Source organism: Peromyscus maniculatus, chromosome 7 (assembly GCF_049852395.1).
Source record: "Peromyscus maniculatus bairdii isolate BWxNUB_F1_BW_parent chromosome 7, HU_Pman_BW_mat_3.1, whole genome shotgun sequence".
Classification (NCBI taxonomy): Eukaryota; Metazoa; Chordata; class Mammalia; order Rodentia; family Cricetidae; genus Peromyscus; species Peromyscus maniculatus.
Window position 1 is genome coordinate 22,220,454 of NC_134858.1, and position 140,202 is coordinate 22,360,655.

Here is a 140,202-nt window from a genome sequence, read left to right on the forward strand (position 1 = left end):
GTGGGAGGCCAGCTCCCACCTTTTTAAAGGATTCCTATGAGGAGGAGAGAGGAATAAGAAACATTTTAGACAGAAAGAAAGAGACAGAAACACAGGGTAGCTTCGAGAGGACCTGGATCAAAATCCACTGGCCCCTTCTGTCTCTTCAAAAGTGCTTTTTATAACAATGTTAAGGGATGGAGCAAAAGACCCCCCCCACACACACATCTTGCTAGATCAAAGCACACAGCCAAGTGCAGACCCTTCCAAACAACTGGTATCTATGCACATGGCCCAGTCATCCCCTTTGCAGTCCTGCTGGGTAAAGCGAGTTCAGATCTCACTAGGAAACCTTTTTGGGCTCCCACATTCCCGCTGGCAAGATTTTATGGTGCTGGAAGATACTGTGCAAGCTGTTGGTAGGGGAAATGCTGTCCATGCCCATGGCCCTTGTATACTACAGGGCTGAGCTTCTGGCCAAGGCAGGCCCAGTGTGCAAGAGTGACAGGGCTGTTGAGGATAACTGCTTCACATGCCTGGTGCTGCAAGTCTAGTCAAAAGCCAGGGCTGGGAGAGGCTCTCGTGGGGAAGCTCTTGCTAAATGGACACAGTCTAGCTGTCAATTTGCTTCTGAACAGGATTATGCCCATAGACTAATGCTGCAGTTAGCGGATCTTCCTTTTGCACTGGGCTGCAGTTACTACAGAAGCTCAGGACTGGCAGATGTTGAGAATAAATGACTCCTGAATGCTAATCCATAAACGGGGCATTTATATCCCTGCCTTCCAGGTTTGGGAACATGTGAAACAGGAAGGGGAACAAACAATGTAAGAGATGGGGGGAGGTGTTTACAACGTGGAACACCATCTTCAGGACCTAGCAAGGCCACTACACTCTTCAACTCTTGGCAGCTGTGATGACTGACAAAACCTACACAAGACTGGACCCATCATTTTGTCATGAAGTGGGGAGGGAGGACTCATAGGGCCCACCTCTCCCTGATTACTTAGAGGCAATAAACAACTGCTATGGGAAGGGCTCCAGAGGTCCCACTCACCCCTGAAGATCTCCAGGCAGTTACTAGGCTGGCAAAGGGACAGTTTCTTCAGTCTTTAGCCTCTGGGAACTGCCCTTGCTCTTGTAATCAATCCCTCACCCACGCTCTTATGAAGTTATAAACATCTATATAAATACGCTGAATCACACACACATGAAAGACATCAAAGTAGAAGGGGACACTTTGGGAAGAGGAAAAGAACAGTGGGAGTGGGAGGGGACAAGGGAGGACAACGGATGGGTGAAAGTGACCCAAACATATTCATGTATGCAAATATCAAAATGAAGCCCATCATGTATAACTACTATATGCTAACAAAAATGTAACTCCTGGGGTCCCCATCTTAGACCAGCCAAGTGAGAAACTTCGGTGGAAGGGCCACTTGCAGACTTTGCAGGTATCTCTGATGGCCACTACTAGCTTGAGAACATTATTCTCCATGAGATTGTCAGAATCAAAGTGCAACTGTGTTAGAAAGTCAGCTCTACATGGATGAACACAACTAAACTGCCTTCCTTCTGAGCAGGATAAAAAATAATGCACACATATATGGACTGTAATTTGAGGAATCTTTTATAGCAAATTGTCCGTGGTATAATGTATGGGGAAAGCTGTCAGCAACTCTGTAATTATACCAACACATATGTCCCTTGCTGAAAAGGACAACAGAACATGTGGCTTTGACCATACACATAACAAAGTTTTGGATGATTCTAGCACCTACCATCAACAATGGGCCCTGTGGTGACTATCCTTTTTCAAAGAGGCCTGCACTTTGGTACAGACCAGTTCATGGCCATCTGACTAGAAATGAAAATGTGCGCGGTCATAGTCAGGGTGCAAAGGAAAATAGCAGGCAAAGAAAACACATTGTACAATGTTCATGTATTTTTTATTTAACATATATAGTACATGTAAACAAGGGGCATAAAATTCATAAAAATACAATACTCCTATGCAGTTATCACTTTATTTGGGACACATCCTTTTATTTTCTCCTTAATGCTATTGGCCTACTTTAACAGCACACATTTTCTGTCAGGCATTTTAGAGGCTTATTTTTTATGGAAGTATTACCCAGCTTTTTTTTAAAATGTCACAACAATAACTATTTCAATCGCCTCCTGTCTTGCCTTACTTTGCTCACACTAAAGCAAAAATATTTGTAAATGCTAAAAATATGCAAAATACTGAGCTTTAATGCTGCATTGTCAGCTACACAGAATCTATTACTGCTCCATGTCGCCATAAAAGTGTTTATGCCACAGAGCACCGGCTGCTGCTGGATGTGCTGGAGGCTAAATATGCAGTGGACCCCCAAGGCCTCTGTTCCAAGCTGACTTGCCTAAAATATAAGCAGAGCTTGCTGGTGGAGTTACATTAAGAAATACTGTTATAAAAGGCTTCTGCAAAGAACTAATTTAGACTACTTTTAATGTTTCCCAGCATGTGAACTGGCTCTAATAGTATTTTAATGTTTTGTTTCTCTGTACAGAATTTCTAATCATTACACATGAACTTATTATGAAGGGAACCGTTAGAGGGTAAGCATAGAAAAGAACTTTAAAAAGGTGATTAAAAAAAAAAAGTCTAACTGCTGTATGCACACACCAGCCATCTCAGGCTGCAGAACGAGTGCGGAGGAGCAGGGCGTGCACGCCCCCTCACGCCCATGCCCGCTCTTCCTCTCCAACCTCAGCAGCCCTCTTCCACTTCCTCGCATCCCTGCCCCATCACTGAAACGCCTAACCCACCTATCTCCAGCCGCTTCCCTGTTTACTGAATTGGTAAAAGCTTATAAACAAAACTAAGCTCCGAGTGAGGAAGCACAGTCCGAGTGTTTGACACTGGGAAGGAAGGACAGTCCCTGGGCAGCTCCAGGGAGGGAGACCCTGGGAGGTGAGGCTGGCTCTGGGGACAGTGAGGCCACACTTGGTCTCACATGCCGTCTTTTGCAGGGTGACCAATAAGAGCAGCCCGCGCTTCCCCCAGACAAGCTTGTCCTTGGGCTCTGGTAAGAAGGCAGAAAGAGAACAGCTCTTCTGTGGCTGCCAGGAGTGGGCACCGGAAGCCATCCCTGAGGACTCCGGTCTCAAGGGCAATCCACGCTGAGGTTAATCAGCCTGTGGTTAATAAAGAGAAGACTGTAATTAAATGTGTAGTCAGCCATGGTCACAATTTGCTTAGAATTTAAAACCTGAAAACCATTTCTTACAACAATGAAGATCCATGGTTTTGAAGATTCCCATTTCATACAAATTAACTTCTAAGAAACAAAATTTGTATAAGAAATTCAAAGCATGTTTGGAAATTTTTCAAAAAACAAACAAAAAAAAAAAACAAGGAAGAAAAAAATGGGGAAGACTGAACATACTCATTCCTCATACTGAATTTTTTATTTTAGGTAAAATTATAAGGCTTAAGGCTTTGTCTCATTAAAGACAGGCAATTTTGAAAGCAAAATAGAAAAACTCTATTCTATTATCATTATTCATTTACATTTTGACAGAAAAGTTAGTTATGTTTTATCTTAATAGTAAAGAAAAATTACCATATACTACAGTCTACCATAAGCTACGTCTCTATATATATTAGGATCTAGATGCATCATATTTGAGGTTGTCCAAAATAGCTTTTCTTAAAACTGTAATTAATCATGAAAAAATTTTAAATGGATTAAAAATATTAAAATATAATATTTGATTAATACTAAAAATGAGAAAAATACACATTTACTAATTTTTTTTAAACCAAGAATAAGCACTTGCTAATCAACCTAAAGACAAGATAGCATTTATTTGGGAGACAAAAAGTCTGTGTGGGAAGAGGCAGATGCCACATGGCTGGGAACTAAGGAGCTGTTCCTCCCACCACATCCAGGAGTCTGGGAACAATGGGCAGGAACACTTGATTCACAATTGCCATACAGAACAAAAGAGCACCAGGAAGTGGGATGTGCAGGGGACCCAGAGGCCAGCTGCACCTGGACTCATGGTTAGATGGGCTGACAAGATTGGGACAGAGTCACCCGAGTGTCCAGAGGTAAGACCAGGAGGTAAGTAAGAAGCAAGGTGGGTTAACAGGCCCTCAACAGTTCAGAAAGAACTTTGTTTTCATATCATCTTTGTCATGACCCATGATGTATTTCTACACAGATGGCTTTGTTCACTCTAACACAAATATTTAAATGAAGTACAAGCATATACTCATTTGCATAGCAAATTTTAACAGGTGCACTGAAACAGTAACTAATTGATCTGATGTAAGTCATTTTTACAATCAGAATGACAAATTGACCAAATAAAATGTTTTCCATTTGAAAACAGTTACTTTGAAAGACTTTTAAAGGTTTTGCAATCTGAGTGAAAACGATACACGACTTAGTGGCAAAGCAGTAAAGCCATTCATTACTGATGCGGTCTCTGGAGCCGGTGCACATGGCAGTCATTCTTTGATGACTTCTAGGACTTTGTAAACGCTGTTCTGGAACACTGTGGTGAAGTGAGGCTTGGACTCCTTCACCAAGATGTTACACAGGGGTGTCTTCCCAGCATTGGCTGGATCCTCCACATCCCAGATTTCAGGCATGCTGCACCCAGGCCTAGAAGAGTAAATGCACATGTGAAAATCAATGCATGTTATCCAACTGCACACAGCACAGAACACTGCCCACGCACCTCATTTCAGTTCAGCTCTCCTACTTACATTATATCATTTAAAATCGCATAATCCTTTATTTTTGTAAGCTGCCATAGCTCCCCTTTAGGACATGGGAAACACAGCAACAGGGTATATAAGGACAGACCTACAGAATACAGGGCAACAGCTCAGAGGCCCTCGGAAGCTCGGCCTCTGCTACTTGTCAAGAATGTGTTGTCATGGTTACTTTCCCTCAGTTGGTTCCCACCTGTGTGAAGGGGGAAGATGCCCATGCACTGGTTTGCAGTGGGTTCCCACCTGTGTGAAGGGGGAAGATGCCCATGCACTGGTTTGCAGTGGGTTTCCACTTGTGTGAAAGGGGAAGATGCCCATGCACTGGTTCGCCACTCAGAACGTGCAGACTGAGGGCAGTTAAGTATCTACAGCACCAGGCACAATGCACAAAATTATTAGTTTTAAAGATGATGAAATTTGCTTAGTTCACAGGGAAGGTGTATTCGTTATACTCTAAAATGAGTCAATTTAAAGAAAGTCTTATTGGGATTGTTACGAGAGGGGCACATCAAATAAACTGCCAATGCACCCACTCCAAGGCATGGTTAAGGCTTTAATTGTAGGTAAAAGAGAAAAAAAAATATCCAGAGTCCAGAGCGGAGAGAGAAAAAAGCAGACTGGACATGGCCAGGGCTACCTGTGAGAGGAACACGAACAGCAAGAGAGAATAGTGAGGGAAGAGTTACAGAGCTGGGACACAGGGCAGAGACCAGGAGCTGAGGAGAAGGGCCAGGACGCTTGTGTGGACTTGGAAATGTCTAGCAGGTGAGACGCACACTTGTGAGAAGACAGTGAGGGAGCCCGCAGGCACAGCATAGGCTTTGGTATGCAACCACGCGTGCATGCCAACAGAGGCATATGTCCCTTCTGACAGAGGTGAGGGAAATGACTCCTTTTGGCAGATGTGAACTGATTTCACAACTTCCTGAGGGATGCTGGCTTTTTAAACCACCAGAAATCCTCCTACAGCCCAGTTTGAGCTCATTTCTGGATATATAGACTTTCTGAGACCTACAGTGGTAAGCTTACATCTTAGCTAAATGAAATCTCAAATATGATGTACTTTTCCCCCCAAAAAAATCATCATGTGACCTTGGATAGCCTTAAACATGTAACCTTCCAGTCTCAGAGTCCCAAGGTTTGAAGTACAGGAATATTAGGATTACATGTGTGCTACCAGGCACAGCCAATGATATATTTTATAAATAATAATGTAAGTAGATGGGCATGGTGGTGCACACCTTTAATCCCAGTACTTGGGAGGCAGAGGCAGGCAGATCTCTGTGAGTTCAAGGCTAGTCTGGTCTTCTATTTTTACTTGCTTTGGAAGATCTGAAGAAAAAGAAAAGCTGGTGCTGGTGGCACAGGCCTATAATCCCACCTACATCTGAGGCTGAAGTAGGTCTATCTCAAGTTCAGGGCTAGCCTGAGCAAATTACTGAGATGATATCTCAAAACAAGAAAATGGAAAAAGTGCTGCTTTAATAGCATGTATGAGGCCCTACATTCAATTCCCAATATAAACAATAAAAAGAAGAAGAAAAAGAGAAAAAAATTACAGAAAGTTGATCATGGCTGTTTTGTCATAGTTACTTTTCTTTCTAATTTTTCTTTTTTCTCTCTCCCTTCCTTCCTTCCTTTTTCTCTTTACCTCCCTCCCTCCCTTTCTTCTTTCTTTTTTTTTAATGAGAAGAAAATATTTCTAGGAAGTCCAAGTTCCATTTATTCTTATCCTTTGTGACTATCCAGCTCAATATTCACCACTTGGCAGGTACATCCATTAGCCCTGACTATCATTTCTCAGAGCACTGTTTATGGACATGAGCATCTAACTATCCTGCTAGAGCTCTGACCCGTGTTCCCACTCACACACAACATAAACAAATGGGGCAGTTCTGAGTTGCTCTCAGAGAACTGAGAATACAATGTGCTGTTTTCTGTGTCTTGGTGCACAAAGAGCCATTTGCACCTTTCCTAGCTGGCAGCTCCGAGCTCCGGATTACTGAAGGCCTCTCTCCTGGGCGGACACTTGGGTCACTTCTCACTTTGCTGCCGTAAGCCAACGCCATACTGGCCTGACTCCCTTTAGTAAATGTTCATTGTGTACAAGACATAATTTTTCACTTTGCTTCCATCTGATTAACTGCCAGAGAGCCTACCAGTGACAGCCCCCACTTAGAGGTCCCACTGCACCTTTTTGAATAGCCTTATTAACATTGGATGCTACAGAGCAGAACACACAGAACAGTGGTTCTCAACCCGTGGATCATGACCTATGAGGGTTATTGAATGACAGTTTCATAGGGTAACCTAAGACCATCGGAAAACATAGATATTTACATTACAATTCATAACAGCAGTAAAATTACAGTTATGAAGTAGCAACGAAAATAATGTTATAGTTGGGGGTTACCACAAAATGAGGAACTATACTAAAGGGTCACAGCATTAGGAAGGTTGAGGACCTCTGACCTAGAATAGTAAGGCTGGGCTTTTGGCTTCCACCCTTAAAGTCCTCACACACATCAAGGCTGAACTGTCACCACACTTTGGGTGGTAGAGAACACGACAACTGAGAATTCATAAACCTAATCTTGGTTTTCCAGAGCCCAACACGCTGGGGAAAAGTGAAGGGGCAAAGAACTGGCTTAGGAGCCCCATCTGTCTTCGTAACACCTGCTATTGACATTCTGCAAGTCCCCTCAGTGGCCAGCCCCATCTTTCACTAGCATTTGTGACAGTGGACACAGTGGTGTACGTCCATAAGCCTAGATCCTCAGAAGGCTGAATTAGAAGCATCAGTTCAGGACAGCTCAGAGCCAGGCTAGACAACAGAGCAACATTCGTTATTAAAGGAAAAAAAGGTTAAAAAAAAAAGCATCAGTGAGAACCTGCATGATTTCCTTTTCAATATAATTATTTTAACTTTATTTAACTTCCATTGCTAGAATTAAGGAAAGTTTTCTTTGAAAATGTAAAAGGTTATAAAAACTCATCTACAATTACCTATTTAAAAATGGGTATATTTTAGTTTTAGGCAATATATACATGCATATCACTATTTAAAAGTATATTTCTATAATGAGTAAAAAGGTCTGACTATGTACAGGTGTTGACTCATACTATAAGCTATTAATTATATGGATACTCACTTGGATCTTCTTATGCACCATGACTCTTCTAGAATGTAGTAATTCACTTTCAATTTCATCAATTCCTTCTTCACGTCTTCAGCTGCTTTGCGGCTATACATCGAATACACAATTTTTGTTCGGGCTCTTCAAGAAAAAAAAGTAAGTAGGCAAACAATCTTTCAAGACTAAAAAGGATACACTCAACACTATCTGGAAGCAAGCATGGCATGGAGCAAGCACACTCCAGAGGAGGAAGAGGTGCAGACACCCTGGAGGAGTTTGCAAGGGGGTTGGGGTGAGCAGACAACTGGAAGGCAGAATTCGCCTGTGGGGCCTAGAAGAAGGGGCGTGGCTCTAATACAAGCCCACGTTTCCAAACTCTGTCTTCTCTTTGTTCACTTGCTGTTGTTTCTAACTGTCCAGCAACCCTGTTTGCAGACAGGGCTGAGAGCAAACACCCCAGCAATGCTAAACAAAGGCCAAGGGCACAGCCCACAGGCTCCCCACCTGACTTTTAGATTTAAGAAAAACTCACTCTATAAAATTGCTTTGGAAATTCATTCATTGAAATGGATTTTTTAAAATGAAAAAGCTTTTTATTTATAAAATCTATACCCTGTTGTTATGCAAAACAATATACTAATAGTATTCATCTGATCATTTGGGAAATGAATAGCTTTATCTCCTCTAGGAAGTACATTGATATTAAATCTTCACCTCTTCTAGGAGAATGCAAGGCATCGTTTATGGGAAAAACAAGTCTTATACCATCAAAAAATATCTAAGCTCATTACAGCAAACAATTTCATAAAAGCAGAGCAGAATAATGACTCCTCGGATTTCAAGAAAAAAGCCCGTAAGGAGGAGGCGTCACTAAAATCCTTAAACTGGAGAGTAGGACAACTGTGGATGACGGCATGGGGAGGCCTAGCTATCTTGGACAACTGACTGGATTTTCTTTCTGTGGAACAGGTAACAACACAAAGAAAACAGCTTTGCTGCACCATTGAGCCCAGACAGTTCTGTTTCTAGCCCAGCCATCTCATTTCAGCATCTCCTTTCCCATGAATGACTCTGAAATAACCCTGTTGACCCTATCTTCTGTGAAATACTCCACTCTTGTGGGTTCCTCACTCACTGTCTACCTGCATGAGCACTTGTCCTTTCCCGCATGAGTCTGCACACTAACCTCAGACCTGCATCTTCATAATGAGGGTGGTTCACCACAGGCCGCAGAGCAGAGAGCTTCACACTGGCCATGGTGGGCATGGCGCCTGCAAACACTGCATCTGGAAGCAACGACATGGTCTCAGGAACACGCTGGGCAAGCATCAGCAGGGGTTTCCTTCGAGAGAGCCCAGCTAAGTCACAAGTAACAGAGCCGCCTGGGGCCCGGGGGGGGGGGGGGGAAGCGGGGGTGTTGGAGTCACAAGATACAGGTTCAAGGGCAGCAGCAGAATGAAGCCAGGAAGCTGGCAGAGTACAGATCTGCAGCCGGGCTTGGGGAACACTCATCAGCGCTGAGAAGTGCTTATCACATTCCCTTCTCTTTCCTTTTTCAGTATCTTGGGGAGCAGCATCCAACTGACTAAGAACATTTCACAGTATCAAGTAACTCTGAAAGAGTCAACCACTTCACATTGGGACAATAAGTTTCCATAGGAACATGTGGATTAAAGAGCATGTCACCAGTAAGAGGGAATGGGGAGGCTAATACTGAAATTCTATTAAGGAAAGAAACATAACAGAATCATGCTCAATGTAGCACCTACAACTTCGGAAAACTTTTATAAATTTAAATTTACAAAAATAGCAAAATAAATTACTAAGGTTATACAGAATCCCCCTTTAAGCCATGTACCCAGTAGTAACAGATTCTTTAAACAAGGATAAGATTTTGTGGTAACATATAATTATGGAGAAAAAGAATCCTAGCTAGATAAAAAGTAACAGGGTGTTCTTGTTTTTACCTGGTTTTGTGCTGTATCTGATCCACTCTATGAGCTCCTCTTGTGGTAGATTGCTGAACTCCCCTACAATGTTCCACTGGGTTTGTAGGTTTGCTGAGCCTTGAATGGACATTGCTGCTAATACAGCAAAGACAACAGTACCAGGATGCACTTTGCCAAAGAGCCATCCAAACAGCTGAAATCACAGCAAAAACACCGGTCACTGTCAGGGCAAAGCAGTGTGTTCCAGGAAGAAACCATCCTGAGGAAGAACTCAACCCGTGGGAGGGTGAGAGGTTAGAAGACAACCTCTGTGGAACCTGATCTCTCCTTCCACCTAACTAGAATTCCAGGGACTGAGTTCAGGTCACTGAGTCACCTTGCTGGCCCAGCAAAGAGTCCTTCAACAATGATCGTTAGCATGAAAACAATTCTACCCAAGAGGGGCAGCCCAAGAAGCATTGTAGGAAGAGCCAGATCACCTGCTTGATTTACAAGGTCCAGCCAAATAGAAATGAGAGCCCATTTATAAGTGGGTTCAGGACAGGCTAGGGACACAGCTCACAGGTAGAACACTTGCCTGTGAGCCTGGGTTTGATCTCCAGTACCACAGCAGGAGCAAGCTTAACCCAGTGCAGAGTCCTAAGTTCAGAACACGGTACACACTAGTGGGATGGGAGTCCAGATGGAGGACTTGCTACCAGCTTTCCTGTCCCAACCCTGCCTAATGGACAGGAATGAAGGAGCTGGGGCCTCTCTAACACAGTGTGTGCATGGTGATGGGAGCCTGGAGCCCACACGGCAGTCCACACTAAGTAACAGCACTGCCCACTGTTCTCTTCCGTGGGCATCCCTGCCTGACTGGGAGCTGGATTTCAAGCTTCGTAAACCTCGTTGCAGTTAACAGAGGCGATGCTTCTGCACCTTGGCGGGCTGACTGATGAGACAGCAATACCACAGAGGAATGAAAATCTCTGAATATAATTACATGGCAGATAAGAGTAAACAGTCAAGGACAATTAAACTTTAGAGTAAAACTGGGGACACACATACAAATGTACATACCACAAAAAACATTTTAAAACTTGATTCTGAATAAGACAATATAATTTGAAAGATAACTTGAAATCCATTTTTAGAAATTATGTGATATAAATATTTAAAAAAATTCTATAGCTGAACTATAGCACTTTCTATCAGCACCTGACTGATTACAGGTGACCCAGTCTGCAATGATTTGGCACCTGCTGTTGCCAAGGACAGTTCTACACAGTAGAAGAGCAGCCATGATCAGCGTGGGCCACTGGCTTTAGGAAGCTGTGTACAGACCCAGAAGAGCTGCAGTGGTAATGACGGCTGCCAGTCAGCACCGGTTCAGGACCACCTGGTAGCACTCACCGTCCCTGCCAAGTTACCTGTCTGGAGCAGATCAGGGACGCCATCACACACATGTGCGGTGTCAGGAAGAGCTTCAGCCTCATGATCAGGACGCCGAGCGCCGTGTAGGCTAACAGCTGCAGAGCATGGTAGACCAACTGCAGGGAGGGAAGACAGGGGCCCGTGTTACCATCTGTCACATCAAGAATATACTGTTCATCTGGACATGCAGAAATGACTTCCCAGATGACTCTATGTCATAGTTTCATTAATTCTTTAAGAATTCCAACTGAGGCATTTTTGAACATAATCATTCCCCACTTCTTCCTCTAGCACCTCTCAGATCCACATCCCCAAACACTTCACACCGTAACTTTGTGTCCTCCTTAGAAAACAAACAAACAACAACAAAAACCCAGAGTCTAATTTGTGCTGCCTGTACATACACACATCCACCCCTCCCTTCTCCCTTCTCTCCCCCACCTTCTCATGGCTTTGAGACCATCTGCTGGAGCACTGTGGACCTACCAGGGGCCACATCTTTAAAGAAAACTGATCCTCCCTCCCTTAGAAGCCAACAACTGTCAAGAGCTTCTCAGTTAGGGATGAAGGCTCAGACCCCCCCCCTCCATGCTAGAATGCAGACAGCCTGTACAGGTGACCACATCCACTGTGTGTTCAGGATTGTAGGGGTCCTATCCTGTCCTCCCTGACTCCTGGCTCTTACAGCCTCCCCCACTCCCCATTTTCTGAGCTGGGCCCTGGCTTGGTAGGGGGAGGGGCCATACAGATATCACCTGCCTCAATCTATGGGCATAGAGAAATGGTTAAAATCTATGGGCATAGAGAAATGGTTAAAATCTACGGGCATAGAGAAATGGTTAAAATGTACTTTCCGGCTGCCTCAGTTTAGAGAGCTACCGAGTCAAGCCTTTGTGCAACTGTGCTCATAGCCAAGTCTGCAGTTCACACAGCCTGAGGTCTGGATCTGCCTTTCTTCTGCCATCAGACCAAGGCATGGAGGTGGTCAGGGAATGAAGGCCACTGCCATTCAACCACAGTGCTCTACCCTGAGTTGTGTGGAAGCTGACCCATCTCAGGAAGGTGGGAACAGAAGCCAGTCACACCTCTGAAGCTTCAGGACAAGGTGCGTGGAGAAAACTGTGGCATTCCACCATGCAACGGCACCTCACACACCTGCCTCACATACACTGGGCTCTAGGAACCGCTATTACTGTAAGGACTCACTCACAGACCAAAAGTGTTTATCATTTCAGCAAAAGAATCACCCAATCAGCTTCTAACATTCTCTCCGACACACACACACACACACACACACACACACACACACACACACACACACACCAAACAATCTTAAAGATAAATTAATGACAAATGTCAATAAACCTAGATATCAGGAGTATAAAACAAAATCTACAAATATATATCAAAATAAGTAAAGTCTTAGTAATGTTAAATATTTACCTCTCCATGATCAAATTGGTGTTTTCTGAAATAGGGAAAAAAAATGACTCATTACTGAGGCACTCACTTCCTTTATTTGTTCTTTTATCTACAAATATGAGCTTTTGACAACTTCTATAGTATTCCCCCCAGACACATATCAGTAAATCAAAATAACTGCAAGTTTTATCCCAACACTAGTGTACAACCACTTAAGACAGTTTGTTTTTAAAATGGTAATGTGTGTCTGACTAGGTACACATTTACTATGCCAATAATCACGGTGTGCACACCAGCTCACTCAAGGCACCAAGTGAAGAACTGTGAGGCCTTCACAGCTCATGTCCCTGCTTCGTGCCCTAGTGAGCCCTGAGCTCTAGGTACTACGCTGCAATAGAGGTGACAGGGCCACAGAAGCCGCACTGCAGTCTGCTCAGCACCAGGGTTTAACATCAAAACAGGGGTAGCATCTGCCCTTGGCTTTGCTTGAACATGCTTTTTTTTTTTTTTTTAAATCTGGTTATATGCTTAGAGACTGACAAGTCCTGCCCTCGTCTTTCCTGGTCCTCCATCAATTCCCACAGTAGCAAGAAGAGCAGTACAGAAAGGGCCAGCAAGCTGCCTACTCCTTTGCTTCAGTCTAAAACAGATGAGGTCCCTCTGCAATGCTCTCATTTCATCATCTGCAGTGCAGCTCCTTCAATGACCCCACTTCTCTCCCTGGACAGCTACCTCCTCCTTGTTCTCTCCTGATTGCAATGACCTGCTCATACGCTAACTGACCCGAAAGCCACCAGAGAAGCTTGTGTCCTACACCAGTGCCCATTCCGTGGCCATGCCTATCCCACTGCCTATCTTAGAGGAGACAGGGCTCACACTTGTTTTTGGCATATCACCTCACTTCCCCTTCCCCATTAAAATGGGACCTGCAAGAGTCTTGGGTATGGATCTCTCCATCCATCTCTTCAAGTTCACTGAGTACTGAACACACAGGAGATAGACAGAGGAACAACAAAAGAGAACAAATCCTTATCCTCTCAGTTTAGATATAAGTCAAAGAGGGAAAAAAAAGGGCAAATAAGACTTTGTCTCCCAGTGGCTAGAACTGTAAAGAACAGGAAATGGTGTACCACGCAGGAACATGAGTACCTAGAGAGGCACATGCTCCTCAGTCTCATCCACACTGAGTGATACCTGAGTGGGGTCTGAGGCAGGAAGACTGAGAGACCCAGGGGGCAAAAAGCAGACAGGATCAAAAGGTCCAGCGTAGGGAGGTTCTGCTGGGCCAGCCATGAAGATGGCATGCTTGGAGAAGAGAGAAGGCAAAGACTGAGAGAGGAGTGGCTGACGGGAGGTGAGGGGTCAGGAGGCACTAATCCAGGAAGGCAGTGGTGACAGGGAGGTAAGGGTGGGCAGGAACAGTCAAAGTCTGGATATGATTCTAAACAGGACAATGACAAGAGCCGCATACTGTTAGGGTAGGTATGGATCTAAGAGCAGAGTCAAAGCTCACAGCTTCTGAGACCATCTGCTGGGGGAGTGGAGGTGTCAGAGAGGAGAGACAGATCTGGAAGCTTTCTAACAGAAAGAACACTGAGAAACTCAGAGCTGTTCCCAGGGCTTGAACACAGATGAACATCTGTATCAGTGATCATCCTCCCCAACCTAGGCAGAACACAATCTGATTTGGGAATCGAGTCTCAAAAGATGTGTATGCATTGGTTTCAACAAATACACAGGCCAAGCCGGAAGGTGGTGGAATGTCCCTTCTTCACTCATAATGCCAAGCAAAGACTCCCTCTCTGTTTCCTGAGCATCTGATGTGTTAACAGGCTACAATCGTCAGTCATACCCACAGATGGCAAGGAAGCCAAGACTAGCACTCCAGCCAGACAGGCCTGCACTCAGGATGACCTCAAAGCTGATGCAGTTTCTACATGAGGGCACAGCTACTCTCCTTTATCTCCAGGGCCACGAATAGAGCATTAAATGGTGATCACATCCAAATTAAATGTAGCCTTTTCACTTCCCCTCTCTATTTTATAATGGCATGACTTTTGTTCTTATGCAAAATGAAATGTCAACATGTCATTCCCTTTTCCACAAGAGAGCTTCAACCCTACTGAACTGAAAACCTCACGAAGCTTAGGTTTTCTGAAATTCCCTCTGTAGTAAAGCTCTTCTTGATGAGGCAGATCTCTTTTTCCATGAAAAGTTTTACTTTCCTTTTCCAGAGTTTCACAAAGTTAGAACCATAGTTCTAACTTTGAAGCTTTTCCAAACTCTTCCACAAATAAAAATAAAAAATACCTCAGATAAGAGAAATGTTGACATTATATACCTGAATCATTTCTTCTTTCCTGCAAGGCACAGTTACAGCCAACTGCTTCTAAATGACGTAAAAGATTTCCCCATGTTTTATCAGAGCTTCGAAGCTCAGGGAATAGTGTAAAGGTGAGGAAATTCAAGTTATAAAAGAAAATGCACGCACGCATGCACGCACACACGCGCGTGCACACACACGTTAAAAGCATAGTTGCCATATATGTATATGATTTGACTTTTTAAAAAACAATCCAATGATGTATGACTGAACTATTCCCATAAAGATGGGAAAACATTTCACTTTATACCTGGCCATAATGCCATTCTGTACTAATACATATTTTGACCATATTAACTTTCCTCATTATACACAACACCATGCTAAGCAACCTTTGACCACTGTCTCCATCCATGTGAACACTTCTGGAGCATGTATGTGTACTCGGGGAACTGCTGGCTTGAAGGGCAGGCCCACTGTGTGGCTTCCTGCCACATCCAACTACACCCATTTCTCCCAGCAAAGCAAGCACCAGACATTACCAATTCTTACTAATCTGGCAAGTAGAAAGACTTCAATTGTATTCAAAATGTCTTCATCACCCAGACTGTAGGCCTTTCTGAGCCTCTATGAGTCATGTGGAAATATTCACCCTTTCAACTACTACTCTTTCTTCCTATTGGCTATGGAAAGAGCCAGGCTGTAAGGGAGAGCAGGAAACAAATGGGCAAAGGGTTCAACTCCTGCAAACCCCAGAGACAGGGGCAACTTCCCATTGTTGAAGTGCATATGAAGGTCCAAGGAGCACAAGTGTGGTGGAGAGGAAACAGGCAAACTCACTTTTCTTGTGGTTCCCTTTTCTGTGTCTTCCATTCATTTCCTAGTGTGTCTCAACACTTTCCTATTAATTTTTCTAGGTTCTTTAGGTGTCCCTGGCTGTCATCAGTCCTGAGTCACACATCACAAATATTCACTGTAACTGTCCTTTTCCTTTCAATAATGCTTCTGCCAACTTTCATCAAACTGAAGTACTTCTGGTTGATGTTGTCAACCTTGCCAGCGTAGAAGAAGTGTTGTACCCTGCTGAAAGGCCTTTCACTTCTTCAGTTACAAGTACATTCTCTCTAGGTATATTTGCTTACCTATGTTTTAAAACTGCTTCTTAGGGAAGTTGAGTAAGAAATGAGGAATGGATCTAGTTTCATACTTCCCTATTTCTCAATATGGCAACCTATTGGTCCCCAAACAGAGTAATTGATTTTCTCTGCTGAGCTGGCAAAGCTGTGTCCCCCTCCAAGAAAGGGGATGTGAGGAGCCATGGTCAGGCTTCTCCAGATGAGAACTGACAATGAATACACAGAGCACAGTATTCTCTACAAGAAGGGCAACAGTGATAATGGAAATCATCACTTATGAAGTGTACAACATGTAAGCATAAAAGTACATACTGTAGCAAATAGTCAATAAATGGAAGTAAGAAAATTAAGTGCATATTTACCTTATATGTGTCTGTTGTTTAGCTATGACACCCCACATATCACTAACAATCTGAAAATGGATTTTTAAAGACTTTAGAAAAACTGTTATAAAGAAAATAAATGTTAAAACTTTTAATATAAATATGAGAAGTATGAAGATAAGAGATCACTCAGAAAATAATAATTTCAACATTATCTTGTACTAGCACAGTCCTTACTTAAATGTGTCTAATTCAGCAGTCCTATTAGGAAAATGACAATACCCATTTAGGACATGAGCAATGCGCTCAGAAGAATGAAATGGTCTTCCTGAGGGGGCAAACATTAGGTGGCTTTGCTGGCCCTGACGCTCCTGCTCCTTCCCACCCACAGAAGTGGCAGCCACTACCTCCCTTAATCACACACACAAACGGCACAGGGCCTCAGAGACAACATCTTGCACACACCTTAGTTTAACCCACAGAGGAGCCGCTGGGCTGCTGTCTGAGGTTCTAATACTCTCCTGATTGTCTTATGCATCCCGGTCAAAAGTCCTATTGCCAAGAGTTGATCATTGACCATATTTCTAAGGCACCAAAAGGAACAAAGTCTTATTTTCCAAATGGTAGACTCTTAAATATTTGAAACTAATTACTCAGCTTCTATTTGCATCTTTTGCTCTTTAAACTAAACAGTGTCACAGTGTCGCTTCGTTCATCTGACCTGCTATATTCCATCACATCTGGCCATCAAAGCTGCAGTTTTTTGTTTTGTTTTACTGAACAGAGTCTCATGTCACTGTGCAGCTCTAGCTGGCCTAGAACTCACAGACATCCACCTGCCTCTGTCTCTCAGGTGCGAAAAGTAAAGGCCTGTGCTATCATGCCGGGCCACTGTAGTCTGAATAGGTTCTTGACAGTCAATATCTGATCATTTTTGAGGATTATTATGTCTGAATCACTGCAAAAGTGCAAAGCAGGTGCAGCACCTGGCCCACAATGGAACCAATGGAACCGAGTAAAGCGGCAGAGGCTGAAACATGCTGAGTGCCAAGCTGAGGACCAGCAGGTGTCTGGTATAGGAGGAGGGTGCTAAGACCGAGTCTGGGGTGACAATGGGCACAAAAGGAGCTACTAACAACCTGTGATCCTCCAAGGCAGTGTCTGTCTACCCCATGAGTCACTGGCTGAGTAACACACCGAAATATGCTGTGGGAATAGTCTGGGGAGTACCAGGCACAGTAGAGACACAATGTGAACAGTAGCCACAGTGCAGACGACCCCACCGATAGATACTCTGTGTTAACCCAAATCACTAGAGATCAATAAATTGTTAGGCTTTGTCAGCTCTTCTTCGATCGCAGGCTAATCTCATCTCTTAGATCTCATGTAGTTAGAGCCTTCACAAGTTACTTAAGAAACAGTTCCACACCTGCTTTTCTTCACAGGAGATTGATGTTTCTCACGCCTGGTTTACACACGGGCTTAGAATTTCACTATCAAAGCAAAGCTGGAGCATAAGCAATGATCCAGTTCATCAATACACTGCAGTTCCTCACGTCTGCTATTTGATTAACAATAAACCCCATTCAGGAGTAACTGCAAACTGCTCGTCTATCATATAAAAACAGCCAAATATTAAATGTTTTTGAAAATATTACTTAGCATTAAAATCCAGCCAATAACAGACATAGGTAGATCAACTTGTATCTCAGTCACTTATGACCTCTAGACATGACTTCCGAAATACACAATCAGAACCTAAGCCATTCTTTCCTGGGTCTATTTTAGGCTAGCAGGGAGCAGAGTATCTTTAAGATTTGTAAGCATTCATCAAAGGCCGTCGGGTAAGAAAATACCGAATGTTTCAATAAACCAGTACAAAACTACCCTGTGATCATGTAGCCAAATATCCCTAAGTACTATACAAAAACACGAAGATGTTTAATTGTGCAGGGCATTCCGTGGCGAGCACACCTTCTGAACAATTGCAGCGAACACGACGAGAACAACAGGAAGCAGCAGTGTCTTCGTGTATCTCAGTGGAGTCTAAAATTGAGGGGTATTTGTTAGAAGGAAATGTTTTAGCCAAACAAAACTTCTTTTCAAATGATGAAATGGGTGAATTTCTAAAAGCATAAGTAGAGAAATGCAAACATTCATCAACCAAGAGTCGAATCTATCCACTGACTCCCATCACTGAAATTAAAGCATGTTTCCATAGAAACACATTTCACCAGTGCTGAGTTGAAAACACTAAAAATACAGTCCCCAAAACTCATGTGAAAGGCAACCAGAGAGTCTTCTCTTCACACACTATTTGTCTAACTGCAGACCTCACTATCCATCCCAAGCAAACAGTGCTTATTTACATGGAACAAGCTACCTTGTGCATTTTATGTACATTCTTTCCCATTGTATTTCTTTTTCTTATACACAAATATACACTGGATAATGACCGGTGTTTACGAATTTTTATATTTCATCAACAGATACATTTATAAAAATGTATTTAGTAACACAGTCCTATGCACCTCTCAGTTACCTCCCTACTTGAGCTACTGTCGGGATGCGGCTCTTTCACTTTTGTGAGTCAATTATAGGAAAGATCTCCTCTGTTGACTCCATTACATGGTTTAAGCATCTTTCCCGGTCAGTTTGGAACCGTTCGGGACTAGCATTCAAGGTCTGTCTCTTTCCCTACTATACTGATGTACATGCACTCCCTCAGGTGACAGACCCTCAACTGCCTCGGCAGCACTGTCCCTGAATTCAGATGCACACGGAGACAGGAATGGCACACTAGAGCCTGGCTTTCTGTTGAAGCTGACTGACGTCGTGCCATGCCTCAACACTCAATTTATTTCACTAGACCTGGCAATGACCACTCTTGGGTTACAGCAGCATGCACGATGTTCTCAGTCGTCTCCAGCCCCTCCTACAACCTCTCAGTTCTCTGCTTATATTTACCTTCTATTGTCTTTACCACTTTCTTGAAGGAGTCTTCATTTCCCATAAACTGGTATTTTAAGACCCTACAAGATATTCTTCCTTTGATTTTCCTCACTATCATTTGTATATTTTTATCAGCTATTGTGTATCAACATCATAAATAGGATGAATGAAGACCAACACGCAGCTGGAGCCATCAAGGCACACTTGACTAAGAATAGATAAGTCTACACTGAAGGCTGCTGACCTGGCACTCAGGACATAGAATTATCAGAGTGGGATTATAGGAGCAATAAATATGTCAATAAAGTGATGGCCAGTTTAGTATATTCCTACACATATGTAGCCTCAGAGGAAAATGTATCAGGTATAAACAGCAATAAAGGAATTCAACATGGATGGTGCTTCCAAGGCTAATATAAATATGCTTGTTGAAACAAACTACCTCATGAAGTATTGAAAATAATATTTCAAAGCACCTTACTGTGTGAAATCTCATTTTGTCTTCACAATATCTGTTTGCAAATATACTACTAGAAACTAGTAGACTATAACACAAAGAATAGGACATGTTTGTTCAAGACCATTAATTCACGTTGCAGGATTCTGTCTCACAATCCACTACCCACTCTCAGGTTTTCCTATAAATATCAAATATCTGAATCAAGTTTTCAAAGGAGAAATGTTAATATGAAAAACCTATGCTCAATGATATTTAAATGCAATGAGATCGTTCAAATATCGACATAGTGAGTGGGAGCCTACAAGCTCGAGAACCTGACTGAACTGTGTAATGTTGTCTCTGAAAAGAAGCAATTGGGGAAATGTCGGTGCTCACCCATCCAAGCACTGTGGGCATTCTGAATGCGTATTTCCAAATTACCAACATGGAAAAGGTCATAAATAAATATACAAATGGGTAAAGCTTGCATTAAGCTGCTAACTTCTTCTTCTGAGTTGAGATAATAGTGCATGCAGACCCTGAAACACCAGGGCATCCTTTATGAAAAAGGGAAGGGCTGAAGCCTAGGAAACAAAATTGGAAGTCAGAGCTTACCTCCTTTTCCATAAAGTCAAACTCTGCTGCACAAGTATATAGTAAAGTATCAAAATCCTTGTAACTGAAGAATTTTGATGTTAATAAGTTGCCAATATGAGCCTAGAAAGAAATAAAGTCAGGAATCATTATACTAAGCCAAACATTATAATTATGCATTTTAATCTTAACAGTATCTAAAAATAGTTTTCACTGTATGAAAAAGTCCATTGTTCCAAATCTGGGCTCTTATGTTAAAGAAAGTTCTGTTCTTCTGTTCCTCCAACCTCACAGCTGTGCCCCCTGTTCTGCCAGCGAGTGACAGCTCCCAAAGCTTCCTACCAACGTCTACTACCGCCCACTCAACAATGCCCAAGGCTTTGACCCTTGAGGCTTTCTGCTCACGGTGCTAAACCTGGTAAAAGAGCTCCCTAGCTTGCTTTCTTCTGCTAGACTTCTTCTAAGCCAACAGTGCACGAGGATCCTGCAACAGGACATCCTTTATGAAAAAGGAGAGGGCGGAAGCCAAGGTAACAAAATTGGTGCTAACCCTGGGAAAACAGCTCTCCAGGCCCACCTTGCTCTCTACCAGGTGGTATGAGCCCAGGAACTCTTAAGGCTTCTGACAACCACATAGGAAACCAGTCTGGAGTACATAGGGAAGGCTGATCCTCAATTCTGAGAAGGGACTTAGCAGACAGTTTAAAGGTAGCAGACATGGGAGGACTTGGCATAAAAGGCGCCTCTGACGGACGGCCAACAAGGGCACGCGTGAGGTCACATTCGCCTCCTTCACTTTATAGAGAGAAAAGGAAGGCTGGAAGACATCAGACATTCACCAAACTTGCAAAGCCTAGGAAAAGAGGCAATTTTGCCGAAGGCCCCACAGCACAGGAGCTGGTGAGAGTGGAGGAGAAAGGATGTGGGAACATGATGAAACACGAGCTGCCAGAGAGAAGAGAAAAGGAAGCAAAACTTCCTAGCAAAAGGCAACTGCCATATACACAGAGTTTAAATTATCTAATTAAAGGGCAGATGCTTAAACTGACTTAAGGGAACAAATACAATATTATGTTGTCTACCAAAGATAGGTTCACACCAAAGCATAAAAGAAAATAAACAACGTAAGTTTGAAACAAAAACCTAGGGTGGTAATCAAGGCATTTCACAGAATTAAATTCAAAGGCCAGAGAGACTCGGGCAAAGGGACTTGCCATGCAAACTGATGAACGAAGTGTAGTCCCAAAACCATAGTGGAAAGAGAGAACTCGCCCTGCATCTCTCCCAAAACACACACACAAAATTAAAAATACAAGATAAAAACACATAGGGGTATAGGAAAACTTGTGAAAAGACAATACTTTGCTGAGAAATGAGTAGCAAGGCAAAAGGACACAGGCCCGTATGTGGACTACCAAATGTACGTCTATGAAATTGGCAGCTGTAGGAGAAATGGGCAGGCTGATGGTATTCACTGGAAGTGTTAGCATTATTCCAGGAGCAAGAGAAGATAAAATTTAACATAAATCAGCATAATATAATTAATTAGTCCATAAATAAAGACTATAAACTTTATAGGGAGAACACACACATTTTCCTTAAGCACAATAAAAAAATTAAGTGTTTATATATAGCCTGTCATAACAGTATGTTGAAATTTCATATAAATTTTTTCTAATCATAAATGCAGTAAAACTAGAAATATCTAGGAATAGCTATAAAAGTCTTTTTGACTGGAAACTAAACAGGCCAAAATTTAATAAACCTTTAGATCATGTAGAAAGTCACAGAAAGCAAATTTATAAAGTATACAAAAAATACTACTTACAGGAATAATTAAGACAAATTTACCAGAAAATAAGAATGGCAAAAGCAATAGAGCCCCACATTTTCCTACACGCTCGATTCTACAAAAATGACTCTCAAAAGAAGGGTGGTTAAAAACGGTGGGGGAGAGGACAGGGTCGGGAAGGGGTGGCCGGAGGACACACAGCTGCAGGTAGGTGGGAGGAACTCAGCGGGGACTGCACATCAGCTGACTGTCACTAGTGACCCTTTGCATGCCACTGCAAAGTGCAGAGAATGGATGTGAAGAGCTTCAGCCATGAAACAACCAATTTATCTGAGGAAAGGCTGCTTTTCAGCCCTCCACAGTGTACCAACACTTCCCCACACGATGCTATGCATGGTATACATGGAGAATACAAGTTAGAGAAGTTGAAAATTTAATTGTTTAATAAGAAAAGACCATTTCCCATATACATACATACATATACATACATACATACACACACACACACACACACACACACACACACACAAACTTGCACATGCAATTCTAAAAGCATGCTCCACTCGGTAGCAAACAGAGAACAGGCAAAGTGGCCCTGAGGACACCCGTCAAAGCGCCAGCCAGATGGCTAAGTTCCCAAGAAAGTCGAGTTGGTACTGCAAACCTCCTCACACAGAGGATCCTTACGACTGTAGGCTTCAGTGCTGCTGTCTGCCTACGTCTAAGAGGGGAACGCAGTTCTACTCAAATACTCTCCAAAAGTAGGAGACTGAACCCATCTTCAAAAATGTGGGAAGCTATCACTATCCTGAAGACAAAATCATTACAGGAAGAAAACTATGACTAATACCTATCACGATTAAAGGCAATATTCTTAAAACACTAGCCAGCTACACTCAGCATTATTAAGAAAAAACAGTGCTATGGAATAATCTTTTTGTCTACTGTGAAGATGTATGTGTCTTTGCCAAAGCACCTTCTGATTGGTTTAATAAAAGAGCTGACTGGCAGGTAGCTAGGCAGGACAGCCAGACAGGATGCTGGGAGGAAGATGGGTGGAGTCCCGGGAGTCGAGAGGAGATGCAGAGTGAGCAGGATGGAAAGTACATACATGAAGTAACGAGCCTGGGGCAGCACACAGATGAATAGAAATGGGTTAATTTAAGTTATAAGAGCTAGCTAACAACAAGCCTAAGCTAACAGTCGAGCATTTATAGTTAATAATAAGTCTGAGTGGTTATTTGGGAGCAGCTGCCAGGACACAGAGAAACTCTGTCTACAGAAGAACACAATGAGCAAATGAGATTTGCTTCAGGAGCACAACACTGGGTCCATGTGAGATGTCAGTGAATGTGGGAGCTTGTAGACATGGAAGAGAGAGTCAGAAACTCCCTCCCCCAAAACAACTATAACATGACAGAAGTGTCACAAACAACCACGCCACAGTCTTCTAATCTAACAACTACCAAGTTGTATTTTCTGATAAAAATGAACTTTGGTTGAAGAAGTGGGAGTGTGTGGCTGTCCTATGCACCATCAACACCACTATGGATTCTTTAGTTTGCCGGGTCAATGGCATGGTCTCTGTGAGCGTGGCAGGCCCAATTTTGAAAACTTGATTTAGAGCAGATTAGAAACAAACATCTGTGCTGCCTTCAGCAACAGCAGGAAATGAAAGATAAAAGCCTTCCCGCCAGAACCCACCGCTTCAATCCCAGTGATGTCAACAGAAGATGGGCAGGCTAGCTGTAAAGGCTACGGTGAGAAGCTACAGTGAGACAACCATCTAAGGGATGGACATTTTTACAACCCTGGAGGACTGGGAAGTGTACACATGTACAAGAGGATCCAAGAGAGTCCAAGCATTCCACAAACCCACAGCTAATGGGGCAGAAGGCAGTGTGGACCTTCAAGGAACAAGCAAAGGGGCATGGAAGGCAGGAAAGGTGTGATTTTATCAATATTTATTAAAGAATATTGATTGGCTTCTTAGAAAGAATAAAGACCAGAAGTTTTAAAGAAACTACAGTCAACAAACAATTTTATAAACAGCAAAATGAGAAAAAAAAAAAACCCACAACAACCAACCAAGACTAAACACTGGAACAGAAGCAAAACCTGACAGAACCCATTGCTAAGAGACCTGGCTTATGAAAAATTAGAAAATTGAGTCCTATGGGTAAGTCCTATGGGTAAACAAGCCTCCTCCAGCACAAGAAGAAAAGGCAATAAAAATGGCAGAAAATGTTGATAAATACAGAAGGCGATATAATCCCCTTGTTCTGTTTCTCTTCGTTTAAGATAGAAGGGAGCATGAAGCAGTAATGAGAACCTGTGCTGCGGACACTAACTAACACACCGAGGGCCAACGTATGACAGTAACGGCCCAAAGGGAGAGGGGCAGACTCTAAGGAGAGGCGCTATAGATTCCACCTGAATTAAGCCAGCAGGAGCCTAAGTAGATTGTTTTAAATTAAGATATGTACTGAAATCTCTAGAATCAGCATTCAAAATTAACTAATGAGTTATTCACAACTCAGCGCACAGCAGCACTATCTGCCAGCCTAGCAACCTAAGTACCATCAGTGAATCCACGAGGACAAAAATGGTGTGGGTGCGTGTGTGTACACAATCAATTACAACAATAACAACCATGATAACACCATCTAATGCTTAATGACCCCATGCTACCTCAGTAAGTTCCTCAATTCAGGCAAACGATAAGATCTCACAGGTGAGATGTGGCCTTTCCAAGCTAACTGTAAAACTCTGCTAAAAAAGCCTTTCCTGTGAAGTACAAGTGTTTTGTTGTTGTTTGTTTCTGGTTTCGTTTCGAATTCATCACTATGAAATAAGACCCACATAAAACTTGTAAGTGGGAATCCCCGAACCCTAACACTATGAGCTCCTCAGACTCGAGAGAAGTGACGGGTGCAGGGACAGGCGCAGGCTCCTCCAGAAGGACAATGAGTGGAGAAGCAGAGGCACAGCCCTTCCCAGGGCGGGGTGGCTGGCACTTGCTTCTTCAGCAACAGCGCGTTCAGAATGCAGGAGCCACTGCCGTTCCTCAACTTACAGCGTAGAGACATTCGCCGCCAGGCTCATGTCATCGCCTGGGTGAAAACCTGCACTGACTGTACTTTTCGGCCGTTTCACTTCACTAGGACAAGAGGCTACACCTGAAATGTCCTCAGTGGCTTCAGTCTGCATCACTGTCTCAATTGGTTTGTCTCCCAACAGAAAGGAAACGAGAGTCCACACACCTGGGACTGGAGCTATTTCATCCAACTCCTTCCTACATTCTGCATCTAGCTCCATCACCCTTTCCCTCTCTGGTCCATTCCTGATTCTCCTCCTGTGGGCTCCTGTAGCATCCTGAACTTACTACTCCTGCTTGCCATAGCCTTCATTATCTTTATTATTATAACGGCTGGGAGGCCCCTCCCTAACTTAGAATGTGCTGATCACAACATCAAAATAAAGTAAGCAAAGGGAGGCCAGGGGATGCCTTGAGGGGGGGTCTTAGCACTCACGGCCAAAGCACAATACTAGACTGCCTATAAGCCTAGCGTTGTCAAGGGTGAGACAGGAGGATCACTGGGGCTTGCTGGCCACCAGACGAGGTCCAGGTTCGTGGGAGACCTTGCCTCAAGACAGCAAGGTAGAGCTGGTAGAACAGAATACCTCGCGTCCGATTCTGCTCATTCGTAGGCACCCACACAAGCACCATTGTAGCATGAATCTTAAAGGTACTTATTAATAAAAACAAACCTGATGCCAGGTACTGGGGTGAGTGCTGGAAGATCAGAGAAGCAGAACAAGCCACAGCCACCTCACCTCACCAGTTCCTCAGCTGATCCTGTTTCCTCAGACTGGAAGCCTCTGAGTCCTCATCCAGAATGAATCTCAGCTGAACTGTTGCTCAAAAGCCTAAAAGCTTAACCAGCTCTAGTTCCTGGTTTTTCATGCCTTATAAGCCTTTCTGCTTTCTGCCATCAGTTCCTTGGATTAAATGTGTGATAGTCACCATGCCTAGCTGTTTCCAGTGTGGCCTTGAACTCAGAGATCCAGGCCTATCTCTGCCTCTGGAATGCTAGGATTAAATGTGCCACTATTTTCTGGCCTCTATATCTAGTGGCTGTTCTGTTCTGTGACCCCAGATAAGTTTATCAGGGTGCACAATATTTTGAGGAACATAATACCACCACACACCATGAAAACACACACACACACACACACACACACACACACACACACACACACACACACACATATAAATAAATAAAGCAACTATTCATAAGAAGAATCCTTAAGATAATAAATCAGAAACATTATCATTTTATTCTCTGTCCTAGCCAAACAAAACAAAAATCTCTTTTAAGTCTAACATGGCTCTAGCTGAATAATGACATCTAAACCTCCCACACTGACCACAGAGAAGATGGGGAGGGCAGATCTCTATCCATGACGATGAAGACACTATCTCATTGGTTTTAAAAGGAGACCATGAAACGGTCAGAAAATGGCTAGGCAGACTTTAAATGTTAGGCCTTAGTGTCCAGAGTTCCTGTTTTATATCTTCTACATCTCTGTGACATAGAAATATACTAAAAGGGGGCTGTGTTAATTCTGGAGATTAAAACTATATACATAATCACATTTTTGTGATTTTCTTTCTTGTGTTAAAGAGGGAAAATAATATTTACTTCGCCTTGGAATCTGGCTTAAGTAATGATACTCTAATAATTCCATTAATTTATTCCCTGCCTATTGGATCCTTTTCAAGTCTTTCAATTTTAAGCAAGAATACACTTACATCATCTGCAATGCCGAAGATTCTGGAAGTCAAATACTTGAGTGTAACAGTTCCACATAACCAACAACACCCTTGGATAACCTACAAAAGGAAAATAAATAAACAATGTCGCTTCCACCTTCTGTAGCCTGGTGAAGTGAACAGAACAAATACTTTATTCCCATGTTAGCAATGTCTTAATCTCCGAGGGAAAATGCCTTTTAACAGCATGTTGCTCCAAAACCAAGGGTTATTATAACTAAAAATAAAACTGAGAACATATGACCTCTCTAGCAAAATGTATTTATGTCTTATCAGAGATGTAAACAAGAACTGCAGCCTGCCTCCTACAGTGGGGTTGTTACACATGGCTGCTCCTCAGAAGAAACGTGGGGAATCAATAAAACTTCAGTGGACTACTCAACCCAGAAGGCTCTTCACTCACCTAATGAAAAGGACAATCTGCACATTCAAACACAGCCCTCATGTTTATTACAAAACTATTGGGCCCCTGCATTGTGTGTATAATTCCTTTAAAAGTTAAGCATAAAACCAATACTATATTTTAGAGAAGAGAAAAAAAAATGTGTAGGTTTATTCTTACCCATAAACTAAGTTCAGATACATTCATTTTTAGGAACTGTGGTTTCATTGCCAGCATACCCTGCATAAGAAAACAAAAGAAAGCTCAGACGTTCAGGTAACAATTATTCTGGATAACTGGGACTTTGAAGAATATGAAACCCAGCACATATTGATAATTAATTAAATCTGTTTTTGCCATTTTCATGCATGTATAAACTATATCCTAATTACTCTGCCATCCTATCTCTCCCAGTCCCCATCCCTTCTCCTTACAAATTTCTTTCCCACATTCATGTCCTTTGCTTTGTTTTGTGGATTTTCCACAATTATCACCCCACATCCATTTATGCAGTGAGTGATTTCAAAGCATACCTTAAAAAAATCCACATTAAAAAAAAATCTATTGTCAGTGAGTTTGTAAAATTGAAAAGAAAATCACTATATAAAAGATTCATTCTCTGTTTTATCTATCTGGTTTATCTATGAACCAAGATGTATGCAACAATTTCAGAAATTTAAATCACTCATAAAAGCATAAGATTTCCTTTAAGCTTAAAAATCCTGACTTATGTGATGAAGTATACATGAGATTTTATTGTCCTAACAAGATATTTCTGTGTTAAATCAAGTCTGTCCAGGTACATGAATCCTAAACCCTATTACCTCCAGTGAGAAAAACAGACTTCAGACATGTCAAAAATATCTTAGAGAATTTGTCGATCTTAATCCCAAGGCACAGCAACAGCAACTCTCAGGTTAGGACTGCAAACAGCATCACCACAAGCCCATGGCGATGGCTAAATATAATTCAGCTACAGAAAAATAAATAATACATCAGCTACAGGTTGTGCCTCGGGCTGGAAAAAGCACGTCTTGGAAATGGGTATTTTAAACCAGTTATCTGTGAGGCAGGAATCTAAGGCTCTCCAAATTTATAATGGGTTCTGGAAATCAAGTGACTCAAACGATGACTACTCAAAAGGCAGGGAGCACTCCAATGGCGAAGTGCGATGTGGGTGTCGTCATAAAGAGGCTCAGCGGAAGTGCACGGCCCACGGGTAGAAGAACTTTGCTTTGCAAATACTGTAATTCTAAAGCCCATGAATCAAAGTCATTTCCTAGGTGTGCACGGAAGTCTACACTGAAGACAACTTTTATACTTAGACTGAAACTGAAGACGAGAAGAAAAGGTAGGGAGCACAGAAATCTCCGCAATGAACCCAAGGTGCAAGGGGAGCGGAGGGGGAAGCAACCCGGGGTGGGGGTGAGGGGTGGGGGGTGGGGGGGTGAGGCTCTAGCTTTCCAACAGTGACGTCACTGAATCTTACTTTCTTTGCTATCGTACTGAGAACTTCACTGCTCCGTAGGGTAGAGACAGAGTTGATACCCACTTTATATGACCCTGCAGAAGCTACCCACGCATCCCAAGACAGTGATAAAGAAGTTGACTCTATTTGTTTCAAAAACAGCCAGGCAGATTAACTGGACATAGTAAGTTATCAATAAAACAACAAAAACAGAGACATGAAGCTCGGAAGACACCCTGAGGGAATATGGGGAATATTTGAGATCATACTTCATTGTATACATGCATAAACTACTCAAAAATAAAGTTAAAAAAATAGCCAAAGGAATACTTACCCAAATAATTACCAAAGAGGATGCATAGTAAGATGTTAGTAACATCGAATTCCCAAACATCAACACAAAACAAAGCACAAGAGAAATCTGTAAAAATCCAAAAGAAATGCAATCAGTGCACACAGATGCATAGCAAGAATGTGGACTTTCATTTTCCAATTGCATATGCCTGTGATGGATGCATTTAAAGTACCCCAAAGGGCTACCAGGCAAAACTCAGCTCACTCTACATCCCAAGCCCACTACAAGACAGCCATCCCCAGCCATTTCCTGTGTACCCTCCCAGATACCAGCATTTGAAATTCTAGTTTATATTTCATTCATAAGCCACAAGTAGCCACTGAAAAGTATGTCCCACACACTCAACAGATGAGCCACAGCTTATTAAACTGTCCTGAGTACTGCCCAACACTTAAGTGCTTTCTGGTTCTACCCCATTTTCCTCTTCCTCGGCCCAAATGACAAGGCCCTCTGGATGCATCTTATGCACCGGTCGATACACTCCTGTAGATAAACCATCTCAAGAAAAGCTGATAGAGCCATTTCAAAAACAAAAGACAAAATACTGACAAACTGCTGTACAAATAGATGTGACAGTTTTCTCCCCACAAACTGGATGAGCGTTTCTCTTGGCACACACTCTGACTCACGTTGCACAAACTTCTTCAAACATTCCAGTATACCTGGGCAAATGCTCCATCCATCACTGCCTCCCCTTTGCTGCTGTAAGGGCACGGGAGACAGCGCCTGCCACAGGCCACATATGCAGTGTGAGTGGGAACTGCTTATTCCTACTGTGTTTTTTCTGTTAGCTTAGCGGTTTTCTTTCTGGCTCTAACTGGTGTCAAAGGACAAAGCTCCTTATGAAACAAACACATGACAAGGCTTCCCCAGTTCATTTTTCCTTTGTCCTATTTTTGTATTATGGTTACTGCTTAAATGTTTATGTTAGTCATATTTACCATTCACCTCCTTTAGGTCCTCAGGACTTATCTTTATCATTTAAAAAGCTTTTAAGAATGAAAAGCCCATATTTTATTCTAGAAGTTTCACCTTTTCTTTGATATATTTCCATTTGCATGTGGATTTCATTTCAAAATATGTATTTATATTTTTGAAAAACCAATCAATGTAATACATTACAACTTGAGAATAAAAGGTACAATTGTTTCAATTAATACAGGAAAGTATTCGGCAAATTTTAACATTTTCTACTTACAACACACTGAACAAACTGGGCACAGACGGCTGAATCTGCCTTTACACCTTAGAGGCCATGTATGGAGCCAACAGGGAGAAACTGAAATCTCTCCCTCAAGGAGCAGTAACATGGGACATTACAAAGTTGTGTCACTTAGATGGGAACGAAGACATCAAAGGCAAAGTGGAGATGAAAGAGTAAAATGTCTGTTCACAGACACAATTTCATAGGAAGAGAAGCCTAATGGTGGGAATAACCACTGTTAAAGTAACCGAATGTAAAGTTACACATAAAAAATCCATACACTAACAAGAAACAATCTGAGAGAAGTTTAGAAAACAAACCCCTTTGCCAGTAGCATCAGGTGCTTAGCTAACTGTGGAGGCACAACACTTAGCAAACTATAAAGTGGCACTGAAAGAAATAAAGACATGAATAATGGCAAGGCAGCTCATGTTTATTGTTGGAATGCTCTTAACATGCCATGACATGCCGGCATCTGCAGATTCAGTGCAGTATCTAGGAAAACCCAACATCTTTTGCAGAAACAAAAATTGATGTAGGATCTAAAGGGGCACAGGCAGATAAAACAGCAGAGAAAAAGAACAGGGGACAGACTAAGACTCCGGTTTCAAGGGTTGATATGAAACCAAAGTACAAAGAATGCTGTAAGGCAGGAATAAAGTCAAAGACTGGACCAATGACCTTGAACTCTATCCAGACACACCCCTCTAATGAATGAACCAATGATCTCTGACAAGAATTCCAACATCAGACAATGGAAATGAGACAACCTTTTCAAGAAACAGTGCTTAGGAAACTAGATACTCCCATGGACATAGACTGTTATCTAGTGCCAGTCAGAGTAATCAGCGCAAAACAGATCGAACTTCTAAAGGTAAGAGCTGGAACGGTAAAGCTGTCAAAGCTTCCAATGATTTGATTTCATAATATTTCCTTGGGTGTGACACTAAGAGCATAGAAAACAGGAAAAAAAATGGTTGAACTGGAATATCTAAAAATTAATGGTCATCAAAGGATAAAGGACAGTAGAGTCAAAAGTCAACTTACAGATGTAGTCATAATCATAATATATGCAAAACTCCTAAAACTCAACACAAAAAACTTTCAAAAATGAACGAATAACTTGAAATGACACCTCTTCAAAGATACAGAAATTACTAAGAACCAAATAACAAAATGCTTACTATAACCATCAAAGAAATGTAAATTAAGAGACTCCACAAGGAGAGGCACACATGGAGAGCTTAGAAGTTGTCGCTGAGTCTTAGCAACAGGGAGACCAGTAACCAACTGACAACTGTCTGTGCAGAGAATGGAGGTCACAGAGAAAGCTGCCTCAGAGTAGAGGAGATGGGCGGGTGGGTGAGCACAAACCCCTGGGGAAGCAATCCCAGATGGGGAGACCTGTACAGAGTGATGGCAGCTGTGTGGGCCCAGTGGGAAGGGGGAGCTTACAATTCAGTCATTTTTTTTTTTCCTCTCAGAGCAAAAAGCACAAAGGAAAATCCTTTTATGCTCCCAGCAGGAGGAGAAACTAGTACTGCTATGAAATATGCCAGAGTAGCCTGTTCTCAGGAAGAAATTACAGCAGCTTTCTACACTCTCTTCTGGAATATGGGAGCTGAAAAAACTCTTAACCCCTTCTAGGGCACAAGATTACTCTCATTCTAAGTCAGACAATGACATTACAATAAAACTACTGCCAGATGCAAAAAAAGTACAAAATATCAGCAAATCAAATTGGACAATGGATAAAAAGAATCACACGCTACAACCAAGTAGATGTACGCTGGGCAGTAGCATTCAGCATTTGAAAGCCAATTTATCTATAACACCCACAGCCTGAAGAATAAAACAGGTAAAGAAAAATTACCTGACCAAGTTCAACATGCATTCAAGGTTTAAAGGAAAAAATCTGCAGCAAACTGGGAATAACAAAGAAAATCCCTACACTCAACAAAGAAGATTTACAAAAGTTCATGTGCGTACATCAGTGTTAATATGGGGTGATGAAGCTTTCTGGCCAAGATTGGGCTGTACATTCCCCCCATACTACCTCTCAAAAAGCCCACATCTTACAGTGAGGAAGGATGTGAAGGCTAGAAGGAAGAAATCAGATATCTTTGCAGGTAACATGGCGATTTGTAAAGAGTATAATTGCAAACAATATAACCAACAAACAACACTAGAGTTAACAAGGAACTGCAGCAAGATGAGACGTGGGTTACTGTCCCAAGGCAATTGTAGTGGCAAGAGTCTGAGATTAATAACACATTGCCATTTAAGTTAGCACCTGAAAAGACAAACTATATAAAAAATGTGCACAAGATCTCTAGATACAAGTTTACATACACAAACACATACAAATAAATACTTAAACTTAAATAAATAAATGAATATATATGAGTTGGACAAATAGCTCCATAGTTAAAAGTACTAGCTGCTCTGGCTAAGGATTCAGGCTCGGCTCCCAGCACCCACACGGCAGCTCACAACCTTCTGTACCTCTAGTTCTAAGTGATCCAAAGCCCTTTTCTGATTTCTGCAGGCACCAGGCACACATGGATGCACAGACATACACACAGGCAAAACATACACAGATCTATATAGAGAAAACGATGCAGCACTGGTTAAGAGTATTCAAATAGGTAAATAAGTAAATCTTTAAAATTAAAAATTCCAACTCCAAGAAAGTCAATGACAAGATCATGACAAGCCATAGACTAAGGGAAGAGTATCTGTAAAAGGTACATCTGAGCTGGGCTGCAGCTGGGCTTTTGACAGAGAGCTTGACTAACATGTATAAGGCTCTTGGTTCAATCCCCAATACCCAGCTTTAGAAAGAAGAGAAAAGCACCTATTAAAGGATTGTTATCCAAAATAATACAAAAAAATAATAAAGAATTATTAAAACTCAGTAATAAGAAAATCAACAACCAAATTCAACAAAAATGGCAAAAGATCTGACAAGCAGGACACCACAGCAGAAACACAGATAAACAATACGGAAGCATATTCAAGTACATTGCAATGGGACAAGCATGACACACTGATCAGAATGGCTGACAAGAGGCTCAGAGGAGGGTGGAGAGATGCAGGGTCCCCTTTCTTTCTCTCACACCTCTCTTCATTTCTTCCTTCCTTCCTTCCTTCCTTCCTTCCTTCCTTCCTTCCTTCCTTCCTTCCTTCCTTCCTTCCTTCCTTCCTTCCTTCCTTCCTTCCTTCCTTCTTTCCCTCTCTCTTCTGGTGGGAATGCAAAATGGTGCGGCCACTATGGAAAATAGTTTGGCAATTTTCTAAACACTATATAAACCGTTGCCCTGTGATTCAACAATCACTTTCCTTGATATTTTTCCAAATGAATTTAAAATTTAAATTTATATTAAAGCCTGCAGGCAAATGTTTCAGCAGCTTATTCATAGCTACAAAAACTTGGAACTACCCAAAATGTCCTTCAGTAACTAAATAGGTAAACCATGACGCAGCCCAAAAAAAGTCAAAATGTTATTCAGTTATGAAAACATGAGCTACCTAGGCACAGTAAACTGACTGCTTTCAGTAAGTGAAAGAAGTGGGTAGGCACATGGCTATGGGCTGTCTGACTCCAAATGCACGTCATTCTGCACCAGGCCAAACAAGGCAAAGACAGCAGTTACCAGGCACACGGGAGGGAGGATTGATGACTTCTAGAACTGTGAAACTGCTCTGTAGGACGCATCATCATCCATCAGATCCTGTGCAGTACACAGTGCCGAGAGTGAGCCCTGATGTAAACCACAGACTGGGTACTTAGGACATGTCCATGCAGGCTCATCAGCTGTGAGGACAGTGCCATGCTGGTGCAGGACAGCAGCAGTTAGGGGTGTCATGCAGAGGACACTTCCTGTTCTACTGTGCCATAAACCTAAATCTGCTCTACAACATACAACCTTTTAATTAAAACAAGGAAGGAAAATTAAAACATGCTATTCTCATTAGATAGGTTACAGTAACTTTTTAGAGACAGAAAACAGATGTTATTTATTACAGAGAATATAACATGGTACCATCACTGTAGAAAACAGTATCACTGTCACTCAAAAAAAAAAAATAGGTTTGCCATTTGACCAATTCTACTCTAAAAACCAGAAAACAAAGAGGATGCTCATGTTCATAGAAGCATTTTACTGTAGTTCAAGTCCAGAAGCAATCCACAGCAGACACCTCACACATGAACAATAGGATGTTGGTCATCCACAGAAACAAATAAAACTACAAACTACAAAACTACAACACATGATACAACACAGAATAAACTTGAGACTGCTGTGGGCTACAGGAATATATTACAAGAACTCAGCTGTTTATGGCAAAGCCACTACCTGAAGGGATCAAAGAATTCCTTCAGAGGAAGCCAAATTTCAAGGAGCATTTGGTGTTATTTGGCTTGCTATATTAGCTGTCTTCTGTTATGAAAATCATGTGTGCCTTCATAACTTTCCCAATTGATTTTTTCCTAAGAATTGCTAATAATGTGGACTGATCTCTATCTGTACATATACGTTCGAGGTATTTGGAGAACAACCTCAGCAAAGACTTCCTTTTCTCAGGCCCATCCATTTCTTCTCCTTTCAGCACTGGAATCAGATATCTCCCTTAGCCACATTCAAGGACTAACAGGAACAACAGTCCAAACCACCACATAATAAGTTTCCTGAATTAAGGTAAATTCCACAAGGAGAAACCGCCTAGGTCAGGTGGACTTTAAGAAATAGCTTCGCACAATTTGGCTCTGACCCTCCTTTTCTTACAGTCTTACTAACTTTATAAACCTCTAATTAACTTTATAGACCTCTAATTCTGTACCTAACCATTTCTAGGAATATTTAGATAACGTTCTGCACTAAAGGCAGCACGTAGCCAGACTCCCAGTTTCTAGCCTCCCTGTAATTATCATCATTAGCTACATCCTGCCAGAACCATTCTCCTAGACAAAAATATCTTATCTGAGAAACTTCCCAGACTTTCTAAGAACAGACCATCTGTCAGAGAAGGAAAAGATTTACACTGGTAAATAATTGCCCAGGCCTGGTGGATGTGCTAATTAAGCTTAACTTTCTCTTTTCCCAAATCTTACCTCTGGTTCCAGATCTCCCTTTAACTATCACTAGAGGCATCTAGCTTTACACAGGTTGCCTAGCAACCAAGCACACTTTCCCCCACCCTGCAGGAAAACGGCAGATAGCTTGGACAGATAGGAGCCACAGAAAAAAAGAAGACAGTTTATTTTCTCCCATTGACCTAGCAACTTATAGATTCTTAACATTTTCTACCAATCACATTTAAGATTATAGTTGAGCACATTCTTAGATATTACCCAAATTTAGTCCTTAGTAAATTCATTTCCCCATTAGTCACTTTCCTTTTGGGTTGCAAATGATAACTTAACAATTACTGCCCCTCTTTGTGATTCTTATCACCCTTCTGTTTGATCCTGGAAGCCTGGTTTTGCACTGCCAAGGGATTACTACTTATAAGTGTGTATATACCAGGACTCCCAGGGCATGGGAGGATGGAGAAGAGGACTTGGAAGAATAAATGATTGGACTAAGAGCTCGGTGTACTTAGATTCATTTCCCAAAAATAATTCTTGCTGTTCGTAGTTTCTCTCCTGAGCCCTCAGGAAGTATAATATTAAGGCTGGTCCTTTAATATTATACAAGATGAGACCATTATGCTAAATTAAAGAAACCAGTGGGGCAGACATACACTGCACCATGTCACTTACATGACATACAGGATACTCATTATCAGACACAGAGCATACAATGGTGGTTTCCCTAGACTAAAGAGATGGAGACTACAGAGCTATGTGCAGCAGATGCAGAGTTTCAATTCTGCACAATGAAGACAGTTCTTGAACTGGACCGTGATGCTAGCAAACCAGTGTGAATGCTATGACCACCCAGCAGCTAGCAAACCAGTGTCAATGTTACAACCACCCAGCCGTTAGCAAACCAGTGTGAACATTCTGACCACCCAGCCGCACACTTCCAATTGTTCAGAGGGCACATTCTGTTACATGACTTCTATCAAGAAGACATGGGGAAAGTTCTTTGGGGAAATAATTCTATATATTTTTCTTAATATAACTTTAAGAATCTAGAAATAGGTAAAGTGATAACAGAGGAAAACAGGATAATTAGTAAATTACTAAAAGCATGTATCATATTCCCAAGAAAGAGAATAAACAAAATCTTGTCATTTCAATACTTATGGACTTTCAGTTTTCAAAGCTCTCAGCCACAGCTGCCCATGTAACTGAGTTTCAGCCCAATGGGCTGGAATGCTTGTATTTTATTCTGAATTGACTTCAAAGTTAAAAAAAGAAACTGTATTAATCAGTTTGGGAAGAAAAATATGTATATTTAAGAAAATAAAAGTAAAAAATTAAACTTTAAACTTTAGAACTCATAGAGAAGTGAAAATGTTGTAATAGTTAGAAATGATGTCTAGGCCCCCAAATGAAGGCTGTTTTGTTTGTTTGTTTTAATGTGACTTCACCATAATACAGCTTGAAGAGGGAATAGCACACAGGATTATCCGGCACATGAAGAAAGCTTCTCATGAAACTTGTTACTCATTTCTTTTGAAAAGTAGTCAAAGCATGATGAGAGCATGCTAAAAAAGAAGCCACAGAACAGTGGAATGAACCTGGTGTAATTCACACCACAAACAAATTAGATTATACTGCTCAGAATCAAGGAGATTCCATTTCTCTCTAACAGAAGAGAAAATGTGCAAAAAGATTTGAGCAGGAAAGCCTCAGAAATGAAAACAAGGGGTGACTAGACACACCAAAGATGCAGATTCACAGAAAAAAAATGTAAACTGTAATTGTATTATACTATTTTATATAATCAGACATTATATTTAAATAAAATAGTGTCATGAGCCCTTATATATTGCTATTTTACTGAAAACTGATTTAGCAGTTGTAAAGTTGAACACATGAATAATTTAGCATGGAGAGTATGCAGCACTAGGAAAGGACTCCTGAGAAATGCCTAGCCACACGGCCCAGGAGACACGGTAAGACTACACACCATTACTTGTTAATGAAAGAACAGAAGTAGCAGCAAAAAATTCTACATCCTTTCACAAGGAAACAGAGAAATAAACTGTTTTATTAACACAATGGAAAATAGACAGCAGTGGGCATTTCTGAACTTCAGTAACATGCAAATCCCAGAAACCTTAGAGAAAACTTCAGTCTCAGAAAAAAAGCCATTTATATCAGCCTAAAAAACTAGGTTTCAAGTTCATAAGCGCGTTGATTATTTCAAAATATCCATACAGCAAAACAGAAGGAAAGCCACTCAATGACAGCTCAGAGAGGACAGTGGTCACTTCCTGGAGAGGTGAGAGTACTCTATGCTTTGTTAGGATGGTAGCCTCATGCTCATTAATATTGTATCTTTATCCATAAGGTTCCTATAAGTGAACATATCAACATCCCGGAGTGTCAAGTGTAAGAAAAGGAAAGGCGATTGTGGTCCAGTGAAACAACATCAAGGTCATCGGAGGAAGAACTCACTCACTGATGTGTAAGAGGAGGGCGGCAGAGAGAAGATAAATGCAGCCGCATCCACCAGCCTTGAGGCTTCCTCTAGCTGATCACCAACCTACATCAGTGTCCTCTGTAATATCACTTGCCTGTCTGCTCTCTTCTCTCTGTCTTGCTCCTCCTTCACAGCCTCCACCTACTCCCCTGGCTTTGTGCTCCTTTATGCCCTACTCTGTTAGGTTTTCATTATTTAGTTTTTAATTGCTTTCTAACATGCATTATATTTCCAATTTTCCCTTTCTACTAGGTCAGAAGCATGAATGTTGAGTGTTCTGCAGCTCTGGTCCTGCATGTGTCTCACACGCCCAGTGAGTGGATATCCACTGCACTTGAAGAGGCTCCACCTGTAGACAGTGCACCACTGCATACCCCCGTGCACAGGTGCATATGCTGGCACATGGGCAATAAGATAATGAAATCCAAATTAAAACTTGGTTTTTCCTTTCTTTTTCTTTCTTTCTTTCTTTCTTTCTTTCTTTCTTTCTTTCTTTCTTTCTTTCTTTCTTTCTTTCTTTCTTTCTTTCTTTCTTTCTTTCTTTCTTTTCTCTCTCTCTCTCTCTCTCTCTCTCTCTCTCTCTCTCCCTCCCTCCCTCCCTCCCTCCCTCCCTCCCTCCCTCCCTCCCTCCTTCCTTCCCTTCCTTCCTTCCTTTCTTTTTTTTTAATGCTGAATGCCATTTATTAAAGGAGAGAGGAGGTCTTAAATACAGGCTTACAGCACAATGGGAGAACCCCGGAGGGAGGGCAGAAGTTCGCTACCAATGTTTTACAATCTTGCATCTAAGCTGTTAACGCCGAATATGCAGGATACACAAACAAGGAACTTCCCTTAAGCATTCAGGAGGGTGGAACCCGGCAGGGAATTAGCATAGGGAGGATATCAAGGTCAAGGTCAGCAAGCAAGGCTACAGTTACCCAAAACGGGGGCCAGGGCCCTACAAGTCCCCTCTTTTACTAAAAAATGAGCTTCCGATTTAGTATTGATCGGAGTTTGAATGATACTTATGGTCATTAAAGAATCATGTTACAACTAGTTTCAGAAATAAACAAATTGGACATCAGTTAGGAGTTTATTATGGCCACACTAAGTAGAAAACAAACAAAAAGCATTACCATGTGTATATAAATGATCTTCCGTAATTTACAAATATCAATGTATCCCACAACATACACTGCAAATAATGATGAAATCTGGAATCAAAAAAGAAATTATGTTAAAAATAAAAATCATTTATATACATACATAAAATAAGTAGCCACAAGAATAAAAAAAGACTATTATTTCAAATTATCTTTATACAGTGTTTTACTTTTCTTTCCAGCTACCAATTTATTATTAAATATGATTGTTAATTGATCTTTCACTCATACAGCTCTCCTAATATGCAACTATGTGAAGTATCTACTCTGTGGATTGTCCAAAACAGCACTCATTTTAATATCAGGCTGTCTCTACTGTCAACACATACAATTAAAATGTACTCTAGCCAATCAAACACTTGAAAGTGTAATTATAACATGACCACCAAGACATAATTACAGAAACCACAGTAAACTAAAAAGTAATTAGGTGATGTATATTTATGTAAAAACACATTAAGTCTTTCTGTTTGTCACCTCCATTAGCATTATGAATAATTCAGATAAATGTCACATGCTAGTTACAAATTTATCAAGTTTTATATTTACAAGAATAATACATAAACTTTCTTTTCCATTTGAAGAAAATTCTGTTATTTATGAAGAATTCTGAAGTTCTCAGATTCATCACAAATTACTAGATTTAGATGGATTCACTGATTAAATGATACTCCAACTCATGTAGAGAGATATCATGTCAGACAGGGTCTCTCCACCTTTTTCAGAGGGAAAGCCACACAAATTAAATTCTGTACCTCTCCACATACAAACAAGGAAAAACTGGCTAACAGGTAAATATTTACATATAACCTATGTTCCAACTACTAAGCTTTTTTGTTTGATTTTTTTAAATTTCCAAGTCCTCTACAGCAAATGTTCCTACTAATAATAAGAAAACCATGGTTTCTCTTCCTCAGCAACCCATGCGGACTGCTTCAGGGTGACTGACATGATGTGACCGTGGGCAGGTGTGTGTTGTTCTGCATTAGCCCCATGAGAGGCAGGATAATTCGGCTCCTTTCCTATACCCCTCAACTCTGCAGTTAATGAAGGCCAGCCCACTACCTGTAAGCAATTAAAAGGTCCTTCTCACTGCTGGAACAGAGCCACACACAGATCACTTACAGGTTCAATCTTGGGATTCCAAGGATAACTCAGCCCATAAAATAAATTTAAATAGAATCAAACTAAAGAAGAAAAAGAAGTCTCAAATATCAGATCAAAGATGATGTACATAAAACCCAACCTACTTTTTGTTTTTTAAATAATAAAAAGAGTAATTAAGAGGGCCAGTGGAAGGAGCAGCTGGGAACCCAGCAACCAGGAGGTTGAAGCTAGAGTATCATCACTTTGTGGTCACCGAGATTCTGCCTCAAAAAATAAAACCAATCAAAATAGCTGACCTCACTGACATCTGCCTGAGTACTTAAACACACTACTATCTGATGCTAAACCAACCTAGGAGAGTGGGCACTTTCATTCCCTATGTTTCAAAATGATGTATCTGGAACAAAGAAAAGTCAGTTTTTGTTTTTACTGTTTTTGTCTTTCTAGGGTATTGGATTATTTCTTTTGTTTTGTCTAAGAAAATAGTAAATAGTTAAAACTCAAATCCAGATGTGCCTTTATTTCTGAGGCAAGGCATCTGAATATTTAAAAGCATCCCTCCAACAGTGTTATGTAAGTAAGGGAAGCATAATTTCATCAATTGTGAGTATGAAAAAACCCAAGCCTACAAAACCCTCCTCTCTCAGAGGGCTACTTTGCTTTATAAACCCAAAAGAGAGAAGTGGGAATACATGGGAAGATGATAAATTGTGGACTGTTACAGGAAACCACATAAAACATGAACTTATTGCCTGTTCATTCTCTTATCTCACGTATACTGATTCTGCATGTCAGGATTTAAGAGAGCCAGCAAAAATTCCACAATGGACTGAGAAGGGTTCTGGAGGTCCCACCCCTATTTGAAGATCTACTGGCAATTGATGACTAGCGGCAGTCAGCTGTCTTCAGGGATTCAGGGCCCTGAGATGATGATCGCACACGCATGCACATACAGACAGAACCAAATGCATTCAGTTGGGGAGGTGGGCAGAGTGCAGGAGAGGGGGGCATGTGAGTGTGCAAGCACGTAAGCTGGGAGGAAACAGTGGTAGTAGAGAGAAGAGGAGAGGAATTCAAGGGAAGGGAATGGGGGTGGATTTGATCCGAATAAATGATATATAAGTGTGAATATTAGTAAAACAGTTCAGACTAATCGTAGAAGAAACACATTTTACAAAAAGAAGTACTTCAGGCCCACCACTAGTTTTCTTTTCAGCACTCTAACAATTATGGAATAACAAGATAAGCATTCTAATAAATTTGAATTCTACTAGTAAGTAATATAATAAATTAATCACATGAAGATTCATACTCTGAATTTTCTTTAAAAGAATGAATGAGAAAAATCTTACAACTTAAGACTCATGAAACAGGAAGAATCGGTCTGCTCCAGGGATGAAGACAAATGGACAGTCAGCCCTATGTACATGTATACATCAGTAACACTTCATAGACACCACAGGTTGTATTTAATAAATATATATATGTATGTATATATAAATTTATAAATATATATTCAAAGAACATATATAAATTTATATACAATCATATCATCAATAAAAACCAAAAAGCATGAATCTGAAAGGCAGACATGGAGGACTTGGGTGGAAGAGTAGGGAATGAAGTTAGTGCAGTATTCATATGTAATTCTCAAAATATAAAAATAAAAATTAATCTTGGTTACAGTTTCATACAGATGAGCTCACAAAATCAGAAGCACTAAGGTCAAGACTCCAGTTTAAAATGTGCCCGCCTTACCTGAGTAAGAAGCACGAACTGGGCGAACTGCCAAGGAAGCATGAAGAAGACATTGGAAACGCAGAGTGCAATCAAGCTCCCTCTGTAAAGTTTTGTAGCCCTTGAAAAGATAAATATCAGGAGGTTTAACTACAACACAGTCCAGCATAGCTCCAAACTGCTGCCAATTAGAATCGCGAACATGATCTGGGGTTCACATAATCTGCACACAAGATGAACCAATGGGTTGGAAATTATACCTTCTGATTCTCAATTATAATAATTTTCTGTAAAAAGTAAATACCTATTATTACTGCAAAACCACAAAGCCCTGCCAAATAACGGGAGGGAGGCCAGGTGAATACAGTCATTACTTTCTTTTTCACATTATATCTTAGTGAATTTATAATAAGACTTCATAAAATGTAAGTCAATAGATTCATTAGTTGGAGAAGGAAGGGAGTGTCTAGGAGAAATGACAAAAATGGCATCTTCTATGAGCTGAGCAGTGTGTAGACCAACACTGCAGGGATGGGATGCTGGGGAAGGGTGGGTGATGGGGAGCTGAGCAGTGTGTAGACCAACACTGCAGGGATGGGATGCTGGGGAAGGGTGGGTGATGGGGAGCTGAGCAGTGTGTAGACCAACACTGCAGGGATGGGATGCTGGGGAAGGGTGGGTGATGGGGAGCTGAGCAGTGTGTAGACCAACACTGCAGGGATGGGATGCTGGGGAAGGGTGGGTGATGGGGAGCTGAGCAGTGTGTAGACCAACACTGCAGGGATGGGATGCTGGGGAAGGATGGGTGATGGGGAGCTGAGCAGTGTGTAGACCAACACTGCAGGGATGGGATGCTGGGGAAGGGTGGGTGAGGAGCAGTAGCATAAAAGCCAGTCTTCTGCAGCTGCGCCTTGGCAAAGAGAAGCGGCAGCAGGGGAGGGGCTGCTCTGAAGCCACCATTACCAGCTAGAACTTCAGGAGACTTTCAGGCACAGCCTTTACTCCCACATAGGAGCCGAGGCAAGCCCTAAGTCTGCCATCGTCTTCACAGTGGAGGGTGCAGACTAACACACTGGGGTGAGAAGTAGGCAGTGTGGGGACACCACCACTGGTGGTCTCCTGAGGAAGTAACCCAAGGATTCTTAAACTCCAGACAACCTTTACAATCAAGTAACTAGATGGAAGCCAGCACTTTTGATGAAGTAGAAAAGACAGACAATATCTGCAGCACCCTGCAGAATAGGGCTCTGGTCTGTGAAGCTTCTGCTTCCCCACGTGCTTCCTGGCATAGGCACGTGCTGGACCACAGTGAACACTTACTTCTAATACAACAGATCACAGTCGAGGGACACAAATACCACGCTGTAAAATAAAGCGTTTTTCTACTGCTTTTGAATGCGAGGCTCGATTTTCATTCTATAGGTAACAAGGGAAATTATGGATTTAGGGATAGAATGTAGCACTAATCTGGCAGCTGGCTACAGAATGCACTCAAGAGAAGATAAGAACCAAAAGAAACCAAAGGAATTCCAGCTGGCAGTGATCGATACACCACTAACTCTGGACAGCAGAAATGAAAACATTAACATTACTAAGAAAAACTGAGAAAAAACAGACACTGTGGCACTGGGGGTGAGTTCTGTAAACCTGGATGCTCAAAAAGACTTCAAATTCTGAACTGTATAAACCAATTTGCTAAAATAAAACCTATTGCTAACCTCATTTCTACAGCATTCCTACCCTTAAAGAGGCAGGAGGAAAAGGTGGTGGGGAGCAAATGCCACAGAAGAACCTTGATGAAAACTCAGAGAGGAAGCCACAGAAAAAGCAGGCCACTGCAATAGGAGCGGCCCTGGGCAGAATGTGTCTGAATCCTTGAGCCTGAGAGGATGTTACAGGACATGGCAAAGGGGAAGCAGACATGCAGGTGGAGTTAATATTCTAATCTCCTAACCTAAGGACAGGGAGAGGATGCTGGTTATCCAGGTGAGCCCAGTGTAAGCACCAGTGTAAGGTTCTCGGAGGTAGAGGGCAGAGTGAATGTGGGGAAGGAAGGGCCCAGTCTCCATTGCTGGCTTTCATGATTTAAAAGGAGCCAATATACAAAGAAGAGCTAGGAGATCAGGGAAACTGATCCTCTCTGAAAGGCCCCAGGAAGGGTACAGCCCTGCCAGAACCTGCATCTTGGGGCCTCTGCCCCACACAGAAGGTTGCAAGCACCAATCTACACTCATTCTCTCGGCTGCCACCGATCCACAGCTCAGGGGAGGGAGGGAGGGAGAAGAATCAGAGGCTTGTCCTCATGGGACTGAACAGAAGCAGAGAAAGGGGAAGTAACCAGACACTCCTGAGCAGCCTAATGTCTCTACACACAGGAGGGAAAAGTCAAGAACAGCCATGTGGATGTGGAAATGGCTTCTCCAGGTGAGCTGGAGGTAGGTTTGCAGTGTAGCACTTTCCTCCAGAGTGCCCACAGTCCTTTCTCAGGCCCAGAAGCAAGTGGACAGAGCCATCCTCATTTGGAGGTACTAAAGAAACACCGAAACCTATAATAATCGTGGACTTAGAGGAACGCTGGAGGTGCGTGGACTTCTAAAAGCTCACAGTATCAAAGTCACCACCCACTGGACCTGTGGAAGGTCTGGCTGATGAGACTACATGTGACACAGGAGGCTGTGCACAGGCCCTGTCTTCTAAATAGGTTACAGAGGCAAATGCCCAAAGGGTTTCCTGCAGCAACCTTCACCGCCATTCTCCCAAAGTCAGCAGACCACTGAAGGGAGTTCTCAGACCAAGACAGCTTCGAACTTTCACAGGCTCGGACCTCTGTTTCTCACAGACCCTATTCCCTGTTTACCCTCTGGATCAAGGCGATGCCTGTCTACACTTCGCATGTGTCCACTGAAAGAGAAGCTGCTCTTACTCTTTCTCAGTGGTGCTTAAAGGTATCTGGTCTCTGAACTAAGTCTAAGTCAATCCTGGCTTTCTAACGGGAATTCTCCTAGCATACCTTCCATCAATGTGGGCTGTTTCTTTCTACTGCTACTATGAGACCCATACTCTAAACGAGTTTCAGGACAAACTCCATGTGTTAGTGCTCCCAATGATGATTCTATGAATCCTCTTGTCTGAGTCCTACAGGATGAGGCTCAGCCTGGCCAGCCTCTCCCTTCCGTTGGCAGTCCACACGGTAAAAGAACAAGACTAGGAAATACAGAGAGGTAGAAGTGAAAGTGGACTTACTCATCTTGAGCAGTTGCCATGGACACCAAAGAAAAGAAGGACCAGAGGGTAGGTAAGGAAAGCTCTTTGGTATAAGCAGTTTTTAAAGTTAAAGTTTTCAAAATTACGTTAAAATTATCTTTATTAATTCAATATAACAAGATCACCTTAGTTTACTATGTTAATTTTTATTAAGGAAACAAGACATTCTTTTAAAACAAAATTTACAAGCCGCTAATTTAAGTTAATTAAGGGAAAATGAACCCCAGCAAAAGAATCAGTGAAAGTTACCTGAGAATGTGAGTCACCAGCAACATCTGAAGCACTAGGAACGGGTATGAGAAGCTTTCCCGGAGAGGAGGCGTCCACATCACTCGGGTGCACTGAAAAACAAACAGGTCAGAGAACGCACCTGCTCCAGGCACCGAGTGAGAACAAGGCAAAGGGTGCTATCAACACACACCAAGGCTTTCCCACATGAACTTCAAATGGCGCACAGCAAACAGGCTGCTGGGTTTTCTCTGAACAGAAACCCTGGGTCATGAGAGATACTGCCGGGGAAAAGGCACACGAGGCTCCAGATGTACAGAGTACATGAGTATCTATCATCCTTATTCTTCTGTCCATCAATAAACATTTGTTGTTGATCCTGTATCTTGGGTGCTGTGACTAGTGCTGTGGTGAACACCGGAGTACGGGTAACTTTTGATAAAGGTTTTATTTCCTTTAGAGATATACCTTAGAGTAGAATGGCCTCAATGGGTCAGTATTGGTTACAACAATCCAAGCTATGTTTCCAAACAGCTAGAGGAGTAAGACTGTTCTGAGAGACATGCTCAGTGCTGGGAGGGATGCAAGCGCTTGCGGTACAAACTGTGATCTCTAAATACCATTTCCCAATAGGATACGAGAGTCTATGAAAATAGTTGGTTTTGTAGCTTGGGACAAGGTTATCCTGAGGCAGCGTCTGTACCACAAAGTGTTCAAAGACTGAAGGAACATATCAAAAGAAGTGAAATGCCCCCCAGCCCTTTCCAGAGAAGCTTCTCTATGTGATGAACAGCAATGAACGTAGATGCATGGCGGCCATAAAGTTGCAATTGACTGCTCGGCTCTAAAAAGGACATTGATCTCACCTCTGCTAGGGCCAGAGAACATCTTGGAAGACAGTGTGGAAAAAACTGAAGAGCCACAAGACAAGGATAAAAACTGAAAAGTCCTCTTCTGTGCATGGCATAGCCACGGCAACTATGGCTGCCTGCCCTGCCCGAACAAAACTAAGCCTGTCACCAGCCAATCATGAATCCGGGAGGGGCTCAGGGGGGCCTTCTCTCTGTTGCATTAGTGGCTATTGAGAGTCCTGGGAAAAGGTCAGTCAAAGTCTTTAGCTGTGTAACCCTGATGAGCCCACCAGGTTCAAATGGAAAGTTCCAGATGCATGGTGAGCCAGAAGTTACCGGCTAAATTCAAAGTGGCTCATAGAACAAAACACAAAGACATTGGATGAAGAAAGCAAAATGCTGTAGCTATGAGATGGTCCTGGAGAACACGCTCACGGGGACTGCAGCATTCCTGTGGCTCCCAAAGACCCAAAGAAAGAACTCAGACCATATGGGCAATGACTTAATAGACACTCGAGAGACAAAGTGACGTGGAAGTGCCCCACATCAGAACCAACCGGGAGAGCGCACAAGCTATTCCTGCACTCACTCAGAAGGACTGAAATGAAGAGGACTGAATCCCGAACACTGACCCAGGTGGGAAGGAAACTGGATCCTGTACTATGCTGATGGAAGCCAAAGCTGGTACTTTCAGAAGACAATATGGGTAAATGCCTAGACATGTGTCGAGAGGAAGAAGTCACACACAGGAAAGTATGAATCTAGCAACAGGGTCTTTCTATCCAGCTGGCGAACAAGCTAGAGCAATGCAAGAGTCTATAGTGTTTTGGGTGCCTGTGGGGTCTCCTTGGTCAAGCAGTGGGAAGGGGACCTGTGCCTAACTCTGAGATTTGCCTTTACGAACACTCGTCTGTCTTCTGGGAGCCGCACTGTTCACACATGTGGGCACCTCTGTGTAGCTGGCTTTCTTTTGGGCCACCAACCAGTTCCCAAATATGACATGGAGACTTATTATTAGTTAGTGAATGCTCGGCCGGCCTTAACTTAGGCTTATTCCACTAGCTCTTGTAACTTAAATTAACCTGTGTCTCTTCATCTACGTTTTGCCTCAGGGCTTTTTACCTCTCTTTCTGTGTGTCCTACTCTGTGTCTGGGTGGCCCTGGGCATCTTTCTCTTTCTCCCTCATTCTCTCTTCTCTCTCATTCTTCCAAACCTAGATTCCTCCTCCTCTTTCTCTCTGCCCTCCAGCCCCACCTATCCCTCTACTACCTGGCTATTGGCCATTCAGCTTTTTATTGGACTAATTGGATGCCTTAGGCAGGCAAAGCAACACACCTTTACATCATTAAACAAATTCAGCATAAAAAATGTAATACACCTTTACAAAGTTAAAGTAATATTCCAGAATATAAACAAATGTAACATATCTTTACATAGTTAAAGTAATATTCCTCAACACCTTTTAAAGTTCCTTTAAAAATAGTAACTATAATATTAATATTACAGAGTACTAATAAACTTACAAAGTACTAGGTTTTCCTAAGACTTCTTTATATATCCTTTAGTTTCAGTTAACCCATCCCATAACCCTCCTTTCCCCATTCCCCCACCCCAAATATCCTCCCATTCCTTCATGTTACATGTGTTCTACCATTTTGTATTTTTTCCTTGACATACAAGAACATAGATTTCCATATAGTTTTCTCATACACCTTTCTCCACCGCCTTGGTTCCCCATCCTCATCGCTCTGGTACCTGCTTCAACTTTTGTGCCCCTAGTATTTCTCCTTCCTGCTTAGAGGACAGACAGAGATCAAGCTTGACCTGACCGTGAACCCCTCTCCTGGATGGCTAGCCATGCAGGCTGCTGGGGAAGAAAGCACACCAAGGGCTTTACCCAGTGCTGAACCTGTACGCTGCAATACCAGCACCTCCATGCCAGCAAGGATCAAGTGTGCCCACTGCTACAACAGTGGCATGACTACCATGGGATTAACCAACCATTAGGTGCTGTAAGCAAAACCAGACCTGATGGCTACAGAAGTCAAGGGCCTAAGATAGAAACTAAATGCTCATCCTATCAAATTGCCTTATAAATATGTATGTGCACATCCACAGATCTGTGCTATGCTCAAGTCTGACAGAAGAAGCTTCGTATTGTGTGTGTGTGGGGGGGGGGTAATGGTTAGTTCAGACTCATAATTGTTCACACTGCTCAGAGTAAGAGACTATGAGCACTCAGTTGTTTATGGGGCATCTAAATCAACTCATCCTGACCCCCGAGGCCCAGGGATCATCATGCAGAGGAGCATAGCATGCAAGAGCTAGAGGCTTGGAGAGAGCTAAGCAACAGTTTTCTGGGCGGGACTTAGCTACTGTACACATGGAGCCACAGCAACTACGCTACCTGCACACTCCAGTTACAGACCCAGCAGGGGTGTGGGGGGGGCTCCCGAGGCCCCACACCTGGCTGAGGAGCCACTGCCAGCTGACGGCTGCTGGGGGAAGGAGAGTCGTCGCTCTTCTGGAGGGCGCTAGGTTGCCAATGTCCCAGTGGGTTGTCCCGCCCCCATGCACTTGTGGGAAGCTCTGAGTGGATTCAGTGGACTAAAACAGAACAATAATAATTCAAAAGAGAGCATGAAATAGGAAGGAAGATGTGCTGGAAGGTTCTAGAGGGAGCTGGAGGTCAGGTAGACATGACTAAGATATACCATATACATGTAAGAAATTTTTAAAGAGCACTATTTCAAAACGAAAGTAGGAACCCATTTCTATAAAGTCTCCAAAGCACCAAACCATCAGTAATGACAGAGACAGGGGTTCCCCTAGGATGAAGTTAGGAGGATAGATTTGACAGAGTCAGGGGAATGCCTGCTGAGGGCTAAAACCATCTGTATATTGCTAGAGAAGCTATTCGCAACCTATGGGTCATTACCACTTGGGATAACATGTCAGATATTTACATATCTGATTCATAACAGTAGCAAAATTACAGTTATGAGGTAACAGCAAAAATAATTTTATGGTTGCGGTCACCACATGAGGAACTGTATTAAAGGGCTGCAGTATTGGGAAGGTTAAGAACCACTGGTCTAGAGAGTGGCTACATAATTGGGTACATATGTAAAGTCTGTTCTGCTTAACAGTTACCGCATGGGATATTAATATATGTAAATCATATAACATCTAAAGTCAAGGTTATCATTGAATCTGTAATGATTTGAACATCAAGAATTATGATGACAGGTTATAGAACACTACATATAAAATGAACCCACATATACAGTAATAGTAAAAAAAGAAAAGATGTTTTTATAGAGCACCAATTATTAATCACAGATAAAATAGGAGAATTAGGAAACTGCCACTGTCAATGGTCAACAGCATAAATGACTCAGGTAGTGATAATGGATGTGAGCATTTGGTAAGATACTTGAAGAAAACGAGACATTCTATATCTCAAAGCATCAAGACCCACACAGCTTAATGTTGCAAAAAGGAACAAAAGCATTTTTTCCAACAGATAAACTGGCTTCCACCACCTGAATCATGGGACTGCTTGAAGAAATCCAATAATGTAGCAAACTGGTCTCACAAGCCTCTCAATGTATTGCAATAAAAATGATGTATCTGCTATAGTCTTCAAAAATTGTCTAATCGGGACCCAATAGCGAGGAAACAGACAAATCCAAATCATGGAGCCTTCACAAAACAGTAGGCGCGAATTCTTGAAAGAATGCCCATTCATTTGAACAGACAGAAGAACTGTACTAGAAGAAGCACTCTACATCAAATGGCAACTAAAAGCCATGTGTGGTCCTTAAACTCTGCATCCAAACCAAAAGCATAAAGGAACTGACTGGGATAACTGTGGGAAGTTGACTGTGGATTATAATATATTATCACTGAATTTCTTAAGTATGAGTCATGATAATGTAGCTTTTAGGCAACATAAGTCAGTCATGATAATGTAGCAGCTTTTAGGCAACATATATCAAGGTATTTATGGCAAGACGCCATAAGGCCTGCATCTCATATCCAAATGGAGCAGGAAAATGCCTGTCAGGGTAAGGTGTGTACATTAACAGTAAGAGAAAGCATGAAAACTGGTAAATGAAGAGCTAATGAGCTGGCTCATCAGGTAAAGGATGCCCCAATCCTGAGCTCATGGCCTGACATCAACGCCCAAGACCCACATGGAGAAGGGAAAAGCCAACTCCTGCAAGTTGTCTGGACTTTCATATGTGGTATATGTGTTATGAACATGAACACACACACTAATGAAAACTTTAAAAGAAATGTTAAAAAAAATGGTAATAAAAGTGAAGGTAAACCTGATCTTATATAAGAAATCAAAATATTCTCAGAGAAATGAAGAAAGAACTGGTGCCTCCTAGGGCTGGGGTAGGAAGGAGACAGGTGTGTGGGAAAGGTAAAATACAAATCAAAGGCACAAAGCCATACTTAGAAGAGGTCGGTGGTACGCTGTACTGCTGTAACCACGGCGAATAATACACTATGTATCTCAAAATGGCTCCAAGACTACTTTAATACCTTTAATCACAAGAGTTGGTAATTATTTTGACTAAATGTACAATGTATACATAGACCATATAATTACTGTTTCCAGTTAAAAAATATATATTGAAAGTAAATAAATCTCCCTGTTTAGTAAATCATGAGCTACTAAATCTTTAGTGATTCCATTTAATACATACTGGGATATTATAACTTCCCACTATGAAAGAATATTATGAAGATTATCAAAATTGTTTCCAGTGTCCTAAGAATTGTTTTCCAAATTTTATGTAAGCAAAATAATTATGCCAACAAGTAATTAGTATCATGAGGATTTATATTTTAATCACAGTCCAGTTAACAACATCTAAGAGACTCTATCTCCCACTCTAGGGATACTTGCTCACCCATGTCCTTTGCTGCCCTAGTCAAAATAGCCAGGAAATGGAAACAACCTAAATGTCCTTCAGCTGATGAATGAATAATAAAATTATGGTACATATGCACAATGGAATTCTATTCGGTTGCAAAGAAAATGAAATCATGAAATTTGCAGGCAAATGGATAGAACTAGAAATACTGCACTTAGTGAGGTCACCCAGACCAGAGAGATGAGTGTTCTCTCATATTTGTGGGTCCTAGCTCCAAATTTTAGAAACTCAGGGATGCAAAGAAGCAAGGAACAAGCTCTAGAGATGGAGATCATAGGAGGTAGGTGCTACAAAGGAAGTGATGGGAACACTGGTGGAAGGTAATAGTAATATTGGACAGAGAGAAGGAGAGAGGACACTAAAGGTATCTGGAAAAGCCATCGGGAAACATCTTATAAGCTAACTTAATATATGTGTATATACATGTGTATAGGTGTGTTTAATGGAATTACAATACATGGGGTACTACCTCCAATACCTAAAAAAACCCAGTCCCAGGCACAGGAAATGTCCCCTCAAGTTGTTGGTCGGAGGAATACAAGAGCCTCCAAAATCAATATGGACTATTATTTCCATGGCCTTCGGTCACCTTCCAGATCTTGAACATTAAGACCCTATTGCTGAAGACACCATACACTTTGGGCCTAAGATCTGGAGGACTGTGATGCAAGAGGACTCCAAGCCTCCTCACTGAGGACTGGCTCTCATGGTGTCAGAAGGTCTATGTAAGCTGCCAAGGAAGAGAAGCCATCGGAAATCCTACCCAGTGACAGTCTGTGAACCACAGCAAAGGCTGGGCTGGAAAGACACCCACAATGGTGCATTAGTGGCATTTTCATCTTGGGTATAAACAGCAGCTACCTAATTAAACTAGACCTGTTCAACAAGTGGGAACTCATGCCTGGCAATATAAACCCAGCTAACTACCCATACCTAGAAAGGTCACAGACCTGAGTAGAGAACCTACGACTGACTGACATTTTCCTAAAATTTCTAACTATTCTAAAGCCTTATCCTTATACCAACAGGCAAGTGGAGCTTTCACCCTCACAGAGCTTCTTTATACAACAGATGGGAACTATCACAGAGACCCACAGAATTAGTGACTGCAGGTACCCCACCCCAAATGACACATCGCAATGCAATCCCTACACCTAAAACTCAAGGAAAATCATCGAACGGTGGACAAAAATTCCTCTAGACACAAGAGGGGAAATGTGCCCACAAAATCTCAACAGTGTGGCTGCCCGAGATGAGACAAGCAAGGTGGCAAGTTAACTGACACGTCACTGTGGACAGGGAACTGCACGTGGGCCACCCGACACGAAGTGCACCTGGACAGGGGAACTGCACGTGGGCCACCCAAGACGAAGTGCACCTGGACAGGGAAACTGCACATGGGCCACCCGAGACGAAGTGCACCTGGACAGTAGCTGCGGCAATAGAATAGTCAGTTTCCGCCAGGGATGAGCACCCAAATAGGTTGTATAATTACAATGGTCATCCCTGGACACATACACATGTAAACAATGCTAAATGGACTCAACACACACACACACACACACACACACACACACACACACACACACACACAACAATGTACTTAAAGATCATTCATGAACTTGGGAGGGGACACAGGAGGATGTGAATGGGTGAGAGGAGAGGGAATAATGTAGATTACTCAAGTTCTCAAAGATAAATAAATAAATAAATTTCAGAAACTGACATGAATAAGAAATATGCTACAGGTAGTTTAACGGGTGAATCAGATACGGCCTACAAGACAATATTTTCATCTGCCTTCACTTGCTTTTCTAAAGTGAAATTTTGAAATTTTCTAAAGGCTTTTTTTATTTATATGTATTTATATCTATTCATACATGACAGTATGTTTTATCTAAAACATCAATCATGCACAGTAATTTTTATTTCATGGAAAAGGCTAAAAAAAATCTTATTACACACACACACACACACACACACACACACACACACACACACACGAAATTTCTAACAGATAAAACCTAAAGCAGGGCTGTAGGATGACTCAGCAGTTTAAAGCAGTGCTTCTCTTACATGGGACAATTTAGTTCCCAGCACCCATGGTGGACTTCTCACAACTGCCTCTATGGAACTCCACCTCCAGGGGATCCAATGCTCTCTTTTGGCCTCTGCAGGCATCCATACATTCTTACACACAGACACAGGTATGCACACAGACACAGATATTCATACAGACACAGATACTCACACAGACACAGGTACACACACACAGGTATGCACACAGACATGGGTATGAACACAGACACACACACACAGAAAGAGATACAAAAAAGATACACAGACACAGATACACACACAGACACGCACACAGACACAAGCACACAGGATGAAGGACATACAGTACTTAGTTGTTTCTGTTTGGTTCTCTGTGGTGCTGGGAATTGAACCCACAGCCTTGCAGGTGCTAGGCCAACACCCTCTCATTAGCTGTTCCTCCAGCCCTGAACAGGACTCTTTTATACTCTCCCTATATTTTTTCCTCCCCAACTCCTTTCATGTACAAAGGTTTCTGACAAAATAAGTTTAAAAACTTCTTTTTTCCCTTTAGCGGGCTTGTGACGAACACTGTGTGAGCTCCCTTTACTCTTCACCCTCATGTTCTCCCTTCTGTCTGTCATTTTCCTTCCTAACTGCTGAGATTTGGTTTCCTACTGCCGGATCTTTCTGTGGTATTAATCCAGACTCAACCTGTGATAACCACCTGGCCAGCTGAATGCCAACATGGGCAATTGTAACTTTCCTTTTCCCACTGTATCTGTTCAACATGGGTGCCGTTCTCCCTGTAAGCCTGACTGACCACTCTGCCCCTCTGCTGACTTAGGCTGCGTCATCTTTTGTTTTGCTTTTTCTTTCTTTCTTTCTCTTCCTTTCTTCCTTTCTTTCTTTCTTTCTTCCTTCCTTCCTTCCTTCCTTTTTTTTTTTTTTTTGTTGTTGTTGCTTGGTTTTTCAAGACAGTGTTTCTCTGTGTAGTTTTGGTGCCTGTTTCTCTGTGTAGTTTTGGAGCCTGTCCTGGAACTTGCTCTGTAGACCAGCCTGGCCTCGAACTCACTGAGATCCGCCTGCCTCTGCCTCCCGAGTGCTGGGACTAAAGGTGTGCACCACCGCCACCCAGCTCATTTTTTGTTTCAAAGAACATTTTTATTATTAATTCTTTGAGAATTTCACACGACGTATTTTTAACATCTTCACCTACTTCCCCAGTCCCTCCCATAATCACACTTTCCCTCCTCCCCACCCACCCCATCAAGTCCAGTTTGTGCCACACAGGCTGTTTGGGAGTGGGGCCTGTCCAAAGAATGTGGTCTGCCCACGGGGCATCACAACATCAAAAACCTGCCTCTCCCTCTCCCAGAAGCTATGGAACATTGGTAGCTCCTCAGCTAGGGCTGGGACTTCTTGCCTATTTCTCTCTTCTGTGCTAGGATTTGTGTGGCTGAAGCTTACACAGGCTTGCACATGCTGTCACAATCAGTGTGAGTTCACATGTTCACCTGCCCTGCAGTGGCTGCAAACACGGTTTCCTTGATGTTATCCAGCACCTCTGGCTCTTAAGTTCTTCTCCCCGTTCTTCCGTGATCTCTGAGCTGTGGGGATGGGGTAGGCTCTGTGTCCCCTCTAAGGCTGAGCAGTCCCCAGGCATTCTTTTCAGTAGTGTGCTGCAGCATCAGCCTACGGCACACACGTCTGGTCTTATGACAAGGAAACATTTAAAAAAACAGCACGTGGCAGGTCCAGTCCCCTCCTCCCTTCTGAATCTACCAGGCTGAGCTGAATCCCCAGGGGAGTCCTTGCCCTGGAGGAGATGGGAATGGGGGGTGGGCTGGGGGAAGGGGGGGCAGGAGGAGGGAGGACAGGGGAATCCGTGGCTGATATGTAAAATTAAATTATAAAATAAAAAATAATTTAAAAAAAAAAAAGCAGCATGTGGCTGGCTTTCGTTGTAGCTTCCCACGATGACAAAATCAACAAGAAGAAACTCATCCACTTGTCTTATCCTGGAATGCAGACCCTCGGTGCTGCCACTGCTGATGCTGAAAACCCCATGCTCCGTTTTCACCTTTCAGATCGCAGGATTTTTAATTTATATTTTAACAACTGTCCTAATCCATTCGTGCTACACATTATTTTAGGTAAGCTAGGAACAAACTCAGGACCTTGAGAACACTAGGTAAGCACTCTACCCTTGAGCACCATCCCCTCACCCATGCATCTTACAGTTCTTCTGCTAAGGCGAAATTTTTCTTTGTCATGTCATCTGTGGGAGGAAAAAATTATAATATACCAAATACTATCTTGGATCCACTACTAAGACAACTAACTTGAAAATAGAACCTAAAAGTAACTAACAAGCCACGACTATGTTTCAGTATGTGAATAACTCCCTCTGTGAGTAAATATCTCTTCCAAGACGGTAAAGTACTGGGACAGCAAGGTGGCCCTGCAGGTAAAGGCTCCTGCTGCCAACCCTGACAGCCAACATTTGATCCCAAGAGCACACACAGTGTGAGAGGAACAGATGCCAGAGAGCTCTCCAATGACCTTCATATGAATGCCATGCCATATGCACCCCGCCACACTCACTGAATAAACAAATACAATTGATTTTTAAAAGAAAGGTACTGATTAATAGCCCATAGCAATTTTACCGAGCAAGGTTCTACAAAAATGACTACATACATGAATAGGTATAAGCAGAGTAGATGATTTCTGAAATATAAAAATTAGATACTTTAGAAACATACAATTTACTTATTTATTTGACACGATCTCACTGTATAGCCCTGGCTGGCCTAAAATTCTCTATATAGACCAGGCTGGCCTCAAACGCCAGAGATCCACTTTCTTGCCCCTTGACTGCTGAGATGAATGGTGGATACCCAGCTAGAAACAGTTTAGAAAAAACAGGGACTAAAGCTGTCATATGAAGGCATATGACACACAAAATTATAGTAAGCTTTTAGTTACCTGCATTCTTACCAATATTTACCAAAACTGTACTGTATGCTCTAAATTTTAATGTCATAAAAATGTTATATTTTTGTCCTAAGATAGCTAAAGAAAATATAACAATTAATTGGTCATTCCCATAAAACAAAAGTAATTTTAATTGTTTCATGTACCTTTTCCTAAGAAAATGATATCTAACTAAGCATGTTTTAAATAAAGTAGACAGCTGAAAAATGTCAAGAGGAAAAATCCATCAACCTTAAAAAAAAAATCAACTAATCTGAATTCTACTTTTAAAAGGGAAAATTGTAAGAAACAATGTTCCTGCTACTTGAGCATCAAGATTGTAAGAAAAACGTAAGGAGAGGAACTAATAGCTCAGGGACCGTGAGGGGCACAAGGGCCCTCTGTGCTCAACAACAGTGCCTTTCTCAACGCATCTGGAGCTACATATTCAATAACTCCGTGCCCCAGCATCCTACTCTTAACACACAATGCTCCTTTCTTGCATTATTAAGCAGTTATTTCCCATTTTGGACATCATTCTCATACAATCAGCTTCAAAACATCCTACAATCCAGGCTATTACAGTGTGCAGTATCCAGTCAGGAAAGAGGCAAATCCTTCTCTTTCCTTGGCACAAACTCACATTATACCAAATGCATTGCTGCTCTGCACTCACGTGGCACACTCTAACCAAAGCCACTCACTCCACTTCGCGTTTCTGTAATTCTAAATAGTGAGTGCGTATCAGGTGAGAATCCGTTAGCAACTGGCTAACAGCCCATTTCTGACTGCAGTTTGTGTACCATTCCTTGCTCCTAAAACCAGTATATGTCCAAAGCCAGCAGACACTTGCAGCATGAACATAAAAGATGTAGACATTTCACACATCCTTTTCCTCCCCCATACAAACATTTCCATGAAAAGTCTGGATGGACATATTACTAGAAAATTCATTTACAAGTATTTGATTAACTTAGAGGAAGGAATTTATTGAAAATATGAATTTATTAGAATTTGATCTGAAAACTATTAGTACTGAATAAAACTACTAATCTGAGCTAACAAGCATACGGCACTTTATGTTTTATGTACTAGGCACTTTGCTCATAGGAGCTCATCGGATTTATGTAATAACTGCATGAGATGCCTAACACCATGATCCCATTTACAAGGCAAGGGAATACAGACAGGTTAACTGACTTGCTCAGGTGGCACAGATGCTATATGGAAGAGCTGGGCTTTGAACCCAGGCAGCATGGATCCATTGACCATATACCTGACAATGTTGCTACCTTTGGACTGCCTTGAAGACTTGCAAATGTATAGGTTTAGCAAAGAGTCTGAATAGGTTACTTAAAAGCGCGTAAGTTCTTGAACATAAGAGACACCAACTTTAAAACCAGGCTCACTATTTGCTCAAATCAGTGAGACTCCTGTCACTTAAGAGACCACCAACATTTAAATTTTGGGTCCAAATAAAAAGATCAAATGCTTAAGGAACACTATTACAGATTCAACATAAAGACATTAATTTGAAGAAGCTTGCATTTCAGGAGTGATTCTGAAAGTACCTTCTGAAGACCTACCTCTCCGTGATTGAAGAAGAAGCATAACACTGTGACCAGGCCTCCCAATCGGCTGCCACTGCAGAAGAGGATAAGAAAATGCAACTCGATGTCAGAAATGTAGGTCAATCCTGAAAGACCTCACAATATGGTTCCATGATAACCTTCCACCACCAGACCGCTTTGGCCACTAAAGACCTCTTCTTTGCTTATTCATAAAATAGCTGACTGTTTCCAAACTCTAGCTAGTCAAAATGCAAAACACATTCTTTTAAACACATTTGTCAGCTGGGTGAGGTGACACACATCTATGATTCCAGCACCTGAGGGGCAGGCAGGAGGAGCGGGAGTCCAATGGCAGCTTTGGCTGCTTAGTTTAAGGCCAGAGTATGAGGTCCTGTCTCCAAAAAACAAAAACAACCACTTCATTTGCCACCCGCAAAATGTGCACACTCAGGAAAAAGAAAAGGAAAGAAGGAAAAAGGAAAGGAAAGGAAAGGGGAGGGGAGGGGAGGGGAGGGGAGGGGAGGGGAGGGGAGGGGGGGAGGGGAGGGGGGGGGAGGGGAGGGGAGGGGAGGGGAGGGGAGGGGAGGGGAGGGAAGAAGGGGAGGGGAGGGGAGGGAAGAAGGGGAGGGGAGGGGAGGGGAGGGGAGGGGAGGGGAGGGGAGGGGAGGGGAGGGGAGGGGAGGGGAGGGGAGGGGAGGGGAGGGGAGGGGAGGGGAGGGGAGGGGAGGGGAGGGAAGGGAAGGGAAGGGAAGGGAAGGGAAGGGAAGGGAAGGGAAGGGAAGGGAAGGGAAGGGAAGGGAAGGGAAGGGAAGGGAAGGGAAGGAAAGGAAAGGAAAGGAAAGAGAAAAAGAAATCACTGAACAAAATCATTTAAGAAAGTTACCAGGCAGTGGTGCACGCCTTTAATCCCAGCACTGGGGAGGCAGAGGCAGGTGAATCTCTGTGAGTTTGAGGACAGCCTGGTCTACAGAGCGAGATCCAGGACTGGCTCCAAAACTATACAAGAAACTGTCTTGAAAAACAAAAAAAAAAGAAAAAAGAAAAGAAAGAAAGGAAGGAAGGAAGGGAGGGAGGGAGGGAGGGAGGGAGGGAGGGAGGGAGGGAGGGAGGGAGGGAGGGAGGGAGGGAGGGAGAAAGAAAGTTAAACGACAGCACTGAACCCTTCTCTCCTTCCAAACCAACCATTCTCTGGAAGTGAACAATTTCTAGTGTGAGGATATCATCCTCATTTGTCTGACATTTGTTCTTTTTCTAATTTATTATGAAGATTATTCATAATCAATATTTGTTACCAAAGGCATCTTTTTAAATCAATGTGAAATATTGCAGTCCCAAAGTACTGCAATTTCTCCATCTATTTTTGAATGGACGTGCAACTGTTTCTCAGTCTCATGCTATGTACCATGCCTATATTTTGGGACTGCACATACCTGTGCTTCTCATCCCCTAGAAAGACTGAGGTGTGAAGCATGCTGGTAAACACTACATCCCCAGTCCACCTTCAGACAGGTGAGCCGCTCCCACACTGTTATTTTGATGTTTACTTCTCTCCCTGTCTGTACGGGAGACCACTGTACTGGTTCAGTGTGAAATGCACACTTCTCTCCTATGAACTGCCTGTAGCTACCTTGCAGATCCATCCACTATGACTGCATGATGAACTGCCTGGGACTGTCCTTGCAGATCCCTCCACTATGACTGCATGCTTCTCCACTCAAACACTGTGTAAAGGTCCTTGCAGATCCATCCTCTATGATTGCAGGATGAACTGCCTGTGACTGTCCTTGTGGATCCCTCCACTATGCCTGCTTCTCCACTCAAACACTGTGGGGATCAAATGTTTGGATGTCACATGTCACAAATTACTTAGACATAATTTAGAGAGTATTCAGCTAGAACTTTAAGAATGTGATGTATCTAAGTATGCCAATATTCTATTTCTTCTCTACTGCATGCCTGGTCTGGGAAAGTTTTTTTCCTATTTCAAAATTTTATAGATAGACACCTACAATTTCTTCTAGTACCATGGATTTCCATTTAGATCTTTCATCTGGAGAGCTCTAATCTATTTTCTTTGAAATCTCCACTCATGCTAAAATACCAAGCAAGTGCATCTCCCTGTCTCAGAGAAATGCAATCTAGCCTTTCTCATACAGTAATTTTCTGCAATGCTAGAGTCTTTTCTAGTCTAATTAACTGACTTAATTCTGTAATCCTTTTCTGTCACACGGCACCATTTTTATCCTGTAAGATTCTGGTTATTTTAATACATCTAAGGAAAGCTCCCCAACCCCAGTCACACAGAGAGACTGTCTTAGGTGGTTCCCAGCAACTCACTCTGCACAGAATACAGTCTAACAGGCCCCTTTTCACACAAATGTTGTTTTCCATCAAAATGGCACTGAATTTATATACAACTTGTGATATATATACATATATACATATAATAGTCAATAGTATACATACATATATAAACAGTCCATCATAAGTTGTACATAAATTCAGTGCCAGTAATTCAGTAAATTCAATGTCATCACAATTCAGTATGTAAATTCAGTAATTCGAGTGTATGTAAATACATATATATTGCACACACATACATGTGATTCTACCTGCTCAATCACTAAATATGCCACTCCCCATTTATTCAATTCTAATTATATTACTTCAAAAAATTGTAAGCCAATAATACAGCAGTCAGGTACTAAACTTAATCCTTCTATAAATACAGAGAATGTGGTGAACTCTAACCATGGTGGTTGTTTTCATACTTTCAGAATGTGACAGGTCACATAAGCCAAGGAAAACATGCCAGAGATTTGAAGTAGATAGCCAAAATGATCAATTTTATAAAACATACAGCATTCTGACCCAACAAAGAATGTGGTACTTCTTATAACCCTATAGCACTGAATTCTGGAGACAACTCATTCTCTGAATAGTCAAAAACATAAGACAAAGAAAACATTTTAAGAGCTTAATACAAAGTTCCTTTTTTAAGACTTCCCTTGAGCAAAACAGAAGCCAAACTAAACTTTTCTAACTTTAGTCACACGCGCGACTCGCTGACCCCTTCGCGCTTCCTGAGGAGTACCAAGGCGAGGCGTGGGAAGCTACTCAACATCCCTCTAATCCACTGAGGCTCAAGTTACGCCGTGCCAGGAAAAATGATCAGCCTCTACCTGACTCTCCTACTTCTGCCTGGTGCCACCACGGAGATCAGCCAACCTGATAATCCCCATACACCTTGGAACCAAACCTGGATCATCATCTCTGGAGGGTCCAACCCTAACAGGATAATTAGCAGAATCTCGTCTGTGGCCCCACGAGACACCTGGTTCCCCGATCTATATGCAGACCTTTGTGATCTAGGGGGGCGGATGTGGGGACCTTCTGGAAACGAACCTGACATTCTCCCAAACGGCAAGGAGCTCTCAGCATTCGCTGTAGGATGTGACACACCTGGAGGACGCGCCAAAGCAAGGCAACTGCAATTTTATGTTTGTCCTGGCCACTCTATGACCAAAGAACGGCGTCAGAAATGCGGAGGAGAAAACTACGCTTTCTGTGGCAGTTGGGGGTGTGAGTCAACTGGATCAATAAGCTGGGACCCCCCGACCAAAGGAGACTTTATCACGGTACAGCGGGTAGGAGATATGTCCATTCCAGGGATTGGGTGGTGTGGAAATCAGCGCTGTGGAAATTGCTATGATATAGAACGCTTTTCCGCTTATGCTGGGGCTAGACGCGGTGGGCACTGCAACCCCCTAATCATTCGGTTTACAGAGGCCGGTAAGCAGGCAGATTGGACCACTGGAAAGACATGGGGACTGCATTTACACCCAGGGTCAGGCCAGCTAACTTTTACCATAAAGCGTACCCTCACCCCAGTGGAAACAGTAGCAGTGGGACCCGACCGAGTACTTAACCCCACAATAACACCAAGTCTAACCAAACCTGCCCTGATTTCTGCCAAAGGTCTAACTGTTGCACCTAAGAAACCTGCAGAACAGCTCCTCTCCCCTCCGATTCCATCGGATGAGAGTCCCCTGTACACCCTCCTTCAGAAATCTTTCTTGCTTTTGAATGCTTCCAAGCCTGAATTAACTGTTTCATGTTGGCTTTGTTACGATGCACGACCCCCTTTTTACGAGGGCACTGCAGTAGAGGGCAATTATACAATGACTAGCAAACCTCAGGAATGCCGATGGCAGGCTAAGGCCTCACTAACTATCCAGCAGGTACAGGGCCAAGGCGTCTGCATAGGGACAGTGCCAACCAAGTACCAGGCCCATTGTAATAATACCCGACCCCTCCCTGACCAGGACGTTTACCTGCAGCCTCCTGATAATACTTGGTGGGCATGTTCCACGGGACTAACTCCCTGTGCACATGTTCTGGTCCTCAATAGAACTAAGGGCTTTTGTATAATGATCCAGCTTCTGCCACGGCTGATATACTATTCTGAGGAAGAGCTAGAAAGTCTTGCCGGACCAGTAAGCCTCCGCAGGTCAAAGAGAGAGCCCTTAACCGCCCTCACATTAAGCATACTGTTAGGGACCAGTATTGCTGGGCTAGGAACAGGGGCTGCCGCCTTGGTCCAACAACAACAACACTACTCTAGTTTACGTGAGTCTATAGACGAGGACATAGAAAAACTAGAATTTCAGATAACTCACCTCCAAGAGTCCCTGACCTCCCTAGCGGAAGTCGTCTTACAAAATAGGAGAGGACTAGACTTAATATTCTTAAAAGAAAAAGGACTATGTGCTGCTTTAGGTGAAGAATGTTGCTTCTATATAGACCACTCGGGAGTAATAAAGGACTCAGTAGCCAAGGTCCGAGAGGGTATAGCCCAACGAAAGAGGGAACGAGAGGCCAACCAGGGATGGTTCGAGGCCTGGTATTCTAAATCTCCTGGGTTCACTACCTTAATTTCCAGTATCCTTGGTCCCCTTATTCTTCTGATACTGCTGTTGATATTTGGGCCTTGTATTATAAACATGTTAGTACGGTTCATGAAACAAAGGTTGGGGACCATTCAACTCATGGTACAACGTGGCTATACACCTATTAGCCTCACTGAACCTTATAGAGCATCAGAGGAGTTAGGACAAGAATCTTATGAGCTAATCGAGGCCCAAGATTGAGCCTCCTTAGGACCATGAGAAGGGGGAAATGTGGAACCAAAATAAGACCAAAATGCTCTCACCCCAAAACTAAAGGCCTAAGACTGTAAAGGCCTAAGACTGCTCCTCTTAGCTACAGGCCATAAGTTACTGGAACAGGCCAGAAGTTACTGAGACCAGTCAGTTCAGATTCCAGAAACCAGGAAGTGTAAAAGTACAGAGTCACAAGGTAGTCAGGAGGTAATGGCTGCCGGACTATGGAATGTCCTCTCCCTAGCCCCCTAGGCAACTGCTTGACCATAGAATGTCCCAACCCTAGTTTCCATAGTGACTGGGTAATCACCAGATGCCCCCATCTGGGGGCAGCCAATGAAAAATGGTGGTGGGCAACTACTTCCTTAGAAGGAAAACTGAATTGTGATTTCTGGAATTCCTAGACACAAGCCAATCAGAATTGTACCCGTACTAGCACCCCCTAAATGATGTAACCTTGTGATTTTTCCCTTTAAAAACTGAGCTTGCAGACAGGTGGGCACTTCCTCCAGCTTCCACTGCGTTGGATCTGTTGGACGAAGTCCCTGCCTAGGCTTGTATTGCTTTTGGATATCCACGATTAAACCTTGCTTTTGCATTCCGGAAAAAAAAAAAAAAAAAAAAAAAAAAAAGACTTCCCTTGAGCAAAACAGAAGCCAAACTAAACTTTTCTAACTTTAGTTTTTCTCAATGAAAGAGTAGAGGTAGATGGAACATGTAAGAGGTGCAAAGCCTGAACAAATTTCAGGCTTGAGCTGCCTTAGCTGTCCATCCTCACTCAGCTGCCACCAGCCTGTGAGGCTCCATGACTGGACAATCTCCAAAGAACACCCCCATCATCAAACCACACAGCACAGGTTCCAGTCTGGCACCGCCTGTCTTCTGTGTCTAACTATCCAGGGAGACAGGTTTTCTGACCCACTTTCCCAACCTACGAAGCTGTGAGGCAGAGTATAGCCGGCTGGTCTGTAAGGAACAGTCTGAGTTGGGAACACTATTTAATGATGTGACTTGCAAATAGTCCAAATTAGTATCCCTAACACTAAACTACCATTCTGAGTCTGGAGACTGCCACAAAGATTTTACTTTGATAAAAAGAAAAGGTGTGGTAATCAGAATATTTAAAATTGTTTAAATTTTTCTCCATTATAGTTGCTATTCCAGCATTCCTGAGTAATAAAAAAACTCTTCTGTAATATCACCAACTGTCAGAAAGCATGAGGGCACGGCTGTGCAAATTTATAAACATGCTAAGCTCCTGAGCATCAGTCATGAACACTCATAGATTTCACTCATCTTTTTGTCTATGTGGTCTACGTGTATGTATGTGTCTATGTATATGTACACAGTGTGTGTCCACATGTGTACATATGTGTGTGGCAACCCGAGGTCAACACTGGGTATTTTCTTCTGTGACTCTCCAACTTTTTTTTTTTTTTTTTTGAGCAGAGGGTCTCTCCGTGACCCTGAAGCTTGTCAAACCTGCTGGTCAGTGAGCCCCAGGCACCCTCCATCACCCCTGCCTGCCCAGCACTGGGGATCACAGTTGTGTGCTTCTACAGTACCTGGCCTTTACATGGCCACCAGTGATCTGAACTCAGATCAGCATTCTGTGCAAGCTTTACCAGCTGACTTCTACCTAGCCTCTTTATTTACCCTTTGAGCCTCAATGATCTTAGACAGAAAAGTAAGGAGGGGCATTAAAGCTTAAAATTTAAAAAAAACCCATTAAAAATACTTCATAGATTTGAAATTTAATAATTCTGTAATCTTTTTTGTTAATCAGACTATAGCAACACATAGGGAAGATGATGAAACACAAAACAGATCATTTGAAGAGAAGAAAAGCACATTCAGAGTTTTTAAAACTATAGTAAATAACATTTGGAATGATGTATAAATACTTAATAAATGAGAAAGAGAAAAACATGGAAGTTGAATGGAGAGTTTTCAGTTCCTAGTTTGGGAACTAAGGCTCTGAGGCCTTGCTGGCCTGGCTCAGAGGTGAGACCCTTCTCCCTACAGTTATGGGACGCAGTGGTGCAATCAAGAAAGAGAAGGAAGTCGGGCAGCGAGAGGGCTCAGTGGGCAAAGGCTCTGGCCACTCAAGGCTGGTAATCCGAGTTCAAGCCCCTGAGCTTACACAAAGGTGGAAGTAGAGAAATAACACCATGGTTTTCCTCCATCCATGCACCAAGGCGCATGCACACACACACACACACACACACACACACACGTCATGCACACACATACACACACGTCATTCACACACATGGACACAATAATAATGATTTAAAAGAAGAAAGTAAAAGCTAGGGAAGGAAATGACAACAAAGTAGGAAAAAGAAAAAGGAAAAAAACGTTCTCTGCTTGGCCCTGTGCAGGTCTCCAGCTTACATAACAACTAGTTAAAGCCTTTAATTTAACTATCCGCCAGCATTTAAGCAAACCTCCCTTTCACCATGGTAGGAACCATATACTTAGTACCAGACCAAGCCTTGCCCATGCCAGAGACTCACAGATGGTACCTGAGGATAAACACATAAAAGGCACACAAACAAAAGGCTGCTGGTGGAAACTAGTTTTGGAAACTTGCTGTGGGACATGTCACTATTGTCCTTAGTCACTTGCCCAGACCTAGAAGGCAATTCATTGTCAACAACATGTGGTCAGTGGAGTCTCAGGACCCATACAGGCCATTCTACTGTGCCCTCCACAACCTCCAACCAGGGAACTCCCACTTGCTCTACCTCAGCAGCCTCTTCCCAGGGACTTCCTCTTGTTTTTGTGTGTTTGCTTCCCTGAAGACTCTCCCCAGCTCCGCAGCACACTCTTTCCTCCTAGCACACCCACGCACTAGCCCAGGATGCCACCCTCTTCCTCCTCAGGGCCTCCTTCTCCCATGCCTGTTTCCTTTCTCTCAACTTAATGAAGTGCCTCAGGTCACCACCATCCACACAGCACATCATACATGAACTGCAACAGGCCACCACTGTCCTCAACAACACGTCACTGCCATTCTATTTCTCTCTCAACTTCAGATCCAAACATGAGAGCATGTTCAAATGTGCTGCAGGACTTGGCCTCTGCTTGACCGCCAGACCCCTTCCCTCTTCTTCCCCACCTGAGATCTGTGGTCCAGCTACCATGTCTCTGTCAGACTCTCAAGTGAAGTGAGCACACGGATGCAGTGTACGGGACAGTGTGTTGAGGGGCAGGGCTGATGGAGCAGCTGGGAACCAGTGAACCACGGCTTTGGGGTCTGAGGTGACGGAGATGCAGAGGAGAGTGGTAATCCGAGTTCAAGCCTCTGCCCACTGAGCCCTCTCGCTGCCCGACTTCCTTCTCTTTCTTGATTGCACCACTGCGTCCCATAACTATAGGGAGAAGGGTCTCACCTCTGAGCCAAGCCAGCAAGGTCTCAGAGCCTTGGGATGCCGAGGAAAGTGTCAGGGATTCAGGAAAGTGACAGGGTCCACCGGACTACAGAGCCAAGGGCAGAGGAAGGCCACAGGCACCTCAAAGTCAGGCACAGTCTTTCTTTCATTTGCTCAGACAGTTAAGACATACAAGGGAAAGGATTTGGGAAAAAAAGATGCTAGTATTTTCTAACAACAACATTCATCATTTTATGCATATCAAAGGGAAATACTTTAAATATTCATATACAACTGTTAAACCAAATGGGGTGGATTAAAGATGACAGTAGGCCAAGTTACTAGAACATTCAGAAAAGTCTGCAACTGGCCGGGTTTCAGATGGTACAATACGCAACCTATTTAAGACACATTTTACCAAATCCTGCCTGGATAAGCAATAAATGCCTGTTTTAAGGTAAGAATTAGAAATTGTCACATAAAACTGGGTAAATATATTCTCATGAGTAATTTAACTTTAAAATAGACAGGAACCAGTAGAAAAATAAGAAATAGATAATAAAAGAAATATTTTATTCCACCAAGAGCTTCAAAAGAATAGATTTTTTGATCAGTACCTGGGATTGGATTGTGGGGAGATTGTAATGAATATTCATTTCAGAGGTAAAGAGGGACATAAAATCAAATTGGCAATATATAGATGAATGATCTGGGCCCTCGGGCCTTCAGTAACACTATAGAAATAAAATCACATTTTAAAAGTTTCTCTGCCACCAAGTGGGCTGCTCTGACCTGCAGTGACCAGGAAGTTAACAAAAGGACTGGAGATGAATACACTGTGCTCTGACTCGGGGGTCAGAGTCCAAGAAAGAGCATTTTCTGCTAATTACATCTACAAAACGAAGAAGCAATGGAGAGCTGAGACACAAGAAAATGAATATTCCTTAAGAGGAGGAAAGCAATAGGGACAGATCAGAGTGGCCAGAGACCTTGTTCAGCAGATAAGAAATGGACAGAAATGCATGAAAAAAAGACTGTCAGTTCTCACAAAGCTAGCTTAGTACAAGACATGAAGGCAAAAGAGGAACAGGAGAGTTTCTGGGTGAGCATGCATCCACTCAGCCCTCCTCCGTCACTGTTCTCTGTGGTGGGTAGCACTATGCAGGTATCACTTCCATAGGCCAAGTTAATAGAACAACACTCAGGAGGAAATGGTTAAATGAAGTTCCTCCTTCCCCCTTTCTCTCCATATGTAGAGGCTGCTGGGGCCGATAAGGGAAGATGTACAGATAAAAGGAGTCTGGGTCTTCTCCACAGAGAGCTTCCCAGCCTCACGAGGCTGCTAGTCTCAAAGTCTGACTCCCTTAAACACTGTCACCTCAGGTTCTAAAAACTCTAATTCTAAAATGGAACTGTTTGCACTAAGTGTCACCACACTGGGGTCACTCTCAGTGTGAAAGCAAACTACAATTAAAGGGGGAGACTAGACCTAAGAAACAACGGGCGCACACGCGCGCGCACATGCGCGCATGCGTACACACACACACTCACAGAGCCAGAAGAAAATTCGAACTCAGATTCTTTAAAAAGTTGAAATTTTACTGAGGGACAAAAAGCCTAACAGAGAAAATGAGGGAGGAAAACCCTAAATTTTTAATTTAAAAAATTCTCATATCCAAACAATTGGACTTTGAGAAAATGGAGAAAACTGGGTAAGAAAGTCATCTTAGAAACACCACTAGACAAAATATTCATCCAAATGAAAACAGTATTTGTCCAAGATGCAGAGTCCAGAGTTCCCACAGACAGAATGAACTCTCATCTGCTACATTAAGACTTTCTGGACAATAAAGATAAAAAGATGGATGCATGGGAACATATTGGGGGGACTGATGGCAGGCATCCCTGCTGTGAGGAAATTCCCTGAGAGATAAAACCTCCATCTTGGAAGGAAGCTTCACCCTGCAGGGAAGCTCACTGAGCCCAGAAAGTAAACAACTGAAAGACCTCAGGAAGTCCCTGAAACTGACCAGATTCATCAGGTCCCCACCTCCCCAAACATATATAAATGTAAGGACTGCTGAGACACAAGCTTAGCTCCCCCAAAAGGCAGTTCAGATGAGCTGCCTGGAAGGAGCACAGATCAGCTGAGTGACCTGGGAAGGGCACTCTCCAACATGATGAGCTGCCTGCAGACTGTGACTGTGCCTGCAGACTGTGCAGTGAGCTCCAAGTTCCCAGCTTTGTGTGCTGTCACCTGTGCTGGGGTGGGCTGTGGCAATGCATCTGTCTTTGAGTCATTTCTACTCCTGTAAGTGACCCCTCACCCATACTCCTCTAAGAAATCCCAATAAAACGCCCTGATTTACCAAATTGGATTTGTTGATACCTCTATGTTAGCCTGTCAGTTCCCTATCCAGCAGAGTAGACAGATGATTGTTCACACCTTCCCAGAAACAGTATTACACAATGAGGCTAGAAAGACAGCAAAACAAACCTTCAATGCGTAAGGAAGAATAGAATTCTGTAACAAGGCAAACAGCAAGAGAAAAATAAAGTAAATCAAGAAGTGTTCGCCGGGCGGTGGTGGCGCACGCCTTTAATCCCAGCACTCGGGAGGCAGAGCCAGGCGGATCTCTGTGAGTTCGAGGCCAGCCTGGGCTACCAAGTGAGTTCCAGGAAAGGCGCAAAGCTACACAGAGAAACCCTGTCTCGAAAAACCAAAAAAAAAAAAAAAAAAAAAAAAAAAAGAAGTGTTCAAATCTGCAAGATATATGTATTTGAAAGTGATCTCTAGGTTTTCTCGATGTTTCAGAACTACCTGAAAAAGTGATTCTCAAAAATAAAGGAACATATAAGAAAGAGACCACTACAGAATTCCAGGTGAAGACAAACCCAGAGGGAAGAATTCTCAGGATGGCAGAGACAGAGGCCTGGAGATCGGCCCTGTGGGCAGCCTAGAAAAGGTCCGTCTAGATGGCAGCAGCAGCAGAAGAGGAGGAGTTCCAGAAGAGAAACACAAAAGGGGGCTGGGTGGGGGGCGGAGGGGCTGAAATAAAAAGTGAAAAATGTGAACTTATAGTTCAGTTGTAAAATTGAAGGAGTAACCAGAATACAGAAAACAAGGGAAACCAAATTAATATGCAATTATTTATACAATGAAATCCACTTTTAGATTTTGATGTCATTCCAAGGTACGACATTATACATTTATGCAAATGTTCCAAATTAAAAAGTGCTAAATCCGAAATCTTTCTGGTCAGGTCAGTGAATCTCAATGTGTAATGACTACATTGCCGACTATGCATCCACCCGGGTCAGTTCTTCACAGACACACTGATTTGGATGCCAATTGGTATTTGTCATGCAAATGACTATGAGGAACAAAACCGTGAAAATACCCCAGATGGTATCAAAACAGATATTCCTATCTACCAATACCCCCAAATAGTAATGTTGGTTAATTTTGGCTTAAAACCATTAGGAGAAAAACTATCCCTAAAATAGATTGAGGCAAACACAAATTGCCATATCATGGAAAATTATGGAGTCATAAGCTGGGTGATAAAGGGAGAATGAACCCAGGGCAGGTACAGTCACAAGGGACCTGTAGAACCACAGAAGCACTACATACAGCAGCAGGTCTCAACCTGTTGGCCATAACCACTAGAGAATGTGTATTTCCGATGGCCTTAGGAACCCTCAACCATAGCTTTATTGTCATTACTACTTCGCAACTGTAATTTTGCTACTGAGCAGTGTCTCAGTTCCTAAGACCATGAGACATAAGTGTTTTCCAATAGTCATGACCCACAGGCCAAGAGATGCTGGCGTACAGCATGTCACCTTTTTTTTTTTTCTAATTTTTGCTGTAGTTAAAAAGCCAATATAGTGATTCCAAGAAGAAGAAATCAATGAGAAAATCACTCAAGTGATTATAAAAATCCCCTGCATGACAGTGTGGGAACAGCAAACATAGATGCCGATAAACGGCAATATTGAAAACAGTCAACTTACAGGTGTCAAGTGGAAACAGAAGGGTATGTACAAGTCTTGACGTAAGAACACCAAAGTCCTGGGACTGTGGAGACCTTAGGAAATGAACTATGAAGGGTGGTAGGGGAACAAATAGAAAGTCTAGATCCTTCTGTGTGCCATTCATCTTTGAAGTACTTTAAGTGAAGCTTTTTAAAAATAAAATGCCACTCTCCTTGAAAATCAAATAGATAGTTATTTTTCTTTCATTACTCGGAATGTGTAAATAATAAATTAAGCTATAGACAATTTAACTTCTGCAGAAAGAATGTTTAAAATGTGCTTACACAAAGACTGTGGAACACACATTCTGAAGCCCTGTCTGCACTCAAATCCCAACACTGCAACCGAATAGCTCTCAGGAGATCTTAGAAAAATCACTTCCTATTATTTAAAGCCCAGCTTCATCTGAAGAACCTGCTCACCTGTCTCATAGAGGCACCATAGGCCTAAACTGTCTCATAGGCACCATAGCTTACCACCACAAAGAGCCGGTACACAGTATAAGATGGGTTTCTTCAATTGAAAGTAGTCCTCAGTAATGATCAGACTATGTGGAGAGAATGGGAACCAATGCAGAATGGATGCCACTGGACAAATACTTCCTAAGGTGGTAAGTTCTAGTAAGGCTTACATCATAAAGAATAATCCACTTCCACCATGCCTTTTATATGTGGCCACTCTGCCATGGGTGGAACCTCCATAGCTGTGAGCAGAACAAATGTCTTTGCAAGCTGAACCTTTGGCTTGAGAGCAATGGAAAGCGAACATCAATGCCCTCCTGTTTACAGGGCTTTCAAAGTCTCATCTTCAGCTGTCAGGCCCAAATACCCTTGTGTCCTGCCTTTCGATTCCTAAGCCTCTGTCTCAGCACTGCACCCCATCTTTTGTTTGTACCAATCAGAGCATTTCTGACACAGTAATTCCAAAAAGAAAACAAATCTTTGCCTGAATAATGCTGTAATTGGTACATGTCTTCCATTGGTGAGTTTTAATGAATTGTATGTGTGTGTCTGTGTATTTTTCCAGACTGCCAGTTGTAAAACATCCACCAGAGCATCACTGCAGAGGAGATAGTAATTCCACAATAAACTGGCCAATTGCCTTTCAGTGCACAATGACCAGCGTTAACTCCAAACCACAGGACTGTGAAGCCATGCTACACTGTCAAGAACTGTTTGCCTGCTTGATATCTGCTCTGGAATCCAACAACAAATATTTTTGGTAGTTACCAAAGAAGTTCATGCCTTGGGCATATATGAATTTTCCCCAAAAAGAAACTATGGAGGAAACTCTATCCTTAGATATGGTCTCCTGGTACTGTGAATCTAGAGCGGGGAAAATACCAAGATCCCTACTGAACATGAACTAACAATACATCCTGAAGAGTAATTAGAAGGGGGTGTTTAGGAGAAATACTGAAATATTGAGACTTCCAGGAAAAGGACTACACTGTGAATAGGCTATGGTGGGAAATATATCTCATTTGTCTCCTTAAGTCAAATTTGGGAGCCAGCCCCAATCACTGTTTTCTATTTCCCTTCTACTTCCACTTCTGAGGAAAAGCAATAGTCATCTGGCTTCTGAAAATATATATCTGCATTGTCATGTTATTTTAAAAACAAACGTACATTTGAAAAAGTATCATACACTTAGTCTGTCCTGCAAATTTCTCATCGGTTAGACAAAAATCTAAATTTTACTTCTCTCTACCTAACACAATTCATATTGACAAATTCCTATGACAACTTTTTATAGCATCCTCTTTATTCTTAACTCAGATTTTAAAAACTCTGCACCTTTATCCCAGTCAAAATATTAGAAAATTAATTAAACTAACCTTCAAATAAGAAAACATTAGCAAACTGTAAACATAGTAACTCTGAAAGCACTTCGTGGCGGTTAACACTGACACTTAGAAGTACAACCAGCAGCCAGAGACAGCTTGAGTGGTTTAATTGGAAAAGCAAGTGAGCAGGAGGAGCGAGCTCTGTCCTCAGAGCCCGCAACCGAGCATGGTGCTTTATACTTGTAATGCCAGTGCTGGGCAGGCGAAGACAGGCTGACCCCTAGACCAGCCAGCCTTGCCTCACTAGCACGTCCTAGGCCAGTGAGACCCTGTCTCACACCCCAGGGTCATCCTCTGGGCCACTACGCTAAGAGCTCCAACCTCTGTGGGGATGGCAAGTTCGGAAGACCTCGGAGTTGAGGATGCTGTGACACTGAAACCCTTGTACTCTCCAAAGTGACAGGTTCCTTTTTCACTGACAGCTTGGGGGCGGGGACTGGTCATAGGAAGTGAAGGCCGAGTTGAGGGTTTAGGAGTTTTCATTATCAACCACCAAAACCCAGGCATGGAAATGTGGTTAAAGGTCAAGTTGACGGCTGTCACTCAATCTTCCCTACACAACAATGCTTCCACAAAATGACAAAAAGATGAAGTTTAGAAAACTTCCAAATGACCAAGCAGAGGAAGAAGGTTCATGAAAAGTGGTACAATCAGAGAGCAAGGAGGCCCTGTGCTTTCCACGTGCCTCCCCCACATGTCTCTCCATCCCATCCTTTGTAATTGGCTTTATAGCAGCCCAGCAGCACAGGCACGTGTTTCCTGAGTTTAACCAGAAGCTCCGACAAACTGACCGAGTCAAGAACGGAGACATCGAACTTTTACAGGCATCCAGCCAAAGTACACGCGAACAGGAGACTTGTCAAAGAAGTTTTTGTGTAGGTGGCGTTAAATAGAGACTGTGAGCAGAGAAACTGGGCTGGTTTTCCCACCTATCAATACCCAAAGGTATTCAGAGATACCTTTGGGCAGGACTAAAAATGATGGGGGATGGGAGGGATGCACAGAGGAACTTTCTAGTCTATGTTCTAAGGCACAGTGGATTTCAAATTGCAGAAAGGAATTTACACACACACACACACACACACACACACACACACACACACACACACACGTTTAAAGGAGATGCTAGACTATCCCATCTTTAATGGTGTCAGTAAACCTAAGCATATTATATTTGTGTCTGTGTGTGCTGGGTTATGCTGTAATGCTTTCTCTATCTGTAGCTGCAGTCCTCCAAATGTCTACATTACAGTTTTAGGTGGTAGTGAGGGAGCAATTTAGACTCAGAGGGTCCAAATCTGTCTGAATCTGTCTGAACAGTGGTGTGTTCTTCTCCCAGGGTCAAGGCCTGCAGCTTGCTTCAGCTCGGCCTGCTTTGCTGCCTTTGACCTCTTCTGTACCGCCCAAGCTTGATTCTCCACCACAGCCTGCATTACCAGTACATGTTCATCTTCCAGCTGTCTTTGTGGTTTGGGGAACCACAAAGTAGACCTTACGCTGCCTGTCACCCCAGATGCCCATACGCCAAGCTGGAAATTAACCTTTAAGCTGCACAGATCTGAGAAGGTAGAAGCGAAACATCATAGAAACTCCACTCCATCTCATCTGACAGCAGGCTTTAGAGCACAGTGACAGGGACCCTCCTCCATTTCAAAGTTAGCCTTGCCTTTGGGGAAGGTGGTTTACTGCTTCTCTTTACCTGTCTCTCACCAGCCTGGAGACTGCTGAGGATGCTAAGCTGGCTGGCCAAGGGCCTCAGCGTCCACTTGTCTCAGCCTCCCCACATACCAGTGCTAGGATGTACCTGCTTGCATGTCTTCTTGTTTCCTAAAGGCAGAGTGGTCTGGATAAGAATGTCCCCAGAGGGTGGGGCCTTTGAGAACTTGGTCCCCAGGTGGTGGCGCTGTGTGGGGATCATAAAGCCTTGCTGGAGGAATCCGAGGTGGGCTTTGAGAATTTATACCTTTGCCTCACACCCCACTTCCAGTTTGTCCTCTCAGCTTCCTGCTCATGCCCTGCCCGCCACTTGCTACCATGCCTCCATGCCAGGATAGACCCTTAGCCCTCTAGAATCATAAGCCAAAGTCAACTCTTTCTTCCATAGCTTGCCTTGTCATGGTGTTTTGTACCAGCAACAGAAAAATGACTAATACGTGTGGGTTCTGGTGAAAACCCAGGTCTCCATGCTTGAAAAGCAAGCACTGTGCCAACTGAGCTGTTTTCCCAGTCCCTAAAATAATTCTTCTCTGGGGGGGAAAAAATGAAGTACCAACCTACAAAACTGATTTCAAAGCTTCCTATAGGTTATGCTCTGTAGTGTGATGCTGTGCTGGGGTTCACTGTGTGCCTCTGGGGAAGATGGCAGTTAGGGATCATCTAAGATCACAGATCAGCTTGAATCATGGCCCACTGCTTGTGACACTTCAAAGTTACTCCATTCACTTTGGAATAAGTTTGAAACCAGCCTCCCACTAAGGCCTCCATCATCCAGCCCACCCACGGCTGTACTTGCGTTGCCCCCTAGCCCCTCGAGAACATGAACCCTCAGGTAGAACTGTCACCTCGCTGTCTGCTTCCACATCTTACGTGCCCTATTTCTGCCTAACCTCGGGGTGTTTTCCTGTTACTTCCACCTGTTCAAATCCTCTTATTCTTCAGGGTTGGGCTAAAGTGCCCCTTCAATCAGAACAAACTTCTTCTACCTTGGGATTCTAGACTTTGCTCCACTGATACACATTATGCCCCCGTCCTCATCTCTCGCCCTGCCTGCTCCCATTTTGTCACAGGCCACAGTCTTAAGAAAAAAGCTACCCAGCATATACTTTAGGTGTTGACTGAACAAGTGCACACGATTGCCCATATATGGAGAAGTGTGTTTGTTTATCACGAAAGGTTAGGGCTAAAGATTAAGGAAGTTGTCCAGGGCAAGTGGCACTAGTGCCAGAATCTTGCGTACAGAAGTTCCAGCAAGCATGGGAAGAAATCAGTGTGAACGTTGACTCTTATAAAGGGAGAAAGGCTTCCAACGACAAAAGCAGCAGAACTGTCCGTGCGGCCTAGCAGAAACGCCAAGTGTGCGCTTAGCTTACTCAAATCCAGTCTCCTAAGGACGGTCAAGGTGTCTGTGTTGTAAATGGATATGTAAATACCTTTAAACTGATCTAGTTGCTTCTTCATTTGATAAGCATTTATCAAGTAACTTCTATATACTCAAACACTGAGCTAAAAACAGGTCTTCAAGCAGTTGTAACTGAAAATGCAAAGAAGGTAACAGGACAGTAAGGGACCCCAAGTCTTTTCCACCAACCCAAGTGAAAATCGTATTTGTATGCACGCAGTTCTGCACTACAGACGGTCAGCACGCAGTAGGAAGAAACATCTAACATTCTTTCAAGGTCAGACAAAATCAAGTGGCTGAGGAGATGGCACATCATAAAATGATCGACTTGCGAACATGAGGACCTGAGTTCAATCACCAGAACCCATGAATGAAGATGGATAATCATAGCATGTAATCCTGGCTCTCTGGAGGAGGAGACAGGTGGATTCCCTGGCCTTCACAGTCAGCTAGCCTCACCTACCTGGTAAGTTCCGGCAAGGGACTTAGTCTCCAAAGTTTGGCAGTGCCTAAGAAATGACATCCAACATCTTCCTCTGACATTCACACACATGCATGTGTACCCCTACATACATGTGCACCCACAGATATGCACATGCACACACACAAATGAAATACAATAGTTCAGGCAAACAGAGACACACATTGCAATATATTATCAAACTAAAAAGGGAAATGCAAACACAAAACCTTTTTGCACTATCGTTATTTAAGCTGCAGGAACACTGTCTGACTGCGAAGACAGATAGACAGGAAACAGAATTGTGCAGAGCACACTTCTGCTTTAACACCAGCAAAGCAGAGGCCGCTATTATCATTTGATATAGGTGGTACTTTCTAATGCTTTATGAAAATGATGCCTATTACATATGATCACATGCCTATGAATCTTAGCATTTAACACATATGCCCACCACACTCTACTGAAGCCTCTAAAACTATCTGAAATGTGATTGTCATACTAACAGTGAAATCAGATAAATAAGAAATCCTATTATAATCACAAATAGACATTTTAGGAACACTATTAAAACTGAGCAATAAGTTATCAATAATTATTAACTAAAAGCTTTTTATTATGATATATTTTATAAGCACATTTTGAAATATCCTTACCTCAAATATGTGCCATAGATGAAGAATAATGCCATCATTAGTCCATTTAACATAAAAATTACAGCAACATAAAAGCAGGCAGGATCTCCCAATCCTTTAAAGATAAACAAAACATATGTTCTAGCCACAAATTATGTTATGAGTCTAGCGATTTACATTAAACTGTGCTTACTGTGAAACGGTTGCCAGATAAATGGTTTCCTTGGTTCCCATATGAAAACAGGACAGGAGTGCAGAATAATGAGGAGGAGACTATTACAGATACGCTGCTCTGAAACAGGGCTGCAAACCTGTTGATGCACTGGCTAAGGAGGTGGCGGGTGGAGCTGGGTTGGGTTAGGCGGCAGGAGAATAAGGCAGAGGCAGTACCATAGCCTCTGGGAAGAGGGCGGCAGCAGCCACAGTGATGTTACCCCGGGAAGAGCACTGCTACGCTGTGGCAAGTACCTTGCTATGAAAAAGCTCGAAGTCCACAGAAAGGTGGCATGTAACATCCCAGGTGATGCCTGAACCACCCCAGCCCAAGGGCCGAATGTGACTAAAACAGCTTCCGGTTCAGCCCACTTCTTCCAGCCATGTGATTACCCTGTTACCATGGAAGCAAACCAGCCTGCCCAAATGTGTGACTTGAAGAATCCAAGAGCTACAATGAAACAGTTGTTATTTCCCCACTAAGATTAAAGGGTATTACGTTCCAACAGACAACTAGACAACATGACAGGAGCTCACCCTCGCAGCTTTCAATTGGACTGAGTCCTTCTCCTCGGGTAACTGTCCAGCATATCTTGGTCTGTATTCCAATCAAATCCATTATTTTGGTATAAATGCGGTACCAGCTGGCTAAGATCACCTTTTTAAAGAAAATAAAGATATCATAAGAACTAGTTTTCATGACTAAATGTGTTTTAGAGGTTTTTATAATTGTCAAACTTCCTTTTTATGCTCCAGCTGTTTGGCTCTCTCTATCTAGTCACAGGAGGCCCAGCCTCTCCCACACAGACTCTTCACAAGTCTTTGACTGCTGACACACAGGGAAGAAAAATAAAATAAGAAACGTGCAAGATTTACATTTTTAAAACATATAAAATTCTACCAAGGAACATAAAAGGCCTAAGCAGATATATATATATATATATATCTGATTTTTCAAGATGTAAATTCACATCTCAAAGTAATTCATAAAGATAAAACAATCCTACTCCAAACCTCAGTACCTCAAATTATTCTAGAAAAGTAAAAGGAAGAATAAAAGGGGAAAATCCTAATGAACATAAAGTCTACCACTGAACATAACTGAAGCAGCATGGCACCGGCAGAGGCATCCCCAGATGGAGCCATGGAATAGTGGAGGCGGTGGACACAAGCTGATCTGCCTGCCAGGCAGAGGCACTCCCAGCCCCAGCAGCTGCCCAGATGGTTGGCTGCTGACAGCTGTCAACTCTAAGGAACTGCTCTGGGCTGAAGAAAGTACCGTGCTCAAGGTCACACAAGGAAGACTGCATCCTACAACAGACTCCACCAAGCTGATGCTGGTCCAGGGACCTTTGTCAAAGGGAGCCCAACTGCAAAGGTATCCCCGCCAGCGGGCCCACGGGGTTTCCCGGGGCTTCTGATGAGGCTCCATCACAGTTCAACCCTGTTTATAACTCCTTCTGCTCCATCAGCCTGGCTCAGGGGTGAACCCAAGGGCACTCACTCCCTAACACACTTGTGGCAAGCAAATCTCCAGTTCAGAGCCCACTTTCAGGACCTCAAATGAGGCAATACTGAGCACCAAATCCAGACACAGGGGACAGGTCATCTATATGTATACTACTTGAAATCAGTGGGGAGAAAATGGGCCTCTCATCAGTGTTAAGTTATATAGAAGACCAGTATGAAAAACAATCTTATTCTACAAACCTATCAACACAAATTCCACATAAGTTAAAAATAGAAATATAAATAATAAATATTTTACATGCATTTTTAAAAGTAGTAAGTTAAAAGATTCATGGTCATAAGATGTTGCATAGAAAAATATGTATCCATAGCTTAAAAAGAAAAATATTTTATTATTATGTCATAATAACATCTTATGTATTTAAAAAGTCTTTAAGAAACCCAAAAGAAACAGACAAGAAGGCATGAACATTAATTCTTTTTTAAAATAGAAATGGATAGTTACATAGCACCAAAATGCATACATATACATGAATGAATAAAATACATCAAGTAGTTATAATTTCCTTGTCTATCAAAATCAGCATGGATGCAAATCAACATTTCCAAAACTGCTGTTGGCAGGAATTCAATCCCTACAACCTATGTGGAAGGCCTTTAGGCAATATGGCCCCCAAATCATTACAAGACATATTCTCCTGAACTGGAGGGCTATATCCACAAATTATAGTTTTAAAAACCATGAATAAATGTTTTGCTGGTGCTTTCTGTCAATTTGACACAAATCTAGACATATCTTGAAAGAACGATTCTTAATTGAGGAAATGCCTCCAAAAGACTGGCCTGTCAGCAAGTCTGGGGGCATTTTCTTGATCAATGATTGATATGGGAGGGCCCAGCCACATAGGTGGTGCCACTCCTGGGCAGGTCATGGGGAGCAAGCCAGTGAGCACATTCTCTCATGGTCTCTTCTTCTGTTCCTGCCTCGAATTCCTACTTTGGCTTTTCTCAATGGACTATGGCCATTAGATAAGCCACACAAACCCTTTCCTCCCCAGGTTCCCTTTGGTTGTAGTGTTTTACCAAAGCAGTAGAACCTAAAAAGGCAGCTGTGTGTGATTAAGATTTAGATTCATGGACATTTGCTGCAGCTTTACCTATAATGTTCAGAAGTTTGAAAAGTTAAAATGTCCATAAAAATGGGCTAAAGAAGACAATAGTAGATCACTCAAACAGCCATTAAAAATGACACAATGGAAGAGAGGTGGTAGAGAGGTAGCTATAAATATCCCCAAAGACAAAATGCACACATAAAAAGATTGCACACACCTTGTAATCCCATTTTTATAAAGTCAACTTGCATACAGTCACAGAAAATACTCAAAGTAGTACTTTGTGGGAAAACCCTGAACTGTGGAGGGCAGGTATACTGATTACTCAATAATCAACCAAGTCATTGATCCAGAAGTGAAGTCCTCTCAGTAGAAAAAAAGACTGCAGACCCACTAAGAACAGCTGCGGAGCAGAGACCTAGACAGACAGCCCAGCCATCAGGGAGCTATTGTGTACCACGTGCTAAGCAGGTAAAAGGAAGACATGGTCTTTACAAGACATCCTGATTTCAAGTCACAAAGGAAGTGGCTTCTTAGCCCAGGGCCCACAAGGTGCTTAAGAAGTATGTCCAATGAAGGCAGGAAGGGCAATGAAAGTCCAAAAATGTTACCAATATCACAGTCCTCTTTCCTTGCTGCTGGGTGAGCCCACCTTCCTCCTAGCCCTGCCCAAGAAAATGCTCTCAATTAAAAGAAGAACCCTACAGAGGAAAGGATGTGACCCTACAGAGGGAAAGGAAGGGATGTGACCCTACAGAGGGAAGGATGTGACCCTACAGAGGGAAGGGTTGTTATCTGGTAAATGCCACATGACAAGAACTCACCAAATGTAGACAGTCCCTCACTTTCCAATAATGCAATCACAATTATAGCTCCCAAAGATTCAAACCCCCTCCCCAATAAACTCCTTCCCCACGGTGCATATTTTCTATTAAAAAGTGAAATAAAACTTAGTATGGTGAATCAGAACTTAAGCATTAGAATCACATTTAATTTTTAAAGGCATTTTTTAATGAAAAAAATCACAACTGAGAAAAGCAACAACTTACCTCTGGGTAAAGATTGAACCTTTTTAATGTGTTAATGACAAGTGGGTACTCAGTTAGCTTGTCATTCATTATCATCCACACTCCATTCAAAAATGAGGGTGCTTCTACAATAGTCTTGAAGTAAGAATAATACAGCCCCTGAAAGAAGGATTCGCTCCAGTTACAACAAAAAAGTGCACAGTTATTCATCTCCTTAGATTACAAATATTTAAAATACAACGCTTTTGAAAACTGAGCACTCAAGCAGGTAATAGTCACAATTAATTTCACAGGCTTCTAGTCACTTATAAATCCTTAGGTTGTAAAAAATATTTTAGAAGAATTTCATCTTCATTAAAATAATTATGTGGAAAAATAGCTTCAAAAATAGTTTCAGAATTTAATATATATACATGTAATTCAGCACATGACATGTATGAAAAGTCTATTGAATACACAAAATGATATCAATCTTACTTCCTCCAGATTTACATTCAAACATCCAAATGTTTTTTAAAAAGACTGCACATTATACATATTCCTATTAAACAGTATTTTTACAGATCATTTCCCCCACAGCAACTCAACAAATGAGCTGGCACTGGGGCCGGGGGGGGGGGCGCAGAGTGGGGGTTTGGGGGGTTGTATTTTGAGGGAAATGGGGACATTTTGTCTGACATGCTACTTTGAAAAGGTTTCTAACGAGGGTGAACTAACACATGAGACAAAAATGAAGAGATGGGGCTGAAGATGTCGCTCACTTGGTCAAGTGCCTGCCCATCATGCAGGAGGCTCTGGGTTCGATGCCCACCACTCCACACACCTAACACTGCAATCCCATAAATGAGGGCAGGAGGGACATCCTCAGCTACGAAGTTTGAGCCAGCCAGGGATACATGAGACTCCTCCTCAACATAAATAGATTAAACTAAAATGAACCCCCTAACAGTCCATGAAGTTTAGGCAAGAGTCTGAGGGGCATCGTAAGGGATGTGGATGGGCAGAGTACAAACGCCACCTTCTCTGCAGTTGCAGTAGAGCAGCAGCAACTGCCAAGCTCTCAACACAGAAGGTGACTCCCACTACCGTGTCTGGAGAGGGGGAAGTTGATTCTGCCTTGCACTAGTTCACACACAATCCTTTCTAAACTTACATTTCCTACTGTATAAGTTATCGAGGTCTCTAAAACTTTCTTGTAGGACAGAACAGGTGACGGCCATGACCTCCTTTGGAAACAGGGTCCTTAATGGTGTAATCAAGTTGCAGCAAAGACAAAGCAGATCAGGTGACTCTAAACTGAGCAGAGCCTTAAGGCATGGAAAGGCAGACATGAAGGATGAAGGCCACGGAGGAGTGATGCAGCACACGCCTAGGAACCCCAGCCGGCCTCAGGGAGAAGCCCGCCTTGCTGAACTCCTTTCCAGACTCCGGAACTGACAAAGACAGATCCCCACTGTTTCCAGCCAACCCGGATGGACATTGTCAGGTAGGGGCCGGGACTGCGGCATCCACCCTGCTCGGGCAGGGCCAGGGACTGCTGCATCCACCCTGCTCTGTGAGTTTCATTTTAGAAACATATAGCATTTTATTTAATTATAAAACATACAAGTTTAAATATTTAAGTAACAAAAATAAAGAAAAGGCTTTAATTATTTAACAAATTGGAAGAGAACACCAAGTAACCCTACTGGGCATTCTAAGTGGAGCACAGAGAAGGTACCAGAAAACCCTGGATTTTTTTTAATAATTATATTTCTTGTAAGAGTTTGACATTTTTATCCTATTAAATAAGTAATTTGAAATTAACAGTCTCATATTAAAACAAATTACATATCAAGAAAAACAGATCAAACCTAAACTTTAATTTTAGAATCTTAATATAAACTCAGGACTTACTGTTTTGTAAACAAACAATGTTTGCTAACGCTGCTCACCAAAAAGTAGCAATGAACACCAGCAGCACAGACCTCCTGGTATCTAACTGTCTGCAACTGAAAAGGACTGGGGCTCCCTGGAAAACTGGCTGCTGCCAGCCCTGGGTAGAAACAGCCATGCAGCACCCCAAAATAAACAAGTCCTGGACACCAAGGAAACACTACTGAGGCCACACTGAGAGACAGGACAGCCAACTGCAACAGACTGGCCAGCTCCAGGCACCAAAGGTTACAAAATACGTTCCAATCAGTCTACGGACTCTAACTAGAAGATGTGACAATCAATTTGTTTTTATGAAAAAATATGGTAAATAAAAGAATTGATCATTTTCCTGTATTTCCATCACAAAGTAAACCTCAGAAAGAAATTGGAGCCACGATGTAGGAAAATTCTTTACAGAGTTACAAGTTAACTGTGGAGGAAAATGACGAGCTTGTCTATTCTAACAAGATGAGTCAACTACAAGGATGGCTGGGCTCTGAGAAGGACTCAGTGAGGACACTACAATAAAAAGTGCCCAGCACCACTTGGAAGTACCTCACAGAAAAAGAGTCACATCTTCCATCAGCCTTCAAAAACCCAGGAAGCAGGAACACAGTGAGAACATGAGTTACAGGGGACAATTTCTACTAAATATATATATATATATATATATATATATATATGTATATATATACGATGTGTGTGTGCACACGTGCGTGCATACATGCGTACATGCATACGTGTGTCTGTGTGTGTGTGTGTGTATGTGTGTCTGTGTCTGTGTCTGTATGTATGTGTGTGTGTTCTGGTTTCTCAATAGATAAATGGCAGAAAAACGAAACAGAAAGGGATTTAGAGATTCTAGGACTCAGCAATACAGCAGGTCAATACAAATGCAGACAGTTCAGAGCAACAGCTGCTGGTAAGTGCCAATCAGTTCATTCAAACACCAATCTATATTTGATGGTGCTAAGAAACTGCTAACAACAGAAAGTCCTCTGAGGAACTCTGAATGTGCTAGCACAGAGCAACTGTAATTCCCTTTAAACAGAGATGGGCAAGAAAGTATGGATGACTATGGGTTCTCTGTCATGGAAGCTATGAGATGAGTAGGGAGAACTGTCTACTCCTTTTACTTGGGAATGTCTTGTTGAAACTTTTCATGCTAAAAAACTTTAAAATATTTAGAGTCCCAAAATACTACAATGAAACAAAACGAACCATTTCGGTGCGGAAAGCCATCTCCCTTTCCAGGGTTGAGAGGTGAGAAAAATGCCGATCATTTTCAAAAAGGTGCGTTATGTGGCTCCTAGAAACATTAAAAGAACAAAGTCAACAGTGTGCAGCTGTAAAATTACTCCAAAAGCAAAGAGGGAAGGCCTACAGATTATATAGACAGTTTGCAGTAAGACTCAAAAACGATTGTATTTATATTTGTTTTCTACCAGGTTTTTACAATTCTACTAAAATTCCTCTCCATAAGAAAACACATTCCAATTAGATTTTAACATTAAAATGAACTATAACAATATTTTAAGTGATATACTATAAAAATATAGATCACACTGAATGTGCCATCGGGTACCATTCAGAAACTGCCTAGTTCACAAAATTCATACAACGCTCCATCCAGAAGATTAAAAACATCAATCTAACACTCAACATGCACACGATATTAATGTTAAGCAAATTACAGTATCAAATATAGCCTCTTTAATAATGAATATTTTTATATAAAAGTTTTATTATTCTGATCCTGACTTATCAATTAAATTAATCTTTCAGAGTATTGTGGTATAAATAAGATACATTCATCCTTATGATATAGAAATTATTCTTTTAAATACATGGACGATAGTTTTGGTAAGTTATAAACATTTACATAATACATATCATTGAAGAAAAACAATCTTACCAGTGCAACAGGGCTGCAAAGGAAGCTGAAAGAAGAAAGAAAGTTACATTACTATTTTAGCATAAACACTTTCTCCTTACAGATAAGCACTTCAAGTGAGACCCAGCACAGTCAGGGTGGGACGGCTGTGAACCCACACAAACACTCCCAGGATAAACTTACAGTGCCTGAGCTGTGGGAAGACTCAAGCAGGTTTAGAGTCCGGAGAGATTACTGAGCCTTCCCAAGAAGCACTGCAGCTAAACACAACACCAATAGACAGTTCAGGCTGTAGCTACAGTTTTCCTTCATTCCTTCACTCACTCAGCAGTGTAGGAGGCCCTACTATTGCCAGATACTGTACAGGAACCCAAAAATGGAAACTATTACAAAAGACTGCAGGGGAACGGGATCAGTAGTAGGTAAGGGTGCCTTAGGACAAAGAGCCACGCTGACTGGTGGGCCACTGTTACAAGTGAAATACACAAAGTATCATCACAACCTTTTTACTACCTTGGTGCATGAATGTTCACAGTAAGGCCCACTTTTGTGCGGGCGTGCAGCGTGCGTGCGTGCGTGGGTGCGTGCGTGCGTGCGTGCGTGCGTGCGTGCGTGCGTGCGTGTGTGTGTGTGTGTGTGTGTGTGTGTGTGTGTGTGTATGTGTGTAGGGGGGTCTAACAAAAAGATACTCTACTTCTTTCTACTTAAACAAGCAGAACCTTTTCTGTGTTTTCAGTAACCGAATTTTTATTTAAAAAAAAAAACTAAAAAATTTTCAAATAAAAAAGAAATTCAAAGAAGGTCAAGGAAAGACAATTGCAGAGGACTCCACCCCCCCCACACCAGTCCCTACCATGATGGTTTTGAAAGCCCTCCCCATCTGGCAGGAAGCATCCATACTGCCCACATCCAAGCTCAATCAGACACTGGGATCTTACATTAACTCCTGATGACTAAGGAATCTGCACCAGATTCCATGTTACACTGTATCTTTAGTCTTAGGGATCGGAGGGGAAACATTACAAACAAAACCAAGTCTCTCCTTGCCGCTAGACTCCAAGCTAAGAACCATAAGGCCTAACTCTCCTGCAGAGGAGAGGTTAGAACAAAGTTCCTGAAGGTACTTGTTATCCTGAGTACACAGCTGGGACTCCAATGAGTCAGAAATTACTCTGTATAACTAAGTGTGATGTGAGGGTATGAACTAACCCAAATCCTGTCCTTGATGTAAAGAAGCTAAATTGAACCTTTTATTAGACACACACCTATACGCAATCTTTTCTCCATTTACTCTCTGAAAATTAGACCGCTCAGTGGAGGCAGCTAAGGGCCAAACCTTGGGATTTTCTGCCACATCAGTGAGCAAGGTACCCAGGATCCCGCTGCCCTGAGCTGGCCTCAGCTTCCTGGGCCAGCCACAGGTGTGAGAAACCAGCCACTGGACATTTTATCCTCTCGGCAACCAAGGAGCTCCTGCCAAAGTGACATCTCTTCTGCCCAATGCTGACTCCTCATTCCAACCACAGCTCAAGTCCAAGGACTGGTGGGAAGGGGTCTGGCAGCATGTCCCAGGTATGAGTTACCTCTTTTCAAGCTGATGCTCCCAAGACATTACAGTTCACTGCATTGCTCTTGGTTATACTGGTGATGGAAAGGCCTAAGCACTAAAGACATACTGAGTCACACACAGGGCATGGATAGACCAAGCTGGGACTGACCTGAAAGCTTCAGCCTACGGGCTAGCTTTCATAGTGCTGGACGGTGCTGTGCATGCTACATAATCAACAGTCTTACCCAGCTGTGAACCCTGTAAGCAAGCTACAGTAATTACTGCCCTGGCAAGACATGCCACTGGTGAAGGAGCGGCACAAATATTATGGGGGTAATCAATCACTTTCTGATCGGATTTAAAGACTGATCCACAAGAAAATAACCGGGCCAAGAACCTGCGGTTAGCCAGGTAATAGGCCCTAGGGAAAAACATACTACTATTATTCTGCTAAATGAACAGAGTAATAAAATGCCTCTCAAGTTATCTTTATACCCATAAATTAGTACATCTCTCAACCCTCATCAGGGAAGCTCCTTTTTACAGCAGATAGTGATTAATGCCTGGCCCCACACTGGTCAACATGCGGAGAATAAGAGACTATGGCGGGGTCAGCTCTAAATGGGATGGCTTTACTACATCCCCTTCCCCCAAATCTCAGGGACCATTGCCAAAGAGACCTGGGAACAGCCACGGGCAACAGATGTCTGCAGCCACGCTGCTGCACACAGGATTCAGAGGTAGTAACTGCATGCACAAGACAGTAACAAGATTCAGTCAGTCAAAATCCCAGCATGGCTGAGGGAGGAGTTCATAAAGCCCCACCCCTAACTGTGGAGCTACTAGCAAAGGTCACCTGCTGTGGAAGACTATTTTCTTCAGGGCTATGGCCCTGGGGAAGCCGCCCATCCTCCACAGACTATCCTGCACCTATACATACCCACACTGGCAGTGCTGAATGGACAAAGTGGGTTTTAAACAGAGCACATAAAGTTAAGAGGAAAAGTTGGATGGGGGGAGGAGCAGAGAAGAATGGAAAGGGGGACTGGAAGGTGAATTTAATCAACACATTACACCACTATACGCAGCTATGAAATTCTCAAGCAATAACAAGTAAAAAAAAAATTATCTGTGTATCATCAATAGTGAATTACCTAAATCAAAAATATGTAAGAAATAAAGAGCATGTATAATTTAAAAAACGAGTTCAGGGAGGGCTATTTCTTTAGGTCCTAATTGTCTCCCAGAGACAAGGTAGGTGTCAAGGCAGATAGGAAGAGAATCGACTGGCCATGCCCCAGGTCAGGTCCACAGCGGTCAGTAGCAGAAATGAAACAGCCAAGTCATCCTTCTTAAATGCTCAGCCCCACTGGGGAGTTCATATATTCCAGGCAACACAAAGACAGCCTGTCTCAAAAGCCAAAAGCAAAATTTACCAATCTCCTCTACATACTTTTGATCTCCACAACAACCCTGTACATATCTTCACTCTACAGATTAAAAGCTGGGCCCTAAAGGTCTTTCCCCAGAGGCCCCTGGATCTCCTTCCACACAGCAGAGCTCCCTTCCCTTTGTGAGCATTTGATGAGCATATCTTGTAACAATACACACATGAAAAAATGTATACTAAATCCACTTCAACACAGCCTACTCTTGAAGTTAATGAAAGCATGCTGGTCTCATTACTCCTCAAATGACAAACTGGCATTACAAGGTTAAAGGCATTCCTACAACCATCTAGACAAGGTTTCTGAATCAACCATGACAAGTTATTTATTGACCATTTCTAATACCAGCCACTTCTTATAGTTTAAGGGTCCACTCTCGCACCTTCACTTCTCTGTAGAGATGGAAATCTTCTGTAAATGGCCTCCCTATTCTACACCAACAAGCATCCTGGACCAGCATGAAGCCAGGTTCTGAATGTACAGATCTAAGCACCTCACCCACTCCTTGAAAACCCACGACTTCCACACATGGCTCCCATGACGGGGCCCATACTTGTACCAGGCTTTCTTTTCTTTTCTTTTCTTTTTTATTAAGAAAATTTTTACATTCATTTTATACACCAATCAACTATCCCTCTCCTCCCTCCTCCCACACCTCCAGCCTCCCCGGCAACCTGGCAAGGCCTAGACCCCCCCACAAAAAAAAGTCCCCTTGCCACATAATAATTAAACCACTAAACATATAGAATAGAGGTAGCAGGCTTCCTTTTGGACCACCAACCACTCTCAAATCATGACATGGAGACTTGATATTGGTTACAAATGCTCAGCCTTAACTTATGATCATTTCTGGCTCGCTCTTGTAACTTATATTAACCTGCTTCTCTTCATCTATGTTTTCCCTCGGAGATCTTTACCTTTCTTTCATTCTGTATGTCCTACTCCTTATCTAACTGGCTGGTGGCCACCTGGCTGGCCCCAGGCATCTATCTCCCTCTTATTTTTCCTCATTCTCTCCTCTTCTCTCCTGTCCCCTCTCTGTCTCTTCTTCTCCTACTTATTCTCTCTGCCTGCCAGCCCCACCTATCCCTTTCCTGCCCAACTATTGGCTATTCAGCTTTTTATTAGACCAATTAGGTGCCTTAATCTTTATATAATTAAACAAATGAGGCATAAACAAATGCAACACATCTTTACACTGATAAATACAGCATGAATAAATTAACACATCTTGGCCTAGTTAAAGTAATATTCCACAACATAAATATAACACATCTTTACATAGTCAAAGTAATATTCCATAACACATACTCCTGACTATTCCTAGTCAATCCCCACCACACACTCTTCATTCTGATTGTACTGAACAACCACCTCCTAAAACACTAGGAGCTTAAATGACTGGGCTTTTGTATCTATCCTTCAAAGTCAAACCACTCCCTCTGCCTGTGAGTGTGTGTGTGTGTGTGTGTGTGTGTGTGCAGTGTGCTCCCACTGTTGTAGCTATAGCACTTAGAAAACAAAACCCAGTTTCTGGGTCCTAAGCTAATAAAAACATACTCCTTAGGACCCAAATTTAAGGAAAGCAGGTCTTTTAGGCTATGAATGCTTCAGAGACAACAAATGTCTAAAAGCCTTGTAGATGTGCAAAACACATCCAAGAAACCAAGAACAACACTTGAGAAATAATCAGCAAGTACCTGGTCCTCGGGGATAAAATTTTCAAGGGATAAGATTTAGGTTCCCAGAAGGAGTGAACACATTAAGCACTCAAGCAGACCTACTAATGAAGACTAAGAATGATAGAAATCTAAGACAGTGCATCAGTGACTTCTTAAAACAGCTTATTAAAGGAGGACCCTGGAAAGAAGGTCAAGACATGCATATTGCTTGGTGTGTGAATGAAAAATGAGGACATGAGTCTCCTAGGCATGATTGAGGAGAAGGTTTTATTGTAGATATGAGAGAGAAAACATCCAGAGGCATCTGGAAGAGTCTACACTGAACCAGACCAGGAGAAAAGACTGGCAGTGGGGTGGGGGAAGACAAGAGAGTGTATGGGAACCAAGAGACCAAATGAGGAACCAGGAGCCAAGAGGACAGGTAGCCAAAATGTCTAGGTTATACAGGAAACAAAGAAACTGGGAGAAGCTCAAAGGCTGGAGAGGTGTGGGGTAGGGGCCAGGGTATGGCAGCCAGGGTGACTCTGTAACGGGTACCTGTGATGCTGCAGCCTGAGGACCAGCATCGCTTGGATGTGTTAACAGGCACCTCAGTTAGCCATCTGTCCTGGATTTGAGTCCTAACAGTGTGGTCTTACAGTAGACAGCCAGAAGACAAATACAATCAAGCTAGATGTGGACTTGGATCCAACATGACAAAAGAATCCTCATCACCAGTGCCAATGGCATGGGAATAAATAATGGCAATGCATTAACATCTACTGAGTTCTCTCTTGTTACATGTGCAGTGGGTCACTCTCCCTGTACCCCAAGAACATCAGAAGTGTAGAACAACCAGAACTTCCACACCAGTGAGCCAAAAGGAAAGGAGCTGGAATCCCTTAGGACAATCACCTCCTGATAAACTATCAGGGCTTTGAAGAGAATGTACATTCAGTTCACTGTAGAGTATGATGCTCTCACCCTCTGTATGCATCATGATGTAAGAAGGACTGAGATAGCTAACACAGAAAACAAACGAGTGTTTGAGAAAGCAGAACACAGCAGCATAGACTCACAGTGCTCCAAACCCTGGTATTGCATTTGAATCCCCAGTAGAACTAAATAAAATTAGACATCTTTATTAAAATAAAATAGCTACATTAAATAATATAAATAAATAAAACAGCTAAATAACTAAATAAAACTAGTTAGTTTTATTAACTAGTCCTATATACATTACTAGCCCAAGAGTCATCCATCTGAATTTCTAGGAATTTCTACTGTACACGTTTAGTTCCTTTCTCACTACTGTGATTAAATGTGTGGAGGAACAAGCTGAGGAAGGAAGCATTTATGTTGGTTTATGGTTTATGCTCTTCACAGTGGGAAGCTGGGACAGTGACAGCTAATTACATGATGCATCTAGAGGTAGAGAGAGCCCGCTGGAACCTGGCTGCTGTGGGAGCTATGAACCTCAAGGCCCATCCCACAACGACCCATTTTCCTCTCGCTAGACCCACCTCCTGAGGAAAATGCAATCTCCCACAACCGCCAATAGGGAAGAAGTGTTCCACAATAAGCTTAGGGGAGACACTTCCCATTCAAACAAGGGACTGTGAGAGTCTGATCAAGGCTGATTGTCACAGAATGCCTGGGGCAAAAGCTAGGTGCTCTTTATAAGGTTGACTGTGAGTACTCGGGTCCCTTAGTACTCCACGTGTCCTGGAAGCCAGCACCGATTTATTATTACCTGGCAGCTAGGTGGATATGCTCAATCTCAGGCCATAACCATGCCTCCCAGCCAACAATCAACATTTAAGAAGCCAGAGGTAGACACAGACAGCTCACTATCATTCCCTGGCAGCCTTCCACATTACTAGGTGGCCTTGGAGCACAGCCACGGGAGGAGCACATCACCACACTGCAGCATTCTTGGGCCCAGCTCTCTCTGCAAAGATCTTCATTCAACAGGTACAGGGACTCCAAGGCATACATTATTAACAAACCCTCAAGTGATTCACAGAGTTCACACTTTGAGAAGTGGTAGCTATGATAGCAAATCCAGGGACAAGACCAGAGTGACAATGCATTCAGGTAAGATTCGGAGGCCTGGAGAGTGGTGACAAAGAGGGATTGGGAACATGGAAATACAAATTCAAAAGGTAACTCTGAGTGAGAAACGGTTAAAACTTGGTGGCCACAAATAAGAAATAAGAAAGGAAAAGAGTTAAAATTCAAACTCCCTTCTTCCAAGAAAGCCCTTGCTGTAGCTAGAGCCGCCACCCTGACAAGCAACATGAAAAGATACCGGTAAGCCACGAGCCACGTGGCAAGATATAGATTTGTGGAAATGGGTTAATTTAAGATATAAGAACAATTAGCAAGAAGCCTGCCACGGCCATACAGTTTGTAAGCAATAGAAGTCTCTGTGTTTACTTGGTTGGGTCTGAGAGGCTGTGGGACTGGCGGATGACAGAGATTTGTCCTGACTGTGGGCAAGGCAGGAAAACTCAAGCTACACCTTGCTAAGAAGGAACACTGACGTTTTCTAAGACATCACTGATTTAGCCGCTGAGTCCCATTTGCAGAGAGTATGGAATAAGGTGGGGAGGTGTTTGGTTATCTCAACTCGCAGCGCTTAATGTATGACCCACAGCGGTTCCCACTAGCACGGGACTTCATACTCTCTGAAATGAAATGCAACAGTGATTTTCTGCCTATTTTCTATTTTCATTTTTATCTTCCTGTTCCACAACTTCAAAGCCTTGATAGGTTTGATCCATTTCATTTCTTCCCTCTTTGGGGCTAGGGGGGAATGCTCTATCTTAAATAGGAAAAGAAGGCACAAGCTCAATTTACTAATAAAGACATTAAGTCTCAAAATGAGAAGCAAAACTGCTTTTAAAATTCGCAGTCTGATTTAAAGAAACCACTTCTAGGAAGATCTGGAAGTCACAGTGGTGCAGGCTGAGGAATGACTTTGGTTAATTCTAGTCTTCTAATCCATTTAGCATTGAGGGAAAATTGACAAAGGCTGAGAAAAAAACTTAGACACTCTTAATTATAATGATAGTATCTAATGTCTGTTCATCAGCAAAAGTGATCCAGGAGTCCATCTAAAGAACTTGTGGCTTTTATTTCCCCAAAAGACCCAAGGTCTCATGTAGCAAGGATTCAGCAAACCCCGCAAGAGAGCTCAGGTTTCCCTGACTCCAGGTTCGGACACGAAAACACTGAACACATCGGCCAGAAGAGTAAGTGACATACAGAGGAATACCTTAGAAATCTCAACAGTGTCAAAGACAAAAGGTTGTGTTCGAAAGTGAACATATGAAACAACAGAGCACAGAAAGTATACGCCACTACCCCAGATAGCATGACCGGGATTCTAAACAGAAAAGCGTACAAAGTCGGCTTGCATATACTTCAAATATGAATTGATGTACAAATACTAGAGTAGGCAATTTATGATTACACAAGACATGTTTATAGGTAGTGAATTCCATCTTCCTTTAAAAGTCTTAGCCTTAAGTGAACACAAATATTTCCAAATCAAACAGGACCGGCACTGATAATTTCCATAAAGTTACTTCCTTCTCATTGGCAAAACACAACGCATTTTACTGTTTTAATAATAAATAAATAGCCGGGCGGTGGTGGCGCACGCCTTTAGTCCCAGCACTCGGGAGGCAGAGCCAGGCGGATCTCTGTGAGTTCAAGGCCAGCCTGGTCTCCAAAGCGAGTTCCAGGAACGGCGCAAAACTGCACAGAGAAACCTTGTCTCGAAAAACCAAAAAAAAAAAAAAGAATAAATAAATAAAGTATACAACCAAATAATGTGCTTCTGAGCACACAGAGGGGAATCATAAAACCTGGTGAATCAGTAGGGAAAGTGTGGAACCCAGGTCTCTTCAATATAGGAAGAGACACAAAGACAAGCATGGTGTGAGGATATGCACACACACACACACACACACACACACACACACACACACACACACACACACCCCTAAATATATAAATACAACCTTCTAGGTCCACATAAAGTTACTTATATGATATGATGGTAAGGACTGACACAAGACCTGGAGGATCCAAGATGCTTCTGAGCTGAAAGCTTCCTCCCTCAAGACTCGCTTTCATGGTATCAAAGGCACCATGCAAGCTTCCAAGAGAGGAAAGCAACCAATAGTCATATTCAGCTCTGATGCCTCTGAACGAAAACAATATCCAGCGTGGCACAGCAGCGATACCTAGACTGCAATAGTGGCACAGATGTCTCGGTGGTAAACAACAGCTAACTGGACGTCAGCCCCTCTCAACAAGAGGAAGCCATCTGGGACTAGAAACCCAGCCAACTTCCCAAGGCTAGCAAAGTCGTGGATCTTGAAGGAGAACCTACAAACATCGTTTACTATATCAGCATAATCCCTAACTATATTCTAACTAGTTATTCTTACACCCAAAGGTAAAAGTAGTCCTCACCCCTCATCAAAGAAATGTTTCCTTGCAACAGATGGAAACCATTACAGAAAATCACAGCTAATCAAATGCAGATTATCAAGTGACCATGTGGCTGGTGCCCAGAGCCAAGTGAAACATACGTCTACAACACAAGTCCTTCACCTAAGGCTCACGGATCACAGGGGAGGAGGAAGCAGAAAGACTGTGAGTCTTTAGTAATTTTTAACAAGCTTATTTTCTGATAAGCCACTCTAATGTTACGATAATGAAACCCCTTCCAATTGCAAACTGCCCCTGGGTATCACAAGATCTAGCTTATCTTTTAACTTAAATGATTCAGAAATCATGACACTTATTAACTATCTTACTTAATAGCACTGCCAAACAACCAACTATGATTTTTTAAATTCAGAATTTGTTCATTTTTAAAAAATTAATTATGAAGTCAAAATGAAAATGGGAGCACATGAAGAGACCTGAGGGTACAGAACCAGAATGATTCTCAGAATGAGCGGAAAGAGAAACTTCTGTTCTCTCTAAAGAATTGACAGGACTCAGGACATGTGAGGGCCTCTTCCCACGGATGTGCATTCGACTGTTGTATAAGCCTTCAGATCTGAACCCTTACAATTTGATCAACATGACTAACAAATAATTAGCTTCAAGCCCAAAGCACATGCAGGGAACTCAAGAATGATGTCCCTATGGGTAAAATCCTCAACAGTAACATTTAAGTTATACATACTTAGGACATTTCTGTAGATATCAAAGATGGGTGAGGAATGGAAAAGCAAGGTCTTCCAAAAACAGCATTTAACTTATTACATTAACTCATTTACATTAACATTTAATGTAAAACGACGGAGCACAACGAGGCTTGTGTAAGCATGTTAACAAAGCCAGAGCCACGATTACTATGAAGAGTGGGAATGAGGGCGGGGCAGTCACATAACTGGGCAGATGTGAATTGTTATAAAATCCTGGCTGGTATATCCCACCTCCTACCATGAACTCTCCAGCCCAGGGGCTGGGCTACACTTCCCCAGCTGCTCTCCTTATATAACCCAGCCATTTTATTATGAGCCCCTATTTTATTTACCTTTTGGCCTCTTGCCCTCTTGGCCACTGCTCCTGGTGCCCTTCTCTCTCTCTCTCTTTCCTCCCTCTTCTCAAATAGCCAGGTCTAGTCTGTTGGTCATGTCCATCGTGGACTCTCCCAGACGCCTCTGCCTCTGCCTGTATTCTCCCTTACAACTATAATAAAAAACCTCAACCCCTTAGGAGCAGCCACGTCCTCCTTCTATTTCTTTTTTCATTCAGTCATGATAATGCTGAGAAAATAAAAAGTATTTTTAAAGCACGGTCCACAACTGTTGTATACTGATGTAGTCTCAAAATTAATTCTACTTTAAAAATATACTCTTACTAAATGACTCTTGATTGCATTATAAAAGATCACCCACAGAGGAGTGATTTCTTCATGGGATTAAAGGTGGGGATCTTGAAATGGATGTAATTGTTACTAGTTTTGATTACTAGTAAGAGATGGAATGAAGGACTAAAGAAAACTAACAAATTCTTTCTTAGAAATGTCCTAATGGGCCGGGCGGTGGTGGCGCACGCCTTTAATCCCAGCACTCGGGAGGCAGAGCCAGGCGGATCTCTGTGAGTTCGAGGCCAGCCTGGGCTACCAAGTGAGCTCCAGGAAAGGCGCAAAGCTACACAGAGAAACCCTGTCTCGAAAAACCAAAAAAAAAAAAAAAAAAAAAAAAAAAAAAAAAAAAAAAAAGAAATGTCCTAATGGTAAATTATAGCTAGTGGCAAAAGATGAGCCCCCAACATAGATTTATAACCAAATATGTAAATAGTAAGCTTTGTAGTCTATGAAATGCAAATGTCATTAATTAAACTTACAAGAGACATTAATACACCTTTACATGCATTAAGGATTAATACAATCTAGCAGGATAAGGCTTTAAATGACTAGACTTTAGCAAGAGCTAAGAGTGTGTGTGTGTGTGTGTGTGTGTGTGTGTGTGTGTGTGTGTGTAATTAAAATTCCATCTACTTTCAGTATTGATGTCCTACTATTGGCAAAAAAATAAATCACAAGTAAATAACACAGCCTTACACTGACGAGAACTGGAGTAAGCTAACTGTAAGCAGTCTCTGTACTCACGAGCACTTTATTCCCGGAGACTTTCCTATTTAGAGCACCTTTTTAATTATAACGCATATTTAGGTGATTATAAATATTCTTAAGAATTAACCAGAAGCCTAGTTTAGAAAGTAGGAAAATGGTTTCAAAACCCCAAATTTCTGACTTTTTCTCCGGCTTTGATGGGATTCTGGTAATTAACATAGCACACAGTCACAGCTGCTTGCCTGGCTGTGTCCAAGCTTTTGCCTGAGATCAGCACGGGGACAACGCTCCCTGGGCTTGGCCCTTCAGCTTCTCTACGGTCACAGACCACTCTCTACTCTGCCTGCTTCCCAGTCTTCATCCCGGTATCTGTCAATCAGATCCCTTTTCCTTCCTTCTGAAGAAAGAAACAAGGGAGGTGGTGATGTATTGTGTACCCTAATAAACTTGCCTGAGGATCAGCAGCCAGCCAGCCACTAGATTAGACATAGAGGTCTTTGGGCAGTGGTAGCACACACCTTTAACCCCACCACTTGAGATCTCATGCCTTTGCTTGGGAAGCACACGCCTTTAATCCCAGGAGGTAATACGGTAGGGCAGAGAAAGGTATATAAGGCATGAGGAAACAGGCACTCGCTCTCTTTAGGCTGAGGATTTTGTAGAGGTAAGAACTAGTGGCTGGCTGTTCTGCTTCTCTGATCTTTCAGCTTTCGCCCTGATATCTGGCTCTGGGTTTTTTATCAAAAGACCATCTAAGATTCGAACAACAGGAGAAACACATGTTACTAGGAAACTGCTGCAGTTTCTCAGAGCTAGCTGCTGCTGCGAGGCTCCAACTGTCCTCCTGCTACAGGCTCACAGGATGAAACACTGCATAGCAACTAAGAACATGAACTCAGAAGACATGGGACTTGAGTTCAAATCCTGACCTTAAAAATTCCAGGGGTGACCTTGCATAAGTTAAGTTACTAAGCTCTGATGTACCTCAGATCCCCCTTCTAGTAAATACAATAGTTATGATGTCATGGTCAGACCCCGGTCTACTGTTAAATGAGTGCATCTGCAGCATTGGGTACAAAGCAGGGCAGGGCAAGAGACCCCTCCCCCAACGTAAGATGCTATTTGTGGAATAGGAAGGAAGTCACTTACCCTGATGCTGAAAACCACCTGCTTGCTGAAAACTTACCATTTTCTATTCCACTCACAACTGTTCTTTTGTCCTACCATCAACCTGACATTTCAAACTGGATACCCCACAAACACCTCACAAGTCGTGTGTTCAGATACAATCCTTGCCCTTCTCCATCAAACCTGCCCTGGTCCTCATCTGTACAGTCTCCTTGTCTCCTCCAGGAAGACCTCCCTGCTTCCCCTCACACCAAGGCCAATTCACCCCAAGGTCCACCAGTTTTTACCACAAAAAAAAAAAAAAAAAAAAAATGGAGCTGAAATCTACTCCCTCCTGCCATCTCCACAGCCAATGACTCTTGTAGGCCCTGGACAAGACCCACCTTGGGGGTAGGGCCTGCTTTATTTTCCAAGCACAGATTTCTCAGAATTAAAATGTAAGCATGGGCCTGTCTTGCTCAACACTCCTCAGGGGCTTCCCACTGCAACAGAAATAAACTCACTCCTGTTCCACATCTGGTCCGCAGGCCACCGTTCCCCCCTCATAGGGTGAGACCTGCTCCTTCCTCCCCCGTGCCCTTGGCTGCATCAAGAACCCATCCTCTCTTCCTCCACACAACTCTCACAGGCTCAGCTGACACAGATGCCACCGCTTCTCCACCCTCTGGCGAAGGTCAACTACAAGGCCGCTTCCCAAAGCCTTTCTTGGCTTTACTAAAGTGGATATTCCCCGGCTTTGGGATCTCCTTTGTTCATTTTGCTTCATGTTCCCCAACACAGAAGCCCTTTCCTTTCCTCCGATGCACTTACTACAAGGTGTAATGAACTAGTCATTTATTCTTACTTCCAGAGTGCAAACTCCACAGCAGTAGGCAGTAAAGGTTTCTTGTCCATCTTCTTCCCAGGATGCACCTGGCACAGCAGGCATTCAAATCGGGGAATACAAAGGAACCAGATGTACTATTTTACATGTATTATCTCACTTAGTCGTGTACTCTAACCAAAGCATCTACCATCCCCATCTTAAAGATAAGGAAATAATGGGAGGCGTTAGAGGAGAGCAGGAACAGGCTTCCAATGCAGGTCAGCTTCCACCACCTCACCCCCTGCTGGTCCACCCCAGTTCCCAGTACCCAGACTCAACTCTCTGCCTTCACGGGCTTCCTCCGTGTCCTGGCTAGTGCCAGGCTCTCATAAGCCATGTTTGGTATGCATGTTCAATAGGAATATTTCTCACTTTCAGCCCTGAACCAGAGCCCTCTCCCATGACCACAGCTTTCTTCCTTCTTTTGATAAAGGTCAGGATACAGGTGACTCTAAGCCTGTAGCTGTATCAGCAGTGGCAACTGACAGATCCAGTTCTGAAGACACTATAGAGATTAAGAGAAACTGTAGCAATTGGATAGTTCATGTGACCATTTCAAGGAAGTGGGTGGAGCAGAGTAGAAGGCTGAGTGGGTAAAGGTGCCTACCACCGGGCCTGCCAACCTGAGCTCTGGCCCAGGCACCCACTCAGTAGGAAAGAAATGATTACTGAAAGTTTTCCTCTAACATACAAACACTGTGGCACATGTACATGCACAAGCACATGCATATGTGTGTGCCTACACACACACACACACACACACACACACACACACACACACACACACATACACACAGAGTAAATAAATGAAAAAAATTAAATAAAAGGAGGGATATACATTTAGTTTCTGTAGGCTGCAGCCATGAAGGAATTCCATTTCCCAAAGTTGCCAATCTGCTTCTAGAAAGCTCAGTGGTTGTACAGGCCTTAGCTGGCATGCATGAAGCTCAATCCCCAGCATTTAAAATCCACTTCCTCCAATGTGCTTCCCCACTGGCATATTCCCAGGCCTAGACACACAATTAAGTGGTCTAATGTGTGGTTCATGGGATGTTTCAAGTTTTCTGATACTGCCAGTGTGTAGCTCAGGTTAAGAACCTCTGTTCTAAGCTGGGCGGTGGTGGTGCACACCTTTAATCCCAGCACTCGGGAGGCAGAACCAGGCAGGTCTCTGTGAGTTGGAGGTCAGCCTGGTCTACAGAGCGAGATCCAGGACAGGCACCAAAGCTACACAGAGACCCTGTCTCCAAAAAAAAAAAAAACCAAAAACAAAAACAAACAACAACAAAAAAAAACACAAAAGAATCACTGTTCTAATCCAGCTCTCTCATCTTACACAGGCCCAAACCAATGTCAAAAAGCTAAATATGTAGCTCAGAAACCAAAGGAGTTTGAAGCAGGCGTGGAAAGAAAGGCAGGAGACAGTAAGGAAGTCCTTGTTCAGTTCTCTTGCTATCATAAAATATCCCGACAAACAGCAGCACAGGGGAGGGAGAGGTCCACGTGACTTCAGATCCCAGGCTACAGCAGTCAACTCAAGAAGGGAAAGTGCCACGCTCATAGTCGGGAGAAGAGAGAGAACAAACACACAGATTCATCTTTGCTTGCCTGTTCTCACCAGCTGTCTCTGCTCTTAGACTGTTCAGGATACCTGCCTAGGCATGGAATGGTACAGCCCACAACTGGCTGGGTCTTCTTACCTCAGTCAACAGCCAAGATAATCCTCTACTGGCCAACCAGATCTAGATAATTCCTAACACTCTCTTCACAGGTAATTCTAAAGCAGTGTCAAATTGACAGCTGGAATCAACCAGCACAAAGGGAAAGGGTGGGGGGGCTTACTGAAAGGCAGTACTGACTGGTCTTTGCTAGTTAGTGTCCACTCTCCGCCTCTCTGCCTTGACCCCAGGCTATAGTTGCTTCAGCAGATCTGACAGTGGAAGGCACTATAAGCTGGAGTGTGAAAAGACTGTGTAGCTCCTCTCCGGTGCCCTTGGCTCTCTCGGCACAGCCGAGCACACACACCTCCTGACAAAGCCTTGGTTCTCCAAGCCTCACCTCACACCGATGAATACATTCCCACTGTTCAGTGTACCTCAATAGCTTAACAGATTTTGTAGGTTTCTCAAACCTATTAATGACTCTGAAAACAACTCAATTACTAATGCTTCCTGCCTGAACATGGAAATCTATGCAGCCACATCTATGTACTAGGGTACACTCTCCAAGGTGGGAGCACTTTAGAAGCAATGTATATTATTTACTGTGGTCAGGAAAGTTTGAGAAATAGTTTCAAGTTCTCCCTCCCCCACTGCCTCCGGTAGCTGGGAGCAACCAGATTGAAACTCCCAGAAATAAACATTTCAAGACCTCTTTGTCACCACTGAATAAGTAGTAACATCAATATATAAAAGAAAAGCATACATTCGTACTAAAAGGTCACCACTGCTCAACAGTGGAGAGGACAACCTTGCTAAGTGGTTTATCAGTGCCCAGCACACATGAAGAAAAACTAACCAGTTCTAACGTGCGCCACTATGATGGAGTTTCAAGTGAAGAATATTCATTCTTAAAGAGTAATAAAGCTACTTTGTCATAGCCCAATATATTTATTCTTAAACAGGAATAAAGCTACTTTGTCATAGCCTAATATGTAGCTGATAAAGCCGAGCAATTGCAGTTAATTCAAGCAACAAGTGATATGCAATGCCTCTCAACACGGAAGACAAAGGAGCCATTTTAAAGTTCCACACTGAAATACAAAGTTCACCCACTCTGGGAAGGTAAAGTCAGAGGAAATGAAGCAGCTTGTGAAGACACAGAAATGTCTGGAATCCCTCTGCCCGATGACAGCCTTCCTGATGCTTTGGCAACATGGTTCAAGAAAGGAATCACTACTACTTGAGCAGTAGTCTTGAGGGTACAGGGCCAGAACTGAACCAAGCACACCAGGTCTGATCGTTCTCTCCAGGTGCTGTGTGGCCTCACTGCAGATGTTCAACCAAGAGGACAAAGACTGTGGTGTCCCTCCAAACTCCACATGCCTGGTGACCTCTGTCCAGGGAAAACCTAAGACTGTGGTTCATCATGCTTCCACTTACAATGTCAAAAGAGCAACTCAAGAGAAATGCTATACTGCACAAACTATTTCTGCAAGGGCATTACTAAATCCAAATGAAAGCCATTCAATGTAAGAAAACCCAAAGGAAACTCACCATAAAATATGAAAAAAAGCAGTATCACTTAAAGTCAATTATTGTTTCACTTAAAGTCTATTATTGTCTCTCCTTGAAATAAAAACAATCCATCCACTACTTCACTTCAATTGTTGTTTATCCTAGCCATTCATGAAAGCTGGAGATCTATTCTGTCATGGGATTGGAAATCAGGATTATGCACTTGCTTTTATAATAGGAACTGATGCTGCTAAGTGATTTAGACACAAACCTGCATCGCCCACCGAATTTTTAGTTTTGCTCCTCAGGACATCCCTGAGTAAGTAGGGCATGGGCTATCCACGTAACAGAGAAAGCCCTCAAAGTGAGACATAAACCAAACTCAAGCTCTGTGCACTAGCTCTGAATGCCTTCAACCTCATCCACTGTACCACGCTGCCTCCCCAAGGTGAATTTAACCTGTACACCAGCCAGGTTCTCAAGCTAGCTACTGAAGGGAGGCATGACGAAAATAATGAATTTGCCTAATCCTGGCCCAACTATAAAAAGAGAAAATATCTTTGTAACAGTGCCAGCCTTCTTGCACCCACAAACACAAAATCATGCCTGGCTTTCAGTGACTAAGAGGTTATCCCCATAGGATGGCTGATTTTGCTGTATGGTTCATCTAACTCCAAATTCCAAGGCTCGAAGCACCCCCAAACACTTAAAGATCAACTAAGGAACAGTGAAAAGATAGTAACAAAATATCACCAGGAACTAAATAATTCAATAGGCAAAGCCTACTGTGGCAAAAGCATTATAGGATCTTAATGAGGGACTTGGAAAAAATTAGGCCTGCTAATCCAAACTTCTATAAACTTGCCCTATCAGACGAAGTCAATCAGAAAACGAACCCAGAAGGCGGTCCACACGTGAAGGCTTCAACTTTATTTCTTTTAGACAGTTACAACCCATCCATTTGGTGCATGGACAGAAGGAAGAGAGACGCCAGCAGGGAGCATCCAAAACACAACACAACCTGGAAAGTGACAGAACCACGAAGTGCCATCCTCAGTGTTTGTGGCCAAGAAGGAAAAAAGCACGCTAAAATTTAATTATAAGTTTGGCAACTTTCTAAGACAGGAACCTGAGTGTTTCGAGCTACAGGAATCGCTCCCATTCCTAAACAAGCCATCCTCCGAGATAGCGGCCACGCCAGAGGCAAAGAGTGCATGGACTGTCGCTGCAGGCTTTAGCCCGGTCTCCTCCGCGCGGACCAGCCCGCCCGCCGCCAGCCCAGCAGCTCATGATCTCCGGGCCATGTTTTTAAAAGCCCGGGTGGACAGCGGGGCGGAGGGTGAGCGGAGCTGGGCCCCCGGAAGGAGCGGGAGGAGCAGGGAGGAGGCAGGAGCGTCCCGGGAAAAGTCGGAGAGGGCTGCTAACTGGCTCACCTAGCAGCAGCGTGCTCCAGGTCCGGCCGCTCCCGCGCCGCAGGCCCAGCGCCCAGCGTAGCCCGGCCGCCAGGCGGCCCGCGAGGCCGTCCGGGGCGGGCGCAGCGGTCTCCGCGCGGGGCCCCTTCCTGCCCGCCGCACCTCTGCGCCCCGGCGACGGCGGCGCGCGCTCCGGCCCCGGCTCCCCGGCGCCCACCTCGGATGCCCCGCTCACTGGCGGCGGTGATGAGCGGGCCGGCCGGGGCGGCCTGGAAGCCGCGTCCCGGTGTTTGCTCCGCGCCTGCAGGACCATCTTAGCATAGTCGCGCCCGCTAGCTGCGCGCGCCCGGACAGGAGCCGGGATCCGCGGACTGGCGGTCGCTCACTCCGGCCGGCGAGGGCGGGCCGGGAGGCGGGGACAGCGCGGGCCGGGCGGCCGCTGCCTCCTGCTGGGCGGCCGGGAGGCGGCGCCGGACTCGCGCGCCTCCGCCGTTGCCGCTCTCGGGTTGCCACGGCGACAGCGGAACGCCGCGGGCCGGGGGCGGGGACAACCTGTGAGCGGCGCGGCCCCGCCCCTCCAGCGCGCGCGCCCAGGCGCGTGCGGGCCGGCAAGCGCGCACGCGCGGGCTGCAAGCGGGGCGGGACCAGCGGCCGGGGGAGCGGCGTGGACGACCTCCCGGAAGCGGCCGTGCGCCCTCGGGGGCAAGCGGTCGGGCTCTGAGGCTGCGTGGCCCCGGGTCGCGCGTGGATGGAACCGGGTGGCCACGGAAGGTCTCTGGGCGTGAGCTCCGGAGTTCTGTGCGTTAGGCTTGTGCGTGAAACTAACGGGGTAAAGTGTGGCCTCGCTGTTCCAAGCAGCAAGCTTTTTGGTTCACAGAGGAGAAGCCGGGGCCGGACTGAGTATTGAAATAGTGTCCGATGGGTTGGAGCGGAGTGTGAACTGAAAAGCCTAGATAGGAACCCCAACTAAAGGCATAAATGAAAAGGGGCTGTCAGCAAGGGTTATCAACATGTTACTTTTCCCTGCTGCATCCTATCGTCCTTACTAGAAAGTATGGAAACTGCTAAGATGCAAGACTTGAAAACGAATCTCCTCATTGCCAAGTGTAGGGGTAAATGAAGAAGCCCGGGGAAAGTTTAAAGGAAAAAAGGAAAGAAAAGACCGAATATACCCCCAAGTTAATCTTCCTTGCCTCCACCCAGCGCTCTTTGCACAAAGCCTTGGAGAATTGCAGAGGAGAGACTGATTTTTTGGCTCCTATCCAAGTGAGCTTGTTCCAAGAAGTCTGGATTTTGGAAATCAAGTCACATGGTTCCGGTTTTCTCCATTGTAATTACAGGAGTTTCAGGTGGCTGTGACTTCTCTTGCTCACGACTTTATTAATATCAGAATTCATTAACTCAGGCAAAAAGAACGGATTTTGTGCAAGGACTTAGCGCTGTATTACACTTCGTAAGTTTCCTGAGTTTGAATATTAAAATATGTATTGAAACAAGGAACAACTGTTTAAGACACTTCTGTAAAACATGATTGACAGTGCCATACAGAAGGCTTGTGTTGTGAAACAAGGTATCCGGTCAATCTGGTGTAATTTCTAGGGTTGAAAATGAGTTTATCACCACCACATTAAAAGAAACTTTACCCAGTGTCTGCCAAAGACAACAATAAAGTCATCATTAGCATAATTTATTAATTAGGAAACACATGGAGATACGGTATTGGATTGCTTGTCTCTCGGTTAAGGACTGCCTCTCAATCAGTTTCTCCAATGGAGTGTCACTGGGTATATCAGCTACGCTCCAGGGCAGCCCTCATACCCAGGAGTAGTTGGTCAACAGAAAACAAACTATGGTTATGTTTTTCTGAAATTTTGTTTCACAATGTTTTGGCTTTTTTTTTGTCATACTGGTCTTTTGTTCTAATTTCTGTTTTTGTGCTTTTGTTTTAAGGGAGTGGGGAAAGAAAATTAGGTGGGTAGGAAGGTTCTGGAAGGGGTGATCAAAATATATTTTAGGAAAATCAAATAAAATGTATACAAAAAGAAAAAAGTTTCTGTGTGCTTGCTTCCTAAAAATACTGGGCTCTGTAAGGGAACTTGCAAGGAAGAAAAAAACAAAAAACAAACAAAAACCAACTTCCCTTTAGCTGGTACCAGTCTATCAGATGACTTTCTTGTTGAGTAAATGAGTGAATGAGTGCAGGAAACAGCATAATCGAACAATCATCCGTAACAAGATGGCCCTAGCTCTTGTACCTTCTCCACATGGTTTGAGTTTCTGGAAGAAACCAAATCTTTTTCCTACTCCTCTTGAACTGCATCAAGGACCCAACTCAGAACTTGGCTGAAAATTTGCTCCACTGATTTGAAGAGGGGGGACCATGTAGGTCTGGGGTAGATCTTAGTTCCTCTTCTGTGATGAGCAACCCTGAACAAAGGCAGTGTGTGAGCAATTGGGGGGGGTTTGCTTGGCTTTGGTTTTGGTTTAAACATTTTAACAGGCACTGTGGTACATACTTGCAATGTGGTACATACTTTGGGGCGAGGTGAAGCAAATGCATCTCAGGTTTGGAGCCACCCTGTGCATAGCAATGCTCTGTCAAAAAAAAAAAAAAATTGCAAAGGGATCCATCTAGAACTGGGTCAAAGTTCCTGCTTCTGTGCCTGGCATGACTCTCCTATTCATGCCCTTCACTTTTTGAACTCAGTTGTCCCATCCTGTGATAAGGAGAATAAAAATACCTATCTGACAAGTTTGTCAGGTTTTCAAAACTTGAATGAAAGAAAGAAAGAAAGAAAGAAAGAAAGAAAGAAAGAAAGAAAGAAAGAAAGAAAGAGGGAGGGAGGGAGGGAGGGAGGGAGGGAGGGAGGGAGGGAGGGAGGGAGGGAGGGAGGGAGGGAGGGAGGAAGGAAAAGGAAGAAGGGGTAGAGTTTCTAGCAATTATATGTTGCTCTCTGAAGGTTCAAAGGGACTTGGGCAAAGCAGCTGTTAAGTGTCCAGAGCCCTGGATAATGATAAGGAAGAGGAGAATGCTTTGCCCGGCCAGAGACTTCAGCTGACAGTCCAGGATATGCTGAGGCAAGGGATTAAGGGCTGTCCTAGACTTCAATGGTCCTCAATTCTTTGGGTGTCAAGCTTCTCAGATCTGAACTGTTGGCTCCCTTACTGTACAAGATAGTGTCCATTTCATGAATCATTAAGCCTAGACAAAATATCAGGCCACTCCTGCTGCCCTGCCCCTCCCCCAAGGGAGGATATTCCACACAGGGAAGGTAATACACTGAACATGGCATCTTCAGAGATATGCCAGCCTCGATTTAATCTTCATAACATCCAGAAAAGCCAGAATACAGTTCATTCATCTCAGTATCCTTAAACCAGTGCCTACTGCAAAGTGGTGGCTATTTGAAGAACAGTACCCCCCCCCAAAAAAAAACTCAAACTGAAAGCTACATTCTATTAATATAAAATAATATGTGCATGATCCTATCAATCGATACAAGGTTATAATGAATTTAAATTAAGCATTCATATTGCAGTTTTTTACTATGCTTCCTTTCTATGCTTTAATGACATACCAGAAAGACAATTCTTACTGTGACTGTATAGAAATACTAGTCTAAGACAAACAACCAGGTACCAGGAAGAACTACTACTCAAGAAAGGATCCCAAATCTGATCCCTGAGCAGAAATCAATCCCTTTCTCACTATAAAACTATATTTTTCCCATTGAAATAAAAGCTTTATATTGAAAACACTTTGCGTGTCACTTTAGGGGTGGTGGTAGAGTTATATCCTACCGAAGTAAACACAGAACGAAGATTAAAAGTATAACACCCTAATGCAAAGAGTAATGCAGAGAGTGAAACTTATTGGCATTTCAGTGTGGGTGCCAGGGAGACATCAACGGGGTGATGAGGAAAGTCAGTGGGATCAAGGCAAGGCCGAGCTGGAAACTGGCCTCTGTTTTATCATTTAAAGGCTCTTATTTGGATCTCCCAAATGCTCCCCTTCATTTTCCTACTTATAGGTAACAGACAACTGTGGAATCTCTGGTATTTATTTTTTATTCTCTTGAGCCACATCCTTTGATCTCTATTTTACAGAAGTACCCTAATGTTAGTTCCAGACTCTAGTGGTTTCCTGGCTCAACAGCTGCTTCTACCAAGAGAGGAACCAGAACAATCCTGGCACTTCACTGAAGCCTGCATGGGTACAGAAAGGTCCATCTGTGTAGCATCTGGCTTTCAGCAAAGCTCCAACATTAACCTGTCATTGTGTTTGTTTTTATGCACTTTCTTAAAGTGGGGAGAAAAATACATAAATTGCTAGTTTATTGCTTTTCGTATATTTATTCTTGTGTCTTTCTTGAATCTGACCTTGTAATTTAAACTATTCATACTCCCATGAGTTTTCCCTAGAGAGTTCATTATTAGGCTTAGTTATAGCGTGTAGTCAATCACTCTATTGCCGAGGAGCGTGTCTGTTAAACTAAAGTGTAATTCCAATTATTGAGGGCTTACCAGGTCCCAAGTGCCTTAGCACATATTACAGACATTAAAAATTCATATGCTAAATCTCTATCCCAGAAGAGCCTAAGGTTTAATTGGTGAGGCAAAATAAGATAGAACAAAATATGCTCACACAACAAAGTGTATTATTTAGAACATAAGGACTAAGTTCAAAACAAGAAATGATGACTGACATGATTGAGGAGTTTTTGGAGGGGAGTGAAATTTGGCCTAGGCATATATTTTGTGTGATTAGACTGTGGACAAATCAAAATAAGCAAGGGTAAGCATATTTCTGAAGCCCTTCATCTGTATTTGTCAGATAGCATGTTTTAATATGACTATCTGAAATCCTGTTTGGAATGAAGGGACTAAGTGAGTTACCTTATAAATGGGCCATAAAATGTTCAGAATGTGCAACCCATGGTGTGACTTTGAGTGCTCCCAGATCTACCTAGATAGGACAACATCCAGAGTGCTGAGACTCATCCATACTAATGGACATCTTGGGAATAACGGAAGACAAGAGTCGACCTCTAGTCTCTTTGGACCAGAACTTGCTAGCATCTAGCATGCCTCTGTGAACTCCTTGCCAAATCCCGGCCCTTCCTCTTACTTGCCTACAGGAAGATTAGGGCTAATTCTCTCAAAATCTATGGTCAGTCTCCTATTACCAGTGCACAGGTCTGTATTGGATTGCATCCTTGCCTCCCCAAGGGTCACAGATTAAAGGCTTGATTTCCCAACTGTAGGGATATGATAGAAGTCTTAGGAAGTAGGGGTATGATTGAAGGGAACATTGGCATACATCCCCTGCCACTTCTGTTTCCTGGCTGCCTTGAAATGAGCTGCTTTGCTCCATCATGTACTCTTTGATGTTCAACCTTGCCTCAGGCACAGAACAGTCCAAACAAATGGTCATGACATCTCTGAAAGTGTGTACCAAAATAAAAACTTTCTTCCTTTGTTTATCTCAGATGGTTATGTAACAACAGAAAGCTGACCAACATAAACAAAGGAAGTCCAAAAATGGGGCATTAATATGGCCTGCATTGAGCATAAAGTTCATAATTCTTTGAAACAAGCTTGTGGAAGGAGTTGGACAACAGGTCAGAAAAAGCCTGAAATACTGTAAATATTAACATGTGGTTCTGAGGCAGCTCAGAAATCCAGAACCCCAGTACAGATGCAGACAAGGAAGCCTGTGCTGATCAAGCTTCAGAAGGAGATCAAGTGTTGAGAATGGAACTAACTGTCAAGTTTGTGACACTCTGCAATGAGCTTGGCTATATTCTGCCTGTGCCATGAGACTTTGTAAAATGGTTAGTTTTAAAAAAGTGATGGACTTGTGTACATGGTGGAGGAAAATTCTAGGCACCACAGCATGCAGACACTGGCATGGATATTGCTGACTATGTCTAGCCAGATTTACACTAAAAATCATGAGCAAAATGTGTTTGAAAAACTCACAATTTGAACAAAATGGTGGCTTGTTAAATTCTGGTTTTTGAAGTCATTAACGCCATTGAAAAGAAGCCAAGGGCTTTGCACTGAGAGAAGGGAAATATGTTTGAGGGCATCTCAGGGATCAGCAAGTTCCACACGCCCAAGCTTAAAGTATACATTCATAAACCTTTGCTTTGAGAAGGACACTGGTCCCCAAGCATGTGCTTCTGCACAATCAGCCATCTGGACACATGGGGGCTGTGGTCCAAGAGGGCATTATCCAGTTGGACTGATTTTATGAGCATAGTGAATATGAGTTGTGGGGTAATGGAGGCGTCCATACAGAGTTCTTAAAAGCCAAGGAATCATGGAGTACGTGACAGGGTCAGGGTTTCTACAGGCAGTCTGGGAGAAGGCAATCCATGAAACTGAGTGAAGTCACAGCTGTGACAGACAGTTCAGGGTAACAGAGGTGTCAGGAACACAGGCCACAGCCCTGGGAAGATGGCTCAGCATGTGAAGTATCTGCTGCCCAAGAATGAGGACCAGAATTTAATTCCCCAGCACTCATATAAACAACAACAACAACAGCAACAACAAACCCCAAGTATTCAAAAAAAATGAACTTCAGATTCAATGAGAGATCATGACTCAAGTTAATACGGAAGAAACTAAGAATGATAAGTTGATGTCATCCTTCTCAGGAAGAGCCTAATTTTGTCAGGCAGACAGGACAAACCTGGGTAATGTCTCCTGGCAAAGGCAGCCCTGATGTGTCTGGAGATAACTACAACAAATATTTTACATGCTTAATCTCCCCATTACTCCAAATAACAAAGCTTTGGAATCTGTCTCTTTGAAACAAGTTTAATAACTCAAAATTATAACTTGGGGCTATGAAACCATATAAGCTGATGAGGATTTCTGTTCTGGTCAGGTTCCCTTTTGTGCATTAGCCAAGAACGAGTTGTGTACTATTATTAAAGAGGGTTTTTCTTTGTTTATCTGTACCAAAGGGACTAAAGGGAAGATGCATAGAAGGGGAAACTTGGCATCCTTCTGGCCTCTTTATATACATGAGCACACCCCAGCATAAACAATCTCTTTGGTCTGGATGTTAGACATGGCACTACAGAATCTGATATTTCCCTGTTGGGGTTTGGTCCTGTGCTATTGGTATTCCATTCCTCCTCTTTGGAATAGGAGTCTACCCAGTGCCATTGTATGTTGAAAGTATAGAACTGATTTTTAAAGATTTATAGTTGTTCAAAGCTAAGAGTCTACTTTACATCTCAAAGGAGACTTTGGGTTGGATTTTGAGTGATCCTAGAAACTTTAAGACTTCGGTGACTCTCGGAGAAGGGCTGAATGCATTTTGCATTGTGAGATGGGACAGGAAGCTTTCAGAGTCAGGTATCTAATGTTACAATTTGGATCTGAAATGCCCCCATAAAGCGCATGTGTTAAAGGCATAGTCCCTGCTAGGGACACTATCAGGAGGAAGTAAACTCTTGAGGAGGTAGGGGCTGGGTATAGAAAATAGGTAATAGGGAGCAAAGTAAGTCAAAAGATATCTCCAAATGACCATTGAAGGAGACAGTGGTATCCCTAGCCCTTCTTCTGTTTCCTGAGGGCTACAAGGTGGGTGGGTCCGTTCCCTGTGTGCTTCTACCTCAATGTTCCGATATACCTCACCTCGCAGCAACTGAGCCAAATGCCCCTTGGCTAAAATAAAATTCTTGTCGTCTTCTTCTTCTTCTTCTTCTTCTTCTTCTTCTTCTTCTTCTTCTTCTTCTTCTTCTTCTTCTTCTTCTTCTCCTCCTCCTCCTCCTCCTCCTCCTCCTCCTCCTCCTCCTCCTCCTCCTCCTCCCTCCTCCCCTCTCCTCCTCCTCCTTTTCTTGAGGGGGTGAGGGGGTTGAGACAGAGTTTCTCTGTGTAGCTCTGGCTGTCCTAGAACTCACTCTATAGATCAGGCTGATCTCAAACTCACAAAGATCCTTCTGCCTCCCAAGTGCTGGGATTAAAGGCATGTACCACCACTGTCTGGAAAGTACTCTTCTTTTAAGTCATCTCAGGTTATTTTGTCACACCAATAGAAAGTTGTACCAGGAGAAATGTCTGGAAGCTTCGCACATGCGCAGGTATATCCCCATGGTTTTTTTTTTTTTTCATCATTTACTCCAAGATCCAGTCTGACCCAACCCTCTCAGCCCTTGTTTGTGATCTTGCCCTAAAACATATGGCAGGCTCCACACAATCCACCATGGTACTTTCCCAGAATTCCTTTCTGCCTCCTGCAAAGACTCTATGAACCCTTATGTGTAGTACTTGCCCTTCTGTTCTCCACTCTTCACTCACTGTAGCAAACCCTACCTTATCCTCCCTCTCAGTTCCTGATAAACAGTTCCTTCCATTTCCTTCTCCTGGGGCCTGCATCCCAAATCCCTCTCGTCTGCCCAGTTTTATGCTCTCATTTTGTACCTTGTAACCACCCTAATCTGCCTTTGCCTTTGTGTTGTACAACACAAGTTATCCAATCTAGTGATTCCATCGTCTTTGATTCTGAGTCAATGGCAGACCCACCACTGCAACTCTAGCAGAATCCTTCCTTCCCTGCTTGGTTTCATCTCACACACATGGCAAAATTTCACTGCACAGCTCTGAGATCTGCACCCACACAGCTAAGGAATGCTAGGGAAATGCCACAACTTAGAAGGTAGGAACCTGTAGCTAGAGCTTTCCTGCCTGGCCCAAGGTCAGGACAAATCTCTCTCACCTGCCAATCCTGCAACCGCTCAGACCCAACCAAGTAAGCACACAGAGACTTATATTGCTTACAAACTGTATGGCCACAGCAGGCTTCTTGCTATCTAGTTCTTCTATCTTAAATTAACCCATTTCTATTAGTCTATACTTTGCCACGTGGCTCATGGCTTACTGGTACCTTACATCTTCCTTGTCATGGCGGCTGCTGCCAGTGTCTCTCTCCTCTGCCTTCCACTTCCCAGACTTCTCCTCTCTCCTTGTCCTGCCTATACTTCCTGCCTGGCTACTGGCCAATCAGTGTTCTATTTATTAACCAATCAGAGCAACACATTTAACATACAGAACATCCCACAGCAGGAATCCCTATGAATTCTCAGTTCTCTCACCAACTAGACTCTAATAGCTACCTTTTACATTTTTCTGACCCCTTTCTCCATTGCAGGTGTAGAAAATGTCCACTTAATGTTTTATACCTACACATGTCACCAGGCCTCTCATCCCTAGAAGATGATCTCTCATCCTCCTCCATGACACTGGACACTTTCAGAAGGAACTATCATATCTTTCATCAGAGTCATCCTTGGTCTCCTTCCCTTTGATAAAAAAGAGGAGACGTCCTCTACATATCCACCCTCTCTTCTAGTTGGTGGCCTACAGCATCCAATTATCTTTGTGTCTCACTCTATCAACTAGATGCTTGGTTTCCTCTTGATTCTTCTGGGTGATTCCAAGTTTCAAGCAAGGTCAAATGTCACCTATCTTAACTAGCACTTTCCTTCAAGCTAATACCTCAAGGCTACCATCCTCTTCTTCCTTCATCCATAGATGCTCTCAGCAGAGCTCCTTACACCTGCCATATTTGCATACTTACTCTCCTACCAGGAGAACCCTGGCATCTACATTTAATGTCCTACAGCTATTCTTCTGCCAAGGCTGTAACAACCTCCATATCATCAGCTTCACAGGAACACATGTCTTCTGCCCTTGAATCTGATCACTTACTTCCCATGGTTCTCTCCCCCATAGCATCTGATCACTTCCTGTGGTCCCTCTGAACCCCTCTCTCGGGTTTTGTGATCCCTTTGTCTGCTTTTTTTCTGTTCTCCTTTGAAAGCACCTCTTATTTACAAGTATTAATATTCCCCAGAATTTGAAAGTTGCCTCTTCTCTTTTTACTCCATTTCCCCTAGGCAATATTCTGACCTTGCAGTAGATACACATATTGGCAGTGAAGTGTGCTGTAGAGGAAAGCTATTTGCATCATGACAGCCTGGTCATGGGAGGAAGAGAAACCAATTAGGCCTCTAGCCCATGGGCTCATGCTCAGGATATGTGTTTCCCCCTCAGTTAATCTTTCTGTAAACACCGTCACCACACACTAAGAGGTGTATCTTGGTCTCCTAGGTGACTCTAAGTCTATTCAAATTGACAGTGAGGATAAACCATCACATTCTTTGCTACACATATCCAAACCTGTATCCTCAATTCCCTTCCCTGACATTCAGACCCATATACATTCAGGTCCACTCAGAACTTCTAGTAGAATTTCTCTTGGTACCTCAGATGCCCAAATCTCACCCTGTGTTTTCTCTACCATCCTTATCTCAGCAAATAACCATTCTCTCAATCCAGGAAGTCATTCTTCCTTCTTGTCATTCCTCAAACTTGATCAATCCATAATGCAGGCATTCTGCTCACTGGCATCTGTCATTTCTTCCCTTGTATAATCCATCAAAGCCTCCAGCAGCACCTAAATTGGTCTCTGAATCTTCTATGACTGCCCATCAAACTTCCGCAGCATGATTCCTAACAAGCAAGCTACCTCCTGAGCAGGAAGTGCACAGTTCTGCTCGATCATGTCTTTTCACTGTAATGTACTCCCCTACCACAGGCCAATAGCAACTCAGCTAGCCAATCATGGACTGCAACCACTCCAACCTAAGCCAAAATGAACCTTTTCTCCCATTGATTGTCTCCACATTTGTAACAGAAAGCTCATCAGTAGTTCATAGTACGTATTTGTAGTGTAAGCAAATCAGTCCTGCCTGGCAGAACTCTGACAAAGACTTTGGATGAGTAGGCCACAGACTGATGAAAGTCTACCCTCCCAAAGCATTTGTTCATTTCAAATTAGACATTATTTTTAAGATGTCTTGCAGATATATTTTAAAACTAAGGTGTTTAGAGATTTAGTTATTTTGCTCACTAAGCAAGTATTCAGTTCACCTCAGCTTGTGTTAGAAATCTTGTTTTTCTGTCAGTTAACTAAACATGAAGAGACAGCAGGAGATGATTCACTTCCACCTCCAGATGACCCAGTGCACACACTGCTAAGTGAGGGAACACTCTGCTGTGCCTACCAAGAAGTTCTGTGTTGCCACTGTCTAGGTTTTGTAGCAGAAGGCAGGTGAGGGAAGAGTAATGGGGAAGAGAACTTGCCTTTTCAGAGACTTCACTAGCATCAGTTATACCCACTGATTTCTGCCTCTGGCCCATGGCCATTGTCCATTGAGAAATCAATATTACTTCAGAAGAGCCAAAGTTCAAGGTTCAGTGGAATCATGTGGTACTGGCCTTTACCTTGCTTGTGGAGCAGTGAAAACCACAGTAGGCTCCCAGCAGCCTTGGGAAAGAACACTTTGCATGAGCTTTGAGAAGAAGTCTTGAGAGGAATGGAGAGCCTGCTGGCACTCTTGTGAGTTAAGATCGGCCTTTGGATGGAAGAAAGCAGTTGGTTTTTACAGTACAGTCAACAAAATCAGCTGTTTCCACTAAGCATGTGGCCCCAGATTGTACCCTAGGTCCTATAACTGCACGTGCCATGGGCTTCCACGAGTCTTGAGGATTGAGTCGAGGAGACAGTGTGATGACTAGGGATGAACACAGTAACTTGAAGGGATTTACAGGTCTGTGCCCTTCCTGACTCTGAACTTCCTTCAGTTACCACTTGTTTAAAGTGTGAAAGTCAGAGAAAATCAAGTTGTGCCTATGGATTCCCTTGACCAGATGACACAATGGTCCTTCCTGGTGATGTGTTAGTTTTGTGGCTTACTTGGTGCAACAGAGTTCACTCATGGCTGGATCTGAAATAGTTTTGTGGGTGAGGTGACACAGATTGATCTGTGGTTCCCTTGGCAGCTTATTGTAGCCCTGAAACTCACACAGACATGTGTTTGTTGTCTTTCCTCTCTCCCCTAATGAAATAAACACAACACACAATCCTTAAGTATTAGCCTCAAAGTTTAATCAGTATTATATTTTCATGGGAGCTACATGTGCAAGGAGAGACTTACTGAGTATCCAAAATACCTCAAGACCAGCACTTGGGAGCAGCCCAGATGTAATTGGAATTTTCTTTGGGCCACCAAACAGCTCCTAAATAAAGACCAGAGACTTATTATTAATTATGAATGCTCAGCCTTAGGTTAGGCTTATCCCACTAGCTCTTTTAACTTAATTTAACCTGTTTCTATGTTTCTCTTCATCTATGTTTTGCCTCAGGGCTTTTTACCTTTCTTTCATTCTGTATGTCCTCCTTTCCTGCTTCCTTTGTGTCTGGCTGGCTGGCACCTGCTGTCTCCCTGGCATCTTTTTTCTTTCTCCCTCCAGCCTAAATTCCTCCTCCTACTTATCTCTCTGTCCAGAAGTTTCCTTATACCTCCTCCCTTGCTATTGGCCAGTCAGCTTTTTATTAGACCAATCAAGTGCTTTAGACAGACAAGGTAAAACAACAACACATCTTGACATAATTAAGCAAATGCAACACATCTTTACATAGTTATACAATTATTACTCAACATAAACAAGTAGAACATATCTTTACATAGTTAAACAAATGCAACACATTTTTGCATAGTTAAACAAATATTCCACAACATTCAGACAATCAGAGCAGAGCCACACACTTTTGTGAAGCCCACTCCAGCTGCAAAGGACAGGCAGGAAAGTGGTAGTAGCAACACTTGACTATTCCACAAGCCAGAAGCAATATCTGAGAAGTCAGTCAGTCTCATCTAGACATCTGACTGTTTCAATAACTATGTTTGCCAACTGCGTGTATTCTCAAAGCCCCTGACTATGTAAGATTGTTGGGAGAAAGATTACAGTGAAATATAAGGAGGACAGAGGACCCTAACAAGGACATCACAGGTAGAGGAGACAAGGTGGATGGAGAGAAGGACCAGAACAAGTTAGCAGAGGAGCAGTTCATTGGAAACCAGAGCAGAGGTGACGTGCTGTTTGGAGTCTCTCTCACAGCTGGGTACAGTGCCTCAAAGAGGACCCTCTGGAGGCTCATGCCACCTGCCGAGCCCAGACTGCTTCCTCATCAGTTTGCATCTACTTTAGGAGATCCACCTTCACCTAGTTTGGATAGCGGCCTTCCAAATTACAGTTTCATGCTAAAGACCATGCATTGGCTATAACACAATAATAATAACAATAAATTATTATATTTATTACAATAACATGAATTCTTATTATCTTTATTAATGACAACAAGAAAAAAGTTTTAGAAAGTTTGCTTAAAACGCAGATTATCAGCCCCTGTCCCTAGGCTTTGAGAGGGGAACCTTGCTGTGCATTTCTAGCCAGGGTACTACATGCTGTGGTTTCTGACCGCATCTTGCAACTAAAAACATCTTGCAATGTCTCATTTACAGCAAAGAAATCAGTTATGAGTGTTGGAGGTCACACTTCCAAATAAGTATTTTTCCCTTCTGTTTTCTGTTTCTTGAGGACAAATATCTTTTTTCCTCAACTAATATTTAGTAATTCATATGCCTGTGAGGGATACATTCAGAAAAAAAAACACAAGTACATAGTCTTTCTAGCTGTGGAAAAATCAATAGAGAGAAGTTTCTCATAGTTGATCTTTTATTGTCTTTCTTGAAGCCCTGTTGTAAAGGAGTGGCTAGTGAATACCTATAGGAGTTCTTTGGTCATTTAAGAGGGGTCCTGAAGTCAGGTCTTGACAATATTGCCAATGAAACAAAGCAGGTAACCATAGAACAAGAACTATTCATGAAACTGTTTTCATTTTCATTATTTAGGAACCTGAGCACTAGAATATTCCAGAGGTGGAAGAACGTTGGAAGGTTTCCCACCCTTCTTGAAACAGGGAAGAAGGGGTCATTAGGGTGCCCACAGCATTTCCATGAGTACTTGTGGTTTGAATGTGAAATATTTCCAATGGACTCACATTTGAACACTGGATCCTCAGGTGGTTACGCTTTTTTTTTTTTTTTTTTTTGGCAAGGTGCCTTAAGAGGCGGAGCTTTGCTGGAGGAAGTGTGTTACCAGGGGTGGGCTTTGATGCTTTATATCCAGCTCTACTTCCTGTTCCCTCTACACTTCCAGAGTATGGTTACAATGTGACCAGCCAACCTCCTGCCACTGTGTGTCATGTCATCCATGTCCATGTCGTCACCCTCTCCCTCTCGCCCCCGCGTGCTAGCATTTCTTCCCAACCGCGATGGACTGTACCCTACTAGAACTATAAGCCAAAATAAACCCACTCTTCTTTCATTTGCTTTGATCAAGGTTTTTATCACAGCAATAGAAAAACAACTAAAACAGTGCCTATATTCTGTCCTCAAATCTCTGACACAGGAGAGTTACCTGAGAGCAGCTGACACCCAGCCCTCACGCCAGTACCTTGAGATGGTCCTGAAGTGACTCTGTCAAGTGGGCAGACGGAGACCTACAGCTTTGGGGTGACAACAAGGGGCTGCCTCTCAGATGGCAAGTTGAAACATGGAAGAGGCTTTCCCGTGTCTGAGAGGAGCGTGTCTCACACTAGTCCTCATTTGGGTCCTCTTCTCTTTCACACATCTTGGGGCAGGGGTTGTCTTGGCAACTGTCCCCTTCCATCTGAACCTCTTCTGGAGTATCCCTAGCATGTGGGCCAGGTCATCAACCCACAGAACCATGTACTTACATCACTTGTTAGAAAGTGCTCTGCCGGCCCTAGCTGGGCTGTAGCTTTGGCAACCTGAGCTCACTCTATCCTTCACCCTACCCGCAACAGGCCAGAAACAGGGAGAGCCAAAAGTGATGGCTGTGGAGGGAGAAAGGAAGCGAGACATAGTCGAGAGCCAGTGGGGGGAATCTTCAGGTTTGGTTTTGTCGTCTTTTGTCCTCCAAAGTCAGGAGCACAGAACACTGCAGGAGACAGGCAAGGGAGAGATGTGAGGAGCTCTCAGTGTCCCCAAAAGAAGAGCACCCCAGGCTGAGGAAGCCCACCTGTTCACGTGCAGTGTGACTCACCGCAGTAAACACAGTAAATGTGCATTTGTTCTTCACACCCCAAGATAGACAAACTGATCAGACAGCAGGACAAATGAAAGGGGGAAGTCTCACTGTTCCAAATGGTAACACTCCAAAGCTAGCCTTTCCCGGGTGCAGGCACTGTTCTAGTTCCACACACACACACACACACACACACACACACACACACACACACACACAAGCGTGTGTAATTCTCACAGCAATCTGCAAGGTGCATGCCATCATCCCCAGTATTGCAGAGCAGGAACACAGAGACACCGAGTAACTCATCCGAGGTTGCACAGCTAGTCAAGAGTAGACTCAAACAGGTCTCCATGACTATGCCCTTGATACTGCTACACTTGCTTTGAAGTGTAGTATTCATAAAAGGCAGGCACCATGTTTTGTAGTTTCCCTTAAAAACTCAAAATTGCTTCTTTGAAAATGTGGCCATCGCTACAATCATGGGCTTTCACAGTATGTTCAAAGCAACAGAGTGTAGCAGTTTGCAGGGATTGACTTGACTTCTCTTTAATTATATATTTATAAATAGGCCCTTTGCAGACTGACAAACTATTGTTAGTAACAAATGACTTTTTCCGTTGCTGACAGCCCATTGCAACACCCCAGTGTGTTGTGACACCACCATGGCTAGGAACCCACTGGCTTGGAAAATAAACCTGAGCGGGGAGATATTTATATAACCAAGTTGGAAAGGTAGTTGGACTGTGCACAGAACAAGACGTCAGCAGTGCGTGTCAGCCTCCTGGCTTAGAGCCTTCCTGGAAAGAGACACAAAAAAAGTAGTTGATGGTAAAGCCAAGGCCTGTGGTGCAGAAGTGGAGACTGGGGACTGTGGATGGGGTGTTCCTGGGATGCCTGCAGAGATAAGCTTCAGGACATCTGGGGGAGTGGGGGCCTGGGCTTCAGGATGGAAAGCCCAGATTTATTGTTGCCAAGGATTTCAGTTGTCCCTGGCTGAGAATGCCCTCTGAAAGCTCACGTGATCCACCATGAGGGAAGAAATCAGGGCTTCTCTAAGGACTTGTGGGTGCTTCCTGGGGCATTTGGCCCTCTGATGTGCCAGGGTAGTTTGTGACTTTGGTGGAGTTATTCAATGCTAGCCTGAGGGGAGGGAGCATACACTTCTATCATTTCTATCCAGCTGGGAAAATCTGCAAAGCTTTGATAAAAATGAAGCCAAGATGGATTTCTATTCCCGCCGGAAAGGGTGAACTCTGACTGTTCACTGCTTATTTCCTCTTGCCTTCAATTTTCTTCCAGAAACTCAGCCCCAAATTACTTTCTTTTTCATTTCAAATGAATAGGTTAGTGGAGCCCCTGTGTGTCTCTGGTCCGAAGATACTCAGTAATACACTGTTTTTGTTCAATCCATGTAAGCATTATTTAGATAAAAACCAATGAATCTATATAATGGCTGTGTGTAAATGCTAAGGCTCCAATATTCTCTGTATTCATATACATTTATAGTCTCTATATATCCTCCCCCCAAGCCATTCTTACATAGGATGCATTTGAGGATATTGCACTAAAAAAGAGAAATTATATGGGAGAAGTTTGTTTGCAAAAATCAATATTGGCCCTTTGGTTAGATTTCAAATGATCACAATGGGTTTGAAAGATCCAGTCTCACCTGGCCTGCTAATCAGCTCAAGAATCTCAAGGCCTTGTTAGTTGGGGAATGTGATGATTGAGAGAGAGAGAGAGAGAGAGAGAGAGAGAGAGAGAGAGAGAGAGAGAGAGAAAGGGAGAGAGGGAGGGAGAGAGAGAGGAAAGAAGGAAGGAAAGAAGGAAGGAAGGAAGGAAGGAAGGAAGGAAGGAAGGAAGGAAGGAAGGAAGGAAGGAAGGAAGGAAGGAAGGAAGGAAGGAAGAGAAAACAACAACATTGGCTTGTGCCTTCAGGACTTACTAGGGACTGCTCAGTGGACTTGATGTTGAGGATAAACATGAACAAAACCTGGTCCTGCCCTCAAGTCTAGCATAGCAACAAATTGTGTAAGACAACCCTCACCACAAATCCTAAGTATGTGACTGACAGACAATACTATTGTACTGGGTGGGCATTTAGTCTAGGCAAGCGTGGAGATCCCATTCAGAAAAGGAACATGGTGGGTCAGGCCTATCAGCTCAGGAGGAAGATGCCCCACACAGTGAGAAGAGTGGGAGAAAGAGGGAGGGGAGGGGAAGGGAGGGGAGGAGCAGGGGGAGGATATAGAATGTGTGAATTAGAAAATGCTGCTTGCCACTGGTCTTCGGTTCTAGGCCCTTCCCGAAGTCCAACCACATCCCAACACTCCAGTACTTGAGCATCCTACATTTTTCTAAGTGGGTTCACACTGTTGTCATTTTAATGCTTTTAAACCAAGAGTTAATGAAATTAACTGTATGACAATTAAAATGACTGTGGAACAAAATTTGACCTGTCTTATACAAATACAACTGTTTTTGGTGACTAGGCCAAAGGCAACTTTCTATGGCTCATAACCCCCTTCCCTTGTAAAGACTCAGTTGATGGGTGCCTGTCCACCTCTGAGGTTTGGCAATAAGTGTAAGCACTTCATTTTGATCAAGGGTAAGGTCAGGGGAAAGCCAAACTACTAACTGGCAATATTTCTGTCTCAAAGTGACTTTATTGTTACTTTAAAGGGGGAAGTAATAGTTTTATGATTTGGCTGATTATTCAATACAACACTGTGAATGAAAAGAAACGTGGTTTTCAAGTTTAAAGCTGTCCAGCATAATGCCATCTGAAAGTTAGTCTTCCTCTGTCTTCTGCTTTGACAGTATGCCAGTGTTCACCAGACGAGTCCTGCCTCAGCCCAGCTATTCCCCACCCTCCACAGAACTCTATCAGAAGTTATTATTTGCACTTAACACAGGAAGAAACGGAGGCCCATTGAACTTTTCAAACAACCTATATGTCCTTTGATTCTGAGGTCTGTAGTCAGGCTCTTGGATCCCAGACAGCATTCCTCCCTGTCCCCGGGGAATGCATTTCAGAAGTGACACAGTGACCAGGAAGCAGGTCACCAAGAGCAGCTAATCACAAAAGAAATTGACAATTCCACCTGAAACAAACACTTTTGGACCCAGGTCGTTATATGCTAGAAGGTCCATAAGGAGGGACCCTACTGCGGTCCGGAGAGGTGCTGGGGACCCTCAGTGTACCAGCCCCAAGACTGGTATGTCTTCCCACCCCAGGCATTACAAATGGAAAGGTTCTCAAGAGAATCCTAGCTCTAGACAGTCATTGACAAAAAGGCTCAACCCCCCCTGACTGAGTGTGGCCAACTCCCAAAGCGGTGTAGGATAATAAATGCCTGCTGTTGTTTTAAGGCCCGAAACTCGGAGTCATTCTCTGTGCCGCAGGCTGCAAGAAAGTGACTTCCAGGATCACTCCACAATCAATTTATAAACACTCAGTGCAGAATGAACCAGATGACTTCTGAGCCTTGGGAAGTAGAGGAAGGAGGTTAAGGTATTACATCAACCCTCTGCCAGCCCATGTCCCCACCCCTGATGGAATATAGAAATCCCTCTTTCCCACCCGGGTCTTGCGTCATGGACGCACCCCATGGCTGCTCGTCTCTAGGAACAGGCTCGGAGACGCCCTGGCTTTTCCTGAAATCTTGCTGTGTGCAGGTGGCTCTGGCTTCTTTGAGAGGTGGCGCTGATCCTACTGCCTGCCTTGATTTCCTTGCCAGCTTTTCTCTCATAACTCCATAGTCTGTTCCCATCTGAGCACAGACAGTACTGCAAAGGTGGTTGGGAGTCATCCCACCTGCCCGCAGTATTGCTTGCTTCCTGATAGATTACATTCCGTCCCTGGACTCACATTTGGCTTAATCTACAGGGAAAATGTGTGTTCTGGGTGCGTGTTAATGGTTTGGTCGAGCTTATTTCCTAGGGTAACCATTCCCTGTTAAGATTCTAAATCGTCATCTACTTCCTCAGCTTTTTCTGCTGCTGCGTTCCAAGGCTGTGCTCCAGGGAACGCTTTACACAAAATCCCATTGAATGGCTCCCCCTAGTGTACAGCCTTGCAGAGGCACTGTGTCCAATGCCCATTAGAAGTTCTTTTTCATTTAGATACATGTAATATATTTTCATTTAGCATCCACAAATGAGGTAAATCAATTACTTTTATTTTTTTTACAATTTTTTTTTACAATTATGTATTATTTGCATCCTTAAAATGTCATTTTCATAGTTTTTCCTTTCACAAACTCTATGACCAGTTAAGATGGTCATTGCCAAGCTTCTATTTGCTTTCTGGGTTTATTTTATTCAAGATATTGTTGTACAGTATAGACAAGGAGAAGAAGAGGGGTGGGGAGAAGAGAATGGGGAAGGGGAGGAGGAGGAAGGTGATAAGGAGAGGGAGAGGGGTAGAGAAGGATGAGGCAGATGAGGAGGAGGAGGAGGAGGAGGAGGAGGAGGAGGAGGAGGAGGAGGAAAGTGTGCGAGCAGGGGAAGCTTCCCAGATGGTAAACCTAGGTTATTATTTTGCTTATGCTCTAAAACAAATTCAGTTGCAGCTAATTAGGCAGCATACAGTCGTGAAGCTAGCAGAGATGTGCACAGAGTACATTTTGCTAAATCATCTTTCACAGGACACCGATTCACTAAGAGGTTTGCAAGCATTGTATAAGGAAGACTGTCATTTTAGCATGCTTCAGGCCCTGCAAACTCCTAGGGCAGAAGCAAATGCTTCACAAAGCTTGTGTGGCTTTGCTCGGCCCCTCTCCCTGATTTATTTGCATCAGAGAGTCTCTGAGCTCCTAGAGTAGTGTGGGGAAATCCTCTGAGGGAAGTGATGAGGTGCAGGGGGAGTCTCCCCTGACTCCCTCTCATATCAGGAGCCCACAGTGGAACTATAGCATTCTTGCCCAAATGGAAAGCCATGGTCCTACGAAGTACCTGGTAGGAAAGCGACCTTCTCAACACCCTCCCCTCCTTCTGAGAACCACCAGTTTCTCTAAGGGTCCTAGCTACTCTGAGGACATCGATTCTTTGTGGCCTGACTGGCCATCCCTGGAAGTGTCACAATGGAGCATTACCCCAGAACAAGTATTGTATCAGCCAAGGCTAATGCTGCCGTAGCCAAATGAGGACCTTGTCCTCAGCAGAAGAATTCCCTGTTAGTCCCAAGAGCAATATAGTATACTAGTTAGATTTTGTCAACGAAACATCTGAGAAGAGGGAACCTCAATTAAGGAATTACCCTCCATCAGGTTGGCCCACGGACATGTCTGTGGGAACATTTTTTTAAATTAAAGATGGATATGGAAGGGCCCAGCCCACTGTGGGCAGTGCTACCCCTGGACGGCTATAAGAAAGCAAGCCAGTAAACAGGTTTCTCTGTGGTCTCTGCTTCAGTTCTTGCCTAGAGTTCCTACCCTGGATTCTACAGATGATGGGCCTGGAATTATACGCTAAAATAAACCCTTTCTTCCCCAAGTTGCTTTTGGTTTTGATGTTTATCAAACAACAGAAACAAACTAGGACAATATGAAGTAGTTCTGGGAAATCCTGACTAGTAGTTCTAGAATGTGTTTATTGATCCCACAGTTGCTTCTGTAGAGCTACTCTGACATCACCACATGACATAGCCTTATTCAGAATCTGCCCTATGCCCAGTGCAGTGTCAAGGACAGACACAGTGAGACTGTCAGTACAAGTGATGGCCCTATAAAGAATTTGAATCTAACCAGGGAAATAAATTTAGACAGGAAAATTAGAAATTAACTATAAGTGCATGCCATAGCCACACCCCCTCCACTTTCAGCTCTGCCAGCTCAACCAACCACACCACTCACGTACCCCATTGCAAACGTGCAGTACCCTGACACTTGTCCTAGTCATTGGAAAGGCTGGAAAAATCTCCCCAGACCTTTCCAATACTCTTCCACCCCGCCTTTTGTATTATTATAGGCCAGCTTAGTCTTTTAACATCAGGGCTTACAATTTTCAGCATCTAGAGCCTATGACTGACTATATTTATTTTTAATAGGCCATTTGGTAGTACTGTTATAAATAACATACCTGTAAAATTTCAACATTAAGTTTCTCTTTGGTAGTATATGGAAATAAAATTAATTTTGTATTTTGACATTTCAGTGAATTGTAATTTTTTAGCACTAGAACTTTTCTTTAGATTTTTTGGTATTTTCCATGTAATCATGTATACTGAGAAAAGAGGTTAAGGGACCAGAGAAACTGCTCAGCACTTAACAGCCCTTGCTGCTTTGCCAGAGGACTTGAGCTTGATTGCCAGGTCTCTTATCAAGTGGCTCACAACTGACTCTAACCCTCGTCTCCAGTTCTAGAGAATCTGATATCCTCTTCCGGCCTCTGCAGCCATGGGAATACACTTGGCACACAACACACACAGACACATAGACATATAGAAATATTGTTTTCCAAAGAGGGTTTGTTTCATCTTTTCTGGTCTGCTTCTGGGTTTTTTGTTTATTTGTTTGTTTTTGTTTTCTTTTGTTTTTTTGCCTTTTCACACTGGCTAGACCTTTCAGTACAGCGTTGTATAAAAATGAGAGGAGTAAATAACCTTGCAGTGTTTTACATTAAAAAAACAAACAGTGTTCGGGGGGAGTCATGAGGGTGGGGGCACACCTGGAAAGACTGGGATGTGAAGGTGATTGGGGTGGATGATGTGAAATTTCCAAATAATCAACAAAAATATTATGTTGGAAAATAATAAAGTGTTCAGTCTTTTTACATTAAATATTAACTACTTACCACTTCTCTAGCAGTTAATAAATTTCCCTCTATTAACAGATTTCTAAGAATTTTAAAAACATAAATAGATGTTAAAATTTTCAAATATTATTAATAAACATCATTTTTCTTTCATTTCCTCACTAATATAATGAAATACATTAACTGATTAATGCTGAATGAGTTCTGAATTCCTTCTTAAAATAAACTATTTATTCACAGAGAATTAGCCTCTTAAAATTTTGCTTCTGTGCTTTTCCTCTATGTTCACAAAAATATTGGCATGAGCTACAGTTTGGATTGTGGATATTCATCCTTCCAAAGCCTATTTGTTAAAGGGTTGATCCAGAGCCTGTGGTCCAACTGTGAGGTGGGGCAACCTCTAGGAAGTAGGGATACTAAGAGGAAGGTAGCTCATTACAGGTATGATCTTGAACGGGATTTAGAAATCTGTCTTTCTGTCTTCTGTCTGTCTGTCTCTCTGTTTCTGTCTCCCTCTCTTCTCTGCTTTCAAGATGCCATGAGGTGAAGAGACTTCTTGTATCACATGCTCTCGCCATGGTGTACTATCGATACTGCACAGGCCCAAAGCCACAGGGCTAAATGACTGTGGACTGAAAACTCGGAAGCTATTAGCCCAAGTGAACCTTTCCCCTGTTTACTTTACAAGAACATTTCATTACAGTGATAGGAAGCTAGCACAGTGTAGTTTAATATCAGCATAATCAGAGGCTCATAAAAATGGATGGGAAGTATTTCCTTTTCTGATTTCGGAGAAAAGTTTGCAGAATTTTTATTTATTGTAACAAATGTCTGAGATAATCAGCTGAGCAAGGGGACATTGGAGCCTTCTGATCCTTGCTCACTCTCTGTTTTTGCTTCTTGGTGCCACGAAGTGTGCACGTTTCTCTGAAATGTGCTCCCTTAGTGTGTGCCAACATGACCCAAATACGACAGAGACAGCATAGCCTGACCCTGGAAAGTCAAAATAAGCCTTCCCTCCTTGTAAGTTGTTGCCAGTACCTTGTGTTCCCGTGATAAGCTAACTCGGTGACTCCTTTCTCTTTGAGGCTCTTGAAACCAATTTTCTGGCACAGAGCAGGACTGTGATAATACGTATTTTTAATATCGTCCTTGTTTTCAAATTGACCAGCAGATTCTTGGCTGAGAAATGGCCTTTTTCATGTTTTATTAAATATATATGATAAAATCATATCACTCATCTCTGAGAACTATCCTGCAGTCACAGACCTCCCCTGCATGAGAGATGCCAGTTAACCCTTTAGTAACTTAAGCATGGTAGAGCTGGCAAGAGCTCTCAGACTGAGTTTGTTCTTTGCAGGCAGGTGAAGGAAGGCTTGGAGATGTCTTTCTGCTCAAGGTAAAGCCCTAACCCACCATGAAGGTAAAATGGAGAATCAGGTCCTAATGGGATAGTGTGGCCGTTAGTTCCCACGGTTGAACAGTAGATAGTCCAAGCCTCAGTTTCCCCTTTGCATGTGGACATTCCTTGGGGATGGGCTTGCTGACTTTCTCTGGGTCTCTGACTGTTAACCATCAAATGCATGACTGAGCTGTGTTCCACTGATGCCATTCTCCATGTTGTTTCATTGTCATCCCATTGTGAAGTCCTAACCTTAAAAATGTGCTTTAGTTTCCAAAAACCAAAGCATTTCCATTCAGGGGGTATGTGAGGCAGACAAGGCTGTTTCATCTTCTTTTCTAAGGCTTTCACTGAGGGAATGTTATAAACCGTTGCACAGAACTTCCTCCAAAGGCATACCGGGGACTTCTGAGCATTAGCCAAGCCTAGATCCAGTATTCCCAAACTTGAGTGCAGAAAGCTTCACCCCCTCACCCTTCCCAGTGATTTGTTGCTGGTAAGCTCAAGGAATATTTACTTGCTCTTACCCCCATTCAGTTTGGTTAATAAAATGTTCACTGGCTTTCCTTTCCCTCTTGACCACAGGGAACCCTCGCCATTGGCTTCCTACTCCAGGCCCCTGGCCTAGGAAGGCTGGGGTAAGAAGATCTGTGTGATCTGCTATGTCAACAACTTTGGAAACAATTCTTGAAATGTGTTTTGCAATCTCAAAACTAACTACAAGTTTTCTGTCCCATGTTTCCCTCCAGGAGTCTGTTTCCCCTTAGTGGTCTGTCTTCCATGTTCCCCTCCACCTGGCTGCACATAAGGTGACAAGTCATGGGTCCCTTACTTTTTACATGTCCCCTTAGGTAAATGGCTTCCATTTAGAAAACTTTGAGTTTAGATTGCATTAGTAGATCAGACAGAGTAAAACTGAATTTCGAGCCTTGGCCCCTTCTCAGGGAGACCCTAGGAAAGACCATCAACATCTCTGATACCTGATTTTCTCATTTGTAAAACAACTTTATTAAGATGGTCTAAATAAATTACATGATGAGCTTTGTACACAGCAGGTCTATAAAGGGTGACTATAATTATTTTTTGTAGCATCTGCCTCTTGTCTTTGATGACTGTTGGCTGGTTTCCAAAGTTCTCCAGACTTACTTTACATGATCATACAGCCTCAAGCATGACTGAGTCAGCCATTGACCCAGTTCTCATCCAGATTCCATTGTGTACTTTCAACTGGATGATGGGCCTTTTCAGTGACTTTCTCTGCCTTCTTCCATATTCTATGATCAGAGTTTCTTAGTGTCAGAACACGGTCACAAAAATGATGCATGGTGAACAATCTTTGGGGAACTGTGAGAGAGGCTCCAGGAAAAAGGCAGAGGTACATTTTGTTCCCTGGGTTGTTCTTCAATGTGATTTCGTGCCTCCTGTGTTAGACATTTACACTCAATTTATAAGACATGTTTATTCTTGTTGGAACACAGAACACAGCTATAGAACCCAATCCGGTCAGTGCACCCTGAATCTGGATATGGCCTTCTGCCTTAGTTTCAAACTTTCCCAGATATAATCTATAGTACATGCCAGGCAATTGTGTTTAAATTGTTCTGTCCTGAGAAAGTTCTGGGAAAGGTTTGCTTTGTTAATATTTAGTATGTGCTCACTGGCACATTTATTTACATGCTTCTCTGACCTAAAACAATCTCCCTTAGGCCATTGCTTTTTTGTTACATTTGTGTTTAGAAGCACACTAAAACGGAAGTAAGGTTGTCTGCAACAGTAGACTGTAGTCAGCCCCATTCTTTCAGGTCCTCAGATCCCAGGTCCAGTAGCCAAGATCTGCACAGGTCAGCAAAGGTCAACATTTTGTCATTCATATGAGAAAGCAATGGTGTGCTGCATAAATTCCAATAGAACAGCTTTATTCAGAGGTAAATTATAGTGCCTTGTGTTAGTCCATAAGAGACTGAATTTTGATGGCTATGCAGATTGTCTACAAAAAAAAATCTAGAGCAAATGGTTGGAACACTCAAGTGATAGACCATCCTGTGTTCATCTATTTTATCAGTGATTTCTGTGTCAGAACAGATAGCCATAATAGCAAAACTGCAGTGGATGGTTTTGTTTATGTAGTTAACGATAGTGTACTTGTTCCCTTTGTATGTGATCTGGTTCCAACCTCCTTTATGGCCATAGGCTGTAAAAGCCTTCAGTGATACTGCCACATAAGGCAACAGGTAGGAATTACATGCATGTTTCTCAACAGGAAGACTCTACCCAGGCTCTAGAATTATGACTGTACATTGCAGTGCTCAGTCACCAAAAACTTATTGATTTTACCTTTATAAAAGTAGTAAATTGTAGCTAGAGTTTTTCTGCCTTGCCCACAGTCAGGACAAATCTTTGTCACCTGCCAGCCCCATAGCCACTCAGACCCAACCAAGTAAACACAGAGACTTACATTGCTTACAAACTGTATGGCCATGGCAGGCTTCTTGCTAACTGTTCTTATAGCTTAAATTAGTCCATTTCTACAAATATATACCTTGCCACGTGGCTCGTGGCTTACCGGCGTCTTCACATGCTGCTTATTCTGGCGGACGGCTGGCAGTGACTCCTGCCTTCCTGTTCTTTTATTTCTCCTCTCTGTTAGTCCCGCCTATACTTCCTGCCTAGCCACGGCCAATCAGGTTTTATTTATTGACCAATCAGAGCAACACATTTGCCATACAGACCATCCCCCAGCACAGCCAAGTGCAGACCATATCAGACACCTGCACTCAGGCCCATGGTCCTAACCATCCTCTATGCGGACCTGCTGGGTAAAGCCATGAGGAACCCGAGAACAGGCTCCCACAGCACATACAGAACATCCCACAGCAGTAAATAGATAAAATTTGGGCATACATTGTAGAAAAATAAGTGTGCATAAATTTCATTAAGTATTAAATTGAGAAGAAGTATTCACAGTGAATCAATGACATTCTCTCCCAACACAGGAGAGGATGTGGGTTCTTCATGTGGAATGCTCATCCTCTCTCTTCTGCCATTCATGCACCTGTAGTTCTAAACTCCATGACATTCATCATATCAGGAATAAATTAGCTACTGCAGAATAACGAAACTAATTTTTAAAAATAATTCCTGTCATGTGTGTTACTATTTGTAGCACATGTTAAACAGGTGTCATAGTTTGAGTCGTATTCTCCCACCGTACTCATATTTGAACCCTGATCCCCACCGGCTCAAATGTTTAGTGCTCAGGCCTCTAAAATGACAATTAAGTTAAATGAGTTCATTGCAGGGAGGGCAATTCAATAAGACCAGTGTCTTTACATGAAAAGCTGCTTAGGATCCAGACAAAGGAAAGCCCAAGTGAAGACATAGAGAAGACAGCCACCGACTTCCTGATCTCTCACCTTCACCCTCCAGAAGTCTCCCGCATAGGATTGGTATGGTAGCCCTAGCAGATGAAATATAATGCACTTTCCACAATGGTGACCTCTCTGCATCTGTCATCATCCTCTCTCTGGAATCAGTCTCTGTTGCTCAAAAGTGCAGCATAAGAACCTACTATGAGCCTAGGTCTTTGCTGGTTAATCCCGGTGACAAAATAGCATCCACCAAGTTACTGTTAAATGTGTCACTGTGCCTAATATGTGCAGCATAGTTTTAGTTGGTTGATTTTTTTCTTTAATTTTGTTTTTAAACCCCTTCCTGAAATTAAAAAAAAAAAATGCCAGTGCCAACAAGTCATGCAGTAGTCACAGGCTTTTTAGAGTCGCAGGCCTTTAGAGATCTAGAGCGGCCAGTGCTCCACCGGCCATGGCAGGCATGAGCAGCTGCAGGTGAGATGTTCATCATGGAGAGCTGGTTTCAACAACCATCAAGGAAGCAGTGTAAAGTGTGTAATTTCCTTTGAATTTTAAAGCCCCATTGATCTCTCTTTCTTCTGCTTAGTTCTGGTTCTTCATGGAAACCACACCCTTGAGGGGATGGTATGTATTTGTATATCCAAACTCTTTCTGTAACCAAGTAACTGTAAGAAAATGAAAATCTTTCTTGGTCTTAGACTTACAAATTGTTTTCCATCAGCCATGGTTCGTAAAAGCACCCCTACCCCTAGGGAAGCCAGGGAGAATGAAAGGCACATTAAAATGCTACAGATCCTGGAATGGGCCTTCTCTAGTGAGAAGAGAAAACAAGTCTTTAGTGAGAAGCCAACGTTCTGGAGGGTTGGGGAGATTATTGGATAGCTGTGGGCAAACCCTGTCTAGTTAATATAAACTTGTTTTAAAACTTAAAGCCATATGATGCCATCATACTATAGCAATGTGCTGGTCTGCAGTATCAGCTATCCACATACAAACTTACGTGGTGTCCGTTTCTTGGTCAGAGCATGGCTTTTAAAAATGAAATATAAGCCATCCCTCGTTAGAGAAGTGGAGCAGCAGTACTAACGCTCCTGCAGGTGGCATAAGATTATTGATAAAAACTCCACAGGCAGTAGAGAGCTCCTGGGTGAAGGATGGAATCCCATCCATCAGCAGCTACTCCACTCAACTCTACACACCCAGTGCCGGGACTTAATACCACCACCAACAAACAGTTCTTTAGACTTGATAGCACCAATCACTACAAACAGCCTGCTGGGCACTTACCTCATCTTCTATGCCTTACATATATTATCTGAATTTTTCTTTAAAACATCATTTTGAGATAAATAGCCTTAGCATTCCAATTTTCAGATGATGGAATTTTTAAATGTTAAATAAATTGCCACGTTAGAGCAGGAATCCAGGCCCAGTCCCAACCTCATACTAATGTTAAGGCCTGAGCAGCAGATTCACCAAACAGGCACTAAACTTTAGAATTGAGGAAATTTTGGTCTATCTTGAGGATAATTCGACCATACTATAGGAATAGAAAAGAGCAAAAAAAAAAAAAAAAAAAAAATCCCCAAAAGGTCATCAACCATGCTGTCTTTGAAACATTCCTGCATTTTAACTACTTACGTTACACATTTTTTTTTCATGAAACATAATTGATTTCTTGCTACTATGACATGACTTCCTGGATGAGAAAACAGAAATGAATGCCACCTATTGTGTACTTAAGTAGTTCATAGCTCAGTAAGAGACTCCTGAAGGCAACCAGATGTTTTTTTTTTCTAAATTAAGACAAGCCCTACATAGGTGTGAAGAGGTAGTCCTGAGTCAAGAGCACTTGCTCTTGCAGAGCACCCAGGTTCTCTGTTCCCAGCATCCACATGGTGGGTCACAAGCATCCATAACGCCAGTTCCAGGGCATTGCATGCCTTCTTCTCACCTCCACAGGCATCATGAATGTGCGTGGTGCACAGACATACATGCATGCGAAACACATGTGAAATAAAATGAAAATTCTGTTTTTTAAAAAGCCACACAAAGTAGTAGATTTTATTATGTGTTTTCATATATACTTTGTCCTTATTGATTCTCCTCCCTCACTCTGATTACCTATCCCATCTTCCACTTGATAACCACCCCCTCTAGTCATCTCCCTTCTTCTGTATTCACATCTCAGGTGTTCTGCCCCCACCACTACTGATCTTTCCCCCATTTACAAGCCTCCTCTAATTTCATGACCTGCACTGTTCCACACACACACTACACACATGTACTTCATAGGATCTAGTAGGATCTAGGCTCTGCATAGGATTGAAGCAGCCTGCTTGTCTGAGCCTGGCTTATCTCACCTCAACACAGTAATTTCCAGTTCCATCCACTTCCCTGCAAAGGTCGTGATTCATCTTCCTGCACAGATGAACAAGATTCCGTAGTTATCTGGACTATGTTTTCTTCGTTGATTTACATCTCGGTGGGTTCGGTTTCTTAGTCACAGAAATAAAGCGGCAGTAAACACGGGTGTGCAAGCCTCCCTAGGGCACAGCATAGCGTGCTTAGTGCATACCAGGGAGCGTGACTGAGCACACTGATTCCAGTTTGTTGTTCTGTAGTAACGGTGTTTTCCTGTGTGGCTGGACCAGCTTACAATCTCACTGGTAGTCGGGGGAGACGGAGCGAGTAAACTGTGAAAAGGGCCAGGTTGGGGGTTGGGGGTGGGGGGTGGGGGGGACAGAAGAGCAGGGATGCTCCTGGCCACTGCAATCACGCAGACTGAGAAAGCATAGTTCAGGTTGTGAGTTTCTGTATTTCTCTCACAGGACTTTCCATGAAACTCCATGACAAATGTTGTAAGACTCACAGCCATAAGATGGTGCTAATGCGATGTGAGAGACGATTTTGTGTGCTACAGATTCCTTTGGAGCAGGATATCTCCTATTTAGGTTTTAGGAAATAAAGCTAGTTTTTATAATGTAGTAAATAATTTAAATATAGAGAATAAACTACAGCTATCATTTGGATTATGATTTTTTCACAATATGTAGAGAGTGGAGCCAATGTTTATCTAAACATACCTGAAGTTGGCTAATTTTAACACCAGCCTTTAACTTTCCATGGACATGCATACTATGCCATGTGCCATGCCTCAACTGTTTATGCCAAGGGACTTTTCTTCACTTCAAGAACTCAAAACATTGTCCAGGGCCTGGAACCATAAGGTAGGGTGGGCATCTTGTCAGTGTAAGGTCTCCCCTCCTGACAAGGGGTGCTCAGGAAGATTTCTCCCCGGAGAGGTAATGCAGCAGCAAGGGTGTGCAATGAGTGAGTGTCTGAGTGCCATCGTGTCTGGGGGAAAATTCGTGGAAGACTAGGGGAGGTGACAACAAGGTCAACCTCGGAAGGGGGACTGCTGTTATGACAGAGCAGGAGGAAGGGTCAGATGGTGAGAAGCTTCAGGCTGTGAGTCAGCAGGGTAATGCAATGCACATATACATATTTGTAAACACATTTTCCTCATCTATCCTGTTAATGAGCATCAAACTTGTTCCATGACAGCTGTTTTGAAGAGTGATGCAATACACATTTGATGTGCAAGTGTCTCTGTGACATGCTGACTTAAACATCTTTACTAAATACCCAGGAGTGATATGGTTGAGTCATACAGTACATCTAGTCTTACTTTTCTCAGGGCCCTTCACAGTAATGCTTACAGTGGTTGCACAAGGTCACATTCCATCCAAAGTGTGTAGGAGTTACCTTTGGTCTACTCTCACTCACTGTTGTCAGACCAGGGTGAGATGAAATCTCAGTGTAGTGTAAATTTGCATTTCCCAGACGGCTAGTGAGTATGAGGATATTTTCATATTTATTGGTCATTTGTATTTCCTGTTTTAAGAACTTTGGGTTCATTTCATTAGACTGTTTCCTGGTCTCTTGTTTAGTTTTTTTAATCTCTCATGCACTCCAGACATTAATTCTGCTCACTTGATTGTTTCCTTTACAGTATGGAAGTTTCTCAATGTCATGAAATCTCATTTGACAATTGTTGGCATGATTCCCCTCCCTCCTCACCTCCAGTCCCTCCCTCCCACTTCCCCTCTCCCCCAGATCCACTCCTCCTCATTTCCCTTCAAAAAAGGGCAGATCTTCAAGGGATATCAACCAAAATGGCATATCAAGTTGTAATAAGACTAGGGACCTCCTCTCATATTAAGGCTGGAGAGGACCAGTAGGCCTAAAACCTATACAAAAAAACTACAGGCAATTGAGTAAAACTGGGAATAGGAGAGGTGGCCTCCCCAGGGAAGAGCACACCAATTAGTTGTCCAGTACCAACATGTCAGCCCTGAAAACATGTATACAAGAAACATTATACATTAAACGGGTTATATTTAGGTATGTGTGTGTGTATATATACATTTGTGATTGCAATAGAATTTATGAAAAAATAGGATATGAATTTGAAGGAGATCAAGGGAACAGTGTGTAAGGAGGGTTTGGAGGGAGGAAAGAGAAGGGAGAGATGTTGTAATTATATTGTAATCTAAAAAAAAATTTTAAATACATTGGAGAAACACAACCTCATCAACAAGTGGTACTAGGTGGTACTGGGTAACTGGATATTTACATGTAGAAGGATGAAACTAAATCTTCATCTCACGCCTTCAACAAAAGTCAACTCTAGATGGATCAAAGACCTTAATGTAATACTGGAAACTCTGAAACTGATAGAAGAAATGGGGAAAACACTTCAAGATATAGATACAATATAGGCTTTGAATAAAATTCTGGTCTTTGAGCCTAGCATAATCATCAACAGAGAGGCTTCATTCAGATAGGAGCAGATGCAGAGACCCACAGCCAAACATGAGGCAGAGCTTGGGGAAATTCTGAGGAAGAGAAAGAGGAAGGATTATAGAAGCCAGAGTGGCAAAGGACACCAAGGAGAACGTGGCCCGCAGAATCAACTAAGTAGAGCTCATAGGGGCTCCCAGAGACTGAAGCGACAACCATGGAGCCTGCACGGGTCTGATCTAGATTCTTTGCACATAGGTTATGGTTGTGTAGCTTGGTGTTCTTGTGGGTCTCCAAACAGTGAGAGTGGGTGGTGTTTCTGACTCTTTTGCCAGCTTTTGAGAGCCCTTTTCTCCCATGGGGTTGCCTCATCCAACCTTGTTATGAGGGTTTGTGCCTAGTGTTATTGCATCTCGTTAGGCCGTTTTGGGTTGATATGCCTGGGAAGACTGCAAAAAGTTTCCCTTTTCTGGAGGGAAATGGAGGAGTGGATCTAGGGGAGAGTGGAGGGGAGGGGAGGCAATGAGAGGAGTGGAGGGAGGAGAGGCTTCTGCCTGGATGTATTGTATGAGAAAATAAAAGAGTAAGCTCTTATAATCATTGATTCTTTGTATTGTTTTGTTTGTTTCTATTTCATTAATTTCTACTCTTTTTTTAAATTTCTACTCTTGTTGTTGACTGGATTTGGATTTGGTTTGTTCTTGTTTTTCCAAAATTTTGAGTTGCATCATTAAATTATTTATTTGTGCTTTTCTTCTTTTTTATAATGTAGACACTTAGCACTATACATTTTTCTTGTAGAACTGCTATCAGTGTGTCTGAGAGGTTTTATTGTCTTTTGTTTCAATTTTCATTTATTCCAGTAAATTTTCATTTCTTTCTTGGTTTCTTCTTTGACTGATTAAACAGTGAGTTGTTTAATCTCCAAGAGTTTCTGTATTTGCTAGAGATCTGTTTGCTGTCAATTTTACATTTTATTGCATTGTAATCAGAATAGGAGTTGTTTTAACTTCTTTGAATTTGTAATGGTTTTTCCCCCACAGATTGTAGTGTATTTTAGAGAAGCTTCTATATGCTGCTGAGTAGAATGTGTATTCTTTGGTGTTTGGGTGGAATATTCTGCAGGTAATCTATTAAGTCCGTTTTATGTACGATGTCAACTAATGCTTATGTTTCTCAGTTTATTTTTTGTCCAGAAGACCTTTCTATTGGAGAAAGTGGGATATGGAAACCACCCACTATTAATGGGCTGATGTCTTTAAATGCAGTAGCACATTTTTTTAAAAATGAAATTTGGTGTACCAGAGTTTGGTGTATACGATTTTAGAACAGTAATGTCTTCTTGGGTAACTGTTCCTTTGATTAGAATTAGTTTTAGTATGACATCTATTTTGTCAGCTATTAAGATGATGATACCCACTTTCTTCCTGGTCCCACTTGATTGGAACACTTTTTCCCAGGCTTTGACTCTCGGGTGGTATCCTTCTTTAAAACTGAGATGTGTTTCTTGGAGGCAACAAGTAGATGCATTTCTTTTCTTGATCCAGTCAGTTTGTGTCTTTTGACTGGAGAATTGAAGCCAATGATATTTACAATTATTATTGAAATGTGTGTGTAAATTGCACTGGGTTGTTGGTTTTGGCATTCATTGCTTTTTGTCTTCTTAGTAGCACTTTCTGTTTTAATAAGTATGGCTTAATATTTCTTTCCAAGTCTCGTGTTTATGCTCATTCCTCTCTTCAGTGTGAAATATTGCTGTATTTTCTTTAGGTATAGTTTGTTGCACATAAAAATTTTTAGGCTGTTTCTGTCATTTGGTAAGTTTTTCTTTCTTCTTCAATTAGGGCAGATAGTTTTGCTAGGTATATTTGTCTAAGCTGGCTGCCATTGTCTTTTATGATGTAAACTTCTTTGTTCCAGGGTCTTCTGGCTTTCAAGATTTTTATTGAAAAATCAGCTGCTATTCTGGTGGTTTTCTCTTCATATGTGACTTGTGTTTTTTCTCTTGCATCCTTCGATTCACTTTGCTATGTATACTTAGTGTTTTAAGTAGGATCTGTTGTGGAGATTTTCTTTCAGTCTGGTCTATTTGGTGTCCTGTGTGCTTCTTATATTGGTATGGGGGTGTCTTTCCTGAATTTACAGAAGTTTTCTTCTGTGATCTTGTTGAACATCTGATCTATGCTGTTGACTTGGGATTCTTCTCCATCATATATGCCTGTGATTTGAAATTTTGATCTTTTCATGGTGTTCTCCATTTCCATCTACATTTCCTGTATGTTCCTTTCCTGTGTTTCTAAAATTTTTTCATATTCATTTTTTATTTAAACTACATCCTCTACTTTAAGTCCTGATAGTCTGTCTTCTGCTTGGTCAACAAAACATTTCCTTCTCCTTTAAGACAGGTAGTTTAACTAGGTATCATAGTCTGGCTTGGCACTGTTCTCTTTCAGCACTTGAAAGGCATCATTTCAAGTCTTCCTAGCTTTGAGTTTCTGTGGAGAAATGAGCTATTGTTTGGAAGGGCTGATTTTCAGATATGACGTGGTATAATTTTCTGGCAGCTTTCAGTTTACTTTCTTTTTTCTGTATTTTTAGTGTTTTAGATTTAACATGACACGGGATATTTTTTCTGATCTTGCCTTTTTGGTGTTCTAAATGCCTTCTGTACATGAATATACATTTCTTTTCTTCGATTTAGGAAATTTTATGCTATGATTTTTATCAATTTTTCTATGATTTTAGCATGAAATTCTTCTTCTCTGTCCGTGATTAATAGATTTAATCTTTCAGAGTGTCCCATGAATCTTTAATGATCTGCTTTCATTTTATGTCTTTTTCATTGTTTGAATGTTCTAGTTCCTCTACCATGTCTTTAAATCCTGACATTCTGCCATTCCCTTATTCTGCTCTATTACTGATGCTTTCTATGGACCCTTTTCTACTGAATTCTTCAAGTATTCTGATTCAGTATTTTTTTCAGTGCTTATATGTCTTTATTGAATTTTATCAATATCCTGTGTTGACTTCCTTGTTTCATTTAGACATTTGTGTTCTATTAGAATATATCCAGGACTTTGTATTCCTTTAGATTTCTGTGAACATAGTCATTATTTATAATTATTTGTCTGTATGAGATTAGTAGTTATTGAAGAAGTTATGTTTCCACAGTTTTTTGCAAGTTAGAACTTGTGCATTAGTGTTAGGTCACTGGTTCATTATTTTAAAAAAACCTTTGTTCTTTCAGTGGAAGTGTTGGCAATATTGAAGATAGATGATGTTATAATAAGATTAAGTGTCATTTTCCTCTTCTATATTGGTGTTGGTAGTACCTAGCTCAATTTCCAGTACTCCACTGTGAGTAGAATGTTGCCTGAAATATTAAAAATAAAGAATAAGCATATTCTGGAAATACAGTAATAATCAAATAAAAAACAATCACTTCTTAAATGTCGACAATGGTAGGAAATAAAGGAACAGTGATAGTACTATGTACACTGATATATTAGTTACTGTGGGTGTGAGGGCAAAGGAAAACCAGCAGTGTGAGACTAGTGCATAGTACTCGGTTAACAGATTGAGAAACAGAGCAAGTAAGCATAGACATAATGATGAGGTGGTAGGGTAGAGAAGGGAGATGAGGTAGCTTGGACCAAAGGTAGCATGAAAACAGAAAGAAAAAGTTGAGGCAGATAATCTCAGGAGCCTGTGACAGGGACACCTGCAAACAAAGGCAGCCTGTGTTCTATATGGAAACTGCCTAAAGGACAATGACATTGGCAATGGGAGGAATCAGGAGAAAAGAAAAGGAGGAGGAGGAGGAGGAGGAGGAGGAGGAGGAGGAGGAGGAGGAGGAGGAGGAAGGGGGAGAGAAAGAGAGACCAAGAGAGCACGAGAATAGAGTGCCTGCAGTATAGAGCTGGTCTGCTAACTTGGCATTGTCCATCAGGTAAAGGGGGAATATACATGAGGAGGGATATCTGGATGGGTATTTGAATGCTGTCCTTCCTGCTTGTTGGTTTCACTCTCTGGTGCAGTGAGAAGCCCAAGACCTTCGGGCATCTCAGTTAACACAGATGGCCAGTGCCATACAGAGGACACAGAGTCCCCAGCTCCATTCCCAGGATACACTGATAGGCCAGTGAACTGGAGCACTACTGTGGAGAACGTGATGCCTTTCTGGATACTGTGAACGGTTAGACATGGTATTGTAGTCCTTTTTGAGATCTCCAACCCAGTATCTAAATAATATGTTTCTGCTTGAGCTCCACATCATCGATCCAGCTAATGAGTCAAGAAATCACAACTTTTAATGCTGCTACATAAAGAAAGTATTTGCTCAAGCCATAGCTGCAACTGAGGAAGACACTGAAAAGACAGTGCTGTGATGCTTCTGAGAGGCCCACAAAACTTAGGACTACATCAAGAACCTTTCTTGCATTGGAAATGTGTCACTGATGAGTAAATGATGACATAGGGAAGAAGACATTCGAGAATTTCATTTTTTTTTCTTTTGGTTTTTCGAGACAGGGTTTCTCTGTGTAGCTTTGCGCCTTTCCTGGAACTCACTTGGTAGCCCAGGCTGGCCTCGAACTCACAGAGATCCGCCTGGCTCTGCCTCCCGAGTGCTGGGGTTAAAGGCGTGCGCCACCACCGCCCGGCGAGAATTTCATTCTTAACTTAGATGACTCATCAGATGGAGGAAGCTGTAGAAGCCGAGAAAGCTGCATTTAAGAGGGCAACAGCTTTACCCTGGATAAGGGTGATTTTGACTCCTGAAGGCCCATGGAAAAGTATCAGAGCTGCTGACCAGTGAAGAATACTGTCAGAGACCGGGCCTGGGATGTACAGCTGAGAAGGAGGTGAGAGGTATAGACAGTGATGAAGAAGAAACTCAAGAAAATGCAAAGTGAATGGTTAAGAGGAGCTTTTACAGGTGTAAAATGTTCCTTCAAAGGTGTGAAGATCTGAACCCCTACCCCAAAGATTTCTTTTATACAGTAAAATATAATTACATAATCTCTCTTTCCTTTCCCCTTTTAGGCTCTCCCATGTCTCCCTTATTCTCTATCAAATTTCTGGCCTTTATTATTGTCACACACACACAAACACACACACATGTATACATGCTGCGTGCTGAGCTCAATTCGTTGCTTGTATGTACGTGATTTCGAGGCTGACTCCTTCATATTAGATAACCAATCCAGGGGCTGACTCTGCCTCTCTCTGATGTCTTTAGTTTCCCGTGGCTTTTTATCTACAGGTGGGGCCCAGACAAATTTCCCCTTCCAAGTTTTCATGTCTGTTGGGTGCTTCCATTGTCCTGGTCTTGTTTAGGCAGTCACACTGCTGTGATATCATAGCTGTGGGGTCTCTGACATTTGTATGAGACATAGTTTCCCAGCACACTTCCCAGTCCTCAGTAATGTCTGTGATACATCATCATCTTACAAGAAGGTCTGTGAAGAAGAGAGGAAGCAAGTCAGTCAAACCTCATGGGCACATTTCTGATAAGAGGGGCAGCTCCAGCAGTGCCTGCAGGCTGCGGGGGAGGGGGCTCAGGAGGAATCCATAAGAAAACAACTATAATAGAAGGTGACTGTGGCACAGAATGCTGCCACTGAAGACTTGCTGGGGAGAAACATGTGGAGGGGGATGGTGCTACTGGCGGGCCTGACCCTGTGAGGTCCAGGTCAATCTGTGTTTGTGTCTTAGTTTTTAAACAAAAAGCTTAAAAGTACAATAAAAAATAGGTTTTAAAAAGCCAATGTAATGTTTTTACACAGTTGTACAGTCTTATGTGTTTATGTCTTTAGGTGTTACAGAAACCCAGAGAGTTTTAAGCTATGGTAAAAGAAGATAACAAGCCAAAACCTGCACAGCTATCCAGTAGAGCCTTCCCAATACTCCCCTATCTTTCAACTTGATTTTTCTTATACAAATAAAGCAAAATAAAATCCTAATTATTTGTTATGACCACACGTCACTCCTGAGGCTGGACAATAAAGGACAGCTGTGTGAAGCTTCCTTCAGTTGTGGTTTGAGGTCAGTGTTCAAGACAGGAATACAGGACACCAGTAATGTGGGCATTTAACAAGGCAACTCCATGTAGTTAAAAGGAGGCTTATTTTGGGGTAGCTTACAGCCAGTCAAGGGGTTGGTTACAGGATCCAGGAGAGGTGAGGTGCAATCTAGCGGGTTTCTCTGCAGAGCTCTGACTCGGTCTGCCATCCAGCATCCAGGATCATGAAGAACCAAGAGAGCAGGCACATCTGGATCTTGGGTCTTAAGGGCTCCTGTAATGGCCATGCCCCAGGGTCAGGTCCTAGGTAGGCATGGTAGTTACTGGCTGCCTTGCTGGGGCAGTGCTTCAAGGTCAAAGCTGGAGCAGCTACCTACTACCAGCCAGGAGGAAAATTTCTCTGCACAGGAGGAAAAGCTGCCCATTGCCCATCTCACAGCACTCACATGTAGTCTTCAACGTCAAAACAATAGGTGCTAAACCATGCAGATAAGTAATAGCTTAATTTATTTAAAAACTGAAAATAAGCTGAGGTCTAACATTCCTATTTGTTTACACCAAATGAATGTAGAGCTGTGTAGAATTCTGAGATGGGCTTACCTCACTCTGCAGTCTTCTAATACTGAGATGAGTATTGAGTGGGCCGGGGAAAGGAAGAAGGAACATCAGCTGAGTGCTTACCCATTCCAAGCACTTTAATACTGTTTAACTAATGCCCAATGACCCTGAAATTGGGTAGAGTTCTGATTTATACTGAAGAAACAAAACTTCACAGGACAATATGAGAAAGCTCAGCACAGAACC

The 140,202-nt window shown here is 42.8% G+C and overlaps 1 protein-coding gene across 2 annotated transcripts; it reads right to left on the reverse strand.

Annotated features, from left to right (window-relative positions):
* Positions 1–1,906: 1,906 nt before the first annotated feature.
* Positions 1,907–102,465, reverse strand: Dpy19l1 (dpy-19 like C-mannosyltransferase 1). 2 transcript variants are annotated; one of them, XM_042280572.2, is made up of 23 exons: positions 102,090–102,465; positions 84,241–84,265; positions 83,547–83,634; positions 80,430–80,567; positions 77,336–77,456; positions 76,607–76,700; positions 57,965–58,022; positions 45,580–45,671; positions 42,088–42,187; positions 39,196–39,273; positions 29,255–29,341; positions 27,633–27,692; positions 27,050–27,130; positions 20,463–20,564; positions 18,431–18,502; positions 16,496–16,545; positions 12,696–12,720; positions 11,249–11,368; positions 9,855–10,029; positions 9,074–9,173; positions 7,903–8,028; positions 4,448–4,637; positions 1,907–3,159 (listed from the first exon to the last, which is right to left on the reverse strand). In XM_042280572.2, exons 1-22 carry the CDS (start codon positions 102,379–102,381, stop codon positions 4,481–4,483), a joined length of 2,241 nt encoding a protein of 746 aa, XP_042136506.2. In that variant the 5' UTR covers positions 102,382–102,465; the 3' UTR covers positions 1,907–3,159; positions 4,448–4,480. The 2 variants fall into 2 exon arrangements, with proteins under 2 accessions (XP_042136506.2, XP_076432015.1); XM_076575900.1 differs by having other exon boundaries at positions 1,907–4,637.
* Between the last annotated feature and the right edge of the window lie 37,737 nt (positions 102,466–140,202).

Excerpts from the sequence above, each read along its gene's own strand:
- Dpy19l1 (XM_042280572.2), bottom strand. The coding sequence starts at position 102,381 with ATGGTCCTGCAGGCGCGGAGCAAACACCGGGACGCGGCTTCCAGGCCG. Across the intron at positions 76,701-77,335 it reads TCCAATTGAAAGCTGCGAGG|GATTGGGAGATCCTGCCTGC; the intron begins GTGAGCTCCTGT and ends TTATCTTTAAAG. Across the intron at positions 42,188-45,579 it reads CTGGTGACTCACATTCTCAG|GGCTACAAAACTTTACAGAG; the intron begins GTAACTTTCACT and ends TATCTTTTCAAG.